Source organism: Heptranchias perlo, unplaced genomic scaffold (genome assembly GCF_035084215.1).
Source record: "Heptranchias perlo isolate sHepPer1 unplaced genomic scaffold, sHepPer1.hap1 HAP1_SCAFFOLD_131, whole genome shotgun sequence".
Classification (NCBI taxonomy): Eukaryota; Metazoa; Chordata; class Chondrichthyes; order Hexanchiformes; family Hexanchidae; genus Heptranchias; species Heptranchias perlo.
The window spans coordinates 1,228,961-1,343,214 of record NW_027138548.1 but is presented as its reverse complement, the minus strand read 5'-3'; the positions used below and the strand labels follow the sequence as shown (position 1 = coordinate 1,343,214).

The 114,254-nt window shown below is 55.6% G+C and overlaps 1 protein-coding gene across 1 annotated transcript; it reads right to left on the bottom strand.

Moving 5' to 3' along the window:
• Positions 1 to 43,274: 43,274 nt before the first annotated feature.
• On the bottom strand, positions 43,275 to 94,709 carry fbxo28 (F-box protein 28). The gene is made up of 5 exons (XM_067977165.1): positions 94,524 to 94,709; positions 87,977 to 88,086; positions 82,078 to 82,216; positions 53,418 to 53,613; positions 43,275 to 52,624 (listed from the first exon to the last, which is right to left on the bottom strand). Exons 1-5 carry the CDS (start codon positions 94,698 to 94,700, stop codon positions 52,164 to 52,166), a joined length of 1,083 nt encoding a protein of 360 aa, XP_067833266.1. The 5' UTR covers positions 94,701 to 94,709; the 3' UTR covers positions 43,275 to 52,163.
• Between the last annotated feature and the right edge of the window lie 19,545 nt (positions 94,710 to 114,254).

The following is a 114,254-nucleotide window of genomic DNA, read 5'->3' as shown; positions in this document are numbered from 1 at the left end:
GAGGAAGATTGGGGAATGGGGGTCGGGGAGAGAGGAAGATTGGGGAATGGGGGTCGGGGAGATTGGAGAATGGGGGTCGGGGAGATTGGGGAATGGGGGTCGGGGAGAGAGGAAGATTGGGGAATGGGGGTCGGGGAGAGAGGAAGATTGGGGAATGGGGGTCGGGGAGAGAGGAAGATTGGAGAATGGGGGTCGGGGAGATTGAAGAATGGGGGTCGGGGAGATTGGGGAATGGGGGTCGGGGAGAGAGGAAGATTGGGGAATGGGGGTCGGGGAGAGAGGAAGATTGGGGAATGGGGGTCGGGGAGAGAGGAAGATTGGGGAATGGGGGTCGGGGAGAGAGGAAGATTGGGGAATGGGGGTCGGGGAGAGAGGAAGATTGGGGAATGGGGGTCGGGGAGAGAGGAAGATTGGGAAATGGGGGTCGGGGAGAGAGGAAGATTGGGGAATGGGGGTCGGGGAGAGAGGGGGATTGGGGATTGGGGTCAGGGAGAGAGGGAGATTGGGGAATGGGGGTCGGGGAGAGAGGGAGATTGGGGAATGGGGTCGGGGACATTGGGGAATGGGGGTCGGGGAGATTGGGGAATGGGGGTCGGGGAGAGAGGGAGATTGGGGAATGGGGGTCGGGGAGAGAGGGAGATTGGGGAATGGGGGTCGGGGAGAGAGGGAGATTGGGGAATGGGGGTCGGGGAGAGAGGGAGATTGGGGAATGGGGTCGGGGAGAGGGGGAGATTGGGGAATGGGGGTCGGGGAGAGTGGGAGATTGGGGAATGGGGGTCGGGGAGAGAGGGAGATTGGGGAATGGGGGTCGGGGAGAGAGGGAGATTGGAGAATGGGGGTCGGGGAGAGAGGGAGATTGGGGAATGGGGGTCGGGGAGAGAGGGAGATTGGGGAATGGGGGCCGGGGAGATTGGGGAATGGGGGCCGGGGAGATTGGGGAATGGGGGCCGGGGAGATTGGGGAATGGGGGCCGGGGAGAGAGGAAGATTGGGGAATGGGGGTCGGGGAGAGAGGAAGATTGGGGAATGGGGGTCGGGGAGAGAGGAAGATTGGGGAATGGGGGTCGGGGAGATTGGAGAATGGGGGTCGGGGAGATTGGGGAATGGGGGTCGGGGAGAGAGGAAGATTGGGGAATGGGGGTCGGGGAGAGAGGAAGATTGGGGAATGGGGGTCGGGGAGAGAGGAAGATTGGAGAATGGGGGTCGGGGAGATTGAAGAATGGGGGTCGGGGAGATTGGGGAATGGGGGTCGGGGAGAGAGGAAGATTGGGGAATGGGGGTCGGGGAGAGAGGAAGATTGGGGAATGGGGGTCGGGGAGAGAGGAAGATTGGGGAATGGGGGTCGGGGAGAGAGGAAGATTGGGGAATGGGGGTCGGGGAGAGAGGAAGATTGGGGAATGGGGGTCGGGGAGAGAGGAAGATTGGGGAATGGGGGTCGGGGAGAGAGGAAGATTGGGAAATGGGGGTCGGGGAGAGAGGAAGATTGGGGAATGGGGGTCGGGGAGAGAGGGGGATTGGGGAATGGGGTCAGGGAGAGAGGGAGATTTGGGAATGGGGAGAGGGGAGAGGGGAAAATTGGGGAATGGGGTTGGGGAGATTGGGGAATGGGGGCCGGGGAGAGAGGAAGATTGGGGAATGGGGGTCGGGGAGAGATGGAGATTGGGGAATGGGGGTCGGGGAGAGAGGGAGATTGGGGAATGGGGGTCGGGGAGAGGGGGAGATTGGGGAATGGGGGTCGGGGAGATTGGGGAATGGGGGTCGGGGAGATTGGGGAATGGGGGTCGGGGAGATTGGGGAATGGGGGCCGGGGAGAGAGGAAGATTGGGGAATGGGGGCCGGGGAGAGAGGAAGATTGGGGAATGGGGGTCGGGGAGAGAGGGAGATTGGGGAATGGGGGTCGGGGAGAGAGGGAGATTTGGGAATGGGGGTCGGGGAGAGGGGGAGATTGGGGAATGGGGGTCGGGGAGATTGGGGAATGGGGGTCGGGGAGATTGGGGAATGGGGGTCGGGGAGATTGGGGAATGGGGGTCGGGGAGATTGGGGAATGGGGGTCGGGGAGATTGGGGAATGGGGGCCGGGGAGAGAGGAAGATTGGGGAATGGGGGTCGGGGAGAGAGGGAGATTGGGGAATGGGGGTCGGGGAGAGAGGGAGATTGGGGAATGGGGGTCGGGGAGAGAGGGAGATTGGGGAATGGGGGTCGGGGAGAGGGGGAGATTGGGGAATGGGGGTCGGGGAGAGGGGGAGATTGGGGAATGGGGGTCGGGGAGATTGGGGAATGGGGGTCGGGGAGATTGGGGAATGGGGGTCGGGGAGATTGGGGAATGGGGGTCGGGGAGATTGGGGAATGGGGGCCGGGGAGATTGGGGAATGGGGGCCGGGGAGAGAGGAAGATTGGGGAATGGGGGTCGGGGAGAGAGGAAGATTGGGGAATGGGGGTCGGGGAGAGAGGGAGATTGGGGAATGGGGGTCGGGGAGAGAGGGAGATTGGGGAATGGGGGTCGGGGAGAGGGGGAGATTGGGGAATGGGGGTCTGGGAGAGGGGGAGATTGGGGAATGGGGGTCGGGGAGAGAGGGAGATTGGGGAATGGGGGTCGGGGAGATTGGGGAATGGGGGTCGGGGAGATTGGGGAATGGGGGTCGGGGAGATTGGGGAATGGGGGTCGGGGAGATTGGGGAATGGGGGTCGGGGAGATTGGGGAATGGGGGTCGGGGAGAGAGGAAGATTGGGGAATGGGGGTCGGGGAGAGAGGGAGATTGGGGAATGGGGGTCGGGGAGAGAGGGAGATTGGGGAATGGGGGTCGGGGAGAGAGGAAGATTGGGGAATGGGGTCGGGGAGAGGGGGAGATTGGGGAATGGGGGCCGGGGAGTTTGGGGAATGGGGGCCGGGGAGTTTGGGGAATGGGGGCCGGGGAGAGAGGAAGATTGGGGAATGGGGGTCAGGGAGAGAGGAAGATTGGGGAATGGGGGTCGGGGAGAGAGGAAGATTGGGGAATGGGGGTCGGGGAGATTGGGGAATGGGGGTCGGGGAGATTGGGGAATGGGAGTCGGGGAGATTGGGGAATGGGGGTCGGGGAGAGAGGGGGATTGGGGAATGGGGGTCGGGGAGATTGGGGAATGGGGGCCGGGGAGATTGGGGAATGGGGGCCGGGGAGATTGGGGAATGGGGGCCGGGGAGATTGGGGAATGGGGGCCGGGGAGATTGGGGAATGGGGGCCGGGGAGAGAGGAAGATTGGGGAATGGGGGTCGGGGAGAGAGGAAGATTGGGGAATGGGGGTCGGGGAGAGAGGAAGATTGGGGAATGGGGGTCGGGGAGAGAGGAAGATTGGGGAATGGGGGTCGGGGAGATTGGAGAATGGGGGTCGGGGAGATTGAAGAATGGGGGTCGGGGAGATTGGGGAATGGGGGTGGGGGAGAGAGGAAGATTGGGGAATGGGGGTCGGGGAGAGAGGAAGATTGGGGAATGGGGGTCGGGGAGAGAGGAAGATTGGAGAATGGGGGTCGGGGAGATTGGGGAATGGGGGTCGGGGAGATTGGGGAATGGGGGTCGGGGAGATTGGGGAATGGGGGTCGGGGAGAGAGGAAGATTGGGGAATGGGGGTCGGGGAGAGAGGGAGATTGGGGAATGGGGGTCGGGGAGAGAGGAAGATTGGGGAATGGGGGTCGGGGAGAGAGGAAGATTGGGGAATGGGGGTCGGGGAGAGAGGAAGATTGGGGAATGGGGGTCGGGGTGAGAGGAAGATTGGGGAATGGGGGTCGGGGAGAGAGGAAGATTGGGGAATGGGGGTTGGGGAGAGAGGGAGATTGGGGGATGGGGGTCGGGGAGATTGGGGAATGGGGGTCGGGGAGAGAGGGGGATTGGGGAATGGGGGTCGGGGAGAGAGGGGGATTGGGGAATGGGGGTCGGGGAGAGAGGGAGATTGGGGATGGGGGTCGGGGAGAGAGGGAGATTGGGGGATGGGGGTCGGGGAGAGAGGGAGATTGGGGAATGGGGGTCGGGGAGAGAGGGAGATTGGGGAATGGGGGTCGGGGAGAGAGGGAGATTGGGGAATGGGGGTCGGGGAGAGAGGGAGATTGGGGAATGGGGGTCGGGGAGAGAGGGAGATTGGGGAATGGGGGTCGGGGAGAGAGGGAGATTGGGGAATGGGGGTCGGGGAGAGAGGGAGATTGGGGAATGGGGGTCCGGGAGAGAGGGAGATTGGAGAATGGGGGTCGGGGAGGGAGGGAGATTGGGGAATGGGGGTCGGGGAGAGAGGGAAATTAGGAGATTAGGGGTTTGGGAGAGAGGGAGATTGGGGAATGGGAGTTGGGGAAAGAGGAAAGAGGGAGATTGGGGTTCGGGAGAGAGGGAAATTGGGAGATGGGGGTCGGGGAGAGAGGGAGATTGGGGTCGGGGAGAGAGGGAGATTCTGGTTTGGGGAGAGAGGGAGATTGGAGAATGGGGGTCGGGGAGAGAGGGAGATTGGTGAATGGGGGTCGGGGAGAGAGGGAGATTGGGGAATGGGGGTCGGGGAGAGAGGGAGATTGGGGAATGGGGGTCGGGGAGAGAGAGAGATTGGGGAATGGGGGTCGGGGAGAGAGGGAGATTGGGGAATGGGGGTCGGGGAGAGAGGGAGATTGGGGAATGGGGGTCGGGGAGAGAGGGAGATTGGGGAATGGGGTCGGGGAGAGGGGGAGATTGGGGAATGGGGGCCGGGGAGATTGGGGAATGGGGGCCGGGGAGATTGGGGAATGGGGGCCGGGGAGATTGGGGAATGGGAGCCGGGGAGATTGGGGAATGGGGGCCGGGGAGATTGGGGAATGGGGCCGGGGAGAGAGGAAGATTGGGGAATGGGGGTCAGGGAGAGAGGAAGATTGGGGAATGGGGGTCGGGGAGATTGGAGAATGGGGGTCGGGGAGATTGAAGAATGGGGGTCGGGGAGATTGGGAAATGGGGGCCGGGGAGAGAGGAAGATTGGGGAATGGGGGTCGGGGAGAGAGGAAGATTGGGGAATGGGGGTCGGGGAGAGAGGAAGATTGGGGAATGGGGGTCGGGGAGAGAGGAAGATTGGGGAATGGGGGTCGGGGAGAGAGGAAGATTGGGGAATGGGGGTCGGGGAGAGAGGAAGATTGGGGAATGGGGGCCGGGGAGAGAGGAAGATTGGGGAATGGGGGTCGGGGAGAGAGGGAGATTGGGGAATGGGGGTCGGGGAGAGAGGGAGATTGGGAAATGGGGGTCGGGGAGATTGGGGAATGGGGGTCGGGGAGAGAGGGAGATTGGGGAATGGGGGTCGGGGAGAGAGGGAGATTGGGGAATGGGGGTCGGGGAGAGAGGGAGATTGGGGAATGGGGTCGGGGAGATTGGGGAATGGTGGTCGGGGAGATTGGGGAATGGGGGTCGGGGAGAGAGGGAGATTGGGGAATGGGGGTCGGGGAGAGAGGGAGATTGGGGAATGGGGGTCGGGGAGAGAGGGAGATTGGGGAATGGGGGTCGGGGAGAGAGGGAGATTGGGGAATGGGGGTCGGGGAGAGAGGGAGATTGGGGAATGGGGTCGGGGAGAGGGGGAGATTGGGGAATGGGGGTCGGGGAGAGAGGGAGATTGGGGAATGGGGGTCGGGGAGAGAGGGAGATTGGGGAATGGGGGTCGGGGAGAGAGGGAGATTGGGGAATGGGGGTCGGGGAGAGAGGGAGATTGGGGAATGGGGGTCGGGGAGAGAGGGAGATTGGAGAATGGGGGTCGGGGAGAGAGGGAGATTGGGGAATGGGGGTCGGGGAGAGAGGGAGATTGGGGAATGGGGGCCGGGGAGATTGGGGAATGGGGGCCGGGGAGATTGGGGAATGGGGGCCGGGGAGATTGGGGAATGGGGGCCGGGGAGAGAGGAAGATTGGGGAATGGGGGTCGGGGAGAGAGGAAGATTGGGGAATGGGGGTCGGGGAGAGAGGAAGATTGGGGAATGGGGGTCGGGGAGATTGGAGAATGGGGGTCGGGGAGATTGGGGAATGGGGGTCGGGGAGAGAGGAAGATTGGGGAATGGGGGTCGGGGAGATTGAAGAATGGGGGTCGGGGAGATTGGGGAATGGGGGTCGGGGAGAGAGGAAGATTGGGGAATGGGGGTCGGGGAGAGAGGAAGATTGGAGAATGGGGGTCGGGGAGATTGAAGAATGGGGGTCGGGGAGATTGGGGAATGGGGGTCGGGGAGAGAGGAAGATTGGGGAATGGGGGTCGGGGAGAGAGGAAGATTGGGGAATGGGGGTCGGGGAGAGAGGAAGATTGGGGAATGGGGGTCGGGGAGAGAGGGAGATTGGGGAATGGGGGTCGGGGAGAGAGGAAGATTGGGGAATGGGGGTCGGGGAGAGAGGAAGATTGGGGAATGGGGGTCGGGGAGAGAGGAAGATTGGGAAATGGGGGTCGGGGAGAGAGGAAGATTGGGGAATGGGGGTCGGGGAGAGAGGGGGATTGGGGATTGGGGTCAGGGAGAGAGGGAGATTGGGGAATGGGGGTCGGGGAGAGAGGGAGATTGGGGAATGGGGTCGGGGACATTGGGGAATGGGGGTCGGGGAGATTGGGGAATGGGGGTCGGGGAGAGAGGGAGATTGGGGAATGGGGGTCGGGGAGAGAGGGAGATTGGGGAATGGGGGTCGGGGAGAGAGGGAGATTGGGGAATGGGGGTCGGGGAGAGAGGGAGATTGGGGAATGGGGTCGGGGAGAGGGGGAGATTGGGGAATGGGGGTCGGGGAGAGTGGGAGATTGGGGAATGGGGGTCGGGGAGAGAGGGAGATTGGGGAATGGGGGTCGGGGAGAGAGGGAGATTGGGGAATGGGGGTCGGGGAGAGAGGGAGATTGGGGAATGGGGGTCGGGGAGAGAGGGAGATTGGGGAATGGGGGTCGGGGAGAGAGGGAGATTGGGGAATGGGGGTCGGGGAGAGAGGGAGATTGGGGAATGGGGGCCGGGGAGAGAGGGAGATTGGGGAATGGGGGTCGGGGAGAGTGGGAGATTGGGGAATGGGGGTCGGGGAGAGAGGGAGATTGGGGAATGGGGGTCGGGGAGAGAGGGAGATTGGGGAATGGGGGTCGGGGAGAGAGGGAGATTGGGGAATGGGGGTCGGGGAGAGAGGGAGATTGGGGAATGGGGGCCGGGGAGATTGGGGAATGGGGGCCGGGGAGATTGGGGAATGGGGGCCGGGGAGATTGGGGAATGGGGGCCGGGGAGAGAGGAAGATTGGGGAATGGGGGTCGGGGAGAGAGGAAGATTGGGGAATGGGGGTCGGGGAGATTGGAGAATGGGGGTCGGGGAGATTGGGGAATGGGGGTCGGGGAGAGAGGAAGATTGGGGAATGGGGGTCGGGGAGAGAGGAAGATTGGGGAATGGGGGTCGGGGAGAGAGGAAGATTGGAGAATGGGGGTCGGGGAGATTGAAGAATGGGGGTCGGGGAGATTGGGGAATGGGGGTCGGGGAGAGAGGAAGATTGGGGAATGGGGGTCGGGGAGAGAGGAAGATTGGGGAATGGGGGTCGGGGAGAGAGGAAGATTGGGGAATGGGGGTCGGGGAGAGAGGAAGATTGGGGAATGGGGGTCGGGGAGAGAGGAAGATTGGGGAATGGGGGTCGGGGAGAGAGGAAGATTGGGGAATGGGGGTCGGGGAGAGAGGAAGATTGGGAAATGGGGGTCGGGGAGAGAGGAAGATTGGGGAATGGGGGTCGGGGAGAGAGGGGGATTGGGGAATGGGGTCAGGGAGAGAGGGAGATTTGGGAATGGGGAGAGGGGAGAGGGGAAAATTGGGGAATGGGGTTGGGGAGATTGGGGAATGGGGGCCGGGGAGAGAGGAAGATTGGGGAATGGGGGTCGGGGAGAGATGGAGATTGGGGAATGGGGGTCGGGGAGAGAGGGAGATTGGGGAATGGGGGTCGGGGAGAGGGGGAGATTGGGGAATGGGGGTCGGGAGATTGGGGAATGGGGGTCGGGGAGATTGGGGAATGGGGGTCCGGGAGATTGGGGAATGGGGGTCGGGGAGATTGGGGAATGGGGGTCGGGGAGAGAGGAAGATTGGGGAATGGGGGCCGGGGAGAGAGGAAGATTGGGGAATGGGGGCCGGGGAGAGAGGAAGATTGGGGAATGGGGGTCGGGGAGAGAGGGAGATTGGGGAATGGGGGTCGGGGAGAGAGGGAGATTTGGGAATGGGGGTCGGGGAGAGGGGGAGATTGGGGAATGGGGGTCGGGGAGATTGGGGAATGGGGGTCGGGGAGATTGGGGAATGGGGGTCGGGGAGATTGGGGAATGGGGGTCGGGGAGATTGGGGAATGGGGGTCGGGGAGATTGGGGAATGGGGGTCGGGGAGATTGGGGAATGGGGGCCGGGGAGAGAGGAAGATTGGGGAATGGGGGTCGGGGAGAGAGGGAGATTGGGGAATGGGGGTCGGGGAGAGAGGGAGATTGGGGAATGGGGGTCGGGGAGAGAGGGAGATTGGGGAATGGGGGTCGGGGAGAGGGGGAGATTGGGGAATGGGGGTCGGGGAGAGGGGGAGATTGGGGAATGGGGGTCGGGGAGATTGGGGAATGGGGGTCGGGGAGATTGGGGAATGGGGGTCGGGGAGATTGGGGAATGGGGGTCGGGGAGATTGGGGAATGGGGGCCGGGGAGATTGGGGAATGGGGGCCGGGGAGAGAGGAAGATTGGGGAATGGGGGTCGGGGAGAGAGGAAGATTGGGGAATGGGGGTCGGGGAGAGAGGGAGATTGGGGAATGGGGGTCGGGGAGAGAGGGAGATTGGGGAATGGGGGTCGGGGAGAGGGGGAGATTGGGGAATGGGGGTCTGGGAGAGGGGGAGATTGGGGAATGGGGGTCGGGGAGAGAGGGAGATTGGGGAATGGGGGTCGGGGAGAGGGGGAGATTGGGGAATGGGGGCCGGGGAGTTTGGGGAATGGGGGCCGGGGAGTTTGGGGAATGGGGGCCGGGGAGAGAGGAAGATTGGGGAATGGGGTCGGGGAGAGGGGGAGATTGGGGAATGGGGGCCGGGGAGTTTGGGGAATGGGGGCCGGGGAGTTTGGGGAATGGGGGCCGGGGAGAGAGGAAGATTGGGGAATGGGGGTCAGGGAGAGAGGAAGATTGGGGAATGGGGGTCGGGGAGAGAGGAAGATTGGGGAATGGGGGTCGGGGAGATTGGGGAATGGGGGTCGGGGAGATTGGGGAATGGGAGTCGGGGAGATTGGGGAATGGGGGTCGGGGAGAGAGGGGGATTGGGGAATGGGGGTCGGGGAGATTGGGGAATGGGGGCCGGGGAGATTGGGGAATGGGGGCCGGGGAGATTGGGGAATGGGGGCCGGGGAGATTGGGGAATGGGGGCCGGGGAGATTGGGGAATGGGGGCCGGGGAGAGAGGAAGATTGGGGAATGGGGGTCGGGGAGAGAGGAAGATTGGGGAATGGGGGTCGGGGAGAGAGGAAGATTGGGGAATGGGGGTCGGGGAGAGAGGAAGATTGGGGAATGGGGGTCGGGGAGATTGGAGAATGGGGGTCGGGGAGATTGAAGAATGGGGGTCGGGGAGATTGGGGAATGGGGGTGGGGGAGAGAGGAAGATTGGGGAATGGGGGTCGGGGAGAGAGGAAGATTGGGGAATGGGGGTCGGGGAGAGAGGAAGATTGGAGAATGGGGGTCGGGGAGATTGGGGAATGGGGGTCGGGGAGAGAGGAAGATTGGGGAATGGGGGTCGGGGAGAGAGGAAGATTGGGAATGGGGGTCGGGGAGAGAGGAAGATTGGGGAATGGGGGTCGGGGAGAGAGGAAGATTGGGGAATGGGGGTCGGGGTGAGAGGAAGATTGGGGAATGGGGGTCGGGGAGAGAGGAAGATTGGGGAATGGGGGTTGGGGAGAGAGGGAGATTGGGGGATGGGGGTCGGGGAGATTGGGAATGGGGGTCGGGGAGAGAGGGGGATTGGGGAATGGGGGTCGGGGAGAGAGGGGGATTGGGGAATGGGGGTCGGGGAGAGAGGGAGATTGGGGATGGGGGTCGGGGAGAGAGGGAGATTGGGGGATGGGGGTCGGGGAGAGAGGGAGATTGGGGAATGGGGGTCGGGGAGAGAAGGAGATTGGGGAATGGGGGTCGGGGAGAGAGGGAGATTGGGGAATGGGGGTCGGGGAGAGAGGGAGATTGGGGAATGGGGGTCGGGGAGAGAGGGAGATTGGGGAATGGGGGTCGGGGAGAGAGGGAGATTGGGGAATGGGGGTCGGGGAGAGAGGGAGATTGGGGAATGGGGGTCCGGGAGAGAGGGAGATTGGAGAATGGGGGTCGGGGAGGGAGGGAGATTGGGGAATGGGGGTCGGGGAGAGAGGGAAATTAGGAGATTAGGGGTTTGGGAGAGAGGGAGATTGGGGAATGGGAGTTGGGGAAAGAGGAAAGAGGGAGATTGGGGTTCGGGGAGAGAGGGAAATTGGGAGATGGGGGTCGGGGAGAGAGGGAGATTGGGGTCGGGGAGAGAGGGAGATTCTGGTTTGGGGAGAGAGGGAGATTGGTGAATGGGGGTCGGGGAGAGAGGGAGATTGGGGAATGGGGGTCGGGGAGAGAGGGAGATTGGGGAATGGCGGCCGGGGACAGAGGAAAGAGGGAGATTGGGGTTGGGGAAAGAGGGAGAGATTGGGGAATGGGGGTCGGGGAGAGAGGGAGATTGGGGAATGGGGGTCGGGGAGAGAGGAAGATTGGGGAATGGGGGTCGGGGAGAGAGGAAGATTGGGGAATGGGGGTCGGGGAGAGAGGAAGATTGGGGAATGGGGGTCGGGGAGAGAGGAAGATTGGGAATGGCGGTCGGGGAGAGAGGAAGATTGGGGAATGGGGTTGGGGAGAGAGGAAGATTGGGGAATGGGGGTCGGGGAGAGAGGGGGATTGGGGAATGGGGGTCGGGGGAGAGAGGGGGATTGGGGAATGGGGTCAGGAAGAGAGGGAGATTTGGGAATGGGGAGAGGGGAGAGGGGAAAATTGGGGAATGGGGTTGGGGAGAGGGGGAGATTGGGGAATGGGGGTCGGGGAGATTGGGGAATGGGGGTCGGGGAGATTGGGGAATGGGGGTCCGGGAGATTGGGGAATGGGGGTCGGGGAGATTGGGGAATGGGGGTCGGGGAGAGAGGAAGATTGGGGAATGGGGGCCGGGGAGAGAGGAAGATTGGGGAATGGGGGCCGGGGAGAGAGGAAGATTGGGGAATGGGGTCGGGGAGAGAGGGAGATTGGGGAATGGGGGTCGGGGAGAGAGGGAGATTTGGGAATGGGGGTCGGGGAGAGGGGGAGATTGGGGAATGGGGGTCGGGGAGATTGGGGAATGGGGTCGGGGAGATTGGGGAATGGGGGTCGGGGAGATTGGGGAATGGGGGTCGGGGAGATTGGGGAATGGGGGTCGGGGAGATTGGGGGAATGGGGGTCGGGGAGATTGGGGAATGGGGGCCGGGGAGAGAGGAAGATTGGGGAATGGGGGTCGGGGAGAGAGGGAGATTGGGGAATGGGGGTCGGGGAGAGAGGGGAGATTGGGGAATGGGGGTCGGGGAGAGAGGGAGATTGGGGAATGGGGGTCGGGGAGAGGGGGAGATTGGGGAATGGGGGTCGGGGAGAGGGGGAGATTGGGGAATGGGGGTCGGGGAGATTGGGGAATGGGGGTCGGGGAGATTGGGGAATGGGGGTCGGGGAGATTGGGGAATGGGGGTCGGGGGAGATTGGGGAATGGGGGCCGGGAGATTGGGGAATGGGGGCCGGGGAGAGAGGAAGATTGGGGAATGGGGGTCGGGGAGAGAGGAAGATTGGGGAATGGGGGTCGGGGAGAGAGGGAGATTGGGGAATGGGGTCGGGGAGAGAGGGAGATTGGGAATGGGGGTCGGGGAGAGGGGGAGATTGGGGAATGGGGGTCTGGGAGAGGGGGAGATTGGGGAATGGGGGTCGGGGAGAGAGGGGAGATTGGGGAATGGGGGTCGGGGAGAGGGGGAGATTGGGGAATGGGGGCCGGGGAGTTTGGGAATGGGGGCCGGGGAGTTTGGGGAATGGGGGCCGGGGAGAGAGGAAGATTGGGGAATGGGGTCGGGGAGAGGGGGAGATTGGGGAATGGGGGCCGGGGAGTTTGGGGAATGGGGGCCGGGGAGTTTGGGGAATGGGGGCCGGGGAGAGAGGAAGATTGGGGAATGGGGGTCAGGGAGAGAGGAAGATTGGGGGAATGGGGGTCGGGGAGAGAGGAAGATTGGGGAATGGGGGTCGGGGAGATTGGGGAATGGGGGTCGGGGAGATTGGGGAATGGGAGTCGGGGAGATTGGGGAATGGGGGTCGGGGAGAGAGGGGATTGGGGAATGGGGGTCGGGGAGATTGGGGAATGGGGGCCGGGGAGATTGGGGAATGGGGGCCGGGGAGATTGGGGAATGGGGGCCGGGGAGATTGGGGAATGGGGGCCGGGGAGATTGGGGAATGGGGGCCGGGGAGAGAGGAAGATTGGGGAATGGGGGTCGGGGAGAGAGGAAGATTGGGGAATGGGGGTCGGGGAGAGAGGAAGATTGGGGAATGGGGGTCGGGGAGAGAGGAAGATTGGGGAATGGGGGTCGGGGGAGATTGGAGAATGGGGGTCGGGGAGATTGAAGAATGGGGGTCGGGGAGATTGGGGAATGGGGGTGGGGGAGAGAGGAAGATTGGGGAATGGGGGTCGGGAGAGAGGAAGATTGGGAATGGGGGTCGGGGAGAGAGGAAGATTGGAGAATGGGGGTCGGGGAGATGGGGAATGGGGGGTCGGGGAGATTGGGAATGGGGGTCGGGGAGATTGGGAATGGGGGTCGGGGAGAGAGGAAGATTGGGGAATGGGGGTCGGGGAGAGAGGAAGATTGGGGAATGGGGGTCGGGGAGAGAGGAAGATTGGGGAATGGGGGTCGGGGAGAGAGGAAGATTGGGGAATGGGGGTCGGGGTGAGAGGAAGATTGGGGAATGGGGGTCGGGGAGAGAGGAAGATTGGGGAATGGGGGTTGGGGAGAGAGGGAGATTGGGGATGGGGGTCGGGGAGATTGGGGAATGGGGGTCGGGGAGAGAGGGGGATTGGGGAATGGGGGGTCGGGGAGAGAGGGGGATTGGGGAATGGGGGTCGGGGAGAGAGGGAGATTGGGGATGGGGGTCGGGGAGAGAGGGAGATTGGGGGATGGGGGTCGGGGAGAGAGGGAGATTGGGGAATGGGGGACGGGGAGAGAAGGAGATTGGGGAATGGGGGTCGGGGAGAGAGGAGATTGGGGAATGGGGGTCGGGGAGAGAGGGAGATTGGGGAATGGGGGTCGGGGAGAGAGGGAGATTGGGGAATGGGGGTCGGGGAGAGAGGGAGATTGGGGAATGGGGGTCGGGGAGAGAGGGAGATTGGGGAATGGGGGTCCGGGAGAGAGGGAGATTGGAGAATGGGGGTCGGGGAGGGAGGGAGATTGGGGAATGGGGGTCGGGGAGAGAGGGAAATTAGGAGATTAGGGGTTTGGGAGAGAGGGAGATTGGGGAATGGGAGTTGGGGAAAGAGGAAAGAGGGAGATTGGGGTTCGGGAGAGAGGGAAATTGGGAGATGGGGGTCGGGGAGAGAGGGAGATTGGGGTCGGGGAGAGAGGGAGATTCTGGTTTGGGGAGAGAGGGAGATTGGTGAATGGGGGTCGGGGAGAGAGGGAGATTGGGGAATGGGGGTCGGGGAGAGAGGGAGATTGGGGAATGGCGGCCGGGGACAGAGGAAAGAGGGAGATTGGGGTTGGGGAAAGAGGGAGAGATTGGGGAATGGGGGTCGGGGAGAGAGGGAGATTGGGGAATGGGGGTCGGGGAGAGAGGAAGATTGGGGAATGGGGGTCGGGGAGAGAGGAAGATTGGGGAATGGGGGTCGGGGAGAGAGGAAGATTGGGGAATGGCGGTCGGGGAGAGAGGAAGATTGGGGAATGGGGGTTGGGGAGAGAGGAAGATTGGGGAATGGGGGTCGGGGAGAGAGGGGGATTGGGGAATGGGGGTCGGGGAGAGAGGGGGATTGGGGAATGGGGTCAGGAAGAGAGGGAGATTTGGGAATGGGGAGAGGGGAGAGGGGAAAATTGGGGAATGGGGTTGGGGAGAGGGGGAGATTGGGGAATGGGGGTCGGGGAGATTGGGGAATGGGGGTCGGGGAGAGAGGGGGATTGGGGAATGGGGGTCGGGGAGAGAGGGGGATTGGGGAATGGGGGTCGGGGAGAGAGGGAGATTGGGGATGGGGGTCGGGGAGAGAGGGAGATTGGGGGATGGGGGTCGGGGAGAGAGGGAGATTGGGGAATGGGGGTCGGGGAGAGAGGGAGATTGGGGAATGGGGGTCGGGGAGAGAGGGAGATTGGGGAATGGGGGTCGGGGAGAGAGGGAGATTGGGGAATGGGGGTCGGGGAGAGAGGGAGATTGGGGAATGGGGGTCGGGGAGAGAGGGAGATTGGGGAATGGGGGTCGGGGAGAGAGGGAGATTGGGGAATGGGGGTCCGGGAGAGAGGGAGATTGGAGAATGGGGGTCGGGGAGGGAGGGAGATTGGGGAATGGGGGTCGGGGAGAGAGGGAAATTAGGAGATTAGGGGTTTGGGAGAGAGGGAGATTGGGGAATGGGAGTTGGGGAAAGAGGAAAGAGGGAGATTGGGGTTCGGGAGAGAGCGAAATTGGGAGATGGGGGTCGGGGAGAGAGGGAGATTGGGGTCGGGGAGAGAGGGAGATTCTGGTTTGGGGAGAGAGGGAGATTGGAGAATGGGGGTCGGGGAGAGAGGGAGATTGGTGAATGGGGGTCGGGGAGAGAGGGAGATTGGGGAATGGGGGTCGGGGAGAGAGGGAGATTGGGGAATGGCGGCCGGGGACAGAGGAAAGAGGGAGATTGGGGTTGGGGAAAGAGGGAGAGATTGGGGAATGGGGGTCGGGGAGAGAGGGAGATTGGGGAATGGGGGTCGGGGAGAGAGGGAGATTGGGGAATGGGGGTCGGGGACAGACGAAAGAGGGAGATTGGGATTGGGGAAAGAGAGAGAGATTGGGGAACGGGGGTCGGGGAGAGAGGGAGGTTGGGTAATGGGGGTCGGGGAGAGAGGGAGATTGGGGAATGGGGGTCGGGGAGAGAGGGAGATTGGGGAATGGGGGTCGGGGAGAGAGGGAGATTGGGGAATGGCGGCCGGGGACAGAGGAAAGAGGGAGATTGGGGTTGGGGAAAGAGAGAGAGATTGGGGATTGGGGGTCGGGGAGAGAGGGAGATTGGGGAATGGGGGTCGGGGAGAGAGGGAGATTGGGGAATGGGGGTCGGGGACAGACGAAAGAGGGAGATTGGGATTGGGGAAAGAGAGAGAGAGAGATTGGGGAACGGGGGTCGGGGAGAGAGGGAGGTTGGGGAATGGGGGTCGGGGAGAGAGGGAGATTGGGGAATGGGGGTCGGGGAGAGAGGGAGATTGGGGAATGGGGGTCGGGGAGAGAGGGATTGGGGAATGGGAGTTGGGGAGAGAGGGATTGGGGAATGGGGGTCGGGGAGAGAGGGGGATTGGGGAATGGGGTCGGGGAGAGAGGGAGATTTGGGAGTGGGGTTCGGGGAGAGAGGAAAATTGGGGAATGGGGTGGGGGAGATTGGGGAATGGGGGTCGAGGAGAGAGGGAGATTGGGGAATGGGGCCGGGGAGAGAGGGAGATTGGGGAATGGGGGTCGGGGAGCGAGGGGGATTGGGAAATGGGGGTCTGGGAGAGAGGGAGATTGGGGAATGGGGGTCGGGGAGAGAGGGGGATTGGGGAATGGGGGTCGGGGAGAGAGGGGGATTGGGGAATGGGGGTCGGGGAGAGAGGGGGATTGGGGAATGGGGGTCGGGGAGAGAGGGAGATTGGGGATGGGGGTTGGGGAGAGAGGGAGCTTGGGGAATGGGGGTCGGGGAGAGAGGGAGATTGGGGAATGGGGGTCGGGGAGAGAGGGGGATTGGGGAATGGGGGTCGGGGAGATTGGGGAATGGGGGCCGGGGAGATTGCGGAATGGGGGCCGGGGAGATTGCGGAATGGGGGCCGGGGAGATTGGGGAATGGGGGCCGGGGAGATTGGGGAATGGGGGCCGGGGAGAGAGGAAGATTGGGGAATGGGGGTCGGGGAGAGAGGAAGATTGGGGAATGGGGGTCGGGGAGAGAGGAAGATTGGGGAATGGGGGTCGGGGAGAGAGGAAGATTGGGGAATGGGGGTCGGGGAGATTGGAGAATGGGGGTCGGGGAGATTGAAGAATGGGGGTCGGGGAGATTGGGGAATGGGGGTCGGGGAGAGAGGAAGATTGGGGAATGGGGGTCGGGGAGAGAGGAAGATTGGGGAATGGGGGTCAGGGAGAGAGGAAGATTGGAGAATGGGGGTCGGGGAGATTGAAGAATGGGGGTCGGGGAGATTGGGGAATGGGGGTCGGGGAGATTGGGGAATGGGGGTCGGGGAGATTGGGGAATGGGGGTCGGGGAGATTGGGGAATGGGGGCCGGGGAGATTGGGGAATGGGGGCCGTGGAGATTGGGGAATGGGGGCCGGGGAGAGAGGAAGATTGGGGAATGGGGGTCGGGGAGAGAGGAAGATTGGGGAATGGGGGTCGGGGAGAGAGGAAGATTGGGGAATGGGGGTCGGGGAGAGAGGAAGATTGGGGAATGGGGGTCGGGGAGATTGGAGAATGGGGGTCGGGGAGATTGAAGAATGGGGGTCGGGGAGATTGGGGAATGGGGGTCGGGGAGAGAGGAAGATTGGGGAATGGGGGTCGGGGAGAGAGGAAGATTGGAGAATGGGGGTCGGGGAGATTGAAGAATGGGGGTCGGGGAGATTGGGGAATGGGGGTCGGGGAGATTGGGGAATGGGGGTCGGGGAGAGAGGAAGATTGGGGAATGGGGGTCGGGGAGAGAGAAAGATTGGGGAATGGGGGTCGGGGAGAGAGGAAGATTGGGGAATGGGGGTCGGGGAGAGAGGAAGATTGGGGAATGGGGGTCGGGGAGAGAGGAAGATTGGGGAATGGGGGTCGGGGAGAGAGGAAGATTGGGGAATGGGGGTCGGGGAGAGAGGGGGATTGGGGAATGGGGGTCGGGGAGAGAGGGGGATTGGGGAATGGGGTCAGGGAGAGAGGGAGATTTGGGAATGGGGAGAGGGGAGAGGGGAAAATTGGGGAATGGGGTTGGGGAGAGGGGGAGATTGGGGAAAGGGGGTCGGGGAGATTGGGGAATGGGGGTCGGGGAGAGAGGGGGATTGGGGAATGGGGGTCGGGGAGAGAGGAAGATTGGGGAATGGGGGTCGGGGAGATTGGAGAATGGGGGTCGGGGAGATTGGGGAATGGGGGTCGGGGAGAGAGGAAGATTGGGGAATGGGGGTCGGGGAGATTGGAGAATGGGGGTCGGGGAGATTGAAGAATGGGGGTCGGGGAGATTGGGGAATGGGGGTCGGGGAGATTGGGGAATGGGGGTCGGGGAGAGAGGGAGATTGGGGAATGGGGGTCGGGGAGAGAGGAAGATTGGGGAATGGGGGTCGGGGAGAGAGGAAGATTGGGGAATGGGGGTCGGGGAGAGAGGAAGATTGGGGAATGGGGGTCGGGGAGAGAGGAAGATTGGGGAATGGGGGTCGGGGAGAGAGGAAGATTGGGGAATGGGGGTCGGGGAGAGAGGAAGATTGGGGAATGGGGGTCGGGGAGAGAGGAAGATTGGAGAATGGGGGTCGGGGAGATTGAAGAATGGGGGTCGGGGAGATTGGGGAATGGGGGTCGGGGAGATTGGGGAATGGGGGTCGGGGAGAGAGGAAGATTGGGGAATGGGGGTCGGGGAGAGAGAAAGATTGGGGAATGGGGGTCGGGGAGAGAGGAAGATTGGGGAATGGGGGTCGGGGAGAGAGGAAGATTGGGGAATGGGGGTCGGGGAGAGAGGAAGATTGGGGAATGGGGGTCGGGGAGAGAGGAAGATTGGGGAATGGGGGTCGGGGAGAGAGGAAGATTGGGGAATGGGGGTCGGGGAGAGAGGGGGATTGGGGAATGGGGGTCGGGGAGAGAGGGGGATTGGGGAATGGGGTCAGGGAGAGAGGGAGATTTGGGAATGGGGAGAGGGGAGAGGGGAAAATTGGGGAATGGGGTTGGGGAGAGGGGGAGATTGGGGAAAGGGGGTCGGGGAGATTGGGGAATGGGGGTCGGGGAGAGAGGGGGATTGGGGAATGGGGGTCGGGGAGAGAGGAAGATTGGGGAATGGGGGTCGGGGAGATTGGAGAATGGGGGTCGGGGAGATTGGGGAATGGGGGTCGGGGAGAGAGGAAGATTGGGGAATGTGGGTCGGGGAGAGAGGAAGATTGGAGAATGGGGGTCGGGGAGATTGAAGAATGGGGGTCGGGGAGATTGGGGAATGGGGGTCGGGGAGATTGGGGAATGGGGGTCGGGGAGAGAGGAAGATTGGGGAATGGGGGTCGGGGAGAGAGGAAGATTGGGGAATGGGGGTCGGGGAGAGAGAAAGATTGGGGAATGGGGGTCGGGGAGAGAGGAAGATTGGGGAATGGGGGTCGGGGAGAGAGGAAGATTGGGGAATGGGGGTCGGGGAGAGAGGAAGATTGGGGAATGGGGGTCGGGGAGAGAGGAAGATTGGGGAATGGGGGTCGGGGAGAGAGGGGGATTGGGGAATGGGGGTCGGGGAGAGAGGGGGATTGGGGAATGGGGTCAGGGAGAGAGGGAGATTTGGGAATGGGGAGAGGGGAGAGGGGAAAATTGGGGAATGGGGTTGGGGAGAGGGGGAGATTGGGGAAAGGGGGTCGGGGAGATTGGGGAATGGGGGTCGGGGAGAGAGGGGGATTGGGGAATGGGGGTCGGGGAGAGAGGGGGATTGGGGAATGGGGGTCGGGGAGAGAGGGGGATTGGGGATGGTGGTCGGGGAGAGAGGGAGATTGGGGGATGGGGGTCGGGGAGAGAGGGAGATTGGGGGATGGGGGTCGGGGAGAGAGGGAGATTGGGGAATGGGGGTCGGGGAGAGAGGGAGATTGGGGAATGGGGGTCGGGGAGAGAGGGAGATTGGGGAATGGGGGTCGGGGAGAGAGGGGGATTGGGGAATGGGGGTCGGGGAGAGAGGGAAATTAGGAGATTAGGGGTTTGGGAGAGAGGGAGATTGGGGAATGGGAGTTGGGGAAAGAGGAAAGAGGCAGATTGGGGTTGGGGAAAGAGAGAGAGATTGGGGAATGGGGGTCGGGGAGAGAGGGAGATTGGGGAATGGGGGTCGGGGAGAGAGGGAGATTGGGGAATGGGGGTCGGGGACAGACGAAAGAGGGAGATTGGGATTGGGGAAAGAGAGAGAGATTGGGGAACGGGGGTCGGGGAGAGAGGGAGGTTGGGTAATGGGGGTCGGGGAGAGAGGGAGATTGGGGAATGGGGGTCGGGGAGAGAGGGAGATTGGGGAATGGGGGTCGGGGAGAGAGGGAGATTGGGGAATGGGGGTCGGGGAGAGAGGGAGATTGGGGAATGGGGGTCGGGGAGAGAGGGATTGGGGAATGGGAGTCGGGGAGAGAGGGATTGGGGAATGGGGGTCGGGGAGAGAGGGGGATTGGGGAATGGGGTCGGGGAGAGAGGGAGATTTGGGAGTGGGGTTCGGGGAGAGAGGAAAATTGGGGAATGGGGTGGGGGAGATTGGGGAATGGGGGTCGAGGAGAGAGGGAGATTGGGGAATGGGGCCGGGGAGAGAGGGAGATTGGGGAATGGGGGTCGGGGAGCGAGGGGGATAGGGAAATGGGGGTCTGGGAGAGAGGGAGATTGGGGATGGGGGTCGGGGAGAGAAGGAGATTGGGGAATGGGGTTCGGGGAGAGAGGGGGATTGGGGAATGGGGGTCGGGGAGAGAGGGGGAATGGGGGTCGGGGAGAGAGGGGGATTGGGGAATGGTGGTCGGGAAGAGAGGGGGATTGTGGAATGGGGGTCGGGGAGAGAGGGGGTTTGGGGAATGGGGGTCGGGGAGAGAGGGGGATTGGGGAATGGGGGTCGGGGAGAGAGGGGGATTGGGGAATGGGGGTCGGGGAGAGAGGGGGATTGGGGAATGGGGGTCGTGGAGAGAGGGGGATTGGGGAATGGGGGTCGGGGAGAGAGGGAGATTGGAGAATGGGGGTCAGGGAGAGAGCGAAATTGGGGGTTGGGGAGATTGGGGAATGGGGGTCGGGGAGAGAGGGATATTGGGGAATGGGGGTTGGGGAGAGAGGGAAATTGGGGTTTGGGGAGAGAGGGAGATTGGGGAATGGGGGTCGGGGAGAGAGGGAGATTGGGGAATGGGGGTCGGGGAGAGAGGGAGATTGGGGAATGGGGTTCGGGGAGAGAGGGAGATTGGAGAATGGGGGTCGGGGAGAGAGGGAGATTGGGGAATGGGGGTCGGGGAGAGAGGGAGATTGGGGAATGGGGGTCGGGGAGAGAGGGAGATTGGAGAATGAGGGTCGGGGAGAGAGGGAGATTGGGGAATGGGGGTCGGGGAGAGAGGGAGATTGGGGAATGGGGGTCGGGGAGAGAGGGAGATTGGAGAATGGGGGTCGGGGAGAGAGGGAGATTGGGGAATGGGGGTTGGGGAGAGAGGAAGATTGGAGAATGGGGGTTGGGGAGAGAGGGAAATTAGGAGATTAGGGGTTTGGGAGAGAGAGAGATTGGCGAATGGGAGTTGGGGAGAGAGGGAGATTGGGGAATGGGGGTCGGGGAGAGAGGGAGATTGGGGAATGGGGGTCGGGGAGAGAGGGAGATTGGGGAATGGGGGTCCAGGAGAGAGGGAGATTGGAGAATGGGGGTCGGGGAGGGAGGGAGATTGGGGAATGGGGGTCGGGGAGAGAGGGAGATTTGGGAATGGGGGTCGGGGAGAGAGGGAGATTGGAGAATGGGGGTCGGTGAGAGAGGGAGATTGGGGAATGTGGGTCGGGGAGAGAGGGAGATTGGGGAATGTGGGTCGGGGAGAGAGGGAGATTTGAGAATGTGGGTCGGGGAGAGAGGGAGATTGGGGAATGTGGGTCGGGGAGAGAGGGAGATTTGAGAATGTGGGTCGGGGAGAGAGGGAGATTGGAGAATGGGGGTCGGTGAGAGAGGGAGATTGGGGAATGTGGGTCGGGGAGAGAGGGAGATTGGGGAATGTGGGTCGGGGAGAGAGGGAGATTTGAGAATGTGGGTCGGGGAGAGAGGGAGATTGGGGAATGGGGGTCGGGGAGAGAGGGAGATTGGGGAATGGGGGTCGGGGAGAGAGTGAGATTGGAGACTGGGGGTCGGGGAGAGAGGGAGATTGGAGAATGGGGGTTGGGGAGAGAGGAAGATTGGAGAATGGGGGTTGGGGTGAGAGGGAAATTAGGAGATTATGGGTTTGGGAGAGAGGGAGATTGGGGAAAGAGGAAAGAGGCAGATTGGGGTTCGGGAGAGAGGGAAATTGGGAGATTGGGGTCGGGGAGAGAGGGAGATTGGGGTCGGGGAGAGAGGGAGATTGGGGTCGGGGAGAGAGGGAGATTGGGGTTTGGTGAGAGAGGGTGATTGGAGAATGGGGGTCGGGGAGAGAGGGAGCTTGGGGAATGGGGGTCGGGGAGAGAGGGAAATTGGGGAATGGGGGTCGGGGAGAGGGAGATTGGGGAATGGGGGTCGGGAGAGAGGGAGATTGGGGAATGGGGGTCGGGGAGAGAGGGAGCTTGGGGAATGGGGGTCGGGGAGAGAGGGAAATTGGGGAATGGGGGTCGGGGAGAGGGAGATTGGGGAATGGGGGTCGGGAGAGAGGGAGATTGGGGAATGGCGGTCGGGGACAGAGGAAAGAGGGAGATTGGGGTTGGGGAAAGAGAGAGAGATTGGGGAATGGGGGTCGGGGAGAGAGGGAGATTGGGGAATGGGGGTCGGGGAGAGAGGGAGATTGGGGAATGGGGGTCGGGGACAGAGGAAAGAGGGAGATTGGGGTTGGGGAAAGAGAGAGAGATTGGGGAACGGGGGTCGGGGAGAGAGAGAGATTGGGGAACGGTGGTCGGGGAGAGAGGGAGATTGGGGAACGGCGGTCGGGGAGAGAGGGAGATTGGGGAATGGGGGTCGGGGAGAGAGGGAGATTGGAGAATGGGGGTCGGGGAGAGAGGGAGATTGGGGAATGGGGGTCGGGGAGAGAGGGAGATTGAGGAATGGGGGTCGGGGAGAGAGGGAGATTGGAGAATGGGGGTCGGGGAGAGAGAGAGATTGGGGAATGGGGGTCGGGGAGAGAGGGAGATTGGGGAATGGGGGTCGGGGAGAGAGTGAGATTGGAGACTGGGGGTTGGGGAGAGAGGGAGATTGGAGAATGGGGGTTGGGGAGAGGGGGAAATTAGGAGATTAGGGGTTTGGGAGAGAGGGAAATTGGGAGATTGGGGTCGGGGAGATTGGGGTCGGGGAGAGAGGGAGATTGGGGTTTGGGGAGAGAGGGAGATTGGAGAATGGGGGTCGGGGAGAGAGGGAGATTGGAGAATGGGGGTCGGGGAGAGAGGGAGATTGGGGAATGGGGGTCGGGGACAGAGGAAAGAGGGAGATTGGGGTTGGGGAAAGAGAGACAGATTGGGGAACGGGGGTCGGGGAGAGAGGGTTATTGGGGAATGGGGGTCGGGGAGAGAGGGAGATTGGGGAACGGGGGTCGGGGAGAGAGGGAGATTGGGGAATGGGGGTCGGGGAGAGAGGGAGATTGGGGAATGGGGGTCGGGGAGAGAGGGAGATTGGGGAATGGGGGTCGGGGAGAGAGGGAGATTGGGGAATGGGGGTCGGGGACAGAGGAAAGAGGGAGATTGGGGTTGGGGAAAGAGAGACAGATTGGGGAACGGGGGTCGGGGAGAGAGGGATATTGGGGAATGGGGGTCGGGGAGAGAGGGAGATTGGGGAACGGGGGTCGGGGAGAGAGGGAGATTGGGGAATGGGGGTCGGGGAGAGAGGGAGATTGGGGAATGGGGGTCGGGGACAGAGGAAAGAGGGAGATTGGGGTTGGGGAAAGAGAGAGAGATTGGGGAATGGGGGTCGGGGAGATTGGGGAACGGGGGTCGGGGAGAGAGGGAGATTGGGGAACGGGGGTCGGGGAGAGAGGGAGATTGGGGTTGGGGAAAGAGAGAGAGATTGGGGAATGGGGGTCGGGGAGATTGGGGAACGGGGGTCGGGGAGAGAGGGAGATTGGGGAACGGGGGTCGGGGAGAGAGGGAGATTGGGGTTGGGGAAAGAGAGAGAGATTGGGGAACGGGGGTCGGGGAGAGAGAGAGATTGGGGAACGGGGGTCGGGGAGAGAGGGGGATTGGGGAATGGGGGTCGGGGAGAGAGGGGGAATGGGGGTCGGGGAGAGAAGGGGATTGGGGAATGGGGGTCGGGAAGAGAGGGGGATTGGGGAATGGGGGTCGGGGAGAGAGGGGGATTGGGGAATGGGGGTCGGGGAGAGAGGGGGATTGGGGAATGGGGGTCGGGGAGAGAGGGGGATTGGGGAATGGGGGTCGGGGAGAGAGGGGGATTGGGGAATGGGGGTCGGGGAGAGAGGCGGATTGGGGAATGGGGGTCGGGGAGAGAGGGGGATTGGGGAATGGGGGTCGGGGAGAGAGGGAGATTGGAGAATGGGGGTCAGGAGAGAGGGAAATTGGGGGTTGGGGAGATTGGGGAATGGGGGTCGGGGAGAGAGGGATATTGGGGAATGGGGGTTGGGGAGATTGGGGAATGGGGGTCGGGGTGAGAGGGAGATTGGGGAATGGGGGTCGGGGAGAGAGGGAGATTGGAGAATGAGGGTCGGGGAGAGAGGGAGATTGGGGAATGGGGGTCGGGGAGAGAGGGAGATTGGGGAATGGGGGTCGGGGAGAGAGGGAGATTGGAGAATGGGGGTCGGGGAGAGAGGGAGATTGGGGAATGGGGGTTGGGGAGAGAGGAAGATTGGAGAATGGGGGTTGGGGAGAGAGGGAAATTAGGAGATTAGGGGTTTGGGAGAGAGAGAGATTGGGGAATGGGAGTTGGGGAGAGAGGGCGATTGGGGAATGGGGTTGGGGAGAGGGGGAGAGAGGGAGATTGGGGAATGGGGGTCGGGGAGAGAGGGAGATTGGGGAATGGGGGTCCGGGAGAGAGGGAGATTGGAGAATGGGGGTCGGGGAGGGAGGGAGATTGGGGAATGGGGGTCGGGGAGAGAGGGAGATTGGGGAATGGGGGTCGGGGAGAGAGGGAGATTGGAGAATGGGGGTCGGTGAGAGAGGGAGATTGGGGAATGGGGGTCGAGGAGAGAGGGAGATTGGGGAATGTGGGTCGGGGAGAGAGGGAGATTTGAGAATGTGGGTCGGGGAGAGAGGGAGATTGGGGAATGGGGGTCGGGGAGAGAGGGAGATTTGGGAATGGGGGTCGGGCAGAGAGGGAGATTGGGGAATGGGGGTCGGGGAGAGAGTGAGATTGGAGACTGGGGGTCGGGGAGAGAGGGAGATTGGAGAATGGGGGTTGGGGAGAGAGGAAGATTGGAGAATGGGGGTTGGGGAGAGAGGGAAATTAGGAGATTATGGGTTTGGGAAAGAGGGAGATTGGGGAAAGAGGAAAGAGGGAGATTGGGGTTCGGGAGAGAGGGAAATTGGGAGATGGGGGTCGGGGAGAGAGGGAGATTGGGGTTTGGTGAGAGAGGGAGATTGGAGAATGGGGGTCGGGGAGAGAGGGAGCTTGGGGAATGGGGGTCGGGGAGAGAGGGAAATTGGGGAATGGGGGTCGGGGACAGGGAGATTGGGGAATGGGGGTCGGGGAGAGAGGGAGATTGGGGAATGGCGGTCGGGGACAGAGGAAAGAGGGAGATTGGGGTTGGGGAAAGAGAGAGAGATTGGGGAATGGGGGTCTGGGAGAGAGGGAGATTGGGGAATGGGGGTCGGGGAGAGAGGGAGATTGGGGAATGGGGGTCGGGGAGAGAGGGAGATTGGGGAATGGCGGTCGGGGACAGAGGAAAGAGGGAGATTGGGGTTGGGGAAAGAGAGAGAGATTGGAGAATGGGGGTCGGGGAGAGAGGGAGATTGGGGAATGGGGGTCGGGGAGAGAGGGAGATTGGGGAATGGGGGTCGGGGACAGAGGAAAGAGGGAGATTGGGGTTGGGGAAAGAGAGAGAGATTGGGGAACGGGGGTCGGGGAGAGAGGGAGATTGGGGAACGGGGGTCGGGGAGAGAGGGAGATTGGGGAACGGGGGTCGGGGAGAGAGGGAGATTGGGGAATGGGGGTCGGGGAGAGAGGGAGATTGGAGAATGGGGGTCGGGGAGAGAGGGAGATTGGGGAATGGGGGTCGGGGAGAGAGGGAGATTGGGGAATGGGGGTCGGGGAGAGAGGGAGATTGGAGAATGGGGGTCGGGGAGAGAGAGAGATTGGGGAATGGGGGTCGGGGAGAGAGGGAGATTGGGGAATGGGGGTCGGGGAGAGAGTGAGATTGGAGACTGGGGGTTGGGGAGAGAGGGAGATTGGAGAATGGGGGTTGGGGAGAGGGGGAAATTAGGAGATTAGGGGTTTGGGAGAGAGGGAAATTGGGAGATTGGGGTCGGGGAGAGAGGGAGATTGGAGAATGGGGGTCGGGGAGAGAGGGAGATTGGAGAATGGGGGTCGGGGAGAGAGGGAGATTGGGGAATGGGGGTCGGGGACAGAGGAAAGAGGGAGATTGGGGTTGGGGAAAGAGAGACAGATTGGGGAACGGGGGTCGGGGAGAGAGGGATATTGGGGAATGGGGGTCGGGGAGAGAGGGAGATTGGGGAACGGGGGTCGGGGAGAGAGGAAGATTGGGGAATGGGGGTCGGGGAGAGAGGGAGATTGGGGAATGGGGGTCGGGGACAGAGGAAAGAGGGAGATTGGGGTTGGGGGAAAGAGAGACAGATTGGGGAACGGGGGTCGGGGAGAGAGGGATATTGGGGAACGGGGGTCGGGGAGAGAGGGAGATTGGGGAACGGGGGTCGGGGAGAGAGGGAGATTGGGGAATGGGGGTCGGGGAGAGAGGGAGATTGGGGAATGGGGGTCGGGGACAGAGGAAAGAGGGAGATTGGGGTTGGGGAAAGAGAGAGAGAGATTGGAGAATGGGGGTCGGGGAGATTGGGGAACGGGGGTCGGGGAGAGAGGGAGATTGGGGAACGGGGGTCGGGGAGAGAGGGAGATTGGGGTTGGGGAAAGAGAGAGAGATTGGGGAACGGGGGTCGGGGAGAGAGGGAGATTGGGGAACGGGGGTCGGGGAGAGAGGGGGATTGGGGAATGGGGGTCGGGGAGAGAGGGGGAATGGGGGTCGGGGAGAGAAGGGGATTGGGGAATGGGGGTCGGGAAGAGAGGGGGATTGGGGAATGGGGGTCGGGGAGAGAGGGGGATTGAGGAATGGGGGTCGGGGAGAGAGGGGGATTGGGGAATGGGGGTCGGGGAGAGAGGGGGATTGGGGAATGGGGGTCGGGGAGAGGGGGGATTGGGGAATGGGGGTCGGGGAGAGAGGGGGATTGGGGAATGGGGGTCGGGGAGAGAGGGGGATTGGGGAATGGGGGTCGGGGAGAGAGGGAGATTGGAGAATGGGGGTCGGGGAGAGAGGGAGATTGGAGAATGAGGGTCGGGGAGAGAGGGAGATTGGGGAATGGGGGTCGGGGAGAGAGGGAGATTGGAGAATGAGGGTCGGGGAGAGAGGGAGATTGGGGAATGGGGGTCGGGGAGAGAGGGAGATTGGGGAATGGGGGTCGGGGAGAGAGGAAGATTGGAGAATGGGGGTTGGGGAGAGTGGGAGATTGGGGAATGGGGGTCCGGGAGAGAGGGAGATTGGAGAATGGGGGTCGGGGAGGGAGGGAGATTGGGGAATGGGGGTCGGGGAGAGAGGGAGATTGGGGAATGGGGGTCGGGGAGAGAGGGAGATTGGAGAATGGGGGTCGGTGAGAGAGGGAGATTGGGGAATGGGGGTCGGGGAGAGAGGGAGATTGGGGAATGTGGGTCGGGGAGAGAGGGAGATTTGAGAATGTGGGTCGGGGAGAGAGGGAGATTGGGGAATGGGGGTCGGGGAGAGAGGGAGATTGGAGAATGGGGGTCGGGCAGAGAGGGAGATTGGAGAATGGGGGTTGGGGAGAGAGGGAGATTGGGGAATGGGGGTCGGGGAGAGAGGGAAATTGGGGAATGGGGGTCGGGGACAGGGAGATTGGGGAATGGGGGTCGGGGAGAGAGGGAGATTGGGGAATGGCGGTCGGGGACAGAGGAAAGAGGGAGATTGGGGTTGGGGAAAGAGAGAGAGATTGTGGAATGGGGGTCGGGGAGAGAGGGAGATTGGGGAATGGGGGTCGGGGAGAGAGGGAGATTGGGGAATGGGGGTCGGGGACAGAGGAAAGAGGGAGATTGGGGTTGGGGAAAGAGAGAGAGATTGGGGAACGGGGGTCGGGGAGAGAGGGAGATTGGGGAACGGGGGTCGGGGAGAGAGGGAGATTGGGGAATGGGGGTCGGGGAAAGAGGGAGATTGGAGAATGGGGGTCGGGGAGAGAGGGAGATTGGGGAATGGGGGTCGGGGAGAGAGGGAGATTGAGGAATGGGGGTCGGGGAGAGAGGGAGATTGGAGAATGGGGGTCGGGGAGAGAGAGAGATTTGAGAATGTGGGTCAGGGAGAGAGTGAGATTGGAGACTGGGGGTTGGGGAGAGAGGGAGATTGGAGAATGGGGGTTGGGGAGAGGGGGAAATGAGGAGATTAGGGGTTTGGGAGAGAGGGAGATTGGGGAATGAGAGTTGAGGAAAGAGGGAGATTGGGTTTCGGGAGAGAGGGATATTGGGAGATTGGGGTCGGGGAGATTGGGGTCGGGGAGAGAGGGAGATTGGGGTTTGGGGAGAGAGGGAGATTGGAGAATGGGGGTCGGGGAGAGAGGGAGATTGGGGAATGGGGGTCGGGGAGAGAGGGAGATTGGGGAACGGGGGTCGGGGAGAGAGGGAGATTGGGGAATGGGGGTCGGGGACAGAGGAAAGAGGGAGATTGGGGTTGGGGAAAGAGAGACAGATTGGGGAACGGGGGTCGGGGAGAGAGGGATATTGGGGAATGGGGGTCGGGGAGAGAGGGAGATTGGGGAATGGGGGTCGGGGACAGAGGAAAGAGGGAGATTGGGGTTGGGGAAAGAGAGACAGATTGGGGAACGGGGGTCGGGGAGAGAGGGATATTGGGGAATGGGGGTCGGGGAGAGAGGGAGATTGGGGAACGGGGGTCGGGGAGAGAGGGAGATTGGGGAATGGGGGTCGGGGACAGAGGAAAGAGGGAGATTGGGGTTGGGGAAAGAGAGACAGATTGGGGAACGGGGGTCGGGGAGAGAGGGATATTGGGGAATGGGGGTCGGGGAGAGAGGGAGATTGGGGAACGGGGTCGGGGAGAGAGGGAGATTGGGGAATGGGGGTCGGGGAGAGAGGGAGATTGGGGAATGGGGGTCGGGGATAGAGGAAAGAGGGAGATTGGGGTTGGGGAAAGAGAGAGAGATTGGGGAATGGGGGTCGGGGAGATTGGGGAACGGGGGTCGGGGAGAGAGGGAGATTGGGGAACGGGGGTCGGGGAGAGAGGGAGATTGGGGTTGGGGAAAGAGAGAGAGATTGGGGAACGGGGGTCGGGGAGAGAGGGAGATTGGGGAACGGGGGTCGGGGAGAGAGGGAGATTGGGGAACGGGGGTCGGGGAGAGAGGGAGATTGGGGAATGGGGGTCGGGGAGAGAGGGAGATTGGGGAATGGTGGTTGGGGGAGAGAGAATGGGGATCAGAGATGTGGTCCGGGGGGAGAAAGGGAGAAAGACAGGTGAATTGCGTCCGATTCTCCTCTTCCCAACCCTTGGGTCCCCGCCCTCCGTCTCCCCTCGTCCCCGCCCTCCGTCTCCCTCCGTCTCCCCTCATCCCCGCCCTCCGTCTCCCCTCATCCCCGTGCTCCAAAGGAGGAGGTGGGTAGCCTTGATAATAAAGGATGACATAAGGACAGTGGTGAGAAAGGATCTTGGCTCAGAAGATCAGGAAGTAGAATCAGTATGGGTGGAAATAAGAAACAAGGGGCAGAAAACACTGGTGGGAGTAGTTTATGGACCCCTAATAGTAACTATACCGTTGACAGAGTATCACTCATGAATAATAGGAGCTTGTAACAAAGGTAATGCAATAATCGTGGGGGAATAGGTTATTTTAGATCTTGTATTATGCAATGAGATAGGGTTAATTAGTAATTTCACAGTAAAAGAACCTCTGGAGAACAGTGATCATAATTTGATAGAATTTCACATTGTGTTTGAAAGTACATAAGTCGGAAACTAAAGGCTTAAACTTAAATAAAGCCAATTTCATTGGTATGAGGGGCGAGTTGTCAAAGGTAGATTGGGAAATTAAATTAAAGCGTTTGACAGTTGAAAAGCAATGGCAAACATTTAAAGAAATATTTCAATATTCTCAACAAATATACATTCCATTGAGAAATAAAAACACCACGGGAAAAGTGATCCACCCGTGGCTAACTTAAGAAGTTAAGGAGAGTATTAGATTGGAAGAAGAGACCTGTAATGTTACCAAGAGTAATAAGCCTGGGAGAGTTTTAGAAACCAACAAAGGATGACTAAAAAGTTGATAAAAAGGGAGACAATAGAATATAAAAGTAAACTAGCAACAAATATAAAAACGGATTATAAGAGCTTCTACAAGTATGTAAAAAGGAAGAGAGTAGCAAAATTAAACGTTGGTCCCTTAGAGGCTAAGACCGGAGAAATTATAATAGGGAATCAGGAAATGGCAGATGCATTAAACAAATATTTTGTATCTGTCTTTACAGTAGAAGACACAAAAAACATATCAAAAATAGTGGGGAACCAAGGGGTAAATGAGAGTGAGGAACTTAAAACAATTTATATCACTACAGAAAAAGTACTGGACAAACTAATGGGACTAAAAGTTGATAAATCCCCTGGACCGGATGGCCTACATCCTAGGGTTCTAAAAGAGGTGACTGCAGAGATAGTGAATGCATTGGTTATGATCTTCCAAAATTCTCTAGATTGTGGAACGGTCCCAGCGGACTGGAAGGTGGCAAATGTTACCCCGCTATTCAAGAAGGGAGGGAGAGAAAATAGGGAACTACAGGCCAGTTAGCCTGACATCAGTCGTCAGGAAAATGCTGGAATCCATTATTAAGGAAATGGTAACAGGGCACTTAGAATGATTAGGCAGAGTCAACATGGTTTTATGAAAGGGAACTCGTGTTTGACAAATTTATTCGTTTTTTGAGGATGTAACTAGCAGGATAGATAAAGGGGCACCAGTGGATGTAGTATATTTGGATTTTCAAAAGGCATTCGATAAGGTGCCACATAAAAGGTTGTTACACAAGGTAAGGGCTCATGGGGTTGGGGTAATATATTAGCATGGATAGATGATTGGTTAAAGGACAGAAAACAGAGAATAGGAATAAACGAGTCATTTTCAGGTTGGCAGGCTGTCACTAGTGGGGTACCACAAGGATCAGTGCTGGGGCCTCAACTATTTACAATCTATGTTAATGACTGAGATGAAGGGACCGAGTGTAATGTATCCAAGTTTGCTGACTATACAAAGCTAGGTGGGAAAGTAAGCTTCAAGGAGGACACAGAGAGTCTGCAAAGGGATAGAGACAGATTAAGTGAGTGGGCAAGACGGTGGCAGATGGAGTATAATGGTGAAAATGTGAGGTTATACACCTTGGTTTGAAGAATAGAAAAACAGAATATTTTTTAAATGGTGAGAAACTTTTCAGAGAGACTTGGGTGTCCTCATATAAGAAACACAAAAAGTTAGTATGCAGGTACAGCAAGCAGTTAGGAAAGGAAATAGCATGTTGGCCTTTATTGCAAGGGGTTGGAGTACAAGAATAAGGAAGTCTTACTAGAGTTGTACAGGGCTTTGGTGAGACCTCACCTGGAGCACTGTGTACAGTTTTGGTCTCCTTACCTAAGAAAGGATATACTCGCCTTAGAAGCGGTGCAATGAAGGTTGATTCCTGGGATGAGAGGGTTGTCCTATGAGGAGAGGTTGAGTAGAATGGGCCTATACTCTCTGGAGTTTAGAAGAATGAGAGGTGATCTCATTGAAACATATAAGATTCTGAGGGGGCTTGATGGGGTAGATGCTGAGAGGCTGTTTCCTCTGGCTGGAGAGTCGAGAACTAGGGGGCATAGTCTCAGGATAAGTTTTCAGCCATTTAAGACTGAGATGAGGAGGAATTTCTTCACGCAGAGGGTTGTGAATCTTTGGAACTCTCTACCCCAGAGTGCTGTGGATGCTGAGTAATTGAGTATATTCAAGGCTGAGATGGATAGATTTCTGGACTCGAAGGGAATCAAGGGATATGGGGATCGGGCAGGAATGTGGAGTTGATTGAAGATCAGCCAATTTTAAACTTTAAATTTTTAAATTTCTGTCAGGCTTGAGCAGAGAGAAACAAGCAAGCTCTCCGACTGGAGAGCTGCTGTAGTTAGTTAAATTGGTTAGCTAGATTAAACTTATTCCTGAAACAGTAGCAGAGCAGGGTTGACTCATCTGAGTCACAAACAGTGGAAATACAGGGGCCTGTGAGTGCAACCGGCACTGAGTGCAGCAGGCACAGAGTGAGCAACTTGAGAGTTTGGTAAGCGGGGGAAGGAGGTGCTGCTTCGCCTTGCTATTCCTAACTTTTTCCGTAGAGCGGCGGCGGACCTGAGCAGCAGCAGACCGAGAGCGGGGATAAAAGCCGCAGCAGACCGAGAGCGGGGATGAAAGCAGCAGACCGAGAGCGGGGATGAAAGCAGTAGCAGACCGAGAGCGGGGATGAAAGCAGTAGCAGACCGAGAGCGGGGATGAAAGCAGCAGCAGACCGAGAGCGGGGATAAAAGCCGCGGCAGACCGAGAGCGGGGACGAAAGCCGCGGCAGACCGAGAGCGGGGACAAAAGCCGCGGCAGACCGAGAGCGGGGACAAAAGCCGCGGCAGACCGAGAGCGGGGACAAAAGCCGCGGCAGACCGAGAGCGGGGACAAAAGCCGCGGCAGACCGAGAGCGGGGATAAAAGCAGCAGACCGAGAGCGGGGATAAAAGCAGGGGCAGACCGAGAGCGGGGATAAAAGCAGGGGCAGACCGAGAGCGGGGATAAAAGCAGGGGCAGACCGAGAGCGGGGATAAAAGCAGCAGACCGAGAGCGGGGATAAAAGCCGCAGCAGACCGAGAGCGGGGATAAATGCAGCGGCAGACCGAGAGCGGGGATAAATGCAGCGGCAGACCGAGAGCGGGGATAAATGCAGCGGCAGACCGAGAGCGGGGATAAATGCAGCGGCAGACCGAGAGCGGGGATAAAAGCAGGGGCAGACCGAGAGCGGGGATAAAAGCAGCAGACCGAGAGCGGGGATAAAAGCAGGGGCAGACCGAGAGCGGGGATAAAAGCAGGGGCAGACCGAGAGCAGGGATAAAAGCAGGGGCAGACCGAGAGCGGGGATAAAAGCAGGGGCAGACCGAGAGCGGGGATAAAAGCAGCAGACCGAGAGCGGGGATAAAAGCCGCAGCAGACCGAGAGCGGGGATAAATGCAGCGGCAGACCGAGAGCGGGGATAAAAGCAGCGGCAGACCGAGAGCGGGGATAAAAGCAGCAGCAGACCGAGAGCGGGGATGAAAGCAGCAGCAGACCGAGAGCGGGGATAAAAGCAGGGGCAGACCGAGAGAGGGGATAAAAGCAGCGGCAGACCGAGAGCGGGGATAAAAGCCGCGGCAGACCGAGAGAGGGGATAAAAGCAGCGGCAGACCGAGAGCGGGGATAAAAGCAGCAGACCGAGAGCGGGGATAAAAGCCGCAGCAGACCGAGAGCGGGGATAAAAGCAGCAGACCGAGAGCGGGGATAAAAGCCGCGGCAGACCGAGAGCGGGGATAAAAGCCGCGGCAGACCGAGAGCGGGGATAAAAGCCGCAGCAGACCGAGAGCGGGGATAAAAGCAGCAGCAGACCGAGAGCGGGGATAAAAGCAGCAGACCGAGAGCGGGGATAAAAGCCGCAGCAGACCGAGAGCGGGGATAAAAGCAGCGGCAGACCGAGAGCGGGGATAAAAGCAGCGGCAGACCGAGAGCGGGGATAAAAGCAGCAGACCGAGAGCGGGGATAAAAGCAGCGGCAGACCGAGAGCGGGGATAAAAGCAGCGGCAGACCGAGAGCGGGGATAAAAGCAGCGGCAGACCGAGAGCGGGGATAAAAGCAGCAGACCGAGAGACGGGATAAAAGCCGCAGCAGACCGAGAGCGGGGATAAAAGCAGCAGACCGAGAGCGGGGATAAAAGCAGCAGCAGACCGAGAGCGGGGATAAAAGCAGCAGCAGACCGAGAGCGGGGATAAAAGCAGCAGCAGACCGAGAGCGGGGATAAAAGCAGCAGCAGACCGAGAGCGGGGATAAAAGCAGCAGCAGACCGAGAGCGGGGATAAAAGCAGCAGACCGAGAGCGGGGATAAAAGCAGCAGCAGACCGAGAGCGGGGATAAAAGCAGCAGACCGAGAGCGGGGACAAAGGCAGCAGCAGACCGAGAGCGGGGATAAAAGCGGCAGACCGAGAGCGGGGACAAAGGCAGCGGCAGACCGAGAGCGGGGATAAAAGCAGCGGCAGACCGAGAGCGGGGATAAAAGCAGCAGACCGAGAGCGGGGATAAAAGCAGCAGACCGAGAGCGGGGATAAAAGCAGCAGCAGACCGAGAGCGGGGATAAAAGCAGCAGACCGAGAGCGGGGATAAAAGCCGCAGCAGACCGAGAGCGGGGATAAAAGCAGCGGCAGACCGAGAGCGGGGATAAAAGCAGCGGCAGACCGAGAGCGGGGATAAAAGCAGCAGACCGAGAGCGGGGATAAAAGCAGCGGCAGACCGAGAGCGGGGATAAAAGCAGCGGCAGACCGAGAGCGGGGATAAAAGCAGCGGCAGACCGAGAGCGGGGATAAAAGCAGCAGACCGAGAGACGGGATAAAAGCCGCAGCAGACCGAGAGCGGGGATAAAAGCAGCAGACCGAGAGCGGGGATAAAAGCAGCAGCAGACCGAGAGCGGGGATAAAAGCAGCAGCAGACCGAGAGCGGGGATAAAAGCAGCAGCAGACCGAGAGCGGGGATAAAAGCAGCAGCAGACCGAGAGCGGGGATAAAAGCAGCAGCAGACCGAGAGCGGGGATAAAAGCAGCAGACCGAGAGCGGGGATAAAAGCAGCAGCAGACCGAGAGCGGGGATAAAAGCAGCAGACCGAGAGCGGGGACAAAGGCAGCAGCAGACCGAGAGCGGGGATAAAAGCGGCAGACCGAGAGCGGGGACAAAGGCAGCGGCAGACCGAGAGCGGGGATAAAAGCAGCGGCAGACCGAGAGCGGGGATAAAAGCAGCAGACCGAGAGCGGGGATAAAAGCAGCAGACCGAGAGTGGGGATAAAAGCAGCGGCAGACCGAGAGCGGGGATAAAAGCAGCGGCAGACCGAGAGCGGGGATAAAAGCAGCGGCAGACCGAGAGCGGGGATAAAAGCAGCGGCAGACCGAGAGCGGGGATAAAAGCAGCAGACCGAGAGCGGGGATAAAAGCAGCAGACCGAGAGCGGGGATAAAAGCAGCAGACCGAGAGCGGGGATAAAAGCAGCAGACCGAGAGCGGGGATAAAAGCAGCAGCAGACCGAGAGCGGGGATAAAAGCAGCAGACCGAGAGCGGGGATAAAAGCAGCAGACCGAGAGCGGGGATAAAAGCCGCAGCACACCTGCGACAAGAGAAAACTGCTGTGTGACGTCACAGGTGAGACAGGGAAGTGATTGGCAGTGACTGTGGGCTTAGTTTTAAGTTAACATATAGCATATAACGAAATTTTAAAAATTAAACTTAATTAATCTAATAAATTAAACGAGGTAAATAATTTGATTAACACTGCATTAATTAATTAAATAAATAAAATAATGGGAGAACAGGAGAAGTGTTGCTGCTGCAATATGTGGGAGCTTGTGGAAATTCTTGTCCAGGGCGACTACGTCTGCAGTAAGTGTCTGCGGCTCGAGGAACTTCGGCTCCAAGTTGAGGGGCTGGAGTCCGATCTGCGGACGTTGCAAGGCATCAGGGAGGGAGAAAGTTACCTGGACCTTTTGCTCCAGGAGGCAGCCACGCCCCTTAGATTAAATTCTTCAGAACTGACATGTGGTCAGGGACAGGAGGGTGTGACTGTGAGTGAGGCAGGTACGGGGATCCAGGAGGTAGAATTGCAGGAGCCTCAGTCCCTGCGCTTGTCCAATAGATTTGAGGTTCTTGCAACCTTTGTGGACAAGTGCGGGGACTGCGGGGAGGACGAGCAAACTGACCAGGCACCGTGGTACAGGAAGCCGTTCACGTCGGGGGAGTGAAAAGAAAGGTGGTTGTAGTGGACGAGAGTATAGTTAGGGGGATAGACACTGTTCTCTGCAGCCAGGAGCATGAGTCCTGAAGGCTATGTTGCCTACCTGGTGCCAGGGTTAAGGACATCTCCGGGCTGCTGAAGAACTTGGAGTGTGAGGGGGAGGATCCAGTTGTCGTGGTCCACATAGACATGGGTAGGACTGAGAAAAAGGTTCTGCTGAGAGAGATTGAGCAGCTAGGGACTAAATTAAAAAGCAGAACCACAAAGGTAATAATCGCTGGATTATTACCTGAGCCACGAGCAAATTTAGGGTAAAAAGGATCAGAGAGATGAACGTGTGGCTCAAAGGTTGGTGTGGGAGAAGTGGGTTTCGATTCGGGGGGCACTGGCACAGTACTGGGGAAAGAGAGAGCTGTTCCGTTGGGATGGACTACACCTGAACCATGCTGGGACAGAGTTCCAGCGAATCGAATAACTAGGGAGGTAGATAGGGCTTTAAACTAAATAAGCAGGGGGAGGGTCCCGGTGGAGAGAAATCTACAATGCTAAAGAGAAAAGACAAGGAAGCAGTGCAGGAAAGTGATTGGGGTAAGGGTAACCAGATCGTGTCAGGAAGGGACAGAACGTACAAACAAAAGAGTGCACTAACAAATAGGGTCCGGGTAAAAGAATCAAGTGAACCCCACGAGACTGAATGGGGCCCTGCTAGACCAGGGTGAACTGATCGGGTCGCTTGCATGGATCACCGTGCTCGAAGCTCCGGTGTCCACCAAGTACTTCCCTTGTACCGTTTCCACCCCCATCTTCACACAAGGTCTGCCCCGCTCATCGTACGTGAGCGGACACAGGTACTCAGGCTGGGCGCGCGCTTGTCAGGGTGATGGGCATACGGGAGTGGTCGGGATCACACTGCTCACGGCACTGTCTACCCTCCCTTTCACCTGCACAAAAACCGTGCGAAGGGCGGCTACCAGAACCTCAAATGGTTCCCTGGTCGCCCCCTTCGCTTCGTCGGCTCGTGGCTTTTGCACTGGAGGTTCCCCTCGGCCCGGCCCTATCTTCTGGGTGTCCCGTCTTCCCACACCCAAAACATGTCCCTGCCTTTTCTGCACTAGCCCCTTCCTGACGCCATTCCTTCTTGCTACTCCCTCTGGCCTTCATCTCATGCACTTTGCCCTTATTCGGTTTGACCTCCTCCTCTGAACCGGCTTTAAAGGCCAGGTTCATCTTACGGAGCACGCCAGCCTCTGTATTCGCGAGATCTTTGGAGTCAAACCAGGCTTCTGCCTTAGCCCTTATTCTTGGCAAACTGTTTGCCACGAGGGTCCTGAGCCAGTGATTCCTGGACTCCCCCAGCAACTGTAGCCTCTCCAGCACCCCACCCGTGGCCTTTCCGTATACAGGCCATAGCCAGTCTGCAAATGCCTGTGGTGCTTCGCCCACCAGCTGCAGCATTCTTTCCGCTCGAGAGAACAGACTACCCTGGGTATGGCCCATGGCTCTCAGGATCTCTTCCTTTAAATCTTCTGTGGTTCCTTGTCCCAGCTTAGTGGCTGCGGACAGGGCCTGGTACAACTTTCCGTCCAGGGTAAACAGTAACAGCTTGCGAGCCTCGCCCTCACTACACCCATTGATCCCCCCGACTTGCTCTACTTCCCTGAAGTGAACGGAGGGGTCCCCTTCCTTCTTGAGTTTGGGCACGCTCGCAACCATAGCCTGCAGTTGTGGGGTGGTGAATGGGACCATGTAATCGCTCTGCAGCGGGCCCTGTGCACCGTTTGGTGCGGGCGGACTGTACTTTTGCTGCCGCACAGGACACATCGGTCCCGGTAGCGCTTCTGACGCCGGTCGGGCCTCTCTATCCTCAGTCTCCAGTCCCTCGTCTTCCCAGTCCACCCAAGCTTCCCCCGGGGTAACTAAGCAAACCATCCCTCTGGCTTTGGACAGGGCCTGTTTTAAACTGTGGATCTTTTCCTCGCAGGGTCCGTGGTTTAAATCCTCGTACCCCATTCTTCTGGCCATCCTGTAGGCTATTTTGATGTCTTTCAGCTGACACTCTAACCCGTCAACCCGTTAAACGTGCATTTTCTTTCCTACAGCCTGCTCATTGAGTTTGTCCTCGGTGACCAGGCACTGCAGGTACTCCCTGGTGATACCGGAGGTTTCTTCTTGCGCACGTCTTTCCTGCCTTTCCTCACGCAATTCCTCTACCAACCTGTTACCCACTATCCCCCTTTCGTCTGACTTCTCTTCTGACTCCTTGAGCTCGGCCTGCAGCTTTCCAACCAGCTCCCTGAGCAGCTGGACCTGTTTCTGCTGGCACAGGAGCCAAATCGCCTTTTCTTTAGACCTTTTATGCTCCTTGCTCCCTGTCCACTCCACAGCACTATCCTGAGGACTGTCAGAACGCAACATCTCCAGCACCCACTGCTGAGATCCATTAACATTGTTAAATACGCAGGAGGAAATTCTGTCCCCCATTGCAGATCTCTTGTCCTCTAAACTTTCCATGATTCAGTTCACACAACCGTCATCCTGCCGTGGTCGCCAGACCTGTAAGTGGTTTGCCTTGGTGGTTCGAATCATCCCCTCCTTACACAGTTCTAGACAATGGGAATTACGGTGAACAGAATTGACTCACGGACAAGTTTTTTGGACTCAACCGTACAGTGTTTATTAAGGTTACACACACCGCCGTCTTCAATATGTAAAAAAAACGGTGGTGTAAGAAAATACAGTACACTACGTCACTCCCCAGAGTAGAGTATACGCTATACCCCACCCGCTGAACCTTCCCACTAAACCCCTATGGCTTGGTTGGGAACACACAACACCCCTTCACACAATACCAGTAGTCTTAAGGTTGTGGACTTGGACAATGCTCACCCCGATTGTCCCTTAACTTTCTCGCTGCTTCCCCTTGTAGAAAACGTGTCTCCTGATTCCGTACTGCTGCGCAGTATTCAAGTCTCAGTTTGAGGTTTGTCCAGACAGTTGAAGAGTGAGGCTCTGCTTCTCGTGGTGGTTTCTTCTCTCCTCCCCAGGCGGAGTGCTCGGTTCTTGTTGTGAAGGTGAGGACAAGGGAAGACAAGAGCAGGCGAGGAAACAAGAGAGCAAAAAGTCCCAAAACTGCCTCCTCTTGTACCCCACAAAGTTCCAAACTTCTTCGCGCCAAAAAAATGAAAGGTTCCTTTTCCTGCGGTGCTGTTGTTTGTGTAGTCAGTGATCTTCCAGTGATGTCCTTTTGCTTCCAACCAGTCTGGGATTTTGATGGTCCTCCTTTGTTTGGTTTCCTGCCCTTCGGGGTTACCTCATCGAGGCAATGGTGGTAATGGTTTCACTTCGCACCCGATCCTGGGTTAAGTGGTTTAACATTGATTAACAATGGTATCTCCATCTCCTGCCGATTACAATATGCATTGCCCTTCCTGGCTCATTGTGTTCCCAGAGAAACTCTGTCCACTCAGACATTTCCCTTAATTGGCTTAGGGGTCTGGTCGTAATCCCTTGTCCATTACACACACCTGGGCCACACCCACTTTTCAAACGGGTTGCTGTTTTTTTTCTGCAAAAAAACCTTAAAACACAAAAGTCCACAAAATGTCTGTTTGTAAATCCTTGGGGCCTGCGCCAATGCTTACAAGAGAGTGAGAAAGAGAGACACCATCTGCTCAGACGAGGAGGAACGCGATGGACACCTACAGACACTGAAAGACGCCCTCGTAAGAACGGGATATGATGCTCGACTCATCGATCAACAGTTCCGACGGGCCACAGCGAAAAATCGCATCGACCTCCTCAGAAGACTAACACGGGACGCAACCAACAGAGTACCCTTCGTCATCCAGTACTTCCCCGGAGCGGAGAAACTACGCCATGTTCTCCGCAGCCTTCAAACATGTCATCGATGACTACGACCACCTCGCTAAGGCCATCTCCACACTTCCACTACTCGCCTTCAAACAGCCACCCAACCTCAAACAGACCATCGTTCGCAGCAAATTACCCAACTTTCAGGAGAACAACGTCCATGACACCACATAACCCTGCCATGGTAACCTCTGCAAGACATGCCAGATCATAGACACGGATACCACCATCACACGAGAGGACACCACCCACCAGGTGCATGGTTCATACTCCTGTGACTTGGCCAACGTTGTCTACCTCATACGTTGCAGGAAAGGATGCCTCGGAGCATGGTACATTGGCGTGACCATGCAGACACTGCGACAACGGATGAACGGACACCGCGCAACAATCGCCAGACAGGAGGGTTCCTTCCCAGTCGGGGAACACTTCAGCAGTCAAGGACATTCAGCCACCGATCTTCGGGTAAGCGTTCTCCAAGGCGGCCTTCGAGACACACGACAACGCAAAATCGTCGAGCAGAAATTGATCGCCAAGTTCCGCACCCATGAGGACAGCCTCAACCGGGATCTTGGGTTCATGTCACGCTACACATAACCCCACCAGCGAAAAAAGTTATCTGTTTTTAACACAACGGGTCATTCTCTGTCTTTCTCTTCCTTTCGGATGTTTCTCTCTCTCTCTCTCTCTCTGTCTTTTGTTCTGGCCGTTTGTATATTCGGTGGTCCTGTATATAATGTCTCTCTGTCTGAACACTTTGATTGCCTTGACAACGGGCAGTTGGAAAGATTATCTGTAATCACCAGGCATTGTTCTCTGACTATAAATGCGGTAACGTTCAAGGAATCCCACACTTCACCTGACGAAGGAGAAAGCCTCCGAAAGCTTGAGATTTTCAAATCAAACAGTTGGACTATAACCTGGTGTTGTAAGATTCCTATCACTGGAGAGAGAGAGAGAGAGAGGGAGGACAGAGAGAGAGAGAGAGAGAGACACCATTCAGTCAGTGACTGAAGATCAGTGGCGAGAAAGAAAGAGGCAATTAGAGGGAGAGAGAGAGACTATCCAGGCAGCGAATGAACATCACTGGAGAGGGAGAGAGAGTGAGAGAGAGCATCCAGTCAATGATTGAACATCAGTGGAGAGAGAGAGAAAGAGATGGAGGGAGGAGTGAGAGAGAGAGACAACATCCAGTCAGTGACTGAACACCACTGGAGAGAGAGACACCTGAGGAAGATGGGAATCTGATAAAGAAGAAAGCAATGAAGCTCAGAGCTCCACGGCAGTACTATATCTGGGAGGCCATTCCCCATGTGTGAACTGGACAGTGTCAGTAGACACTGACCGTGGGAGTATGATAACGGAACGTGTTCCATACTTACCTGGTGTATACACACGCACTATCTCACGAGGAGGGGACCATGATGAGTAGGAGCATTGTCTGAGTTTTCCTCCCCTCCTCCAGTTAAGGTCTGCTCACTCTGCACAGAGATTGCATCGGGGCCTTCCTGGCCTGAATGGCTCATCCACTCACTAAGCCATTGAGGGACCCGTGACTCTTGAGCGGGGGAAACTATGGCCGACTCCCCTCCCCATCCAGCAGCACTGAGAGCTGTGCCACCCCTACAGCTGCCTCTCTGAGGTCAGCTAACTCAGCACAGAGCTGCGTTCCCAGCTCAAGCAGTTCACGCAGTAAGCAGTTGATGCACACAGCCCAGGCAGGTTCAAGGTTCATTCGCTCACTTCAGCCAGGACAGCATATTTGCCATTCCCTCCCGCCCCCACCCCCACCCCCACCGAAGAACACCGTCCATGGTTTCTGCTCTGCAGTGCTACAAACTACAGCCGTGTTTGATAAAACCTGCACTCCAGATTGTGAATACTGCTACGGTTCACGGACAAATTAACCTTTGCCTGTGCAACTGTAATACAGCAAGGACTTCAAGCTTTCAGGAGCGTAAACAACAACTTGTATTTATATAGCCTTTCAACATAATAAAATGCCCAAGCTGCTTCACAGGAGCGTTATCAAACTACATAAGGCGATATTAGGACTTGACCAAAAACTTGGTTAAAGACATAAGGGGAAAATTTTGATAAGGGCCATTTTGGGGCGGGGGTAGCGTGATGCACTAGTACCCCGCGCCCGACGGACCCTACACAGGCAGCATGTGAATTTCGTGCTGCCTGCTACTTACCATGATATCTCCGTGCAGCCAGCGCTACCGGCGCTGCTGAGAGGCTGAATGGAGAATGAGGAAGTTGCAAATGGGGTGTGCACAGCGCACGTCATCAGCAGCCTGCACCTCTTAAAGGTGCAGATGCACATTTCAAATGACAGGTACACAGCTTACTCGGAGAAGGGAAAATGGCCAAGAGGATAGCAGGACCGTCGTGAGAGAGGGCTCCACGCTTCTCCGATGATGCACTGGAGGTCCTGGTGGAAGGGTGGACGAAAGGAGGGCCAACAGGGTGGCAGGAGACCCTCCAGACTGCAGCTCCCCAGGCATTGGCAGTCTGAGGTGCAGGAAGTCAACCCCAGGAGCATTGCACCACACTCGTGGGTTCAGGTGTCGAAAGAAGTTCAATGATTTGACAAGGTGAGTGAATGCAAGTGTCAAGTGGCACATCCTACCAAATGCTCCACTGCTCCTCGCATCACACTCCCCGTCACCCACCCACCAACAAACTCTGCCCATCCATATGCAATGCTGCACTCGGCATGCTGCATCTCACCCGCACTTGCAGGCCACACAACCACCACTCACAAGTCACACAAACTGGCAGCTATTCTACCATGACAGGCACATCACCCACACACCTTGCAGGACACTCACTGACACACTGTCCTCTGTCTTGCAGCAGAAGGTGGCGTATAACAGCCAGCAACAGGAGGGACCTGAGGGTGGATGGGCATGTTTACACGTCCTCACCCCCCTAGAGGAGACAGTGCTTATGATCATTGGGCGGGCCATCGCTGCAGCCATCACAACATGCCACGCTCGAGATCCCGATGAAGGGGGTCTCTGCATATCTGATGCTCCCTCTCCTTTTCCACATCTCCCTCATCCTATAACCTTTTCTGACTCATGTGCTGCACATGCTGTCAGCACACAGGTCTGAATTGCTCCTCTCCCCACTCCACAACTCAACGTGTTTCCCTTTGTCATTGCAGGTACCCAAGAACACGTGGCAGCACCGTCCAAGGAGGAAGAGGACACTGAAGCCACACCGTCACTCAATCTGACACTTGCTTCCACCAGCTCGGAGAGTGACACTGCGCGTCCTTTAGAGGTTAGGTTAGAGGAGGGAGCTGCATGTGGTGGGACACCGAGCACAAGTGCGCAGGAGCTGGGGCGGGGGGAATGGATACCACAGATGCCAGCATGCCAGAGGGCGTGGTCGCTCACTAGTTCTGCTGCAGAGGACTCAGATGAGGACTTCGATGGGCCAGGCTACAGAAGACGGCTGATGGGCATACACCACCAAATGCTTGGGGCACTGGAAAGCCTGCCAGAAAGCCTGGGCACAATGAGAAGGGGCATGGAGGAGTCCAGTTCCAACTTGGCGCAGGGCTTTGCGCAGAGCTTGGAGCCCATCCTTTCCAACATGGAATGGGTGGTCACCTCCATCAGCGCACCTGTGGAACCCACCATGATGCAGCGTCTGATAACTGATGTCACAGCTTCCATTGCAGCACAAACATCTGCCGTCCAAGGTCTGACTGCTGCATTTGGAGCTCAGACTGCTGCCTTGGAAGCTCAGACTGCTGCTATCGTGGGTCTGGGGACCACTGTGGAACGGGGCTTCCAGGGCGTCACAGCACTCCAGCAATCCGTTCTCCAGCTGATCACCAGGATTGCTGAGGTGCCGACACGGGAGAGTGGCAGTGGCGCCACGGCAGTCGGACCTGCTGTCCTCTCTCAGGGCGACAGCCTTCCTGCTCCCACCCCTGCCACTCTGCCAGCGCCCCTGTTGTTGCCTGTCGGCCAGCCAGGCCAGACTGCTGCAGTCCATTCTGCAATGGTGCAGTCTGAAGCCAGACCCTCCCGACCCAGAGCTGCTCGAGGTCGTCCTCCAAGGCCATCTGCACACTCCTCCATTGAAGGCCAGCAGCCTCCCACCAGCCATGCTCCAACCACAGGGGAAGCAGCTCATAGGAGCACTAGGATAGGTAAAGGCACACGAACAAAAGTCACTAAGGGAATGCACAAGGGCGAATAATTCTGTTATGTTTGCATAATTTCATTTATTCAATGTTAAATGAGACTTTGATTTTGCATTTGGTTGTGGTTTTTATTTATGCAATGACTCGATTCGATGCATGTGGTCACACACCAGCTGCATGTTGAGGGAGTGGAAGCCCTTTCAGTTGATGAAGACAGCCGAGTTGATGTGCGGGGCACACAGGGCAATATGCATGTAGTCAATGGCACCCTGCACCATGGGGAAGCCAGCAACGTGGGCAAACCCCTGTGTTCGCTCTTTCTGCTTGTTTTTATGGAGAGGGAAGGTGATGAACCTGTTCCTCATCTGGTACAGTGCATCTGTGACCTCCCTTATGCATCAGTGCACTGCATACTGCGAGATGTTGTATGTGTCGCCAGCAGAGACCTGAAATGAGCCTGAGCCGTAGGAATTCAGCACCATGGTCACCTTCACAGCCACAGTCAATGCTGTCCTTGCCCTGCTCTGAGGCTGCAGTTGTGGCTGCACCAGTTGACAGATCTCGGTCACGGCTTCTTTGGTGAACCTCAGGCATCAGATGCAATCCTCCTCGGTCTTGTTGAGGTAAGAGAATTGGTCCCGATATGCCCTCATTGGGTAGCGCCAACTGCTCAGTGCCCTGTGCCTCCTCGCAGCTTGACCTACTATGTGTGGTCTCTCTGCATGCTCCCAGTTATGCTCAATGCCCAGCGGGTGCCCTAGCAGACTGCCCACGGTTGGCAGGAATGTTGTTCAACCATGGTTGTAACTTTCTGACCCGTAAGGCAGCACCTGCCAAAGCGATCGCAAAAGTAGTCTAGGAACTCTCAGTAAGAATAGAGAGCTTCAAAAAACACTTCCTACTCCTCCAGCAACCAGAAGCAATAATCCAGCAACTAACCTGCATGGCCCTTCAAATAGCGCTGGTGGGGGGGGCTCCTTCAGGCACTGTAAGACACGTTCAGATGGTCGGGGTTAAGACTGTGCGTTGCATTGAGTTGAGTGTTAAGGTCCAAAATGGTGTCTATCACTTTAAATCAGTGTTGCACACTGATTGCACGCATTTTCTCCCCACTTTACATGCTTCCAGTGTTTGGTATTTGCGCATGAGCTAACTCCTATACCAAGATGGCATCTGGCGCATCACAGGCTGGAAACGTGCGTACACATCCAAGACGCCATCTCGGATGTCAGAGAGGCCATGTAGCGCTGAATAAAAAGGCGCTACATGGCTCAATTTAGCGCCCATAGGTTTTAAGGAGCATCTTAAAAGGAGGCGAGGTAGAGAGGTTTAGGGAGGGATTTCCAGAGCTTCGGGCCTAGGCAGCTGAAGGCACTGCCACCAGTGGTGGAACGATGAAAATCAGGGATGGGCAAGAGGGCAGAATTGGAGCCCAGAAATCTCTGAGGGTTGTAGGACTGGAGGAGGTTACAGAGATAAGGAGGGGTGAGGCCATGGAGGGATTTGAAAAGAGGAGAATTTTAAAATTGAAGCATTGTCAGACTGGGATCCAATGTAGGTCAGCAAGCACAGGGGTGGATGGGTAAATGGGACTTAGTGCGAGTTAGGATAAGGACAGCAGTTTTGGATGAGCTCAAGTTTATGGAGAGTGAAAGATGGGAGGTGGGCCAGGAGAGCACTGGAATAGTCAAGTCTAGAGGTAACAAAAGGATTTCAGATGAGCTGAGACAGGTGATGTTACGTAGGTGGAATTAGGCGGTCTTGGTGATGGGGTGGAGATGGGGTCAGAAGCTCATCTCAGGGTCAAACAGAAGGCCAAGATTTCAAACAGTCTGGTTCAGCCTAAGAAAGTGGCCAGGGAGAGGGATGGAGTCGGTGGGCTAGGGAACAGAGTTTGTGACAGAAACCGAAGACAATGGCTTTGGTCTTCCCAATATTTAATTAGGAGGAAATTTCTGCTCATCCAGTACTGGATGTCAGACACGTGGTGTGATAAATCAGCGAATGGGGAGTTCGAGAGAGGTGGTGGTGAGGTAGAGCTGGGTGTCATTAGCGTAGATGTGGATCCCAATGTGTTTTTGGATGATGTCGCTGAGCGGCAGCTTGTTGATGTGAAATTTAAGGTGGGGCGGGGGCAAGGATAGATCCTTGGGGGACCCCAGAGGTAATGGTGTGGGAGCGGGAAGAGAAGCCATTGCAGGAGATTCTTTGGCTATGACTGATTAAATAAGGATGGAATAAGGCGAGGGCAGTCCCATCCAGTTGGACGACTGAGAAGCATTGGAATCATAAAAAAATTTATGGCACAGGAGGCCATTAGGCCCATTGTGTCCGCACCGACGGAAAATGAGCCTAATCCCACTTTCCGCTGGAGGAGGATGGTGTGGTCGACCGTATCAAAGGCTGCAGACGGATCGAGCAGGATGAGAAGGGATAGTTTACCACAGTCACTGTCACATAGGATGTCATTTGTGACTTTGATAAGGGCCATTTCAGTAATGTGGCAGGGGCGGAAACCTGATTGGAGGGATTCAAACATGGAGTTGCCAGAAAGATGGGCACAGATTTGGGAGAGGAAAGGGAGGTTGGAGATGGGGCGGTAGTTTATAAAGACTGAGAGGTCGAAGGTGGGCTTTTTGTCACTGTGTAACTCTTGTACAGTCGATGTAACTGTATCACTATCATACAGTCAGTATCATTCTCGTAGTCAATGTAACTGTCACTATCGTAGTGAGTATTGCTATTATACAATGTAACCGTGTCACTATTATACGGTGATACTGTACAATAACTGTCACTAGTGTAGTTGATGTACTTGTCACTATTGTACAGTCAGTATCACTCTCGTAGTCGGTGTCACTATAACTAATGTACAGTTGGTGTCACTATGTAACTTGTAGTCGGCATCATGAGTTAGTGACACCGACTGGACCAAACCTATTGCCCTTACCAGAGTAGACAGCCCGTGAACGAGACGGTGAGCAGTCCGGGGGTAAATGTAAATAAAGACGAGGAACTCCCGCCACCACTGAGAAATCAGTGGAGGTTTTTTTTAAAACAAATCATTTTTTTTCAACTCACAACAATCCATGAACGGTTAACCTTCGCTGCTTGTTACAACAGTCAGTTACAGTCTCAAAGTTAGAAACAGCCCTTCCTGGACAGCAAGTACTTTTAATCAGCGAAAGAAACATATTTCAAACAAATAGAAATGTGCTTTTTTGACCTTTTGTAAAGCGAGGTGTTTAACCCTTGGAGTACTCCACCACCCTTTCAAGCAGCTTTAAGGACACAAAGGCGCCGACACCAAGCCACAACCGGACAACCACCTCTGGTGCATTTGGCCACTCATTTTTGTTGAGATTTTTAAAAATCCCACGCTGAACATTTATTTTATTCTCTCCCTCGCCCCTCCCTTGAAGTTAAATCCATACTAGGGTTTAACAGGCACCGACAGCACTCAGGTACTGAAATGGTCATTCCTTTCTGCGTGAGTTCTGGCAGATCAATCGACTGTGGAGGGCATCACAGGCGAGCCCAACACTGTCTTCCAGTAAGAGGTCGCTGGATCGCATTCAGGAAACATACGACTGGCCGACTTTCCCTTACTGGCCAAAGGCACTGGGGCCCGCTGTAGCAGCCCTGGCCGCCACTGCTCCAGACCGAGTTATTCTACTCATGGAGCCCTCCCACCTGTTAGACACCTGCAACAGGGTGGGGCTGGAAACCCTGCTCCTCAGCCATCTGGTAGGTGGGTTTGTATGGGGGAGGGGGTGATGTATCTGTAATCAAGGTCGTGCTACACCAAGGCACAACACAATAAGGAGTCAGCACGCAAATGAAACAGGCAGGATTGGGACTTGCCCGGCCCAGGACCCACATTATGTCAAGAGTTTCTACAGCAGAGACCCCTCCGAACCAGGTATCAGGCCAGCACCGAATGGGACATTAAGGCTTTTATTCTCTCCAGTAGATTTGGTTCCGTTCAGTGATGCATTCTCCCCCCAGTAACCAGGTCGCCATTGGTGCACTGGAGGTTTCAGAGGGCCCTTGAACATCATGGCGAGACTCTGCAGAGTTTGATGGGAGCTGTGCAAACTCAGCATGCCTCGAAAACACAAGCTGTTGATGGGGCAATCTGTGAATATCAGATCAAAGGCACACACACAGAGCACCAAGGTCAGTGGCAACTTGGTTCAAATTAACATATTGAGAATATGGTCCCCTTTTGGTAAAGATTGAGGGATAGGAGCTCACACAGGGCCCAAGTCATTTAAATCTGGTTCAAACTGAAAGCTCCATCAGTGTACAAGTGGGACTGGAGACTGGTCACGGTGACACAATGATCAAAGGGAGGATTCGGAGACTGGTTAACACCAAGTGATTTTTGAAGATTGAGACTGGCACTCCCAACACAGGCATCAACGCCAACCACTCTAAGGGGCTTTAAAGTTTATCGTTTTTTTTCCTGAAGGGAATCAACTTCTTGTTGGTGTGTTAATGCATCGTGTGGGGCAGCACACGGCCAGTTCACTGCCAGCTTCAATTAGGCTGCATAGGCCCATGAGGCAAACCCCACCAGATTTCCAGTAACCTCCACTGGAGAATGCATGTGTGGACATCGGGTGAAGAGGGGCAGGGAACGGGCTCTGTGGGCGAATAGTCCATCGACGCGCACATGGGCGTTTGTACTCCACACCCTCGAGGATAGGAGACAAGGAATGAAAGTTAAGCGAAAGAATCCAGACGGAAGCGGTGAGATTGGACGCGACTCGCAGTATGTGGGAGTGGGACACGCATGGAGCAAAGAGCGGGATTGTGGCAACTTTATCAGAGGAACAGAGCACAGCTCAAACCTGCGACATCACCTCCCCTCGAGCTGAGTGATATCACCTCCCCTTGAGCTGAGCGACATCACTGCCCCTCGAGCCGAGTGATATCACCTCCCCTTGAGCTGAGCGACATCACCGCCCCTCGAGCCGAGTGATATCACCTCCCCTTGAGCTGAGCGACATCACCGCCCCTCGAGCCGAGTGATATCATCTCCCCTTGAGCTGAGCGACATCACCGCCCCTCGAGCCGAGTGATATCACCTCCCCTTGAGCTGAGCGACATCACCGCCCCTCGAGCCGAGTGATATCACCTCCCCTTGAGCTGAGCGACATCACTGCCCCTCGAGCCGAGTGATATCATCTCCCCTTGAGCTGAGCGACATCACTGCCCCTCGAGCCGAGTGATATCATCTCCCCTTGAGCTGAGTGACATCACTGCCCCTCGAGCCGAGTGACATCACTGCGAGCAACATCACCGCCCCTCGAGCCGAGTGATATCATCTCCCCTTGAGCTGAGTGACATCACTGCCCCTCGAGCCGAGTGATATCACCGCCCCTCGAGCCGAGTGACATCACTGCCCCTCGAGCCGAGTGACATCACTGCGAGCAACATCACCGCCCCTCGAGCCGAGTGACATCACTGCGAGCAACATCACCGCCCCTCGAGCCGAGTGATATCATCTCCCTTTGAGCTGAGCGACATCACTGCCCCTCGAGCCGAGTGATATCACCGCCCCTCGAGCCGAGTGACATCACTGCCCCTCGAGCCGAGTGACATCACTGCGAGCAACATCACCGCCCCTCGAGCCGAGTGACATCACTGCGAGCAACATCACCGCCCCTCGAGCCGAGTGACATCATCTCCCCTCGAGCTGAGTGACATCACCGCAAGCGACATCACCGTCCCTCAAACCAAGTGACATCACTGCGAGCGACATCACCGCCCCTTGAGCCGAGTGACATCACGACGAGTGATATCACCTCTCCTTGCCCCTCGAGCCGAGTGATATCACCTCCCCTCGAGCCTCCAGGCAATGTTTTAGGCAACTGTGAGGTAAATTCAGTTCTTGAGGTATGGGATTATTCCTGGTCATGCACTCAACCTGGCACTGACACCACAAACAAGGGAAGGCTGTGACCGGAACTGGGGGCGGGGGGGGGGGGGGGAAAGAGTACACAAGGAGAAAGCATGGCACCTGGCACAAACCTGGTCATCCCGTCCACGGAGCGGGATTTCTGATTTACTGTCACCTTAAACTCCCGCCACAACCAATTAATAAGCCAGGATTGGTAGAACACCCCCCGACACAGACCATGCCTCCGAGAATTAAGATCTTCTGGTAAAATGGGTACAAAACTGGCTGGTCAAGCCCACGGTCCGACTGGACAGCACGGGTGGAGAATTGGCCAATGCAGAGATTCACACTGTCCTTTCTCTCCGTAACCCTTTCGAGCTCCTTGCCTGCGGTTTCATTTATAGTTTGCCTTTGGAATGAAACCAGAATGGTTTTCCTCTTGTTCCAATCTTCCTCCAGTACTCAAAAGGTTAAGCCAGAGGAATTCTGGACTCAAAAGCTTTAATGATCCCAACTCTCTGTACAACCCGGCCCACCATTATCATCGCCCCCCCACAACCCATTCCTATGTGGTTTGGACACTGGACATGTAGAGGTGGGGAGTTAAGTATATCCCCTGGGAATAGGACAGATACTGGACCATCAAATATAACCTTACCATGGCCCAAAGTGTCCACATTCAAAGCCAGACTCTCCTCCGCCCCTGAACGCTCTAACTCTGGCCAGGGGTATAAGTCCCACGGGCACCAACCTACCTCGTTCAAGATGCCAGCAGGCTATTTGACAACGGGGAACATCACAGCTGAGCCTGATCCGGTCCCCACTTGGTGTCTACACTGGTATTTACAGTGGAGGTCAGTGAACTACACAGGAGCGGGAAACACCCAACACCTCTGGAGTGGAGGGGACAACAGGTGCAGGTAGTAAGGCCCTGCCCGAGACCAGCCAACTCAACATAGACAGATCTTCAATAAGAAACCGCCACAACAGGACAACCTGAAGTTTGTCCCTCTGTCAAAAGGCTTCTCCAAAACAGATTCAGGCGAATTCTCCAGCACCGAGTGTTGGTCCGACCTAATGGATTACAGCTCTTTGTAGCTCTCTGTGTAGGGCGTCCCCGCCCAGGGAAGTTTAACCCAGAGTCACCCTGTACTGGGGAAAGGGGCAGAATTTAACCCAGAGTCACCCAGTACTGGGGGAAAAGGGCAGAGTTTAACCCAGAGTCACCCAGTATTGGAGGAAAGGGGCAGAGTTTAACCCAGAGTCACCCAGTATTGGAGGAAAGGGGCAGAGTTTAACCCAGAGTCACCCAGTACTGGGGAAAGGGGAAGAGTTTAACCCAGAGTCACCCAGTACTGGGGGAAAGGGGCAGAGTTTAACCCAGAGTCACCCAGTACTGGGGAAAGGGGCAGAGTTTAACCCACTCACCCAGTACTGGGGAAAGGGGAAGAGTTTAACCCAGAGTCACCCAGTACTGGGGGAAAGGGGCAGAGTTTAACCCAGAGTCACCCAGTACTGGGGGAAAGGGGCAGAGTTTAACCCAGAGTCACCCAGTACTGGGGGAAAGGGGTAGAGTTTAACCCAGAGTCACCCAGTACTGGGGAAAGGGGCAGAGTTTAACCCACTCACCCAGTACTGGGGGAAAGGGGTAGAGTTTAACCCAGAGTCACCCAGTACTGGGGAAAGGGGCAGAGTTTAACCCAGAGTCACCCAGTACTGGGGAATGGGGCAGAGTTTAACCCAGAGTCACCCAGTACTGGGGAATGGGGCAGAGTTTAACCCACTCACCCAGTACTGGGGGAAAGGGGCAGAGTTCAACCCAGAGTCACCCAGTACTGGGGAAAGGGGCAGAGTTTAACCCAGAGTCACCCAGTACTGGGGAAAGGGGCAGAGTTTAACCCAGAGTCAACCAGTACTGGGGAAAAGGGGCAGAGTTTAACCCAGAGTCACCCAGTACAGGGGAAAGGGGCAGAGTTTAACCCAGAGTCACCCAGTACTGGGGAAAGGGGCAGAGTTTAACCCAGAGTCACCCAGTACTGGGGAAAAGGGGCAGAGTTTAACCCAGAGTCACCCAGTACTGGGGAAAGGGGCAGAGTTTAACCCAGAGTCACCCAGTACTGGGGAAAGGGGCAGAGTTTAACCCAGAGTCACCCAGTACTGGGGAAAGGGGCAGAGTTTAACCCAGAGTCACCCAGTACTGGGGAAAGGGGTAGAGTTTAACCCAGAGTCACCCAGTACTGGGGGAAAGGGGCAGAGTTTAACCCAGAGTCACCCAGTACTGGGGAATGGGGCAGAGTTTAACCCAGAGTCACCCAGTACCGGGGAAAAGGGGCAGAGTTTAACCCAGAGTCACCCAGTATTGGAGGAAAGGGGCAGAGTTTAACCCACTCACCCAGTACTGGGGGAAAGGGCAGAGTTTAACCCAGAGTCACCCAGTACTGGAGAAAGGGGCAGAGTTTAACCCACAGTTACCCAGTACTGGGGGAAAGGGGCAGAGTTTAACCCAGAGTCACCCAGTACTGGGGAATGGGACAGAGTTTAACCCAGAGTCACCCAGTACTGGGGAAAGGGGCAGAGTTTAACCCAGAGTCACCCAGTACTGGGGGAAGGGGCAGAGTTTAACCCAGAGTCACCCAGTACTGGGGAATGGGGCACAGTTTAACCCAGAGTCACCCAGTACTGGGGGAAAGGGGCAGAGTTTAACCCACAGTCACCCAGTACTGGGGAAAGGGGCACAGTTTAACCCACAGTCACCCAGTACTGGGGGAAAGGGGCACAGTTTAACCCAGAGTCACCACCTGCTCTACAGTCTGTTCCCACAGGATGCTTTCTCTCTCTCTCGCTCGCTGTCTCCCCCCCTCCCCATTCCCGCAAACCCGGACCAATCTTCCGACTGGGACCTGTTCCGACCACCACACCCTGCCTGTTCTCCTGACCTGTGTCGCCCCACACCGTACATAGCGTGTAACGTGGTGCAGCGCACACACAGAGATAAGAGAGACACGAGAACAATAAACCTTCCTCTGCCACCACCAGCTCACTTGCGGCTCCGAAGGCGCTTGGCGCGGGTGGGTGAGTCCGAGGCAGTGCCCTCGGGCGACGCCTTCTTCCGTTTATTCTGCCCACTGGTGGCTTGCCCCCCTCCCTCACCGGTCCCCGTCTCGATGACACGCTCCAGCAGCTCCTGTAGGTCCTTGATCTTCTGTTCGTTCTGCTGGTGCTTGAGGGTGTGCTCGCCCAGTTTGCGGTCCAGCTCGGCCAGCCGGGCGTTCTGCTCGCCAATGATCTGGTTCTGCTCCAGGATCTTCTGGTCCTGGTCTTGCAGCTGCTTGAGCTGCTCCTGGAACTTGCTGCGGAAGTCCGACAGCTCCCGGCGCGTGGCTGTCAGGTTCAGCCCCTGTGCCTTCACCTGCTGCTGGACTTTGGAGAGCTCCTGCCGGGCGGGGTTCTGCTTTGAGAAGAGCTGCACAGCAGTCAGAGTAGTGGATGGTCCAGCAACTGCACCAAGAAAACAGGACAAAACACTGTAAGAAAACCCACTCCACACCCCCGATTGACTTGTTCCACCACCCCCCCAACTCCAATCAAAAGCTCCGTGTCCTTGCTGGTCCTTTGCCTGAGTGCCCATTCTCTGTACGCAGGAGCCCATTTCGGTGACCGGCTATCAGCCTTGGTTTCCCAAAGTTGTCGGGGGACGGGTCACTGATTGACAGCGGGAACCCTGCCTGAATTTCTCCATGGACCACAAGAACTCTTTTAACCCCCCCACCCCCGAGCCAACGGGTACCTCACTTCATGAGGCGGGCACACAGAGCCCGACGAGGCAGGCGGGCACACAGAGCCCAACGAGGCAGCCTCAGGCCCTGATCTGTTCTGACCGTCTGCATTGTTGGGCCTCGGCCTCTACAAATGGCTGACAGCAGATACCAAGCAGTGACCAGGTTCAACGTGCTCTGCCCAATGTGAGTTGAGTTGGGAGGGGCTGGCTGGAGGGTTGGGGGGGATTTTGAAATTGGTGCTGGGCCTGTCTGAGGTCAGGGGATAGGCAGAGATGGAGCATCTTTCACCCCACGTCTACTGCACTGAGTACGTGAGCACGTGTGGGGGGTGGGTGTGCATGTATGTATGTATGTATGTAAGCGTGTGCGGTGTAACGCTCCACGTCAGCCACGTACTCCTTCCCTCCCTACCCACCCTGGTGGAGCAGGGTCCCTTCATATTCACCCAGGCAGATCACAGGATCTGTGGGGATTACTGAAGGTCGGGATTGTCAGCGTTATGGGGGAAGTACCTGGTGGGACTCCGAGCAGTCGGCCTGACACATCCGAACCGCTCAGCTTCTTCTTCAGGATGGGGACGATCTTCTCGTCAAAGTATTCCATGGCCATGGATGAGATGTCCCGCAGCTCCTGCAGAACCTCGTGGGCCCTCTGAGGGGACCGGGTGGAGTTTACATACCTCAGCACCCGGTAAATCTCATCAATCACCTGCACAACAGACAAGTGGGTAACAGCATGTCAGCAGCACACAGCAAGAGACCAGGCAACCGAGAGAGACCCGGACACCTCCACACTGTCCCATCAAACACTCCCAGGACAGGTACAGCACGGGTTAGATACAGAGTAAAGCTCCCTCCACACTGTCCCATCAAACACTCCCAGGGCAGGTACAGCACGGGTTAGATACAGAGTAAAGCTCCCTCTACACTGTCGAATCAAACACTCTCAGGGCAGGTACAGTACGGGTTAGATACAGAGTAAAGCTCCCTCTACACTGTCCCATCAAACACTCCCAGGACAGGTACAGCACGGGTTAGATACAGAGTAAAGCTCCCTCTACACTGTCCCAGCAAACACTCCCAGGACAGGTACAGCACGGGTTAGATACAGAGTAAAGCTCCCTCTACACTGTCCCATCAAACACTCCCAGGGCAGGTACAGCACGGGTTAGATACAGAGTAAAGCTCCCTCGACACTGTCCCATCAAACACTCCCAGGGCAGGTACAGCACGGGTTAGAGACAGAGTAAAGCTCCCTCTACACTGTCCCATCAAACACTCCCAGGGCAGGTACAGCACGGGTTAGATACAGAGTAAAGCTCCCTCTACACTGTCCCATCAAACACTCCCAGGGCAGGTACAGCACGGGTTAGATACAGAGTAAAGGTCCCTCCACACTGTCTCTTCAAACACTCTCAGGGCAGGTACAGCACGGGTTAGATACAGAGTAAAGCTCCCTCTACACTGTCCCATCAAACACTCCCAGGGCAGGTACAGCACGGGTTAGATACAGAGTAAAGCTCCCTCTACACTGTCCCATCAAACACTCCCAGGGCAGGTACAGCACGGGTTAGATACAGAGTAAAGCTCCCTCTACACTGTCCCATCAAACACTCCCGGGGCAGGTACAGCATGGGTTAGATACAGAGTAAAGCTCCCTCTACACTGTCCCATCAAACACTCCCAGGGCAGGTACAGCACGGGTTAGATACAGAGTAAAGCTCCCTCTACACTGTCCCATCAAACACTCCCAGGGCAGGTACAGCACGGGTTAGATACAGAGTAAAGCTCCCTCTACACTGTCCCATCAAACACTCCCAGGGCAGATACAGTACGGGTCAGATACAGAGTAAAGCTCCCTCTACATCGTCCCATCAAACACTCAAAGGGCAGGTACAGTACGGGTCAGATACAGAGTAAAGCTCCCTCTACACTGTCCCATCAAACACTCCCAGGGCAGGTACAGCACGGGTTAGATACAGAGTAAGGCTCCCTCTACACTGTCCCATCAAACACTCCCAGGGCAGGTACAGCATGGGTTAGATACAGAGTAAAGCTCCCTCAACACTGTCCCATCAAACACTCCCAGGGCAGGTACAGACCAGGTTAGATAAAGAGTAAAGCTCCCTCTACACTGTCCCATCAAACACTCCCAGGGCAGGTACAGACCAGGTTAGATACAGAGTAAAGCTCCCTCTACACTGTCCCATCAAACACTCCCAGGGCAGGTACAGCAGGGGTTAGATACAGAGTAAAGCTCCCTCCACACTGTCTCATCAAACACTCCCAGGGCAGGTACAGCACGGGTTAGATACAGAGTAAAGCTCCCTCTACACTGTCCCATCAAACACTCCCTGGGCAGGTACAGCACGGGTTAGATACAGAGTAAAGCTCCCTCCACACTGTCCCATCAAACACTCCCAGGGCAGGTACAGCATGGGTGAGATACAGAGTAAAGCTCACTCAACACTGTCCCATCAAACACTCCCAGGGCAGGGACACCATGGGTTAGATACAGAGTAAAGCTCCCTCTACACGGTCCATCAAACACTCCCAGGGCAGGTACAGCATGGGTTAGATACAGAGTAAAGCTCCCTCTACACTGTCACATCAAACACTCCCAGGGCAGGTACAACACGGGTTAGATGCAGAGTAAAGCTCCCTCTACACTGTCTCATCAAACACTCCCAGGGCAGGTACAACACGGGTTAGATGCAGAGTAAAGCTCCCTCTACACTGTCCCATCAAACACTCCCAGGGCAGGTACAGCACGGGTTAGATACAGAGTAAAGCTCCCTCTACACTGTCCCATCAAACACTCCCAGGGCAGGTACAGCACGGGTTAGAGACAGAGTAAAGCTCCCTCTACACTGTACCATCAAACACTCCCAGGGCAGGTACAGCACGGGTTAGATACAGAGTAAAGCTCCCTCTACACTTTCCCATCAAACACTCCCAGGGCAGGTACAGCACGGGTTAGATACAGAGTAAAGCTCCCTCTACACTGTCCCATCAAACACTCCCAGGGCAGGTACAGCACGGGTTAGATACAGAGTAAAGGTCCCTCTACACTGTCTCCTTAAACACTCTCAGGGAAGGTACAGCACGGGTTAGATACAGAGTAAAGCTCCCTCTACACTGTCCCATCAAACACTCCCAGGGCAGGTACAGCACGGGTTAGATACAGAGTAAAGCTCCCTCTACACTGTCCCATCAAACACTCCCAGGGCAGGTACAGCACGGGTTAGATACAGAGTAAAGCTCCCTCTACACTGTCCCATCAAACACTCCCACGGCAGGTACAGCATGGGTTAGATACAGAGTAAAGCTCCCTCTACACTGTCCCATCAAACACTCCCAGGGCAGGTACAGCACGGGTTAGATACAGAGTAAAGCTCCCTCTACACTGTCCCATCAAACACTCCCAGGGCAGGTACAGCACGGGTTAGATACAGAGTAAAGCTCCCTCTACACTGTCCCATCAAACACTCCCAGGGCATATACAGTACGGGTCAGATACAGAGTGAAGCTCCCTCGACATCGTCCCATCAAACACTCACAGGGCAGGTACAGCACGGGTTAGATACAGAGTAAGGCTCCCTCTACACTGTCCCATCAAACACTCCCAGGGCAGGTACAGCATGGGTTAGATACAGAGTAAAGCTCCCTCAACACTGTCCCATCAAACACTCCCAGGGCAGGTACAGACCAGGTTAGATAAAGAGTAAAGCTCCCTCTACACTGTCCCATCAAACACTCCCAGGGCAGGTACAGACCAGGTTAGATACAGAGTAAAGCTCCCTCTACACTGTCCCATCAAACACTCCCAGGGCAGGTACAGCACGGGTTAGATACAGCGTAAAGCTCCCTCCACACTGTCTCATCAAACACTCCCAGGGCAGGTACAGCACGGGTTAGATACAGAGTAAAGCTCCCTCTACACTGTCAGATCAAACACTCCCTGGGCAGGTACAGCACGGGTTAGATACAGAGTAAAGCTCCCTCCACACTGTCCCATCAAACACTCCCAGGGCAGGTACAGCATGGGTTAGATACAGAGTAAAGCTCACTCAACACTGTCCCATCAAACACTCCCAGGGCAGGGACACCATGGGTTAGATACAGAGTAAAGCTCCCTCTACACTGTCCCATCAAACACTCCCAGGGCACGTACAGCACGGGTTAGATACAGAGTAAAGCTCCCTCTACACTGTCCCATCAAACACTCCCGGGGCAGGTACAGCATGGGTAAGATACAGAGTAAAGCTCCCTCTACACTGTCCCATCAAACACTCCCAGGGCAGGTACAGCACGGGTTAGATACAGAGTAAAGCTCCCTCTACACTGTCCCATCAAACACTCCCAGCGCAGGTACAGCACGGGTTAGATACAGAGTAAAGCTCCCTCTACACTGTCCCATCAAACACTCCCAGGGCAGGTACAGTACGGGTCAGATACAGAGTAAAGCTGCCTCTCCATCGTCCCATCAAACACTCACAGGGCAGGTACAGTACGGGTCAGATACAGAGTAAAGCTCCCTCTACACTGTCCCATCAAACACTCCCAGGGCAGGTACAGCACGGGTTAGATACAGAGTAAGGCTCCCTCTGCACTGTCCCATCAAACACTCCCAGGGCAGGTACAGCATGGGTTAGATACAGATAAAGCTCCCTCAACACTGTCCCATCAAACACTCCCAGGGCAGGTACAGACCAGGTTAGATAAAGAGTAAAGCTCCCTCTACACTGTCCCATCAAACACTCCCAAGGCAGGTACAGACCAGGTTAGATACAGAGTAAAGCTCCCTCCACACTGTCCCATCAAACACTCCCAGGGCAGGGACAGCACGGGTTAGATACAGAGTAAAGCTCGCTCTACACTGTCCCATCAAACACTCCCAGGGCAGGGACAGCACGGGTTAGATACAGACTAAAGCTCCCTCCACACTGTCCCATCAAACACTCCCTGGGCAGGTACAGCACGGGTTAGATACAGAGTAAAGCTCCCTCTGCACAGTCCCATCAAACACTCCCAGGGCAGGTACAGCACGGGTTCGATACAGAGTAAAGCTCCCTCTACACTGTCCCATCAAACACTCACAGGACAGGTACAGCACGGGTTAGAGACAGAGTAAAGCTCCCTCTGCACTGTCTCATCAAACACTCCCAGGGCAGGTACAGCACGGGTTAGATACAGAGTAAAGCTCCCTCTACACTGTCCCATCAAACACTCCCAGGGCAGGTACAGCATGGGTTAGATACAGAGTAAAGCTCCCTCTACACTGTCCCATCAAACACTCCCAGGGCAGGTACAGCACGGGTTAGATACAGAGTAAAGCTCCCTCTACACTGTCCCATCAAACACTCCCAGGCCAGATACAGTATGGGTCAGATACAGAGTAAAGCTCCCTCTACATCGTCCCATCAAACACTCACAGGGCAGGTACAGCACGGGTTAGATACAGAGTAAGGCTCCCTCTACACTGTCCCATCAAACACTCCCAGGGCAGGTACAGCATGGGTTAGATACAGAGTAAAGCTCCCTCAACACTGTCCCAGCAAACACTCCCAGGGCAGGTACAGACCAGGTTAGATAAAGAGTAAAGCTCCCTCTACACTGTCCCATCAAACACTCCCAGGGCAGGTACAGACCAGGTTAGATACAGAGTAAAGCTCCCTCTACACTTTCCCATCAAACACTCCCAGGGCAGGTACAGCACGGGTTAGATACAGAGTAAAGCTCCCTCCACACTGTCTCATCAAACACTCCCAGGGCAGGTACAGCACGGGTTAGATACAGAGTAAAGCTCCCTCTACACTGTCCCATCAAACACTCCCTGGGCAGGTACAGCACGGGTTAGATACAGAGTAAAGATCCCTCCACACTGTCCCATCAAACACTCCCAGGGCAGGTACAGCATGGGTTAGATACAGAGTAAAGCTCACTCAACACTGTCCCATCAAACACTCCCAGGGCAGGGACACCATGGGTTAGATACAGAGTAAAGCTCCCTCTACACTGTCCATCAAACACTCCCAGGGCAGGTACAGCATGGGTTCGATACAGAGTAAAGCTCCCTCTACACTGTCACATCAAACACTCCCAGGGCAGGTACAACACGGGTTAGATACAGGGTAAAGCTCCCTCGACACTGTCCCATCAAACACTCCCGGGGCAGGTACAGCACGGGTTAGATACAGAGTAAAGCTCCCTCTACACTGTCCCATCAAACACTCCCAGGGCACGTACAGCACGGGTTAGATACAGAGTAAAGCTCCCTCTACACTGTCCCATCAAACACTCCCGGGGCAGGTACAGCATGGGTAAGATACAGAGTAAAGCTCCCTCTACACTGTCCCATCAAACACTCCCAGGGCAGGTACAGCACGGGTGAGATACAGAGTAAAGCTCCCTCTACACTGTCCCATCAAACACTCCCAGCGCAGGTACAGCACGGGTTAGATACAGAGTAAAGCTCCCTCTACACTGTCCCATCAAACACTCCCAGGGCAGGTACAGTACGGGTCAGATACAGAGTAAAGCTCCCTCTACATCGTCCCATCAAACACTCACAGGGCAGGTACAGTACGGGTCAGATACAGAGTAAAGCTCCCTCTACACTGTCCCATCAAACACTCCCAGGGCAGGTACAGCACGGGTTAGATACAGAGTAAGGCTCCCTCTACACTGTCCCATCAAACACTCCCAGGGCACGTACAGCACGGGTTAGATACAGAGTAAAGCTCCCTCTACACTGTCCCATCAAACACTCCCAGGGCAGGTACAGCATGGGTTAGATACAGATAAAGCTCCCTCAACACTGTCCCATCAAACACTCCCAGGGCAGGTACAGACCAGGTTAGATAAAGAGTAAAGCTCCCTCTACACTGTCCCATCAAACACTCCCAAGGCAGGTACAGACCAGGTTAGATACAGAGTAAAGCTCCCTCCACACTGTCCCATCAAACACTCCCAGGGCAGGTACAGCACGGGTTAGATACAGAGTAAAGCTCCCTCTACACTGTCCCATCAAACACTCCCAGGGCAGGTACAGCACGGGTTAGATACAGACTAAAGCTCCCTCCACACTGTCCCATCAAACACTCCCTGGGCAGGTACAGCACGGGTTAGATACAGAGTAAAGCTCCCTCTGCACAGTCCCATCAAACACTCCCAGGGCAGGTACAGCACGGGTTCGATACAGAGTAAAGCTCCCTCTACACTGTCCCATCAAACACTCACAGGACAGGTACAGCACGGGTTAGAGACAGAGTAAAGCTCCCTCTACACTGTCTCATCAAACACTCCCATGGCAGGTACAGCACGGGTTAGATACAGAGTAAAGCTCCCTCTACACTGTCCCATCAAACACTCCCAGGACAGGTACAGCACGGGTTAGAGACAGAGTAAAGCTCCCTCCACAGTGTCCCATCAAACACTCCCAGGCCAGGTACAGCACGGGTTAGATACAGAGCAAAGCTCACTCAACACTGTCCCATCAAACACTCCCAGGGCAAGTGCAGCACGGGTTAGATACAGAGTAAAGCTCCCTCTACACTGTCCCATCAAACACTCCCAGGGCACGTACAGCACGGGTTAGATGCAGAGTAAAGCTCCCTCTACACTGTCCCATCAAACACTCCCGGGGCAGGTACAGCACGGGTTAGATACAGAGTAAAGCTCCCTCTGCACTGTCCCATCAAACACTCCCAGGGCAGGTACAGCACGGGTCAGATACAGAGTAAAGCTCCCTCTACACTGTCCCATCAAACACTCCCAGGGCACGTACAGCACGGGTTAGATACACCGGCGCACAGTGGCTGCAGTGTGTACCATCCACAGGATGCACTGGAGCAACTCGCCAAGGCTTCTTTGACAGCACCTCCCAAACCCGCGACCTCTACCACCTCGAAGGACAAGGGCAGCAGGCACATGGGAACAACACCACCTGCACGTTCCCCACCAAGTCACACACCATCCCGATTTGGAAATATATTGCCGTTCCTTCATCATCGCTGGGTCGAAATCCTGGAACTCCCTTCCGAACAGCACTGTGGGAGAACCTTCACCACACGGACTGCAGCGGTTCAAGAAGGCGGCTCACCACCACCTTCTCAAGGGCAATTGGGGATGGGCAATAAATGCCGGCCTCGCCCGCGACGCCCACATCCCATGAACAACTGAAAAAAAAGCTCCCACTGCACTGTCCCATCAAACACTCCCAGGGCAGGTATAGTACGGGTTAGATACAGAGTAAAGCTCCCTCTACACTGTCCCATCAAACACTCCCAGGGCACGTACAGCACGGGTTAGATACAGAGTAAAGCTCCCTCTACACTGTCCCATCAAACACTCCCAGGGCAAGTGCAGCACGGGTTAGATACAGAGTAAAGCTCCCTCTACACTGTCCCATCAAACACTCCCAGGGCACGTACAGCACGGGTTAGATACAGAGTAAAGCTCCCTCTACACTGTCCCATCAAACACTCCCAGGGCAGGTACAGCACGGATTAGATACAGAGTAAAGCTCCCTCTACACTGTCCCATCAAACACTCCCAGGGCAGGTACAGCACGGATTAGATACAGAGTAAAGTTCCCTCGACGCTGTCCCATCAAACACTCCCGGGGCAGGTACAGCACGGGTTAGATACAGAGTAAAGCTCCCTCTACACTGTCCCATCAAACACTCCCAGGGCACGTACAGCACGGGTTCGATGCAGAGTAAATCTCCCACTACACTGTCCCATCAAACACTCCCGGGGCAGGTACAGCACGGGTTAGATACAGAGTAAAGCTCCCTCTGCACTGTCCCATCAAACACTCCCAGGGCACCTACAGCACGGGTTCGATACAGAGTAAATCTCCCTCGACACTGTCCCATCAAACACTCCCAGGGCAGGTACAGACCAGGTTAGATACAGAGTAAAGCTCCCTCGACACTGTCCCATCAAACACTCCCAGGGCAGGTACAGCACGGGTTAGATACAGAGTAAAGCTCCCTCCACACTGTCCCATCAAACACTCCCAGGGCAGGTACAGCACGGGTTAGACACAGAGTAAAGCTCCCTCTACACTGTCCCATCAAACACTCCCAGGGCAGGTACAGCACGGGTTAGATACAGAGTAAAGCTCCCTCCACACTGTCCCATCAAACACTCCCAGAGCAGGTACAGCACGGGTGAGATACAGAGTAAAGCTCCCTCTACACTGTCCCATCAAACACTCCCGGGGCAGGTACAGCACGGGTTAGATACAGAGTAAAGCTCCCTCTACACTGTCCCATCAAACACTCCCAGGGCACGTACAGCACGGGTTCGATGCAGAGTAAATCTCCCACTACACTGTCCCATCAAACACTCCCGGGGCAGGTACAGCACGGGTTAGATACAGAGTAAAGCTCCCTCTGCACTGTCCCATCAAACACTCCCAGGGCACCTACAGCACGGGTTCGATACAGAGTAAATCTCCCTCGACACTGTCCCATCAAACACTCCCAGGGCAGGTACAGACCAGGTTAGATACAGAGTAAAGCTCCCTCGACACTGTCCCATCAAACACTCCCAGGGCAGGTACAGCACGGGTTAGATACAGAGTAAAGCTCCCTCTGCACTGTCCCATCAAACACTCCCAGGGCAGGTACAGCACGGGTTAGATACAGAGTAAAGCTCCCTCTACACTGTCCCATCAAACACTCCCAGAGCAGGTACAGCACGGGTTAGATACAGAGTAAAGCTCCCTCCACACTGTCCCATCAAACACTCCCGGGGCAGGTACAGCACGGGTTAGATACAGAGTGAAGCCCCCTCTACACTGTCCCATCAAACACTCCCAGGGCAGGTACAGCACGGGTTCGATACAGAGTAAAGCTTCATCTACACTGTCCCAGCAAACACTCCCAGGGCAGGTACAACAGGGGGCAGGTACTGAGTAAAGTTCCCTCGACGCTGTCCCATCAAACACTCCCAGGGCAGGTACAGCACGGGTTAGATACACCGGCGCACAGTGGCTGCAGTGTGTACCATCCACAGGATGCACTGGAGCAACTCGCCAAGGCTTCTTTGACAGCACCTCCCAAACCCGCGACCTCTACCACCTAGAAGGACAAGGGCAGCAGGCACATGGGAACAACACCACCTGCACGTTCCCCTCCAAGTCACACACCATCCCGATTTGGAAATATATTGCCGTTCCTTCATCATCGCTGGGTCGAAATCCTGGAACTCCCTTCCGAACAGCACTGTGGGAGAACCTTCACCACACGGACTGCAGCGGTTCAAGAAGGCGGCTCACCACCACCTTCTCAAGGGCAATTGGGGACGGGCAATAAATGCTGGCCTCGCCCGCGACGCCCACATCCCATGAACAACTGAAAAAAAAGCTCCCTCTACAGTGTCCCATCAAACACTCCCAGGGCAGGTATAGTACGGGTTAGATACAGAGTAAAGCTCCCTCTACACTGTCCCATCAAACACTCCCAGGGCACGTACAGCACGGGTTAGATACAGAGTAAAGCTCCCTCTACACTGTCCCATCAAACACTCCCAGGGCACGTACAGCACGGATCAGATACAGAGTAAAGCTCCCTCTACACTGTCCCATCAAACACTCCCAGGGCAGGTACAGCACGGATTAGATACAGAGTAAAGCTCCCTCTAAACTGTCCCATCAAACACTCCAAGGACAGGTACACCACGGGTTAGATACAGAGTAAAGCTCCCTCTACACTGTCCCATCAAACACTCCCGGGGCAGGTACAGCACGGGTTAGATACAGAGTAAAGCTCCCTCTACACTGTCCCATCAAACACTCCCAGGGCAGGTACAGCACGGGTTAGATACAGAGTAAAGCTCCCTCTACACTGTCCCATCAAACACTCCCAGGGCACGTACAGCACGGGTTCGATGCAGAGTAAAGCTCCCTCTACACTGTCCCATCAAACACTCCCAGGGCAAGTGCAGCACGGGTTAGATACAGAGTAAAGCTCCCTCTACACTGTCCCATCAAACACTCCCAGGGCACGTACAGCACGGGTTAGATACAGAGTAAAGCTCCCTCTACACTGTCCCATCAAACACTCCCAGGGCAGGTACAGCACGGATTAGATACAGAGTAAAGCTCCCTCTACACTGTCCCATCAAACACTCCCAGGGCAGGTACAGCACGGATTAGATACAGAGTAAAGTTCCCTCGACGCTGTCCCATCAAACACTCCCGGGGCAGGTACAGCACGGGTTAGATACAGAGTAAAGCTCCCTCTACACTGTCCCATCAAACACTCCCAGGGCACGTACAGCACGGGTTCGATGCAGAGTAAATCTCCCACTACACTGTCCCATCAAACACTCCCGGGGCAGGTACAGCACGGGTTAGATACAGAGTAAAGCTCCCTCTGCACTGTCCCATCAAACACTCCCAGGGCACCTACAGCACGGGTTCGATACAGAGTAAATCTCCCTCGACACTGTCCCATCAAACACTCCCAGGGCAGGTACAGACCAGGTTAGATACAGAGTAAAGCTCCCTCGACACTGTCCCATCAAACACTCCCAGGGCAGGTACAGCACGGGTTAGATACAGAGTAAAGCTCCCTCCACACTGTCCCATCAAACACTCCCAGGGCAGGTACAGCACGGGTTAGACACAGAGTAAAGCTCCCTCTACACTGTCCCATCAAACACTCCCAGGGCAGGTACAGCACGGGTTAGATACAGAGTAAAGCTCCCTCCACACTGTCCCATCAAACACTCCCAGAGCAGGTACAGCACGGGTGAGATACAGAGTAAAGCTCCCTCTACACTGTCCCATCAAACACTCCCGGGGCAGGTACAGCACGGGTTAGATACAGAGTAAAGCTCCCTCTACACTGTCCCATCAAACACTCCCAGGGCACGTACAGCACGGGTTCGATGCAGAGTAAATCTCCCACTACACTGTCCCATCAAACACTCCCGGGGCAGGTACAGCACGGGTTAGATACAGAGTAAAGCTCCCTCTGCACTGTCCCATCAAACACTCCCAGGGCACCTACAGCACGGGTTCGATACAGAGTAAATCTCCCTCGACACTGTCCCATCAAACACTCCCAGGGCAGGTACAGACCAGGTTAGATACAGAGTAAAGCTCCCTCGACACTGTCCCATCAAACACTCCCAGGGCAGGTACAGCACGGGTTAGATACAGAGTAAAGCTCCCTCTGCACTGTCCCATCAAACACTCCCAGGGCAGGTACAGCACGGGTTAGATACAGAGTAAAGCTCCCTCTACACTGTCCCATCAAACACTCCCAGAGCAGGTACAGCACGGGTTAGATACAGAGTAAAGCTCCCTCCACACTGTCCCATCAAACACTCCCGGGGCAGGTACAGCACGGGTTAGATACAGAGTGAAGCCCCCTCTACACTGTCCCATCAAACACTCCCAGGGCAGGTACAGCACGGGTTCGATACAGAGTAAAGCTTCATCTACACTGTCCCAGCAAACACTCCCAGGGCAGGTACAACAGGGGGCAGGTACTGAGTAAAGTTCCCTCGACGCTGTCCCATCAAACACTCCCAGGGCAGGTACAGCACGGGTTAGATACACCGGCGCACAGTGGCTGCAGTGTGTACCATCCACAGGATGCACTGGAGCAACTCGCCAAGGCTTCTTTGACAGCACCTCCCAAACCCGCGACCTCTACCACCTAGAAGGACAAGGGCAGCAGGCACATGGGAACAACACCACCTGCACGTTCCCCTCCAAGTCACACACCATCCCGATTTGGAAATATATTGCCGTTCCTTCATCATCGCTGGGTCGAAATCCTGGAACTCCCTTCCGAACAGCACTGTGGGAGAACCTTCACCACACGGACTGCAGCGGTTCAAGAAGGCGGCTCACCACCACCTTCTCAAGGGCAATTGGGGACGGGCAATAAATGCTGGCCTCGCCCGCGACGCCCACATCCCATGAACAACTGAAAAAAAAGCTCCCTCTACAGTGTCCCATCAAACACTCCCAGGGCAGGTATAGTACGGGTTAGATACAGAGTAAAGCTCCCTCTACACTGTCCCATCAAACACTCCCAGGGCACGTACAGCACGGGTTAGATACAGAGTAAAGCTCCCTCTACACTGTCCCATCAAACACTCCCAGGGCACGTACAGCACGGATCAGATACAGAGTAAAGCTCCCTCTACACTGTCCCATCAAACACTCCCAGGGCAGGTACAGCACGGATTAGATACAGAGTAAAGCTCCCTCTAAACTGTCCCATCAAACAATCCAAGGACAGGTACACCACGGGTTAGATACAGAGTAAAGCTCCCTCTACACTGTCCCATCAAACACTCCCGGGGCAGGTACAGCACGGGTTAGATACAGAGTAAAGCTCCCTCTACACTGTCCCATCAAACACTCCCAGGGCAGGTACAGCACGGGTTAGATACAGAGTAAAGCTCCCTCTACACTGTCCCATCAAACACTCCCAGGGCACGTACAGCACGGGTTCGATGCAGAGTAAATCTCCCACTACACTGTCCCATCAAACACTCCCGGGGCAGGTACAGCACGGGTTCGATACAGAGTAAAGCTCCCTCTGCACTGTCCCATCAAACACTCCCAGGGCACCTACAGCACGGGTTCGATGCAGAGTAAATCTCCCTCGACACTGTCCCATCAAACACTCCCAGGGCAGGTACAGCACGGGTTAGATACAAAGTAAAGCTCCCTTTACACTGTCCCATCAAACAATCCCAGGGCAGGTACAGCACCGGTTAGATACAGAGTGAAGCTCCCTCTACACTGTCCCATCAAACACTCCCAGGGCAGGTACAGCACGGGTTCGATACAGAGTAAAGCTCCCTCCACACTGTCCCATCAAACTCTCCCGGGGCAGGTACAGCACGGGTTGGAAACAGAGTAAAGCTCCCTCTACACTGTCCCATCAAACACTCCCAGGGCAGGTGCAGCACGGGTTAGATGCAGAGTAAAGCTCCATCTGCACTGTCCCAGCAAACACTCCCAGGACAGGTACAGCACGGGTTAGATACAGAGTAAAGCTCCCTCTACACTGTCTCATCAAACACTCCCAGGACAGGTACACCACGGGTTAGATACAGAGTAAAGCTCCCTCTGCACTGTCCCATCAAACACTCCCAGGGCAGGTACAGCACGGGTTAGATACAGAGTAAAGCTCCCTTTACACTGTCCCATCAAACAATCCCAGCGCAGGTACAGCACCGGTTAGATACAGAGTGAAGCTCCCTCTGCACTGTCCCATCAAACACTCCCGGGGCAGGTACAGCACTGGTTAGATACAGAGTAAAGCTCCCTCTACACTGTCCCATCAAACACCCCCAGGGCAGGTACAGCACGGGTTAGATACAGAGTAAAGCTCCCTCTACACTGTCCCAGCAAACACTCCCAGGGCAGGTACAGCAGGGGGCAGGTACTGAGTAAAGTTCCCTCGACGCTGTCCCATCAAACACTCCCAGGGCAGGTACAGCACGGGTTAGATACAGAGTAAAGCTCCCTCTACACTGTCCCATCAAACACTCCCAGGGCAGGTACAGCACGGGTTAGATACAGAGTAAAGCTCCCTCGACACTGTCCCATCAAACACTCCCGGGGCAGGTTCAGCACGGGTTCGATACAGAGTAAAGCTCCCTCTACACTGTCCCATCAAACACTCCCAGGGCAGGTGCAGCACGGGTTCGATACAGAGTAAAGCTCCCTCCACACTGTCCCATCAAACACTCCCAGGACAGGTACAGCACGGGTTAGATACAGAGTAAAGCTCCCTCTACACTGTCCCATCAAACACTCCCAGGACAGGTACAGCACGGGTTGGATACAGAGTAAAGCTCCCTCTACACTGTCCCATCAAACACTCCCAGGGCAGGTACAGCAGGGGTCAGATACAGAGTAAAGCTCCCTCTACACTGTCCCATCAAACACTCCCAGGGCAGGTACAGCACGGATGAGATACAGAGTAAAGCTCCCTCTACACTGTCCCATCAAACATTCCCGGGGCAGGTACAGCACGGGTTAGATACAGAGTAAAGCTCCCTCTACACTGTCCCATCAAACACTCCCGGGGCAGGTACAGCACGGGTTAGATACAGAGTAAAGCCCCCTCTACACTGTCCCATCAAACACTCCCAGGGCAGGTACAGCACGGGTTCGATACAGAGTAAAGCTTCATCCACACTGTCCCAGCAAACACTCCCAGGGCAGGTACAACAGGGGGCAGGCACTGAGTAAAGTTCCCTCGATGCTGTCCCATCAAACACTCCCAGGGCAGGTACAGCACGGGTTAGATACAGAGTAAAGCTCCCTCTACACTGTCTCATCAAACACTCCCAGGGCAGGTATAGTACGGGTTAGATACAGAGTAAAGCTCCCTCTGCACTGTCCCATCAAACACTCCCAGGGCACGTACAGCACGGGTTAGATACAGAGTAAAGCTCCCTCTACACTGTCCCATCAAACACTCCCACGGCAGGTACAGCACGGATTAGATACAGAGTAAAGCTCCCTCTACACTGTCCCATCAAACACTCCCAGGGCACCTACAGCACGGGTTCGATACAGAGTAAATCTCCCTCGACACTGTCCCATCAAACACTCCCAGGGCAGGTACAGACCAGGTTAGATACAGAGTAAAGCTCCCTCGACACTGTCCCATCAAACACTCCCAGGGCAGGTACAGCACGGGTTAGATACAGAGTAAAGCTCCCTCTACACTGTCCCATCAAACACTCCCAGGGCAGGTACAGCACGGGTTAGACACAGAGTAAAGCTCCCTCTACACTGTCCCATCAAACACTCCCAGGGCAGGTACAGCACGGGTTAGATACAGAGTAAAGCTCCCTCTACACTGTCCCATCAAACACTCCCAGAGCAGGTACAGCACGGGTGAGATACAGAGTAAAGCTCCCTCGACACTGTCCCATCAAACACTCCCAGGGCAGGTACAGCACGGGTTAGATACAGAGTAAAGCTCCCTCTACACTGTCCCATCAAACACTCCCGGGGCAGGTACAGCAGGGGTCAGATACAGAGTAAAGCTCCCTCTACACTGTCCCATCAAACACTCCCAGGGCAGGTACAGCACGGATTAGATACAGAGTAAAGCTCCCTCAACACTGTCCCATCAAGCACTCCCAGGGCAGGTACAGCACGGGTTAGATACAGAGTAAAGCTCCATCTGCACTGTCCCATCAAACACTCCCGGGGCAGGTACAGCACGGGTTCGATACAGAGTAAAGCTCCCTCTGCACTGTCCCATCAAACACTCCCAGGGCACCTACAGCACGGGTTCGATGCAGAGTAAATCTCCCTCGACACTGTCCCATCAAACACTCCCAGGGCAGGTACAGCACGGGTTAGATACAAAGTAAAGCTCCCTTTACACTGTCCCATCAAACAATCCCAGGGCAGGTACAGCACCGGTTAGATACAGAGTGAAGCTCCCTCTACACTGTCCCATCAAACACTCCCAGGGCAGGTACAGCACGGGTTCGATACAGAGTAAAGCTCCCTCCACACTGTCCCATCAAACTCTCCCGGGGCAGGTACAGCACGGGTTGGAAACAGAGTAAAGCTCCCTCTACACTGTCCCATCAAACACTCCCAGGGCAGGTGCAGCACGGGTTAGATGCAGAGTAAAGCTCCATCTGCACTGTCCCAGCAAACACTCCCAGGACAGGTACAGCACGGGTTAGATACAGAGTAAAGCTCCCTCTACACTGTCTCATCAAACACTCCCAGGACAGGTACACCACGGGTTAGATACAGAGTAAAGCTCCCTCTGCACTGTCCCATCAAACACTCCCAGGGCAGGTACAGCACGGGTTAGATACAGAGTAAAGCTCCCTTTACACTGTCCCATCAAACAATCCCAGCGCAGGTACAGCACCGGTTAGATACAGAGTGAAGCTCCCTCTGCACTGTCCCATCAAACACTCCCGGGGCAGGTACAGCACTGGTTAGATACAGAGTAAAGCTCCCTCTACACTGTCCCATCAAACACCCCCAGGGCAGGTACAGCACGGGTTAGATACAGAGTAAAGCTCCCTCTACACTGTCCCAGCAAACACTCCCAGGGCAGGTACAGCAGGGGGCAGGTACTGAGTAAAGTTCCCTCGACGCTGTCCCATCAAACACTCCCAGGGCAGGTACAGCACGGGTTAGATACAGAGTAAAGCTCCCTCTACACTGTCTCATCAAACACTCCCAGGACAGGTACACCACGGGTTAGATACAGAGTAAAGCTCCCTCTGCACTGTCCCATCAAACACTCCCAGGGCAGGTACAGCACGGGTTAGATACAGAGTAAAGCTCCCTTTACACTGTCCCATCAAACAATCCCAGCGCAGGTACAGCACCGGTTAGATACAGAGTGAAGCTCCCTCTGCACTGTCCCATCAAACACTCCCGGGGCAGGTACAGCACTGGTTAGATACAGAGTAAAGCTCCCTCTACACTGTCCCATCAAACACCCCCAGGGCAGGTACAGCACGGGTTAGATACAGAGTAAAGCTCCCTCTACACTGTCCCAGCAAACACTCCCAGGGCAGGTACAGCAGGGGGCAGGTACTGAGTAAAGTTCCCTCGACGCTGTCCCATCAAACACTCCCAGGGCAGGTACAGCACGGGTTAGATACAGAGTAAAGCTCCCTCTACACTGTCCCATCAAACACTCCCAGGGCAGGTACAGCACGGGTTAGATACAGAGTAAAGCTCCCTCGACACTGTCCCATCAAACACTCCCGGGGCAGGTTCAGCACGGGTTCGATACAGAGTAAAGCTCCCTCTACACTGTCCCATCAAACACTCCCAGGGCAGGTGCAGCACGGGTTCGATACAGAGTAAAGCTCCCTCCACACTGTCCCATCAAACACTCCCAGGACAGGTACAGCACGGGTTAGATACAGAGTAAAGCTCCCTCTACACTGTCCCATCAAACACTCCCAGGACAGGTACAGCACGGGTTGGATACAGAGTAAAGCTCCCTCTACACTGTCCCATCAAACACTCCCAGGGCAGGTACAGCAGGGGTCAGATACAGAGTAAAGCTCCCTCTACACTGTCCCATCAAACACTCCCAGGGCAGGTACAGCACGGATGAGATACAGAGTAAAGCTCCCTCTACACTGTCCCATCAAACATTCCCGGGGCAGGTACAGCACGGGTTAGATACAGAGTAAAGCTCCCTCTACACTGTCCCATCAAACACTCCCGGGGCAGGTACAGCACGGGTTAGATACAGAGTAAAGCCCCCTCTACACTGTCCCATCAAACACTCCCAGGGCAGGTACAGCACGGGTTCGATACAGAGTAAAGCTTCATCCACACTGTCCCAGCAAACACTCCCAGGGCAGGTACAACAGGGGGCAGGCACTGAGTAAAGTTCCCTCGATGCTGTCCCATCAAACACTCCCAGGGCAGGTACAGCACGGGTTAGATACAGAGTAAAGCTCCCTCTACACTGTCTCATCAAACACTCCCAGGGCAGGTATAGTACGGGTTAGATACAGAGTAAAGCTCCCTCTGCACTGTCCCATCAAACACTCCCAGGGCACGTACAGCACGGGTTAGATACAGAGTAAAGCTCCCTCTACACTGTCCCATCAAACACTCCCACGGCAGGTACAGCACGGATTAGATACAGAGTAAAGCTCCCTCTACACTGTCCCATCAAACACTCCCAGGGCACCTACAGCACGGGTTCGATACAGAGTAAATCTCCCTCGACACTGTCCCATCAAACACTCCCAGGGCAGGTACAGACCAGGTTAGATACAGAGTAAAGCTCCCTCGACACTGTCCCATCAAACACTCCCAGGGCAGGTACAGCACGGGTTAGATACAGAGTAAAGCTCCCTCTACACTGTCCCATCAAACACTCCCAGGGCAGGTACAGCACGGGTTAGACACAGAGTAAAGCTCCCTCTACACTGTCCCATCAAACACTCCCAGGGCAGGTACAGCACGGGTTAGATACAGAGTAAAGCTCCCTCTACACTGTCCCATCAAACACTCCCAGAGCAGGTACAGCACGGGTGAGATACAGAGTAAAGCTCCCTCGACACTGTCCCATCAAACACTCCCAGGGCAGGTACAGCACGGGTTAGATACAGAGTAAAGCTCCCTCTACACTGTCCCATCAAACACTCCCGGGGCAGGTACAGCAGGGGTCAGATACAGAGTAAAGCTCCCTCTACACTGTCCCATCAAACACTCCCAGGGCAGGTACAGCACGGATTAGATACAGAGTAAAGCTCCCTCAACACTGTCCCATCAAGCACTCCCAGGGCAGGTACAGCACGGGTTAGATACAGAGTAAAGCTCCCTCTACACTGTCCCATCAAACATTCCCGGGGCAGGTGCAGCACGGGTTAGATACAGAGTAAAGCTCCCTCTGCACTGTCCCATCAAACACTCCCAGGGCACGTACAGCACGGGTTAGATACACCGGCGCACAGTGGCTGCAGTGTGTACCATCCACAGGATGCACTGGAGCAACTCGCCAAGGCTTCTTTGACAGCACCTCCCAAACCCGCGACCTCTACCACCTAGAAGGACAAGGGCAGCAGGCACATGGGAACAACACCACCTGCACGTTCCCCTCCAAGTCACACACCATCCCGATTTGGAAATATATTGCCGTTCCTTCATCATCGCTGGGTCGAAATCCTGGAACTCCCTTCCGAACAGCACTGTGGGAGAACCGTCACCACACGGACTGCAGCGGTTCAAGAAGGCGGCTCACCACCACCTACTCAAGGGCAATTGGGGATGGGCAATAAATGCTGGCCTCGCCCGCGACACCCACATCCCATGAACAACTGAAAAAAAAGCTCCCTCCACACTGTCCCATCAAACACTCCCAGGGCAGGTATAGTACGGGTTAGATACAGAGTAAAGCTCCCTCTACACTGTCCCATCAAACACTCCCAGGGCACCTACAGCACGGGTTAGATACAGAGTAAAGCTCCCTCTACACTGTCCCATCAAACACTCCCAGGGCAGGTACAGCACGGATCAGATACAGAGTAAAGCTCCCTCTACACTGTCCCATCAAATACTCCCAGGGCACCTACAGCACGGGTTCGATACAGAGTAAATCTCCCTCGACACTGTCCCATCAAACACTCCCAGGGCAGGTACAGCACGGGTTAGATACAGAGTAAAGCTCCCTTTACACTGTCCCATCAAACAATCCCAGGGCAGGTACAGCACCGGTTAGATACAGAGTGAAGCTCCCTCTACACTGTCCCATCAAACACTCCCACGGCAGGTACAGCACGGGTTCGATACAGAGTAAAGCTCCCTCTACACTGTCCCATCAAACACTCCCAGGGCAGGTACAGCACGGGTTAGATACAGAGTAAAGCTCCCTCTACACTGTCTCATCAAACACTCCCAGGGCAGGTATAGTACGGGTTAGATACAGAGTAAAGCTCCCTCTGCACTGTCCCATCAAACACTCCCAGGGCACGTACAGCACGGGTTAGATACAGAGTAAAGCTCCCTCTACACTGTCCCATCAAACACTCCCACGGCAGGTACAGCACGGATTAGATACAGAGTAAAGCTCCCTCTACACTGTCCCATCAAACACTCCCAGGGCACCTACAGCACGGGTTCGATACAGAGTAAATCTCCCTCGACACTGTCCCATCAAACACTCCCAGGGCAGGTACAGACCAGGTTAGATACAGAGTAAAGCTCCCTCGACACTGTCCCATCAAACACTCCCAGGGCAGGTACAGCACGGGTTAGATACAGAGTAAAGCTCCCTCTACACTGTCCCATCAAACACTCCCAGGGCAGGTACAGCACGGGTTAGACACAGAGTAAAGCTCCCTCTACACTGTCCCATCAAACACTCCCAGGGCAGGTACAGCACGGGTTAGATACAGAGTAAAGCTCCCTCCACACTGTCCCATCAAACACTCCCAGAGCAGGTACAGCACGGGTGAGATACAGAGTAAAGCTCCCTCGACACTGTCCCATCAAACACTCCCAGGGCAGGTACAGCACGGGTTAGATACAGAGTAAAGCTCCCTCTACACTGTCCCATCAAACACTCCCGGGGCAGGTACAGCAGGGGTCAGATACAGAGTAAAGCTCCCTCTACACTGTCCCATCAAACACTCCCAGGGCAGGTACAGCACGGATTAGATACAGAGTAAAGCTCCCTCAACACTGTCCCATCAAGCACTCCCAGGGCAGGTACAGCACGGGTTAGATACAGAGTAAAGCTCCCTCTACACTGTCCCATCAAACATTCCCGGGGCAGGTGCAGCACGGGTTAGATACAGAGTAAAGCTCCCTCTGCACTGTCCCATCAAACACTCCCAGGGCAGGTACAGCACGGGTTAGATACAGAGTAAAGCTCCCTCTACACTGTCCCATCAAACACTCCCAGGGCACGTACAGCACGGGTTAGATACACCGGCGCACAGTGGCTGCAGTGTGTACCATCCACAGGATGCACTGGAGCAACTCGCCAAGGCTTCTTTGACAGCACCTCCCAAACCCGCGACCTCTACCACCTAGAAGGACAAGGGCAGCAGGCACATGGGAACAACACCACCTGCACGTTCCCCTCCAAGTCACACACCATCCCGATTTGGAAATATATTGCCGTTCCTTCATCATCGCTGGGTCGAAATCCTGGAACTCCCTTCCGAACAGCACTGTGGGAGAACCGTCACCACACGGACTGCAGCGGTTCAAGAAGGCGGCTCACCACCACCTACTCAAGGGCAATTGGGGATGGGCAATAAATGCTGGCCTCGCCCGCGACACCCACATCCCATGAACAACTGAAAAAAAAGCTCCCTCCACACTGTCCCATCAAACACTCCCAGGGCAGGTATAGTACGGGTTAGATACAGAGTAAAGCTCCCTCTACACTGTCCCATCAAACACTCCCAGGGCACCTACAGCACGGGTTAGATACAGAGTAAAGCTCCCTCTACACTGTCCCATCAAACACTCCCAGGGCAGGTACAGCACGGATCAGATACAGAGTAAAGCTCCCTCTACACTGTCCCATCAAACACTCCCAGGGCACCTACAGCACGGGTTCGATACAGAGTAAATCTCCCTCGACACTGTCCCATCAAACACTCCCAGGGCAGGTACAGCACGGGTTAGATACAGAGTAAAGCTCCCTTTACACTGTCCCATCAAACAATCCCAGGGCAGGTACAGCACCGGTTAGATACAGAGTGAAGCTCCCTCTACACTGTCCCATCAAACACTCCCACGGCAGGTACAGCACGGGTTCGATACAGAGTAAAGCTCCCTCTACACTGTCCCATCAAACACTCCCAGGGCAGGTAAAGCACGGATTAGATACAGAGTAAAGCTCCCTCCACACTGTCCCATCAAACTCTCCCAGGGCAGGTACAGCACGGGTTGAATACAGAGTAAAGCTCCCTCTGCACTGTCCCAGCAAACACTCCCAGGACAGGTACAGCACGGGTTAGATACAGAGTAAAGCCCCCTCTGCACTGTCCCATCAAACACTCCCAGGGCACGTACAGCACGGGTTCGATACAGAGTAAAGCTTCATCAACACTGTCCCAGCAAACACTCCCAGGGCAGGTACAACAGGGGGCAGGTACTGAGTAAAGTTCCCTCGACGCTGTCCCATCAAACACTCCCAGGGCAGGTACAGCACGGGTTAGATGCAGAGTAAAGCTCCCTCTACACTGTCCCATCAAACACTCCCAGGGCAGGTACAGCACGGGTTAGATACAGAGTAAAGCTCCCTTTACACTGTCCCATCAAACAATCCCAGCGCAGGTACAGCACGGGTTAGATACAGAGTAAAGCTCCCTCTACACTGTCCCAGCAAACACTCCCAGGGCAGGTGCAGCAGGGGGCAGGTACTGAGTAAAGTTCCCTCGACGCTGTCCCATCAAACACTCCCAGGGCAGGTGCAGCACGGGTTAGATACAGAGTAAAGCTCCCTCTACACTGTCCCATCAAACACTCCCAGGGCAGGTACAGCACGGGTTAGATACAGAGTAAAGCTCCCTCTACACTGTCCCATCAAACACTCCCGGGGCAGGTTCAGCACGGGTTCGATACAGAGTAAAGCTCCCTCTACACTGTCCCATCAAACACTCCCAGGGCAGGTACAGCACGGGTACGATACAGAGTAAAGCTCCCTCCACACTGTCCCATCAAACACTCCCAGGACAGGTACAGCACGGGTTAGATACAGAGTAAAGCTCCCTCTACACTGTCCCAGCAAACACTCCCAGGACAGGTAAAGCACGGGTTAGATACAGAGTAAAGCCCCCTCTGCACTGTCCCATCAAACACTCCCAGGGCACGTACAGCACGGGTTCGATACAGAGTAAAGCTTCATCAACACTGTCCCAGCAAACACTCCCAGGGCAGGTACAACAGGGGGCAGGTACTAAGTAAAGTTCCCTCGACGCTGTCCCATCAAACACTCCCAGGACAGGTACACCACGGGTTAGATACAGAGTAAAGCTCCCTCTACACTGTCCCATCAAACACTCCCAGGGCAGGTACAGCACGGGTTAGATACAGAGTAAAGCTCCCTTTACACTGTCCCATCAAACAATCCCAGCGCAGGTACAGCACGGGTTAGATACAGAGTAAAGCTCCCTCTACACTGTCCCAGCAAACACTCCCAGGGCAGGTGCAGCAGGGGGCAGGTACTGAGTAAAGTTCCCTCGACGCTGTCCCATCAAACACTCCCAGGGCAGGTACAGCACGGGTTGGATCCAGAGTAAAGCTCCCTCTACACTGTCCCATCAAACACTCCCAGGGCAGGTACAGCAGGGGTCAGATACAGAGTAAAGCTCCATCTACACTGTCCCATCAAACACTCCCAGGGCAGGTACAGCACGGATTAGATACAGAGTAAATCTCCCTCTACACTGTCCCATCAAACATTCCCGGGGCAGGTACAGCACGGGTTAGATACAGAGTAAAGCTCCCTCTACACTGTCCCATCAAACACTCCCGGGGCAGGTACAGCACGGGTTAGATGCAGAGTAAAGCCCCCTCTACACTGTCCCATCAAACACTCCCAGGGCAGGTACAGCACGGGTTCGATACAGAGTAAAGCTTCATCTACACTGTCCCAGCAAACACTCCCAGGGCAGGTACAACAGGGGGCAGGCACTGAGTAAAGTTCCCTCGATGCTGTCCCATCAAACACTCCCAGGGCAGGTACAGCACGGGTTAGATACAGAGTAAAGCTCCCTCTACACTGTCTCATCAAACACTCCCAGGACAGGTACACCACGGGTTAGATACAGAGTAAAGCTCCCTCTACACTGTCCCATCAAACACTCCCAGGGCAGGTACAGCAGGGGTCAGATACAGTGTAAAGCTCCCTCTACACTGTCCCATCAAACACTCCCAGGTCAGGTCCAGCACGGATTAGATACAGAGTAAAGCTCCCTCTGCACTGTCCCATCAAACACTCCCGGGGCAGGTACAGCACGGGATAGATACAGAGTAAAGCTCCCTCCACACTGTCCCATCAAACACTCCCAGGGCAGGTACAGCACGGATTAGATACAGAGTAAAGCTCCCTCTACACTGTCCCATCAAACACTCCCAGGGCAGGTACAGCACGGGTTAGATACAGAGTAAAGCTCCCTCTACACTGTCCCATCAAACACTCCCAGGGCACGTACAGCACGGGTTAGATACACCGGCGCACAGTGGCTGCAGTGTGTACCATCCACAGGATGCACTGGAGCAACTCGCCAAGGCTTCTTTGACAGCACCTCCCAAACCCGCGACCTCTACCACCTCGAAGGACAAGGGCAGCAGGCACATGGGAACAACACCACCTGCACGTTCCCCTCCAAGTCACACACCATCCCGATTTGGAAATATATTGCCGTTCCTTCATCATCGCTGGGTCGAAATCCTGGAACTCCCTTCCGAACAGCACTGTGGGAGAACCTTCACCACACGGACTGCAGCGGTTCAAGAAGGCGGCTCACCACCACTTTCTCAAGGGCAATTGGGGATGGGCAATAAATGCTGGCCTCGCCCGCGACGCCCACATCCCATGAACAACTGAAAAAAAAGCTCCCTCTACACTGTCCCATCAAACACTCCCACGGCAGGTATAGTACGGGTTAGATACAGAGTAAAGCTCCCTCTACACTGTCCCATCAAACACTCCCAGGGCACGTACAGCACGGGTTAGATACAGAGTAAAGCTCCCTCTACACTGTCCCATCAAACACTCCCAGGGCAGGTACAGCACGGATCAGATACAGAGTAAAGCTCCCTCTACACTGTCCCATCAAACACTCCCAGGGCAGGTACAGCACGGATTAGATACAGAGTAAAGCTCCCTCTACACTGTCCCATCAAACACTCCCAGGACAGGTACAGCACGGGTTAGATACAGAGTAAAGCTCCCTCTACACTGTCCCATCAAACACTCCCAGGACAGGTACACCACGGGTTAGATACAGAGTAAAGCTCCCTCTACACTGTCCCATCAAACACTCCCGGGGCAGGTACAGCACGGGTTAGATACAGAGTAAAGCTCCCTCTACACTGTCCCATCAAACACTCCCGGGGCAGGTACAGCACGGGTTAGATACAGAGTAAAGCTCCCTCTACACTGTCCCATCAAACACTCCCAGGGCAGGTACAGCACGGGTTAGATACAGAGTAAAGCTCCCTCCACACTGTCCCATCAAACACTCCCAGGGCAGGTACAGCACGGGTTAGATACAGAGTAAAGCTCCCTTTACACTGTCCCATCAAACAATCCCAGGGCAGGTACAGCACCGGTTAGATACAGAGTGAAGCTCCCTCTACACTGTCCCATCAAACACTCCCAGGGCACGTACAGCACGGGTTCGATACAGAGTAAAGCTCCCTCTACACTGTCCCATCAAACACTCCCAGGGCAGGTGAAGCACGGATTAGATACAGAGTAAAGCTCCCTCCACACTGTCCCATCAAACTCTCCCGGGGCAGGTACAGCACGGGTTGGATACAGAGTAAAGCTCCCTCTACACTGTCCCATCAAACACTCCCAGGGCAGGTGCAGCACGGGTTAGATGCAGAGTAAAGCTCCATCTGCACTGTCCCAGCAAACACTCCCAGGACAGGTACAGCACGGGTTAGATACAGAGTAAAGCCCCCTCTACACTGTCCCATCAAACACTCCCAGGGCAGGTACAGCACGGATCAGATACAGAGTAAAGCTTCATCAACACTGTCCCAGCAAACACTCCCAGGGCAGGTACAACAGGGGGCAGGTACTGAGTAAAGTTCCCTCGACGCTGTCCCATCAAACACTCCCAGGGCAGGTACAGCACGGGTTAGATACAGAGTAAAGCTCCCTCGACACTGTCTCATCAAACACTCCCAGGACAGGTACACCACGGGTGAGATACAGAGTAAAGCTCCCTCTACACTGTCCCATCAAACACTCCCAGGGCAGGTACAGCACGGGTTAGATACAGAGTAAAGCTCCCTTTGCACTGTCCCATCAAACAATCCCAGCGCAGGTACAGCACCGGTGAGATACAGAGTGAAGCTCCCTCTGCACTGTCCCATCAAACACTCCCGGGGCAGGTACAGCACTGGTTAGATACAGAGTAAAGCTCCCTCGACGCTGTCCCATCAAACACTCCCAGGGCAGGTACAGCACGGGTTAGATACAGAGTAAAGCTCCCTCTACACTGTCCCATCAAACACTCCCAGGGCAGGTACAGCAGGGGTCAGATACAGAGTAAAGCTCCCTCTACACTGTCCCATCAAACCCTCCCAGGGCAGGTACAGCACGGATTAGATACAGAGTAAAGCTCCCTCTACACTGTCCCATCAAACATTCCCGGGGCAGGTACAGCACGGGTTAGATACAGAGTAAAGCTCCCTCTACACTGTCCCATCAAACACTCCCGGGGCAGGTACAGCACGGGTTAGATGCAGAGTAAAGCCCCCTCTACACTGTCCCATCAAACACTCCCAGGGCAGGTACAGCACGGGTTCGATACAGAGTAAAGCTTCATCTACACTGTCCCAGCAAACACTCCCAGGGCAGGTACAACAGGGGGCAGGCACTGAGTAAAGTTCCCTCGATGCTGTCCCATCAAACACTCCCAGGGCAGGTACAGCACGGGTTAGATACTGAGTAAAGCTCCCGCTACACTGTCTCATCAAACACTCCCAGGACAGGTACAGCACGGGTTAGATACAGAGTAAAGCTCCCTCTACACTGTCCCATCAAACACTCCCAGGGCAGGTACAGCACGGGTTAGATACAGAGTAAAGCTCCCTCTGCACTGTCCCATCAAACACTCCCAGGGCAGGTACAGCAGGGGTCAGATACAGTGTAAAGCTCCCTCTACACTGTCCCATCAAACACTCCCAGGGCAGGTACAGCACGGATTAGATACAGAGTCAAGCTCCCTCTGCACTGTCCCATCAAACACTCCCGGGGCAGGTACAGCACGGGATAGATACAGAGTAAAGCTCCCTCCACACTGTCCCATCAAACACTCCCAGGGCAGGTACAGCACAGATTAGATACAGAGTAAAGCTCCCTCTGCACTGTCCCATCAAACACTCCCAGGGCAGGTACAGCACGGGTTAGATACAGAGTAAAGCTCCTTCTGCACTGTCCCATCAAACACTCCCAGGGCACCTACAGCACGGGTTAGATACAGAGTAAATCTCCCTCTACACTGTCCCATCAAACACTCCCAAGGCAGGTACAGACCAGGTTAGATACAGAGTAAAGCTCCCTCGACACTGTCCCATCAAACACTCCCAGGGCAGGTGCAGCACGGGTTAGATACAGAGTAAAGCTCCCTTGACACTGTCCCATCAAACAATCCCAGCGCAGGTACAGCACGGGTTAGATACAGAGTAAAGCTCCCTCTACACTGTCCCATCAAACACTCCCGGGGCAGGTACAGCACGGGTTAGATGCAGAGTAAAGCTCCCTCTACACTGTCCCATCAAACACTCCCAGGGCAGGTACAGCACGGGTTAGATACAGAGTAAAGCTCCCTTGACACTGTCCCATCAAACAATCCCAGCGCAGGTCCAGCACGGGTTAGATACAGAGTAAAGCTCCCTCTACACTGTCCCATCAAACACTCCCGGGGCAGGTACAGCACGGGTTAGATGCAGAGTAAAGCTCCCTCCACACTGTCCCATCAAACACTCCCAGGGCAGGTACAGCAGGGGGCAGGTACTGAGTGAAGCTCCCTCTGCACTGTCCCATCAAACACTCCCGGGGCAGGTACAGCACGGGTTGGATGCAGAGTAAAGCTCCCTCTACCCTGTCCCATCAAACACTCCCAGGGCACGTACAGCACGGGTTAGATACACCGGCGCACAGTGGCTGCAGTGTGTACCATCCACAGGATGCACTGGAGCAACTCGCCAAGGCTTCTTTGACAGCACCTCCCAAACCCGCGACCTCTACCACCTAGAAGGACAAGGGCAGCAGGCACATGGGAACAACACCATCTGCACGTTCCCCTCCAAGTCACACACCATCCCGACTTGGAAATATATTGCCGTTCCTTCATCATTGTTGGGTCAAAATCCTGGAACTCCCTTCCTAACAGCACTGTGGGAGAACCTTCACCACACGGACTGCAGCGGTTCAAGAAGGCGGCTCACCACCACCTTCTCGAGGGCAATTGGGGATGGGCAATAAATGCCGGCCTCGCCAGCGACGCCCACATCCCATAAACAACTAAAAAAAAAGCTCCCTCCACACTGTCCCATCAAACACTCCCAGGGCAGGTACAGCACGGATTAGATACAGAGTAAAGCTCCCTCTACACTGTCCCATCAAACACTCCCAGGGCAGGTACAGCACGGGTTAGATACAGAGTAAAGCTCCCTCTGCACTGTCCCATCAAACACTCCCTGGGCAGGTACACCACGGGTTCGATACAGAGTAAAGCTCCCTCTGCACTGTCCCATCAAACACTCCCAGGGCAGGTACAGCACGGGTTTGATACAGAGTAAAGCTCCCTCTACAATGTCCCATCAAACACTCCCGGGGCAGGTACAGCACGGGTTAGATGCAGAGTAAAGCTCCCTCTACACTGTCCCATCAAACACTCCCAGGACAGGTACAGCACGGGTTAGATATACAGTAACTCTGTCCCTTTTCTCACCTACCTTGCCAGGGATGAAGCAGCAGAGATTGGTGTCGACATATTTCATGAACGTCATGTTGAGCAGGGACAGTCTGGTTTCCACGGCTGCCAAGATATCTGCGTGACGTGCCAGCGAGTGGTTCCTACGCTCTGACTCCCGCCTGTCAGAAGAGAGAATTGGAGAATTAGCCTTTCTCACGCTGACCTCAGCAAAGTTCGAAAGCAACAGGGAGTTAAGTTCCTTTTCTTGCCTTTCAATCTTTCCTGCTTCTCTTTCATCGGCTCGGCTATAATCAGGGCTACCCTTTATCATCTGTCGGATGAGACGTTAAACCGAGGCCCCGTCTGCCCTCTCAGGTGGACATAAAAGATCCGATGGCACTATTCGAAGAAGAGCAGGGGTGTTCTCCCCAGAGTCCTGGCCAATATTTATCCCTCAACCAACATCACCAAAACAGATCATCTGGTCATTACCACATCACTGTGGGATCGTGCTGTGTGCAAATTGGCTGCCATGTTTCCAACATGATTCAACTTCAAAAGTACTTCATTGTTGAAAAGTGCTTTGGGATGTCTTGAGATGGTGAAACGCTCTCAATAAATGCAACTCGTCCTTTCATTTCTCTCCCATTCCTCCTCAGCTCCAATCAAACTGGCTGTTGTGTTAAAACTCATCACATCATCATCAATCTGCTGAAATCGAGACTCATCTCCACGAGACTCATCTCCCCGACCCTCCTGGAACACTTTCCTCTCCGACCCTCCTGGAACACTTTCCTCCCCGAGACTCATCTCCCCGACCCTCCTGTAACCCTTTCCTCCCCGAGACTCATCTCCCCGACCCTCCTGGAACCCTTTCCTCCACGAGACTCATCTCCCCGACCCTCCTGTAACCCTTTCCTCCCCGAGACTCATCTCTCCGACCCTCCTGTAACACTTTCCTCTCCGACCCTCCTGGAACACTTTCCTCCCCGAGACTCATCTCCCCGACCCTCCTGTAACCCTTTCCTCCCCGAGACTCATCTCTCCGACCCTCCTGTAACCCTTTCCTCCCCGAGACTCATCTCCCCGACCCTCCTGTAACCCTTTCCTCCCCGACCCTCCTGTAACCCTTTCCTCCCCGAGACTCATCTATCCGACCCTCCTGGAACACTTTCCTCCCCGAGACTCATCTCTCCGACCCTCCTGTAACCCTTTCCTCCCCGAGACTCATCTCCCCGACCCTCCTGTAACCCTTTCCTCTCCGACCCTCCTGTAACCCTTTCCTCCCCGAGACTCATCTCTCCGACCCTCCTGGAACACTTTCCTCCCCGAGACTCATCTCCCCGACCCTCCTGGAACCCTTTCCTCCACGAGACTCATCTCCCCGACCCTCCTGTAACCCTTTCCTCCCCGAGACTCATCTCCCCGACCCTCCTGTAACCCTTTCCTCCCCGAGACTCATCTCCCCGACCCTCCTGTAACCCTTTCCTCCCCGAGACTCATCTCCCCGACCCTCCTGTAACCCTTTCCTCCCCGACCCTCCTGTAACCCTTTCCTCCCCGAGACTCATCTCTCCGACCCTCCTGGAACACTTTCCTCCCCGAGACTCATCTCCCCGACCCTCCTGTAACCCTTTCCTCCACGAGACTCATCTCCCCGACCCTCCTGTAACCCTTTCCTCCCCGAGACTCATCTCCCCGACCCTCCTGTAACCCTTTCCTCCCCGAGACTCATCTCCCCGACCCTCCTGTAACCCTTTCCTCCCCGAGACTCATCTCCCCGACCCTCCTGTAACCCTTTCCTCCACGAGACTCATCTCCCCGACCCTCCTGTAACCCTTTCCTCCCCGAGACTCATCTCCCCGACCCTCCTGTAACCCTTTCCTCCCCGAGACTCATCTCCCCGACCCTCCTGTAACCCTTTCCTCCCCGAGACTCATCTCCCCGACCCTCCTGTAACCCTTTCCTCCCCGAGACTCATCTCCCCGACCCTCCTGGAACACTTTCCTCCCCGAGACTCATCTCCCCGACCCTCCTGTAACCCTTTCCTCCCCGAGACTCATCTCCCCGACCCTCCTGGAACCCTTTCCTCCCCGAGACTCATCTCCCCGACCCTCCTGTAACCCTTTCCTCCCCGAGACTCATCTCCCCGACCCTCCTGTAACCCTTTCCTCCCCGAGACACATCTCCCCGACCCTCCTGTAACCCTTTCCTCCCCGAGACTCATCTCCCCGACGCTCCTGTAACCCTTTCCTCCCCGACCCTCCTGTAACACTTTCCTCTCCGAGACTCATCTCCCCGACCCTCCTGTAACCCTTTCCTCCCCGAGACACATCTCCCCGACCCTCCTGTAACCCTTTCCTCCCCGAGACTCATCTCCCCGACGCTCCTGTAACCCTTTCCTCCCAGACCCTCCTGTAACCCTTTCCTCCCCGACCCTCCTGTAACACTTTCCTCTCCGAGACTCATCTCCCCGACCCTCCTGGAACACTTTCCTCCCCGACCCTCCTGTAACCCTTTCCTACCCGACCCTCCTGTAACCCTTTCCTCCCCGACCCTCCTGTAACCCTTTCCTCCCCGACCCTCCTGTAACACTTTCCTCTCCGAGACTCATCTCCCCGACCCTCCTGTAACCCTTTCCTCCCCGAGACTCATCTCCCCGACCTTCCTGTAACCCTTTCCTCCCCGAGACTCATCTCTCCGACCCTCCTGTAACCCTTTCCTCCCCGAGACTCATCTCCCCGACCCTCCTGTAACACTTTCCTCCCCGAGACTCATCTCCCCGACCCTCCTGTAACCCTTTCCTCTCCGAGACTCATCTCCCCGACCCTCCTGTAACCCTTTCCTCCCCGAGACTCATCTCCCCGACCCTCCTGTAACCCTTTCCTCCCCGAGACTCATCTCCCCGACCCTCCTGTAACCCTTTCCTCCCCGAGACTCATCTCCCCGACCCTCCTGGAACACTTTCCTCCCCGAGACTCACCTCCCCGACCCTCCTGTAACCCTTTCCTCCCCGAGACTCATCTCCCCGACCCTCCTGTAACCCTTTCCTCCCCGAGACTCATCTCCCCGACCCTCCTGTAACCCTTTCCTCCCCGAGACTCATCTCCCCGACCCTCCTGTAACCCTTTCCTCCCCGAGACTCATCTCCCCGACCCTCCTGTAACCCTTTCCTCTCCGAGACTCATCTCCCCGACCCTCCTGGAACACTTTCCTCCCCGACCCTCCTGTAACCCTTTCCTCCCCGACCCTCCTGTAACCCTTTCCTCCCCGACCCTCCTGGAACACTTTCCGCCCCGACCCTCCTGTAACCCTTTCCTCCCCGAGACTCATCTCCCCGACCTTCCTGTAACCCTTTCCTCCCCGAGACTCACCTCCCCGACCCTCCTGTAACCCTTTCCTCCCCGAGACTCATCTCCCCGACCCTCCTGTAACCCTTTCCTCCCCGAGACTCATCTCCCCGATCCTCCTGTAACCCTTTCCTCCCCGAGACTCATCTCCCCGACCCTCCTGTAACCCTTTCCTCTCCGAGACTCATCTCCCCGATCCTCCTGAAACCCTTTCCTCCCCGAGACTCATCTCCCCGACCCTCCTGTAACCCTTTCCTCCCCGAGACTCATCTCCCCGACGCTCCTGTAACCCTTTCCTCCCCGAGACTCATCTCCCCGACCCTCCTGTAACCCTTTCCTCCCCGAGACTCATCTCCCCGACCCTCCTTTGACCCTTTCCTCCTCGACCCTCCTGTAACCCTTTCCTCTCCGATCCTCATCTCCCCGACGCTCCTGTAACACTTTCCTACCCGACCCTCCTGTAACCCTTTCCTACCCGACCCTCCTGTAACCCTTTCCTCCCCGACCCTCCTGTAACCCTTTCCTCCCCGACCCTCCTGTAACCCTTTCCTCCCCGACCCTCCTGTAACCCTTTCCTCCCCGACCCTCCTGTAACCCTTTCCTCCCCGAGACTCATCTCCCCGACCTTCCTGTAACCCTTTCCTCTCCGATCCTCATCTCCCCGACCCTCCTGGAACCCTTTCCTCCCCGACCCTCATGTCCCCGACCCTCCTGTAACCCTTTCCTCCCCGAGACTCATCTCCCCGACCCTCCTGTAACCCTTTCATCTCCGAGACTCACCTCCCCGACCCTCCTGTAACCCTTTCCTCTCCGAGACTCATCTCCCCGATCCTCCTGTAACCCTTTCCTCCCCGAGACTCATCTCCCCGACCCTCCTGTAACCCTTTCCTCTCCAAGACTCACCTCCCCGACCCTCCTGTAACCCTTTCCTCCCCGAGACTCATCTCCCCGACCCTCCTGTAACCCTTTCCTCTCCGAGACTCACCTCCCCGATCCTCCTGTAACCCTTTCCTCCCCAAGACTCATCTCCCCGACCCTCCTGTAACCCTTTCCTCTCCGAGACTCACCTCCCCGACCCTCCTGTAACCCTTTCCTCTCCAAGACTCACCTCCCCGACCCTCCTGTAACCCTTTCCTCCCCGAGACTCATCTCCCCGACCCTCCTGTAACCCTTTCCTCCCCGAGACTCATCTCCCCGACCCTCCTGGAACCCTTTCCTCCCCGAGACTCATCTCCCCGACCCTCCTGTAACCCTTTCCTCTCCGAGACTCATCTCCCCGACCCTCCTGTAACCCTTTCCTCCCAGACCCTCATCTCCGTGACCCTCCTGTAACCTACGTTGCCTCTCATTTTTTTCGGCCATGTGGGGAATGAATTTGTGCACAGATATAAAGGCTGTGTGCCACCGTTAAAAAAATCACAACTTTAAATAGAACATTTTTTTGGAAAACATTATTCAGGGTAAATAACAAACAGAACAAATGTACGAAATAATGGATAATTGTTACAATTTAATGTTATGTTGGCTGATAAATATATATAATTGATGAAATGGGTTTCTTAAGTTGCACTAGGATTGTGCAGACCAGTCTTGTTATATTTTATTAAAAATTATCTGATGGGAACGATTCCAATCAGCTTTTTATTGAATCAACTTAATGACTGCACACACTTTGATTCAAACAGAAATAATCAGAATTTTTAAATTGTCAGAAATACAAAACAGCTGATAAATCAGTCACTGAGAATTTGGGGATAGGGAACAGTTTCACTAAAGCTCTTGTTCCTCCCGCCACCCCCCCCCACCTCCATTGAATCCTCAGCAGGGTTTATAAAATTATTGCATTACAATTGTGCATCTTGCAGGGTCTCATTAGTTTTGGTTGCCTCTGTGTCAGGGCCCCTCAATTCTGATTGGGTGGAGATGCCCGGTCCCTGATTGGGTGGAGATGCCCGGTCCCTGATTGGGTGGAGATGCCCGGTCCCTGATTGGGTGGAGATGCCCGGTCCCTGATTGGGTGGAGATGCCCGGTCCCTGATTGGGTGGAGATGCCCGGTCCCTGATTGGGTGGAGATGCCCGGTCCCTGATTGGGTGGAGATGCCCGGTCCCTGATTGGCCACAAACGCATCGGTTTTGATTTTACCTCGTGGTCTGGTTTCCACACAACCAATCAGCTGCTAGCTGACTGCGTTTCCTAGCAACACAGTAAACAATGCAGCGGCTGGGGCTTGAGCCACAGGAAAGGACACTCGGACCTCCAGACACTCCCGAGCACCAGAGGCAGAGCAGTCCACCTTGGGGGGGGGCCCGCGGGCCGGTCGGCGCGGGGGGGGAGGGGCCAAGAGCACTGGTTTGGTACGCAGATGGAATGTTTAAATGTGCGGCCCACAACAGACTGCTGGGCACCCACGGAGCTTGGAGGGCACAGTGCCTGGAACCCTTTCCTTCATCACCCCAATTCTCCACACCTGGATTCCCAATGATCAGTGGAGGATCTGTTGCTCTTCCACTTTTACTGGCAGATGAATCTTTGAAGGCTGGAAGGTGCTGCTGTGGTGAGGACTGTCCGGTACCCCGCTGGTTACTCACCGTGGCAGCTGTGCTTTGACCTGTTTCTGACACAGACTGTGGTACCGTTCAACCTTCAGGAAGCCCTGGTTCAGCATCCGCTGGCAGATTGCATCCATCCGCTTACACATCTGGGGAAAGGACACAAGAAAATGACCGACAGGCTCCCACCTCCAGCTCTCCAGGGTATGAAAACACAGATGTTCATAACAGGTACAGCACAGGAGCAGGCCATTCGGCCCATCGTGCCTGTGCCGGCTCTTTCAAAGATCTATCCAATTAGTCCCACTCCCCCTGCTCTTTCCTCAAAACCCTGTAAATTTTTTCCCTTCGAGTATTTATCCAATTCCCTTTTGAAAGTTACTATTGAATCTGCTTCCACCCTTTCAGGCAGCACATTCCAGATCATTGCAACTCGCTGCGTAAAAAAATGTTTCCCCATGTCGCCTGTCTCTTTTGCCGATCACCTTAAATCTGTGTCCTGTGACCCTTCTGCCACTGGAAACAGTTTCTCCTTATTTACTCTGTCAAAACCGTTCATGGTCTTGAACACCTCGATCAAATCTCCCCTTAACCTTCTCTGTTCTAAGGAGAATGATCCCAGCTTCTCCAGTCTCTCCACATAACTGAAGTCCCTCATCCCTGGTACCATTCTAATCTCCTCTGCCTAAGGCCTTGACATCCTTCCTAAAGTGTGGTGCCCAGAATTGAACACAATACTCCAGCTGAGGCCTAACCAGTGTTTTATAAAGGTTTAGCATAGTTACAAATATTGTACAGCACAGAAACAGGCCATTCGGCCCAACAGGTCCATGCCAGTGTTTATGCTCCACACCAGCCTCCTCCCTCCTGACTTCATCTAACCCTATCAACATATCCTTCTATTGCTTTCTCCCTCATGTTTATCTAGACACTGGTTGGGCAGTGTCCTAGGCCCAACCATCTTCAGCTGCTTCATCAATGACCTTCCCTCCATCATAAGGTCAGAAATGGGGATGTTCGCTGATGATTGCACAGTGTTCAGTTCCATTCGCAACCCCTCAAATAATGAAGCAGTCCGAGCCTGCATGCAGCAAGACCTGGACAACATCCAGGCTTGGGCTGATAAGTGGCAAGTAACATTCGCGCCAGATAAGTGCCAGGCAATGACCACCTCCAACAAGAGAGTCTAACCACCTCCCCTTGACATTCAACGGCATTACCATCGCCGAATCCCCCACCATCAACATCCTGGGGGTCACCATTGACCAGAAACTGAACTGGACCAGCCATATAAATACTGTGGCTACGAGAGCAGGTCAGAGGCTGGGTATTCTGCGGCGAGTGACTCACCTCCTGACTCCCCAAAGCCTTTCCACCATCTACAAGGCACAAGTCAGGAGTGTGATGGAATACTCTCCACTTGCCTGGATGAGTGCAGCTCCAACAACACTCAAGAAGCTCGACACCATCCAGGACAAAGCAGCCCGCTTGATTGGCACCCCATCCACCACCCTAAACATTCACTCCCTTCACCACCGGCGCACTGTGGCTGCAGTGTGCACCATCCACAGGATGCACTGCAGCAACTCGCCAAGGTTTCTTCGACAGCACCTCCCAAACCCGCGACCTCTACCACCTAGAAGGACAAGGGCAGCAGGCACATGGGAACAACACCACCTGCACGTTCCCCTCCAAGTCACACACCATCCCGACTTGGAAATATATTGCCGTTCCTTCATTGTCACTGGGTCAAAATCCTGGAACTCCCTTCCTAACATCACTGTGGGAGAACCGTCACCACACGGACTGCAGCGGTTCAAGAAGGCGGCTCACCACCACCTTCTCGGGGGCAATTAGGGATGGGCAATAAATGCCGGCCTTGCCAGCGACGCCCACATCCCGTGAACGAATAAAAAAAATGCATCAACTTCTCCTTGTGGTAGCGAGTTCCACATTCCAACCACTCTGGGTAAAGAGGTTTGTCCTGAATTCCCCATTAGATTTATTAGTGACTATCTTATATTTATGGCCCCTAGTTCTAGTCTTCCCCGCAAGTGGAAACATCTTCTCGATGTCTATCCCATCAAACCTTTCATAATCTTAAAGACCTCAGGTCATCCCTCAGTCTTCTCTATTCCAGTGAAAAGAGCCCCAGCCTGCTCAATCTTTCCTGATAGGTACAACCTCTTAGTTCTGATATAATCCGAGTAAATCTTTTTTGCACCTTCTCCAGTGCCTCTATATCCTTTTCATAAAAGGGAGACCAGAACTGTTCACAATACTCAAGTGTGGTCTAACCAAGCTTCTATACAAGTTTAGCATAATGTCTCTGCTTTTTAATTCTATCCCTCTAGAAATGAACCCATGCTTGGTTTGCTTTTTTTTATGGCCTTATACCTGCGTCACTACTTTTAGTGATTTGTGTATCTGAACCCCCAAATCCCTCTGCTCCTCGACCCCAATTAGACTCTTATCCAAGCAGTATGTGGCCCCCTTATTCTTCCTACCAAAATGTAATACCTCACACTTATCTGTATTGAAATTCATTTGCCAATGACACACCCATTCTGCAAGTTTACTAATGTCTTCCTGTATTTTGTTGCAGTCCTCCTCAGTGTTAATACTCCTCAATTTGGTGCCATCCACAAATTTTGAAATTGTACTTCCGATTCCAAGTTGTTTATGTAAATAGTGAACAGTGGTCCCAGCACCGATCCTTGTGGATCACCACTTCCCACCTTTTGCCAGTCTGAGTAACTACCTTTGACCCCTACTCTGTTTTGTTTTGTAGCCAACTTGCTATCCATTCTGCTACTTGTCCCAACTCCACTTGCTCTGACCTTAGTCATGAGTCTACTATGCAGTACCTTATCAAAGGCCTTTTGAAAATCCAAATATATTACATCTACTGCATTACCCTTGTCTGCCCTTTCTGTTACTACTTCAAAGAATTCAACAATTCAACAAGGTTGTCAAACATGACCTCACCTTTTGAAATCCATGCTGACTATTCTTTATATTTTCAGTTTCCAGATGTTTTTCTATTACATTTTTGAGCAAGGTTATCTTTCCTATCACTGACGTTAAGCTAACTGATATATAGTTCCCTGGACTTGTTCTGTCTCCCTTTTTAAATAAAGGAATCATATTAGCTGTCCGCCAGTCCTCTGGCACTATTCCCTTTTCTAATGAATTTTTATACATATATGTAATAGTGCCTCTGATATTAGACTCACCTGACGAAGGAGAAAGCCTCCGAAAGCTTGTGATTTTCAAATAAAACAGTTGGACTATAACCTGGTGTTGTAAGATTCCTTACATCTGATACTAGAGGCAGAGGCACTATTACAGTGTAATAGCCATGGTATATCATTACTAGTTTGTAATGCTAGTTTTTCTCTTGCTTTTGTGTTCAATATATTTCTCCTGGATTCTATTGATCGTTTTAAATGTTTCCTACTGCTGTTTTATTTCTTTGTTTATCGTAAATTTTTCCACTTTATTTTGCGTAGATTCATTCTCACCCCCTGAAAATCATCTTTTTCCCCATTTATTACTTTGGTCTTTGTCTTATTTATGTCCTCCTCTTGGTTGCTATTGCCTAGATATTCCCCTACGCTTCTCTTACCTGTTCTGGTTCATTTCCCATTACTAGATCCAGCAGTGCTTCCTCTCTTGTTGGGCTTTTTACATACTGGGTAAGAAAGGAGTCCTGCACACATTGTGAAAACTCCATTCCCTGTACCCCTTTACCTACCTCTTCTTGCCAGTTTATTTGGGGATAGTTAAAATCTCCCATGATTATTATTCTATGGCCTTTACTCATTTCACATATTTGCTCACATATTTCTTCCTCCACCTCCTTGCTTTTGTACTCTATCCCTCTAGTAATAAAGCCCAGGATCCCAATGCTTTTTTAACACTCTTCTCTCAACTTGTCCTGCCACTGTCGAAGATTTGTGTACATAAACCCCCAGCTCTCCCTGTTCCTGTACCCCTTTTAAAATTGTACCATTTAGTTTATATTACCTCTCCTCATTCTTCCTACCAAAATGAATCACTTCACAATTCTCTGTGTTAAATTTCATCTGCCGTGTGTCTGCCCATTCCACCAGTCTGTCTGTGCCCTCCTGAAGTCTGTTTCTATCCTCCACATTGTTTACTATGTCTCCGAGTTTCAGGTCATCTGCAAACATTGAAATTATACCATCGAGACCCAAGTCCAGGTCATTAATTATATCAAAAAGAGCACCTCAAACCCTGAGTGACACACTGACCCTTCACCTGGGAACTGACCTCCCGTTCCGGATACTCCGACCCTTCACCTGGGAACTGACCTCCCGTTCCAGACACACTGACCCTTCACCTGGGAACTGACCTCCCGTTCCGGATACTCCGACCCTTCACCTGGGAACTGACCTCCCGTTCCAGACACTCCGACCCTTCACCTGGGAACTGACCTCCCGTTCCAGACACTCCGACCCTTCACCTGGGAACTGACCTCCCGTTCCAGACACTCCGACCCTTCACCTGGGAACTGACCTCCCGTTCCAGACACTCTGACCCTTCACCTGGGAACTGACCTCCCGTTCCAGACACTCTGACCCTTCACCTGGGAACTGACCTCCCGTTCCAGACACTCCGATCCTTCACCTGGGAACTGACCTCCCGTTCCAGACACACTGACCCTTCACCTGGGAACTGACCTCCCGTTCCAGACACACTGACCCTTCACCTGGGAACTGACCTCCCGTTCCGGACACTCCGACCCTTCACCTGGGAACTGACCTCCCGTTCCAGACACTCAGACCCTTCACCTGGGAACTGACCTCCCGTTCCAGACACTCCGACCCTTCACCTGGGAACTGACCTCCCGTTCCAGACACTCCGACCCTTCACCTGGGAACTGACCTCCCGTTCCAGACACTCCGACCCTTCACCTGGGAACTGACCTCCCGTTCCAGACACTCAGACCCTTCACCTGGGAACTGACCTCCCGTTCCAGACACTCCGACCCTTCACCAGACTCTGATTCCGCAGCATTTGTTTTCATGGTCAATGATCCCCGGCCCGGCCCCTGATCCCCGGGGTGTTATTGATCCCCGGCCCGGCCCCTGATCCCCGGGGTGTTATTGATCCCCGGCCCGGCCCCTGATCCCCGGGGTGTTATTGATCCCCGGCCCGGCCCCTGATCCCCGGGGTGTTATTGATCCCCGGCCCGGCCCCTGATCCCCGGGGTGTTATTGATCCCCGGCCCGGCCCCTGATCCCCGGGGTGTTATTGATCCCCGGCCCGGCCCCTGATCCCCGGGGTGTTATTGATCCCCGGCCCGGCCCCTGATCCCCGGGGTGTTATTGATCCCCGGCCCGGCCCCTGATCCCCGGGGTGTTATTGATCCCCGGCCCGGCCCCTGATCCCCGGGGTGTTATTGATCCCCAGCCCGGCCCCTGATCCCTGATCCCCGGGGTGTTATTGATCCCCAGCCCGGCCCCTGATCCCCGGGGTGTTATTGATCCCCGGCCCGGCCCCTGATCCCCGGGGTGTTATTGATCCCCGGCCCAGCCCAGCCCCTGATCCCCGGGGTGTTATTGATCCCCGGCCCGGCCCCCGATCCCCGGGGTGTTATTGATCCCCAGCCCGGCCCCTGATCCCTGGGGTGTTATTGATCCCCGGCCCGGCCCCAGGCCCCTGATCCCCGGGGTGTTATTGATCCCCGGCCCGGCCCCTGATCCCCGGGGTGTTATTGATCCCCGGCCCGGCCCCAGGCCCCTGATCCCCGGGGTGTTATTGATCCCCGGCCCCAGGCCCCTGATCCCCGGGATGTTATTGATCCCCGGCCCGGCCCCTGATCCCCGGGGTGTTATTGATCCCCAGCCCGGCCCCTGATCCCCGGGGTGTTATTGATCCCCAGCCCGGCCCCTGATCCCCGGGGTGTTATTGATCCCCGGCCCAGCCCCCGGCCCCCGATCCCCGGGGTGTTATTGATCCCCGGCCCGGCCCCTGATCCCTGATCCCCGGGGTGTTATTGATCCCCGGCCCGGCCCCTGATCCCCGGGGTGTTATTGATCCCCGGCCCGGCCCCTGATCCCTGATCCCCGGGGTGTTATTGATCCCCGGCCCGGCCCCCGGCCCCTGATCCCCGGGGTGTTATTGATCCCCAGCCCGGCCCCTGATCCCCGGGGTGTTATTGATCCCCGGCCCAGCCCCCGGCCCCCGATCCCCGGGGTGTTATTGATCCCCGGCCCGGCCCCTGATCCCTGATCCCCGGGGTGTTATTGATCCCCAGCCCGGCCCCTGATCCCCGGGGTGTTATTGATCCCCGGCCCGGCCCCTGATCCCCGGGGTGTTATTGATCCCCGGCCCGGCCCCAGGCCCCTGATCCCCGGGGTGTTATTGATCCCCGGCCCGGCCCCTGATCCCTGATCCCCGGGGTGTTATTGATCCCCGGCCCGGCCCCTGATCCCCGGGGTGTTATTGATCCCCGGCCCGGCCCCCGGCCCCTGATCCCCGGGGTGTTATTGATCCCCGGCCCGGCCCCTGATCCCCGGGGTGTTATTGATCCCCGGCCCGGCCCCCGGCCCCTCACCAGCCGCAGGCCGCTGATCTCGTCGTACGACAGGAATCCGAGGACGGAGTCGATGGCGACGATGGGCAGGTTGAGCAGCGGGTTGTCCTGGTGAAGCTGCTCCGGCCCGAGCTCCAGGCCCGAGTCTCCGCCCGGCCCCGACCCCGACCCGCTCCCGTCCGCCCGCTCCGCCGCCATCTTCTCATCTCCCCGCCCGCACGGAAGTGACGGCCAGGGGGCGGGGCCGGCCGCATCGGCGTCACTTCCGGCCTGACCCCCCAACATTCCAACATCACAAACTGGCCAGGATTCTGCGCAGAACAGACGGAAACAGGGGCAGGAGGATATCTGCAGAGCAGGGGGATATCCAGAGAAAAGGGGGATATCCAGAGAAAGGGAGGCCATCCAGAGAAAGGGAGGACATCCAGAGAAAGGGAGGACATCCATAGAACGGGAGGATATCTGCAGAGCTGGGGGACATCCAGAGAACAGGAGGATATCCAGAGAACATGGGGATATCCGCAGAGCAGGGGGATATCCACAGAGCTGGGGGATATCCGTAGAGCTGGGGGATATCCACAGAGCTGGGGGATATCCACAGAGCTGGGGGATATCCAGAGAGCAAGGGGATTATCCAGAGAGCAAGGGGATTATCCAGAGAGCAAGGGGGATATCCAGAGAAAGGGAGGACATCCAGTGAAAGGGAGGACATCCAGAGAACAGGAGGATTTCTGCAGAGCAGGGGGATATCCAGAGAACAGGGGGGCATCCAGAGAACAGGGGGATATCCAGAGAGCGGGGAGATATCCACTGAACAGGAGCATATCAATGCAACAGGAGAACATCCAGAGAACAGGGGGACATCCAGAGAACAGGGGGGCATCCAGAGAACAGGGGGGCATCCAGAGAACAGGGGGGCATCCAGAGAACAGGGGGGCATCCAGAGAACAGGGGGACATCCAGTGAACAGGGGGACATGCAATGAACAGGGGGACATCCGGAGAACAGGGGGATATCCAGAGAGTGGGGAGATTTCCAGAGAACAGGGGGATATCCACAGAGCTGGGGGGATATCCGCAGAGCTGGGGGACATCCAGAGAACAGGATAACATCCGGAGTGCAGGAGGATATCTGCACAGCAGGAGGATATCCAGAGAACAGGGGGATAGCCGCAGAGCAGGAGGATATCTAGAGAACAGGAGGATGTGCAGAGAACAGGGGGATATCCACAGAGCTGCGGGACATCCAGATAACAGGAGGATATCCAGAGAGCAAGGGGATATCCAGCGAACAGAAGGATAGCCAGAGAGCAGGAGGATATCCAGAGAACAGGGGGATATCCACAGAGCTGGGGGACATCCAGAGAACAGGAGGATATCCAGAGAACAGTGGGATATCCGGAGAAAAGGGGGATGTCCAAAGAACAGGAGGATATCCACAGAACAGGGGGATATCCGCAGAGCAGGGAGCTAGCCAGAGAACAGGGGGATATCCGCAGAGCAGGGGGATACCGAGAGAACAGGGGGATATCCAGAGAACTGGGGGATATCTGCAGAGCAGGAGGATATCCAGAGAAAAGGGGGATATCCAGGGAAAGGGAGGACATCCAGTGAAAGGGAGGACATCCAGAGAACAGGAGGATTTCTGCAGAGCAGGGGGATATACAGAGAACAGGGGGACATCCAGAGAACAGGGGGATAACCAGAGAGCGGGGAGATATCCACTGAACAGGAGCATATCAATACAACAGGGGGACATCCAGAGAACAGGAGGACATCCAGAAAACGGGAGAACATCCAGAGAACAGGGGGATATCCAGAGAGCAGGGGGATATCCAGAGAGCAGGGGGACATCCAGAGAACAGGGGGACATCCAGAGAACAGGGGGATATCCAGAGAGCGGGGAGATTTCCAGAGAACAGGGGGATATCCACAGAGCTGGGGGATATCCGCAGAGCTGGGGGACATCCAGAGAACAGGATAACATCCGGAGTACAGGAGGATATCCGCACAGCAGGAGGATATCCAGAGAACAGGGGGATATCCGCAGAGCTGGGGGATATCCACAGAGCTGGGGGACATCCAGAGAACAGGATAACATCCGGAGTACAGGAGGATATCCGCACAGCAGGAGGATATCCAGAGAACAGGGGGATAGCCGCAGAGCAGGAGGATATCTAGAGAACAGGAGGATATGCAGAGAACAGGGGGATATTCAGAGAGCAAGGGGATATCCAGCGAACAGAAGGATAGCCAGAGAGCAGGAGGATATCCAGAGAGCAAGGGGATATCCACAGAGCAGGGGGATATCTACAGAACAGGAGGATATCCACAGAACAGGGGGACATCCAGAGAACAGGAGGATATCCAGAGAAAAGGGGGATAGCCGCAGAGCAGGAGGGTATCCAGAGGAAAAGGGGATATCCAGAGAACGGGGATATCCGCAGAGCAGGAGGATATCCGGAGAACAGTGGGATATCCGGAGAACAGGGGGATGTCCAGAGAACAGGAGGATATCCACAGAACAGGGGGATATCCGCAGAGCAGGGAGATAGCCAGAGAACAGGGGGATATCCGCAGAGCAGGGGGATACCGAGAGAACAGGGGGATATCCAGAGAACTGGGGGATATCTGCAGAGCAGGAGGATATCCAGAGAACAGGGGGATATCCAGAGAACAGGGGGCTATCCAGAGAACAGGGGGCTATCCGCAGAGCAGGGGGATATTCAGAGAACATTGGGATATCCAGAGAACAGGAGGGTATCTACAGAACAGGAGGATATCCAGAGAACAGGGGGATATCTGCAGAGCAGCAGGATATCCAGAGAACAGGGGGATATCTGCAGAGCAGCAGGATATCCAGAGAACAGGAGGATAATCCAGAGAACAGGGGGATATCCGCAGAACAGGGGGATATCCGCAGAACAGGGGGATATCCGCAGAACAGGGGGATATCCAGAGAACAGGGGGATATCTGCGGAACAGAGGGATATCTGTGGAACAGGGGGACATCCAGAGAACAGGAAGATATCCACAGAGCTGGGGGATATCCGTAGAGCAGGGGTTATCCACAGAGCTGGGGGATATCCAGAGAAAGGGAGGACATCCAGAGAACAGGAGGATATCTGCAGAGCTGGAGGATATCCGTAGAGCAGGGGGATATCCACAGAGCAGGGGGATATCCAGAGAAAAGGGGGATATCCAAAGAAAGGGAGGCCATCCAGAGAAAGGGAGGACATCCAGAGAACGGGAGGATATCTGCAGAGCTGGGGGATATCCAGAGAACAGGAGGAAATCCAGAGAACATGGGGATATCCGCAGAGCAGGGGGATATCCGTAGAGCTGGGGGATATCCGTAGAACTGGGGGATATCCGTAGAGCTGGGAGATATCCACAGAGCTGGGAGATATCCACAGAGCTGGGGGATATCCACAGAGCAAGGGGGATATCCAGAGAGCAAGGGGGATATCCAGAGAAAGGGAGGACATCCAGAGAATGGGAAGATATCTGCAGATCTGGGGGATATCCAGAGAACAGGAGGATATCCAGAGAACATGGTGATATCCACAGAACAGGGGGACATCCACAGAACAGGGGAACATCCAGAGAACAGGGGGATATCCAGAGAACAGGGGGATATCCAGAGAACAGGGGGATATCCGCAGAGCTGGGGGATATCCAGAGAAAAGGGGGATATCCAGAGAAAAGGGGGATAGCCAGAGAAAAGGGGGCTATCCAGAGAAAAGGGGGATATCCAGAGAAAGGGAGGACATCCAGTGAAAGGGAGGACATCCAGAGAACGGGAGGATTTCTGCAGAGCAGGGGGATATCCAGAGATCAGGGGGACATCCAGAGAACAGGGGGATATCCAGAAATAGACAGTTTCCTAGAAGTAAAGGGAATTAGGGGTTATGGGGAGCGGGCAGGAAATTGGACATGAAGCTGAGTTCGGATCGGTCAATGCCCTGTGGGTGGCAGAGAGGGCCCAGGGGCTATGTGGCCGGGTCCTGCTCCGACTTCTTGTGTTCTTTAGATTTGTGGTTGGGATCAGATCAGCCATGATCTTATTGAATGGCGGAGCAGGCTCGAGGGGCAATTTGGCCTACTCCTGCTCCAATTTCTTATGTTCTTATGTTCTTATGTTCTTATATCCAGAGAACGGGGAGATATCCACTGAACAGCAGCATATCAATACAACAGGGGAACATCCAGAGAACAGGAGGACATCCAGAAAACAGGGGGGCATCCAGAGAACAGGGGGGCATCCAGAGAACAGGGGGGCATCCAGAGAACAGGGGGGCATCCAGAGAACAGGGGGGCATCAAGAGAACAGGGGGACATCAAGAGAACAGGGGGACATCCAGAGAACAGGGGGCCATCCAGAGAACAGGGGGACATCCAGAGAACAGGGGGACATCCAGAGAACAGGGGGACATCCAGAGAACAGGGGGACATCCAGAGAACAGGGGGACATCCAGAGAACAGGGGGACATCCAGAGAACAGGCGGATATCCAGAGAGCGGGGAGATTTCCAGAGAACAGGGCAATATCCGCAAAGCGGGGAGATGTCCACTGAACAGCAGCATATCAATACAACAGGGGGACATCCAGAGAACAGGAGGACATCAGAAAACAGGAGAACATCCAGAGAACAGGGGGGCATCCAGAGAACAGGGGGCATCCAGAGAACAGGGGGGCATCCAGAGAACAGGGGGATATCCAGAGAGCAGGGGGATATCCAGAGAGCAGGGGGATATCCAGAGAACAGGGGGGCATCCAGAGAACAGGGGGGTATCCAGAGAACAGTGGGGTATCCAGAGAACAGTGGGGCATCCAGAGAACAGGGGGGCATCCAGAGAACAGGGGGCCATCCAGAGAACAGGGGGCCATCCAGAGAACAGGGGGATATCCAGAGAGCAGGAGGATATCCAGAGAACAGGGGGATATCCACAGAGCTGGGGGACATCCAGAGAACAGGATAACATCCGGAGTGCAGGAGGATATCCGCACAGCAGGTGGATATCCAGAGAACAGGGGGATAGCCGCAGAGCAGGAGGATATCTAGAGAACAGGAGGATATGCAGAGAACAGGAGGATATGCAGAGAACAGGGGGGTATCCACAGAGCTGCGGGACATCCAGAGAACAGGAGGATATCCAGAGAGCAAGGGGATATCCAGCGAACAGAAGGATAGCCAGAGAGCAGGAGGATATCCAGAGAACAGAGGGATATCCACAGAGCTGGGGGACATCCAGAGAACAGGAGGATATTCAGAGAACAGGGGGATATCCGCAGAGCAGGAGGATATCCAGAGAACAGGGGGATATCCAGAGAACAGGGGGATATCCAGAGAACAGGGGGATAGCCAGAGGGCAAGGGGATATCCACAGAGCAGGAGGATATCCGGAGAACAGTGGGATATCCGGAGAACAGGGGGATGTCCAGAGAACAGGAGGATATCCACAGAACAGGGGGATATCCGCAGAGCAGGGAGATAGCCAGAGAACAGGGGGATATCCGCAGAGAAGGGGGATACCGAGAGAACAGGGGGATATCCAGAGAACTGGGGGATATCTGCAGAGCAGGAGGATATCCAGAGAACAGGGGGATATCCAGAGAAAAGGGGGATATCCAGAGAAAGGGAGGACATCCAGTGAAAGGGAGGATATCAAGAGAACGGGAGGATTTCTGCAGAGCAGGGGGTTATCCAGAGAACAGGGGGACATCCAGAGAACAGGGGGATAACCAGAGAGCTGGGAGATATCCACTGAACAGGAGCATATCAATACAACAGGGGGACATCCAGAGAACAGGAGGACATCCAGAAAACAGGAGAACATCCAGAGAACAGGGGGATATCCAGAGAGCAGGGGGATATCCAGAGAACAGGGGGACATCCAGAGAACAGGGGGACATCCAGAGAACAGGGGGACATCCAGAGAACAGGGGGACATCCAGAGAACAGGGGGACATCCAGAGAACAGGGGGACATCCAGAGAACAGGGGGACATCCAGAGAACAGGGGGACATCCAGAGAACAGGGGGACATCCAGAGAACAGGGGGACATCCAGAGAACAGGGGGACATCCAGAGAACAGGGGGACATCCAGAGAACAGGGGGATATCCAGAGAACAGGGGGACATCCAGATAACAGGGGGACATCCAGAGAACAGGGGGATATCCAGAGAGCGGGGAGATTTCCAGAGAACAGGGCGATATCCGCAGAGCTTGGGGATATCCGCAGAGCTGGGGGACATCCAGAGAACAGGATTACATCCGGAGTACAGGAGGATATCCGCAGAGCAGGAGGATATCCGGAGAACAGTGGGATATCCGGAGAACAGGGGGATGTCCAGAGAACAGGAGGATATCCACAGAACAGGGGGATATCCGCAGAGCAGGGAGATAGCCAGAGAACAGGGGGATATCCGCAGAGCAGGGGGATACCGAGAGAACAGGGGGATATCCAGAGAACTGGGGGATATCTGCAGAGCAGGAGGATATCCAGAGAACAGGGGGATATCCATAGAACAGGGGGCTATCCGCAGAGCAGGGGGATATTCAGTGAACATTGGGATATCCAGAGAACAGGAGGGTATCTACAGAACAGGAGGATATCCAGAGAACAGGGGGATATCTGCAGAGCAGCAGGATATCCAGAGAACAGGAGGATAATCCAGAGAACAGGAGGATATCCACAGAACAGGGGGATATCCGCAGAACAGGGGGATATCCAGAGAACAGGGGGATATCTGCGGAACAGAGGGATATCTGTGGAACAGGGGGACATCCAGAGAACAGGAAGATATCCACAGAGCTGGGGGATATCCGTAGAGCAGGGGTTATCCACAGAGCTGGGGGATATCCAGAGAAAGGGAGGACATCCAGAGAACAGGAGGATATCTGCAGAGCTGGAGGATATCCGTAGAGCAGGGGGATATCCACAGAGCAGGGGGATATCCAGAGAAAAGGGGGATATCCAAAGAAAGGGAGGCCATCCAGAGAAAGGGAGGACATCCAGAGAACGGGAGGATATCTGCAGAGCTGGGGGATATCCAGAGTACAGGAGGAAATCCAGAGAACATGGGGATATCCGCAGAGCAGGGGGATATCCGTAGAGCTGGGGGATATCCGTAGAACTGGGGGATATCGGTAGAGCTGGGAGATATCCACAGAGCTGGGGGATATCCACAGAGCTGGGGGATATCCAGAGAGCAAGGGGGATATCCAGAGAGCAAGGGGGATATCCAGAGAAAGGGAGGACATCCAGAGAATGGGAGGACATCCAGAGAATGGGAAGATATCTGCAGATCTGGGGGATATCCAGAGAAAAGGAGGATATCCAGAGAACATGGTGATATCCACAGAACAGGGGGACATCCAGAGAACAGGGGGATATCCAGAGAACAGGGGGATATCCAGAGAACAGGGGGATATCCAGAGAACAGGGGGATATCTGCAGAGCTGGGGGATATCCAGAGAAAAGGGGGATATCCAGAGAAAAGGGGGATATCCAGAGAAAAGGGGGGTATCCAGAGAAAAGCGGGATATCCAGAGAAAGGGAGGACATCCAGTGAAAGGGAGGACATCCAGAGAACGGGAGGATTTCTGCAGAGCAGGGGGATATCCAGAGAACAGGGGGACATCCAGAGAACAAGGGGATATCCAGAGAACGGGGAGATATCCACTGAACAGCAGCATATCAATACAACAGGGGGACATCCAGAGAACAGGAGGACATCCAGAAAACAGGAGGACATCCAGAGAACAGGGGGGCATCCAGAGAACAGGGGGGCATCCAGAGAACAGGGGGGCATCCAGAGAACAGGGGGGCATCCAGAGAACAGGGGGGCATCCAGAGAACAGGGGACATCCAGAGAACAGGGGGACATCCAGAGAACAGGGGGCCATCCAGAGAACAGGGGGCCATCCAGAGAACAGGGGGACATCCAGAGAACAGGGGGACATCCAGAGAACAGGGGGACATCCAGAGAACAGGGGGACATCCAGAGAACAGGCGGATATCCAGAGAGCGGGGAGATTTCCAGAGAACAGGGCAATATCCGCAGAGCGGGGAGATATCCACTGAACAGCAGCATATCAATACAACAGGGGGACATCCAGAGAACAGGAGGACATCAGAAAACAGGAGAACATCCAGAGAACAGGGGGGCATCCAGAGAACAGGGGGCATCCAGAGAACAGGGGGGCATCCAGAGAACAGGGGGATATCCAGAGAGCAGGGGGATATCCAGAGAGCAGGGGGATATCCAGAGAACAGGGGGGCATCCAGAGAACAGGGGGGCATCCAGAGAACAGGGGGGCATCCAGAGAACAGTGGGGCATCCAGAGAAAAGGGGGCATCCAGAGAACAGGGGGGCATCCAGAGAACAGTGGGGCATCCAGAGAACAGGGGGGCATCCAGAGAACAGGGGGCCATCCAGAGAACAGGGGGACATCCAGAGAGCAGGAGGATATCCAGAGAACAGGGGGATATCCACAGAGCTGGGGGACATCCAGAGAACAGGATAACATCCGGAGTGCAGGAGGATATCCGCACAGCAGGAGGATATCCAGAGAACAGTGGGGCATCCAGAGAACAGGGGGGCATCCAGAGAACAGGGGGACATCCAGAGAACAGGGGGACATCCAGAGAAGAGGGGGACATCCAGAGAGCAGGGGGATATCCGGAGAACAGGGGGATATCCAGAGAGCAGGAGGATATCCAGAGAACAGGGGGATATCCACAGAGCTGGGGGACATCCAGAGAACAGGATAACATCCGGAGTGCAGGAGGATATCCGCACAGCAGGAGGATAACCAGAGAACAGTGGGGCATCCAGAGAACAGGGGGGCATCCAGAGAACAGGGGGACATCCAGAGAACAGGGGGACATCCAGAGAAGAGGGGGACATCCAGAGAGCAGGGGGATATCCGGAGAACAGGGGGATATCCAGAGAGCAGGAGGATATCCAGAGAACAGGGGGATATCCACAGAGCTGGGGGACATCCAGAGAACAGGATAACATCCGGAGTGCAGGAGGATATCCGCACAGCAGGAGGATATCCAGAGAACAGGGGGATAGCCGCAGAGCAGGAGGATATCTAGAGAACAGGAGGATATGCAGAGAACAGGAGGATATGCATAGAACAGGGGGGTATCCACAGAGCTGCGGGACATCCAGAGAACAGGAGGATATCCAGAGAGCAAGGGGATATCCAGCGAACAGAAGGATAGCCATAGAGCAGGAGGATATCCAGAGAACAGAGGGATATCCACAGAGCTGGGGGACATCCAGAGAACAGGAGGATATTCAGAGAACAGGGGGATATCCGCAGAGCAGGAGGATATCCAGAGAACAGGGGGATATCCAGAGAACAGGGGGATATCCAGAGAACAGGGGGATAGCCAGAGGGCAAGGGGATATCCACAGAGCAGGAGGATATCCGGAGAACAGTGGGATATCCGGAGAACAGGGGGATGTCCAGAGAACAGGAGGATATCCACAGAACAGGGGGATATCCGCAGAGCAGGGAGATAGCCAGAGAACAGGGGGATATCCGCAGAGAAGGGGGATACCGAGAGAACAGGGGGATATCCAGAGAACTGGGGGATATCTGCAGAGCAGGAGGATATCCAGAGAACAGGGGGATATCCAGAGAAAAGGGGGATCTCCAGAGAAAGGGAGGACATCCAGTGAAAGGGAGGATATCAAGAGAACGGGAGGATTTCTGCAGAGCAGGGGGTTATCCACTGAACAGGGGGACATCCAGAGAACAGGGGGATAACCAGAGAGCTGGGAGATATCCACTGAACAGGAGCATATCAATACAACAGGGGGACATCCAGAGAACAGGAGGACATCCAGAAAACAGGAGAACATCCAGAGAGCAGGGGGATATCCAGAGAGCAGGGGGATATCCAGAGAACAGGGGGACATCCAGAGAACAGGGGGACATCCAGAGAACAGGGGGACATCCAGAGAACAGGGGGACATCCAGAGAACAGGGGGACATCCAGAGAACAGGGGGACATCCAGAGAACAGGGGGACATCCAGAGAACAGGGGGACATCCAGAGAGAAGGGGACATCCAGAGAACAGGGGGACATCCAGAGAACAGGGGGATATCCAGAGAACAGGGGGACATCCAGATAACAGGGGGACATCCAGAGAACAGGGGGATATCCAGAGAGCGGGGAGATTTCCAGAGAACAGGGCGATATCCGCAGAGCTTGGGGATATCCGCAGAGCTGGGGGACATCCAGAGAACAGGATTACATCCGGAGTACAGGAGGATATCCGCACAGCAGGAGGATATCCAGAGAACAGGGGGATAGCCGCAGAGCAGGAGGATATCTAAAGAACAGGAGGATATGCAGAGAACAGGGGGATATCCACAGAGCTGCGGGACATCCAGAGAACAGGAGGATATCCAGAGAGCAAGGGGATATTCAGCGAACAGAAGGATAGCCAGAGAGCAGGAGGATATCCAGAGAACAGGGGGATATCCACAGAGCTGGGGGACATCCAGAGAACAGGAGGATATCCACAGAACAGGGGGACATCCAGAGAACAGGGGGCTATCCAGAGAGCAGGGAGATATCCACAGAACAGGAGCATATCAAGACAACAAGGGGACATCCAGAGAACAGGGAGACATCCAGAGAACAGGGAGACATTCAGAGAACAGGGAGATTTCCAGAGAGCGGGGATATCTGCGGAACAGGGGGTACCTGCGGAACAGGGGGACATCCAGAGAACAGGGGGACATCCAGAGAACAGGGTGATATCCAGAGAACAGGGGGTTATCTGCAGAGCAGGGGGATATCCAGAGAACAGGGGGACATCCAGAGAACAGGGGGATAACCAGAGAGCTGGGAGATATCCACTGAACAGGAGCATATCAATACAACAGGGGGACATCCAGAGAACAGGAGGACATCCAGAAAACAGGAGAACATCCAGAGAACAGGGGGATATCCAGAGAGCAGGGGGATATCCAGAGAACAGGGGGATATCCAGAGAACAGGGGGACATCCAGAGAACAGGGGGACATCCAGAGAACAGGGGGACATCCAGAGAACAGGGGGACATCCAGAGAACAGGGGGACATCCAGAGAACAGGGGGACATCCAGAGAACAGGGGGATATCCAGAGAGCGGGGAGATTTCCAGAGAACAGGGCGATATCCGCAGAGCTGGGGGATATCCGCAGAGCTGGGGGACATCCAGAGAACAGGATTACATCCGGAGTACAGGAGGATATCCGCACAGCAGGAGGATATCTAAAGAACAGAAGGATATGCAGAGAACAGGGGGATATCCACAGAGCTGCGGGACATCCAGAGAACAGGAGGATATCCAGAGAGCAAGGGGATATTCAGCGAACAGAAGGATAGCCAGAGAGCAGGAGGATATCCAGAGAACAGGGGGATATCCACAGAGCTGGGGGACATCCAGAGAACAGGAGGATATCCAGAGAACAGGGGGATATCCGCAGAGCAGGAGGATATCCAGAGAACAGGGGGATATCCAGAGAACAGGGGTATATCCAGAGAACAGGGGGTTAGCCAGAGAGCAAGGGGATATCCGCAGAGCAGGGGGATATCTACAGAACAGGAGGATATCCACAGAACAGGGGGACATCCAGAGAACAGGAGGATATCCAGAGAACAGGGGGATAGCCGCAGAGCAGGAGGATATCCAGAGAAAAAGGGGATATCCAGAGAACAGGGGGATATCCGCAGAGCAGGAGGATATCTGGAGAACAGTGGGATATCCGGAGAACAGGGGGATGTCCAGAGAACAGGAGGATATCCACAGAACAGGGGGATATCCGCAGAGCAGGGAGATAGCCAGAGAACAGGGGGATATCCGCAGAGCAGAGGGATACCGAGAGAACAGGGGGATATCCAGTGAACTGGGGGATATCTGCAGAGCAGGAGGATATCCAGAGAACAGGGGGATATCCAGAGAACAGGGGGATATCCGCAGAGCAGGGGGATATTCAGCGAACTTTGGGATATCCAGAGAACAGGAGGGTATCTGCAGAACAGGAGGATATCCACAGAACAGGGGGACATCCACAGAGCTGGAGGACATCCGGAGGACAGGAGGAGAATCCAGAGAATTGGAGGATATCCAGAGAACAAGGGGATATCCGCAGAACAGAGGGATATCTGCGGAACAGGGGGACCTCCAGAGAACAGGGGGACATCCAAAGAACAGGCAGATATCCGCAGAATAGGGGGACATCGGCAGAACAGGGGGCTATCCAGAGAACAGGGGGATATCCAGAGAGCAGGGGGATATCCGCAGAATAGGGGAATATCCGCAGAATAGGGGATACCTAGAGAACAGGAGGACATCCAGGGATCAGGAAGACATCCAGAGAACAGGAGGATATCCGCAGAGCAGAAGGATATCCAGAGAACAGGGGGCTATCCAGAGAACAGGATGATATCCAGAGAACAGGAGGATATCCGCAGAGTTGGGGGATATCGAGAAAACAGGGGAAGGCCAGAGAGCAAGGGAATATCCAGAGAAAATAAGGATATCCAGACAGCAGGGGGATAGCCAGAAAGCAGGGGGATATCCAGAGAACAGGAGGATATGCAGAGAACAAGGGGATATCCAGCGGACAGGAGGATAGCCAGAGAACGGGGGGACATCCACAGAGCTGGGGGACATCCAGAGAACAGGAGGATATCCAGAGAACAGGGGGATATCCGCAGAGCAGGGGGATATCCAGAGAACATTGGGATATCCAGAGAACAGGGGGATATCCGCAGAGCAGGGGGATATCCAGAGAACAGGGGGATATCTGCAGAACAGGTGGATATCTACAGAACAGGAGGATATCCACAGAACAGGGGGACATCCAGAGAACAGGAGGATATCCAGAGAACGGGGGGACATCCACAGAGCTGGGGGACATCCAGAGAACAGGAGGATATCCAGAGAACAGGAGGATATCCAGAGAACAGGGGGATATCTGCAGAGCAGGAGGATATCCAGAGAACAGGAAGATATCCACAGAACAGGGGGATATCCGCAGAGCAGGGGGATATCCAGAGAACATTGGGATCTCCGGAGAACAGGAGGGTATCTACAGAACAGGAGGATATCCACAGAACAGGGGGACATCCAGAGAACAGGAGGATATCCACAGAACAGGGGGACATCCAGAGAACAGAGGGCTATCCAGAGAGCGGGGAGATATCCACAGAACAGGAGCATATCAAGACAACAAGGGGACATCCAGAGAACAGGGGAACATCCAGAGAACAGGGAGACATCCAGAGAACAGGGAGACATTCAGAGAACAGGGCTATTTCCAGAGAACGGGGATATCTGCGGAACAGGGGGGTACCTGCGGAACAGGGGGACATCCAGAGAACAGGGGGACATCCAGAGAACAGAGTGATATCCAGAGAACAGGGGGTTATCCGGAGAGCAGGGGGATATCCAGAGAGCAGGGGGATATCCAGAGAGCAGGGGGATATCCAGAGAGCAGGGGGATATCCAGAGAGCAGGGGGATATCCAGAGAAAAAGGGGATATCCAGAGAAAAAGGGGATATCCAAAGAGCAGGGGGATATCCAGAGAACATTGGGATATCCAGAGAACAGGAGGATATCCACAGAACAGGGGGATATCCAGAGAGCAGGGGGATATCCACAGAGCAGGGGGACATCCAGAGAACAGGAGGATATCCACAGAACAGGGGGACATCCAGAGAACAGGAGGATATTCAGAGAACAGGAGGATATCCAGAAAACAGGGGGCTATCCAGAGAGCAGGGTGATATCCAGAGAACAGGGGGACATCCAGAGAACAGGGGGATATCCACAGAACAGGAGCTTATCAAGACAACAGGGGGTCATCAAGAGAACAGGAGGATATCCAGAGAACAGGGGGACATCCAGAGAACAGGAGGATATTCAGAGAACAGGAGGACATCCAGAAAACAGGAGAACACCCAGAGAACAGGGGGATATCCAGAGAGCAGGGTGATATCCAGAGAACAGGGGGATATCCAGAGAGCAGGGGGATATCCAGAGAACAGTGGGATATCCAGAGAAAAAGGGGATATCCAAAGAACAGGGGGATATCCGCAGAACAGGGGGATATCCAGAGAACAGGGGGATATCCACAGAGCAGGAGGATATCCAGAGAAAAGGGGGATATCCAGAGAACAGGGGGATATCCAGAGAACAGGGGGATATCCGCAGAGCAGAGGGATATCTGGAGAATTAGGGGGATATCGGCAGAACGAGGGGATATGCAGAGAACAGGGGGATATCCAGAGAGCAGGGGGATATCCAGAGAACAGGGGGATATCCAGAGAATAGGGGGATATCCAGAGAACAGGGGGCTATCCAGAGAACAGGGGGATATCCACAGAGCAGGAGGATATCCAGAGAAAAGGGGGATATCCAGAGAACAGGGGGATATCCAGAGAACAGGGGGATATCCGCAGAGCAGAGGGATATCCAGAGAACATTGGGATATCCAGAGAACAGGAGGATATCCAGAGGACAGGGGGATATCCAGAGAACAGGGGGATATCCGCAGAGCAGGAGGATATCCGCAGAATGGGGGGACATCGGCAGAACAGGGGGTTATCCAGAGAACAGGGGGATATCCGCAGAGCAGGAGGATATCCGCAGAATGGGGGGACATCGGCAGAACAGGGGGATATCCAGAGAACAGGGAGACATACAGAGAACAGGGAGACATCCAGAGAACAAGGAGACATCCAGAGAACAAGGAGACATCCAGAGAACAAGGAGACATCCAGAGAACAAGGAGACATCCAGAGAACAAGGAGACATCCAGAGAACAAGGAGACATCCGGAGAACAGGGGGATATCTGCGGAACAGAGGGATATCTGCGGAACAGGGGGACATCCAGAGAACAGGGGGACATCCAGAGAACAAGGAGACATCCAGAGAACAAGGAGACATCCCGAGAACAAGGAGACATCGAGAGAAGAAGGAGACATCCAGAGAACAAGGAGACATCCAGAGAACAAGGAGACATCCAGGGAACAGGGGGATATCAAGAAAACAGGGGGAAATCCACAGAACAGTGGGATAATCACAGAACAGGGGGATATCCACAGAATAGGGGGACATCCAGAGAACAGGAGGACATCCAGAAAACAGAAGGACATCCAGAAAAAAGGAGAACATCCAGAGAACAGGGGGATATCCAGAGAGCAGGGGGATATCTAGAGAACAGGGGGACATCCAGAGAACAGTGGGACATCCAGAGAACAGGGGGACATCCAGAGAACAGGGGGACATCCAGAGAACAGGGGGATATCCAGAGAGCAGGGAGATATCCAGAGAACAGGGGGATATCCAGAGAACAGGGGGATATCCACAGAACAGGGAGTCATCCAGAGAACAGGGAGTCATCCAGAGAACAGGGGGATATCTGCAGAACAGGGGGATATCTGCAGAACAGGGGGATATCTGCGGAACAGGGTGATACCTGCGGAAAAGGGGAATATCTGCGGAATAGGGGGATATCTGCGGAACAGGGGGATATCTGCGGAACAGGGGGATATCTGCGGAACAGGGGGACATCCAGAGAACAGGGGGACATCCAGAGAACAGGGGGACATCCAGAGAACAAGGAGACATCCAGAGAACAAGGAGACATCCAGAGAACAAGGAGACATCCAGAGAACAAGGAGACATCCAGAGAACAAGGAGACATCCAGAGAACAAGGAGACATCCAGAGAACAAGGAGACATCCAGAGAACAGGGGGATATCTGCGGAACAGGGGGATATCTGCGGAACAGGGGGATATCTGCGGAACAGGGGGACATCCAGAGAACAGGGGGACATCCAGAGAACAGGGGGACATCCAGAGAACAGGGGGACATCCAGAGAACAGGGGGATATCCAGAGAGCACGGGGATATCCGGAGAACAGGGGGATATCCGCAGAGCAGGAGGATATCTGGAGAATTAGGGGGATATCGGCAGAACGAGGGGATATGCAGAGAACAGGGGGATATCCAGAGAGCAGGGGGATATCCAGAGAACAGGGGGATATCCAGAGAATAGGGGGATATCCAGAGAACAGGGGGCTATCCAGAGAACAGGGGGATATCCGCAGAGCAGGAGGATATCCAGAGAAAAGGGGGATATCCAGAGAACAGGGGGATATCCAGAGAACAGGGGGATATCCAGAGAACAGGGGGATATCCGCAGAGCAGAGGGATATCCAGAGAACATTGGGATATCCAGAGAACAGGAGGATATCCTGAGGACAGGGGGATATCCAGAGAACAGGGGGATATCCGCAGAGCAGGAGGATATCCGCAGAATGGGGGGACATCGGCATAACAGGGGGATATCCAGAGAACAGGGGGATATCCGCAGAGCAGGAGGATATCCGCAGAATGGGGGGACATCGGCAGAACAGTGGGATATCCAGAGAACAGGGAGACATCCAGAGAACAAGGAGACATCCAGAGAACAAGGGGACATCCAGAGAACAAGGAGACATCCAGAGAACAAGGAGACATCCAGAGAACAAGGAGACATCCAGAGAACAAGGAGACATCCAGAGAACAAGGAGACATCCAGAGAACAAGGAGACATCCAGAGAACAGGGGGATATCTGCGGAACAGGGGGATATCTGCGGAACAGGGTGACATCCAGTGAACAGGGGGACATCCAGAGAACAAGGAGACATCCAGAGAACAAGGAGACATCCAGAGAACAAGTAGACATCCAGAGAACAAGGAGACATCCAGAGAACAGGGGGATATATGCGGAACAGGGGGATATCTGCGGAACAGGGGGATATAAGAACATAAGAACATAAGAAATTGGAGCAGGAGTAGGCCAATCGGCCCCTCGAGCCTGCTCCGCCATTCAATAAGATCATGGCTGATCTGATCCCAACCACAAATCTAAAGAACACAAGAAGTCGGAGCAGGACCCAGCCACATAGCCCCTGGGCCCTCTCCGCCACCCACAGGGCATTGACCGATCCGAACTCAGCTTCATGTCCAATTTCCTGCCCGCTCCCCATAACCCCTAATTCCCTTTACTTCTAGGAGAGATTTCCAGAGAGCGGGGAGATTTCCAGAGAACAGGGCGATATCCGCAGAGCTTGGGGATATCCGCAGAGCTGGGGGACATCCAGAGAACAGGATTACATCCGGAGTACAGGAGGATATCCGCAGAGCAGGAGGATATCCGGAGAACAGTGGGATATCCGGAGAACAGGGGGATGTCCAGAGAACAGGAGGATATCCACAGAACAGGGGGATATCCGCAGAGCAGGGAGATAGCCAGAGAACAGGGGGATATCCGCAGAGCAGGGGGATACCGAGAGAACAGGGGGATATCCAGAGAACTGGGGGATATCTGCAGAGCAGGAGGATATCCAGAGAACAGGGGGATATCCATAGAACAGGGGGCTATCCGCAGAGCAGGGGGATATTCAGAGAACATTGGGATATCCAGAGAACAGGAGGGTATCTACAGAACAGGAGGATATCCAGAGAACAGGGGGATATCTGCAGAGCAGCAGGATATCCAGAGAACAGGAGGATAATCCAGAGAACAGGAGGATATCCACAGAACAGGGGGATATCCGCAGAACAGGGGGATATCCAGAGAACAGGGGGATATCTGCGGAACAGAGGGATATCTGTGGAACAGGGGGACATCCAGAGAACAGGAAGATATCCACAGAGCTGGGGGATATCCGTAGAGCAGGGGTTATCCACAGAGCTGGGGGATATCCAGAGAAAGGGAGGACATCCAGAGAACAGGAGGATATCTGCAGAGCTGGAGGATATCCGTAGAGCAGGGGGATATCCACAGAGCAGGGGGATATCCAGAGAAAAGGGGGATATCCAAAGAAAGGGAGGCCATCCAGAGAAAGGGAGGACATCCAGAGAACGGGAGGATATCTGCAGAGCTGGGGGATATCCAGAGAACAGGAGGAAATCCAGAGAACATGGGGATATCCGCAGAGCAGGGGGATATCCGTAGAGCTGGGGGATATCCGTAGAACTGGGGGATATCGGTAGAGCTGGGAGATATCCACAGAGCTGGGGGATATCCACAGAGCTGGGGGATATCCAGAGAGCAAGGGGGATATCCAGAGAGCAAGGGGGATATCCAGAGAAAGGGAGGACATCCAGAGAATGGGAGGACATCCAGAGAATGGGAAGATATCTGCAGATCTGGGGGATATCCAGAGAAAAGGAGGATATCCAGAGAACATGGTGATATCCACAGAACAGGGGGACATCCAGAGAACAGGGGGACATCCAGAGAACAGGGGGATATCCAGAGAACAGGGGGATATCCAGAGAACAGGGGGATATCCAGAGAACAGGGGGATATCTGCAGAGCTGGGGGATATCCAGAGAAAAGGGGGATATCCAGAGAAAAGGGGGATATCCAGAGAAAAGGGGGGTATCCAGAGAAAAGCGGGATATCCAGAGAAAGGGAGGACATCCAGTGAAAGGGAGGACATCCAGAGAACGGGAGGATTTCTGCAGAGCAGGGGGATATCCAGAGAACAGGGGGACATCCAGAGAACAAGGGGATATCCAGAGAACGGGGAGATATCCACTGAACAGCAGCATATCAATACAACAGGGGGACATCCAGAGAACAGGAGGACATCCAGAAAACAGGAGGACATCCAGAGAACAGGGGGGCATCCAGAGAACAGGGGGGCATCCAGAGAACAGGGGGGCATCCAGAGAACAGGGGGGCATCCAGAGAACAGGGGACATCCAGAGAACAGGGGGACATCCAGAGAACAGGGGGCCATCCAGAGAACAGGGGGCCATCCAGAGAACAGGGGGACATCCAGAGAACAGGGGGACATCCAGAGAACAGGGGGACATCCAGAGAACAGGGGGACATCCAGAGAACAGGCGGATATCCAGAGAGCGGGGAGATTTCCAGAGAACAGGGCAATATCCGCAGAGCGGGGAGATATCCACTGAACAGCAGCATATCAATACAACAGGGGGACATCCAGAGAACAGGAGGACATCAGAAAACAGGAGAACATCCAGAGAACAGGGGGGCATCCAGAGAACAGGGGGCATCCAGAGAACAGGGGGGCATCCAGAGAACAGGGGGATATCCAGACAGCAGGGGGATATCCAGAGAGCAGGGGGATATCCAGAGAACAGGGGGGCATCCAGAGAACAGGGGGGCATCCAGAGAACAGGGGGGCATCCAGAGAACAGTGGGGCATCCAGAGAAAAGGGGGGCATCCAGAGAACAGGGGGGCATCCAGAGAACAGTGGGGCATCCAGAGAACAGGGGGGCATCCAGAGAACAGGGGGCCATCCAGAGAACAGGGGGACATCCAGAGAGCAGGAGGATATCCAGAGAACAGGGGGATATCCACAGAGCTGGGGGACATCCAGAGAACAGGATAACATCCGGAGTGCAGGAGGATATCCGCACAGCAGGAGGATATCCAGAGAACAGTGGGGCATCCAGAGAACAGGGGGGCATCCAGAGAACAGGGGGACATCCAGAGAACAGGGGGACATCCAGAGAAGAGGGGGACATCCAGAGAGCAGGGGGATATCCGGAGAACAGGGGGATATCCAGAGAGCAGGAGGATATCCAGAGAACAGGGGGATATCCACAGAGCTGGGGGACATCCAGAGAACAGGATAACATCCGGAGTGCAGGAGGATATCCGCACAGCAGGAGGATAACCAGAGAACAGTGGGGC

Coding starts and splice junctions, on each gene's coding strand:
- fbxo28 (XM_067977165.1), bottom strand. CDS start 94,700: ATGGCGGCGGAGCGGGCGGACGGGAGCGGGTCGGGGTCGGGGCCGGGC. Junction 88,087..94,523: donor AGATCAGCGGCCTGCGGCTG/GTGAGGGGCCGG, acceptor TCCTTTCCCCAG/ATGTGTAAGCGGATGGATGC. Junction 82,217..87,976: donor GTCAAAGCACAGCTGCCACG/GTGAGTAACCAG, acceptor CTCTTCTGACAG/GCGGGAGTCAGAGCGTAGGA.